The sequence below is a fragment of the Sphaerodactylus townsendi genome, linkage group LG05 (genome assembly GCF_021028975.2).
Source record: "Sphaerodactylus townsendi isolate TG3544 linkage group LG05, MPM_Stown_v2.3, whole genome shotgun sequence".
In the NCBI taxonomy this organism is placed as follows: Eukaryota; Metazoa; Chordata; class Lepidosauria; order Squamata; family Sphaerodactylidae; genus Sphaerodactylus; species Sphaerodactylus townsendi.
Window position 1 is genome coordinate 33,030,387 of NC_059429.1, and position 121,896 is coordinate 33,152,282.

At 42.0% G+C, this 121,896-nt stretch overlaps 1 protein-coding gene across 1 annotated transcript; it reads left to right on the forward strand.

Moving 5' to 3' along the window:
• Positions 1 to 5,928: 5,928 nt before the first annotated feature.
• On the forward strand, positions 5,929 to 109,191 carry PTPRC (protein tyrosine phosphatase receptor type C). Its single transcript, XM_048495897.1, has 31 exons — positions 5,929 to 5,980; positions 6,062 to 6,181; positions 64,627 to 64,665; positions 65,971 to 66,162; positions 68,139 to 68,240; positions 70,454 to 70,480; positions 72,417 to 72,629; positions 76,107 to 76,229; positions 76,625 to 76,774; positions 80,158 to 80,283; positions 81,274 to 81,429; positions 82,698 to 82,891; positions 84,422 to 84,482; positions 85,404 to 85,512; positions 85,815 to 85,849; positions 87,094 to 87,203; positions 88,203 to 88,293; positions 88,422 to 88,498; positions 88,638 to 88,662; positions 89,211 to 89,320; positions 91,901 to 92,026; positions 95,018 to 95,175; positions 95,498 to 95,633; positions 96,635 to 96,784; positions 97,582 to 97,669; positions 101,480 to 101,613; positions 102,379 to 102,513; positions 103,239 to 103,361; positions 105,079 to 105,260; positions 106,316 to 106,451; positions 107,690 to 109,191. Exons 2-31 carry the CDS (start codon positions 6,115 to 6,117, stop codon positions 107,951 to 107,953), a joined length of 3,639 nt encoding a protein of 1,212 aa, XP_048351854.1. The 5' UTR covers positions 5,929 to 5,980; positions 6,062 to 6,114; the 3' UTR covers positions 107,954 to 109,191.
• The last annotated feature ends 12,705 nt before the right edge of the window (positions 109,192 to 121,896 follow it).

Below are 121,896 nucleotides of genomic sequence, written 5' to 3' on the forward strand. Positions count from 1 at the left end.
TTGGCTGATTACACACAGCGTGGTTCCTGCAACTTCAAACAAAGTTGACTGGGGAGTCTTTCTGTTGGGGCATGTTTGGCATTATTACTCACTTCCCTGTTTGCAGAGGGCAGACATTATCCATCAGCTGGCTTTTTACTTGCATCTGGGGGTGGGGTGAGGGCAATGTTTTGCTGGTTCTCTATTCTGCACGTGTGCTTTAATTTTGAATATAATCTTTAATTTTTATCTTTAATCGTATTAATAGATCAACATATCGATCTATTGATGGATCAATATATCAACATTAAAAAGTGAACTACTAAAGAAAAGTCTCGAATACATCTTTGCTTGAATATTGATTTCCTGTTATGGCAGGAAGTGAGGAAGGAATAATGGCAGCAAACAAACTGCAAAACCACAAAAGGACATGAATTGATGTTTGATAAGCTCCCCGGGTTCACAATTTTCTGCCTCCCAATGTGCTGTAAAACCAAGTGTCAAGACCAACAGGCTTTTCACAGTGTGATCTGGAATCACTTGTGTATACAATTTCGAGGCTGGAGATGTCCCAGTTTGTTGATAAAATGCATGGCCAAATCAGGTGTTTGGACTGATCAACTAGTCTTATTGTTTTTACATTTTTTAGTGTTAGTATCAATTCACTGATCCATCGATACAGTTATTTGATTTTTTAAGTCTAAAGATATGCAGGAGTGGGGAGACAATGGGCAATAGAAATGATACAGCAGGACAAGAGGTAGTTGGCAACAGGGAGGGAGTTGGCAACAGGGAGGAGGGTGAAAAGGAAGTGTGCAAAGCAGCACAAGGGAGTGGGGTGTAAGGCTAGGCAGGCTAGCTGTGGGCGGAGGGAAGAGGTCTGGGGCAAAGCTGTGCCCACTGGCAAATCTGTCCCGCTCTGGCAGCGAAGCAAAATTAAAATCATGTTATAAGTGTATTTGCATGTCGCGGAGAGAGTGGAAATACTTCCGTACAGGAAATCTTGCCATGGTGGACATTTGCTTCTACCGTGTAGCAAACACCTTGTGCATAATCAACCTTTATTTACTGAGAATATCTCTCACCTTTGTACTTTGAATACTTGTGACTCTATATAAAAAAGAGATTCAGAATAGAAACAAAAACACAGTAAAACAATGAGCAGGAAGTGTTAACAATAAATATACTTAAAGACCAGCTAGCAGTAGTGGAAATCAGAAATCCCAGTGCGTGAAAAAGATAAGATCGCTTACTTTTAAAGGCCTTTTAAAATAAATGATTTTTAGCAGAACAATGGAAAGCCAAGTGTGAAAAGAGACAAATGCATCTGAGTTCCATAGCTTGGGGGCATAAACAAAGAAGGCCTTGTCCTGCATGCCACTTGTGCTACTTTTGACCACATCAGTTTCAAAAGAAAATATAATCAGTGGATTTCAGGTCCTGGGCATGTTGGTTCCCATAGATGGAGGTGCTCATTCAAGTTCTTAGGGCCAAAACTACTTTAAAAGTAAAAACAGTAATCTAAGCCAGGCCAGAAAATACCTAGAACACAAGTGCAGTTAACAGAACACCAGACTTATCCACTTATCAGTTAAGACTGAGACTGTGGCCATATTTTGACAATATTGATATTAATCACCTTCATGGCTAACAGCAATTTAGGAATGTTTTATATGATTAGAATTTTAATATTAATTGTGGTTTTAAATTTCAACATTAATTGTATTGTATGTACTATTCTGTGGTAAGCTGTCCTGAGCCTGGCCTGGTGAGGGCAGGTTTATAAATAAAATGTATTATTACTGTGACTGTTATTATAGAAATTATTCAAAACAACCCCACATAGAGCAGATTACACTATCCTGGATATTATCAAAGTGAGGCCCTTTCTGCGCAAGTCATTTAGAACGTTTCCAGAACATTTTCGATCCCTTCCTTTACCATGTTTGTCCATACTTTCCTCCTCTAAACATTTCAAGGCTGCCATGAGAGGGTAAGATTTTTTTTGCTTATTTTTTGAAATGATGCTTCATAGATTCATTGCTTAGGTTCTTTGTAGCTCCGTTTAATTAAGGCTTCGTTAATTCAACCAAAACAGCAAAAACAAAAACAGCAAAGAATAAACAAAAACCCAAAACCATGAAATGCCAAAAATGTGTTGTTTAACAGAAGCTCCACAACAGAACAGTCAGAGTCACTTTCAGATTTGTCTAGGGCCAGCCTGGGAGAGAAATTCCTAATGCCCACATATCTTGGACAGTCAAGAATAATGTGAGCAAGAGTCTCCACTTGACAAACCCGATCCTGGAGAGGGATGGATAAGTGACGACCCTTTGTAATGGCCGATGGGAAGGTATTGGATCTGGCCCTTGTGATAATCCATCTCTGTTGGGGTTCAGTTAATAATTCAATATATTTGGCTGTTCCGGTATTATTCCGACAGAGAGGGGTGAGCATGATTTATTTGCTTGCCCCAACAAGATATGTTATTCCTGTTCTAGAAGTCTACTTTTTAAGGTTTGGAAAATCTCTCTGGGTGTCAGCATAAAGAGATCTTCAAGTAGTAAACCTATTGAGTAAATTTTTGATTTGAGAAGTTGATACCATTCGGAGGCAAATAGGTCTGGGCGCGCAGTGTATATTAAACTGCGCACATCAGAGTTAAAACATAATTTGATCCAATACTTGAATGTATTCAGCCATGCTCTTGTTCCAAGTAGGTTCTGACCAGTTTCTAAGCATAGTACAGCATATGGTATAAAGTGTGGTAATCCGAGTATTTTATAGAGGAAACCAGATTGTATTCTTTCAACGGACTTGTTCCATGCAGTTATCCATAAGGGAACTCCATAGAGAAGTTGCTGAACTACCTTGGAGTTGAAAACCTTTAGAGCTGCTGGGACATATCCCCTTCCCCTGGTGTGAAAAAACTTTACCACTGCTGAAGCAGTGTGATAACTTCCTTTTACAGCAATATCTCTATGTCTGGCTTTATGATGGAAGGTTAGACCTAGATATTTAAAGGACTTGGAGAGTTCGACCTTAACCCCATTAATAAGCCATCTAGAAGGCTTAAATACATTTTAAAAATGACAATTTTTGATTTTTCTGGGTTTAAGAACAGGAAGTTAGATGTACAGTACTCCGTAGTTTTTCTAAGGAGCCTTTTAAGGCCCACTTGAAATCTAGAGATCAGTATCACGTCATCAGCATAAAGTAGGAGTGGTATGGGTTTGTTTGAAAGAACTGGGCTGTGTGCATTGACATCTGACAACATTTTTGGAACCAAAGGGGGAAAATATTGTGGAACTCCAGGGAGGAAACATCTTATTTAGAACCTGAAAATGTAAATTTCTTCTGTGGAAAGCACCAGAGTGTTGCTGTGTAATGACTGATATGTAATGACTGAGTTTCCCTACCAGATTCGCTACATCCTTATAGAAAGATTCAACATGTGAGCACCTCTGAAACAAACTAAGCTCTCTTGATTTGTCAACCGAAGCTCCTTCAGTTCTCACATCTGCTCTGTAGACTACTGTGTGGGAGCACACTTTAATGGAAATATCATTGTGTGGGCAAGTAAGGTGAGAAAGGTGTCACTTCACTTAGAGAACTCCACCACACCTGGTGACACCAGAGAAACTGTAATTCAGTAGACATTTCCAGTATAACAGTATAATGTCACTCATCTTTCTTTTGCAGACATACTCGTTGATTTACATCAAGTCCTGTATTAGCACACCCTCTGGAAGGTGGCTGTCTGGGCCCAGGGCCTCTGGCAGAACTCATTTCTGCAAGCCTTTTTCCAGCCTGCTTACTTGCAAGTGCTCTGCCCTCCCTGCTGCAGCTGTTCACACTGTCCAGTACCCTTAGGGGAGGGGCTGTGGGTGGTGCAGATGGCTGTGAGCCTCAGCAATTGGAGGAGAACAGCTGACAGGCAGGTAGTGGAACACATGCTCAGCCCCCCCTAAATCTGAAACCAGTTCTGATTTACCCATAGCCCCCAATTTATTGTAAAGAATTGTTTTATTACAGGACACATACAGAATAATGTGTCTTCCCTAATCCTAGTGTTTGAAAATATATTTCAAACACATCAACACTAGAATGAAATTTTCAGGAGTCAGTATCAAGTCTGAAGAGAGCTGTGAGGAAGTGGAATATCAAATTTCTCACAAGTAAGCCCCATCTTTATGCAGGGATGACATCCACACATCAGAGGGGTTGCTACAGGCCACTTCTGTAAAGACTCATTTCCTCATTCCTCCTTTGGTAGGCAGGCATGCAACACAAACAGTCATCGTAGGTAATGGGAGTTCCGTGACATGTGTCCCTACCACATTCCCATTCAAACCTCTTTTTCATCCTGGTGCAAGTTGCTTGAGCTCTGAAGTCTGAGTTTCAAGTAACTTGTACCCCATGTGAACATAGGAAGTGGATGAAGTTTGTTTTTGCATTGCACAATTACACTATGGCTACCAATCTTGATCCTCCTTGATCTGAGATTGCAAATGCCTTAGCAGACCAGGTGCTCGGGAGCAGCAGCAGCAGAAGGCCATTGCTTTCACATCCTGCATGTCAGCTCCCAAGGGTATCTGGGGAGGCCACTGCGAGTAGCAGAGTGCAGGACTAGATGAACTTTGATCCAGCAGGCTCTTTCTTATGTTCTTACCAGGGTTGAACCGGGATAATATATACTTGGGCCATTTTATCCAGGTTTCTGCATACACTTGGCTCTCCACTTCTGCCCAGGAGTAAAGTTAGGACCAGGAAGAAATGCTCCAGTTTGCTCCACATGAGCCAGACTTCTGTATTTACTTTGGAAGCATGTCTGAGCGTGTCCAGTGTCCTGGTTTCTGTGGCTGTTGTTTTTGAGTAGCAGCTTGAATGGATATCATGCGGGGAGATCAGGCATGGACAGGAAAAATAAACTTGGTCTACTCCCGATTGGTGTTTTTGTGTATGTGCTGTGGGAATGGAAGAAATTGATCTGTGTTTCTAATGGTTTAAAATACGATTTTGCTGTCAGAGGGAGAAAACTAATGAATAGGTCTGCTAATTGATTTAAAATAAAGTGCGAAAATAGGCCAAGTGATTGTTCTGATTGGCTGTCGCTTTTGAGTGGCAACTGCAAGCACCTGTGAGCTTGCCCGGTGTACCATGTTCTGATTGGCAGCTTGAATGAACCTCAGGCGGGGAGATCAGGTGGCTGGGCAGGTGGAAAAATCAGTCCTGCAACCAATTGGTTTTTGCATGGTAGAGGCACAAGCAGGGGTCACACCAGGACTTTTTAAAAGGATCTCCAAACTGGCGATTTTTGAAAACCCCGGGCTAAAGTAAATTTTGCAGGGCAACACTGGAGCAGGCCCGCGTTAGAATTGGGAACCGTGCAGAATTCTCGGCTGCACAGGGATATTTTCCTTGCTTGCCCCAGGATATTTTGGCAGTGCAAAAACGGCCGAAGATAACAAAAGATATTTTGGTTTTCAATGCTCCTGTTAGATATAGGTGTTGTATGCACACATAGCATTAATTGTATCCCTGGTGTTAGCATCATGATGATAGAGAACTGGGATTTGTTCATATTTGTTCTAGCCAAGTGAGGGGCAAGTTGGTTAAGTAACATACTTGGTTCTGAGCTGTGGGGAAAATTGCATTCTCTTCCTGTGGTGAAATTGATTTTTTATATATATTGATTTATATATATATATTTCCCTTCCAAAGTAATAAGGCATTTTAACTATTTCACCTTTTAAAACTGAACCCCTCTCTGTTCATCAGAACTGAAGTTATATGTTTCAACTAGGAAGTCAGGACAACTCTGCAGCAACTTAAGAAAAACCCTCTTCGCTTCCTGAAACTGAGAAAGTGGTGTGTGTGTTTTTTTAGAGAAGTGGATAAAATTGTCTCTGACATCGCTTTGCTCTACATTGTGACAGCAAGTGGTTAGTCTTGGGTGTCAGAGGAAGCTGCTCCTTGAATGATAAGGAGGCTTTGCAATGTATGTGCATAGCATATTCGACGTTTGATTTGGATGTTGGCAAGGAATTGACACAGAGATAACAATTATTTTGCTTTCCAGAGACAGACACACATGCTGTTTTGTAAGGATACATCTGATACCTGGATATAACCATGTTTTTGTGGTTTAAAGTCTTGGTGTTTGGCATGGCCCTTGTGGACACGAATGCTGCCGATGACGGTAAGTAACCTCTGCTCATTTGTTTCTTTTGGTACCACAAACAGTGGACATGCCATATGATAACTTTAGATCCAGACCCACCAAAATACCACAGAACAGTGAGCAAACCTGTGTTTGCCAGAGGTCTTAATCAAATTGGATGTTTGATACAAAAATAAAAGAAAGAGAGAGAGAGAGAAAAGAGATGTTTCAGGGCATGATGGAGAATGAGAACTACCTGGTTTGCAGCTTGTACTGTTTTAAAATGGAGTATAGGATGTGATGGTAACTTAATTGGATTAAGTGGTTGGTACAAAGCAGGTTTTGGGGTGCCTCAGAGACTAAAGAGGCAAAAAAAGACATGCTCCCTTAAAAACTATAAAAACCTAGAGTTAACAGTTTGTTTCTTCAGCATCAAAATCAAAAGCATGTTGAATGATTGAAAGGCCAAATGAATTGTATCAGTTCTTCAGCCTCAGTTAACGGTGGGGAAAAGTTGGATATAAGTATTTTAATAAATAATATTTTAAAATATTTCCATTCCTAAGAAGCCTGAGGTGCCTAAAAAGCTAAAAAGGATCACCTTGATAAGAATTTTATGTATGTATGTATGTATGTATGTATGTATGTATGTATGTATGTATGTATGTATGTATGTATGTATGTATGTATGTCACATTTTTATCCCATTGTATCCAGAAAGGTTCAGGGTGGGTTTTGATTTTGATTACCACTTCTGATGTGTTGGAAGCATTTCAACCTATGCTCACAATTTGGATCCCTGTTCTTCGGGCAGAGCCCAGAATCCTATGCCATAGCTTCCTGAGCAGACAAATCAAAAAGAGTTTCCAGGAGACAGGAGGCCTAAAAACTACAGCTCCTAATGGGTTTGTGTAGACAACCTCATGGGGAGTTCTCTCATCCTAGTATAATTTAGTCATATAGTCATGCAGTTAGGTTTTCCGTACCATACATTATCTTGCATTTGTCAAGGCTTACCTTCATCATCCTTGTGGTGACTCAGTCATTTATGTTGCAAAAATATCAAGACTGTGCTACTTTTGAAAGCAACTGGCAATGGTTTTCTTTCAATCATATCATTAAGTGCGTTCGAATTTTTAATAAGAAGAGTTTGTTTTTGTAGCCCGTTTTTCTCCACCTTTGAGTAGTCTCAACTTCCCTCCCCACAGCAGACACTTTGTGAGGATGATGGGGCTGAGAGAGTTCTGAGAGAACTGAGACTAGTCCAGAAATGCTAATAGAATTGAAACTTGGTTCCTTATTAAGCAGACAGCCTAACTTATTTTCAGTAATTTCATATTTATATCAGTTCAAAGAATTATATATTTACGTTTAATAACCTGTTCTGAGGTTTGTTTAAGAAAAAAATGTTATAGCCAACTTTAAAAGAACTTCTCATTTAACTTCTGAGCCACTCCCTAATCTCAGATCCTGCATTTAGTTCCTCAAATTTCAAGCTCAACTGCACCATAAATTGTCTTTTAGATGTTAAGCTAATCTGGTACTATCAAATAATAGAATTGTATTGAATATAATTATTACTGTCAAGGTGACACTTGATCATCATTGTTATAATTAGTGTTTCAACTTCAGAAAACAAAGGCTTCTGACCTTTGTATTGCCACTCCAACCTGAAGTTTCATAGGGTATATATTCTGTTCAACTCCTACAGTCCCTGCACCAAATTTTTAACATACTGAATTTAGCATGAAATATATGGGAGAAAAATGATGGAGGATCTCCATATTCCCTGTTATCCTCTGTGCAACATCTGAGAACAGAACTACAATCAGCATACAGTTGGGTCCAACCTGGATGGTCTAGCTAATAGGAATTCAAGGGCTGCAGTACTTTTGGAAAATCATTTGTTGGCAAAATTGAGACTACTCGTATCCCTGCAGAATTAACTTTTGGCTTATGAGCCCAACTGGGCAGTAGCAGGGTGTGTGTTTTTGTATGTATGTGAAATCTGTGAAATGTGAAACACACCACTCCCATCTGCTCTTTCTCTCATGCAAGTCCACCTCCCCCCCACCCCACATCTCAAAGTGAAGCAAGGACTGGTTACATCTAGTAGTCTCTTGAAGAGCACTCACTGTTCTTGGCTACTGTGGAACATAGTTGAATTTACATTGATTGGTAACTTTACACCTACATTTAGTAACATTTTAAAATGGTGAATGAGGGCAGAACTCCTGCTTCTACTATTTACTGTTTTATTCAGTGAATGACACCATCCATTTGAATTGATTCCACTCTAGCTGTTCAGATTCCAGGAGATATCTGATGTTCACTGAGAATCCAGACAAGTGTTGCTATTGGGAAATTGTACCCCATATTTTCTGGGTGATCTTTTTTGTAATTTTATTCAAAACATGTTTGTGAGATTTTCATTTAAAATGTACAACAGTGTCAGCTGCCCATGTGCGAAGTGACAGAATGACAGTGAGGCTTATTAGGACTAAAATCTCTTTACCTTTTCTTCCTCCTGTCTATTGTCTTAAAGTAATGTCTTCACATTTCAGCTAATTAATTATCTTTTACATCTAAATGGGGGGGGGAGTAGAAATGATGCTTTAATTGATGGCTTTCTCTCAGTATTTCTTTTCTTTCTTTTTTGTTATCAAAATTGCCAAATTCAAACATGGAAAATAAAAGAAAATAATGAATAATGCCTTTCACTCCAAAGAAAAAAGTAGGAGTTAACCCACCACCACCAACATACTCCAAAGAAATTAAGGACCCAAAGAGGGTCCACCTTAAAGGGCCACTATGAGTTAATAGGGAGCAACTAATTAAGCACAAGTAATTAAAAGCAATTCACAGCTCCACTATGAAAAAAGAAGAAAGGGCTCAGACTGTTGAGACAGTGAGTAGCGATTTTGGCCCATGATGGGAAGGGAAAAGGAATTGAACACTGCAACCGCACTTAATAGTGTTCTTAAAAACCGTGCTAGTTAACTATTACAATTGTAAAGAGGAAAAGGTTTCCTTTTTTAAAAAGTGTTTTCTTCCCCCCTAAAATGCTTAATAAGGCAGGAAACTCACTTATGAGTTGCAATATCAAGTGGAAGTTAAAGGGGTAAAACCCGTCTCTCTTCCTTACACAGTCAGGAGCCAACTTGAAGCTATACAAGTGTGCATTTTATGGAGGGACAAAGATGTGTGCTCTTCATATGACTTGTTTGAGCCCTGCAAAGGACCCTGGCAAGCGGAAGTCAAACCTTCGCTGAATTGGACTTACTGACATTATTGCTAAGCAAATTAATAGTAGGATCTTGCCTATGGGGACAAATATTGGGGGATGTTTTATTAGGAACATAGGACTGCATCAAATTCTTTATTGAATAATCAGAATTCTACTTACAGCTCGCTGTGAGAAAAGAAACTTTCAGTTTCATAACGTGGAAACTTCCTGCACCAACAAAATTCATAAGTTATTGCTATCTTTCTGAACTTGTTTTCAGGAGCTTTTGGGTTTCTTTACTGGGGGGGGGGACCCCAAATATCTGACCTAAACTTTACTGCTGTCTGTGTATTGTCAAAATGACCTTCTTAGAGGGGCACACAAATGTTATCTTCATCTTTATCAGGCTGGCTATTCTGTAGATTTATTCTTCACCATTTATATATGTGAATGTCAATGCAGACATTTATTCAAATTATTGTCAAAATAGTTGTTGAGAACAGATGGTAGGTAGCCATTGGATGGTATATGAAAACGAGCAGATCTTCATCTGTAAAGGCCAAAGAACAGAATTCTGTTTTGTGCATTTCTTTGCCTGTTTTTCATTTTTATAACTGACTTCTTCCAGTTGCCTGCTGTTCTCTTTTCTTTAGCAAGAGTATGGCAGTTTCTGTCTCGGCAGCCCACTTCTATTGTTACTTTATGCAACGCCTAACAGTGAAGGCATGGAAAGGGGTTGGAAGGGAGGGTGTATGACAATAGTTATCTTCAAAAGACAGATTTTCATCCCCTTTGCCTGCATGAAGCAGCTGCCTAGGGCATGTGCTATCCTAACTAATTGTTGCTATAGAAATCCTAAAAGGGACCCAGATTGAGGCAATATTCCGGTGCTGAAATAGTATGATATTCTTTTGTAGCTGTGAGATAGGTAAGAAGGTAGCTTCTTCTGCTTACTATCTTTTAAGGGAATCTTTTGCATTATGTGCATGTGTTCTTAAGCAGGTCAATCCACTTTTCAGCGAGTATGAATACTTTACAGTTTCTAAAAATAATCTTTTCCCCCAGATATTTCTATCTATTCATTTTTACCCCTCCTTTCCTCCAAAGAATTCAGTGCAGAATACCTGCTTATCAGTGAGGACTGTCCATTTAACCTACATGGAACTTTGCCGGTGGGGTGCTACCCTAGACAGCCACTGGTGGCCAGATATAAGTACATCTGAGATGCAGCAACTCTGCCAGTACTTCAGGGACATTTGGACTCATATAATGAGTCATGTCACCCATTGTGTCTTGTAATGCTGTCAGTTTGAAAGAGGCGGCAATGGATGAGCTAATGGCTATTGCTGGGATTAATGGCCCCTGCGGCCCTGGCTTATAGTGCCACTCAGCTAAGCTTGTTCCGGGGCATATTGCACTTCCCAGTCCTTCTGTCCCAGTTTAATTCCCACAACAATGTTTGAGGAAAGTAAGGCCACCCAGCATGTCAAAATGGGGATTTGAGTGTCCCCAGTCCTACTCCAACACACTAATCACTGTGTGACACTGACTATTCTTTGGGACAGGAGTGCCTCTTTGGGTATAGGTACACTGATCCACATCACCTTCCCATCCAACTCAGTGGGGCTGCAGTCCTGGGTACCTGAGAGAGTACATCCACCCATATATTCCTGTCTGGCTGCTGAGGTCAAAGGGGGAGTCCTGCCTATCTGTCCCACCCTCTTCAGAGATAAGGGGGTAGGGGACTTTCTCTATGGTGGCCCCTACACTGTGTAATGACCTACATGAGCTTCCTTGTAACCAATGAAGAACAAGAGGACGGGGCGTCACCATCAAGTAGTAGGAAAAAGCAAGAGCACATGCAAGGATCTTGGCAGTGGTTTTGCAAGCTTACTTAATCAGAAAATACTCGATATTTATATATCCAGTATTTTCTCAATTTTTTTAGTTGGCAGAAGAGGAAAATACTAGACTGTCCACTTCAAAGCTGAATACCTGGCAATCCTATCCTGTGGAGAAAAGGAGGTTCAATGCTTGATTTTTCTGTTCTGCTCCTTCCAGCCTGGCAGATTTGATGGGTGTTTACTTATCTTGAAATAAAACTAAACTGTCCATCTGCCTGAACCCGTTTATATGCACAATCAAAGATATTTCAGGCTGTACCAAAGGCTGTTGTTCCAAATCAGCTTTTCCTTTTTGAAGTTACAGAGTCATATTAAATCAAAAATTCTTGCTCAGTGTCTAAAAGTCAATCTTCTCTAAGTTATTTTTCTGTCACTTTCTTATTAGAAGGAATAGTATTTTTTTTCCTGGAAAAAAAATATTCCCAACACTGCATACATTTTGTGATTACTGTTTTAAAGTGTGTGTGTGTGTGAGAGAGAGAGAGAGAGAGAGAGAGAGGGAGAGGGAGAGGGAGAATCTGGTGTTTCAGCAGAATTCCATGGAAGTCAGGTAGAGATATCTACAAAGTGTCAAAAGTGGGCATATACTGAACTGGGAGATTGGGTGCAACAAGTGTTGGCAAAATAGTAAAGATAAACTTATTTTTGAAGACTCAGCAATGGGTTGATTACTGCTGTTCTGCTTGTAGTCAAGAGTAAGTGGAATGGTTCCCAGGTCAGATTGGTGGTTATTTGGTAAAGGTTAGAGAGGATCGTTGAGAGAAAAGTAGGGCAGAATTTCCTTTCCTTTTATTGGAGCATTTTCAAGGAGCTTTGGTATGATATACAAAAATATTGATATGCCATTTGCAGCAAATTTAAAGTGCATTTTGGGGGCAGGGGGGAGAGTTTGGAATGAAACAAAGCTGGGTGAGTGGCAGTGCCACATGATTTTCTGCACAGAAATGGTCATGGTGGGAGATAAATTAGCAGGAAACCCCTCTGTTATGAACCAGCTCAGGAATAACAGAAGTGGTCTGCAATCTACAAGGCTGCTATGAGCCAAACATGCTCCTTGTCCCTCATACTGGCTTGCCTAGCCTCTAAGGAGTGGAATCACTCAAAGGACAGCATGGTTTTTCATCAGCTCCCTACGATATGTGGTTTCTTGTTGCTCTCCTCTTTTTCACAGTAATGGACATTTGCCTGTACATGATAATTTGGAGCCTGCTGATGTAGGTATGTGGATGTGGTGTTAGCCTGTGGATAGGAAACCTGGGATCTGCACCCGTTGCTTGCTTTGACTGGTTTCTTTGATAAGGAAGGGTTATATCTTAACTAGAAGAACTGAAAATGTCTGCTGTTTCAAGAGTCATTGCCAATCAGGGTTTGATGTTAGTCTGTTCTGGATGTTATTGATGAATCTGAAATGACGATCCTGAAGTAATCTGCTCCATCCCATCTTACAAAGAGTTGGTTGTAAGAAACATTACTATTCATTGCATTCACCTTTGATGTGAAACTAGGTTATGTTAGTTTTCAATCTTTTAAAAATCTATGCTTTGTATTGGCTGAATGATTACACAACAGAGTTGCACAAACTGATTAGTATAGAGAACACTTTATTCAGGAACTGGTATAGTTGATAGTGAAGATAGGTTCTTAGGTACAACACTAACTGAGAGAGGGCGTTGTGAGTTGTGGAATTTCCAAGATGGAGGAGGATATTGCCCTAAGAGTGGCAATCTGGAGACAAACAAGGAATAACTCTAACCAGGAAAGAAGATGCTGAAAGTCTTTCCCCTTGCTGCCACCTGTGGGTGGTTGTTCTTTTCTTTTGCACACTAGACATTGCTTGCTTCAACAGTTTGTACTGCCAAAGTCATGTGTAGTTGTGTTTGAACAGCAGTGCTAGATATGAAAATAATGAAATATTGATCGGTTTCTCAGAATATCGGTATAAAATGAAACCTGACCACCATTGTGGGAATGCCGCCTTTCCTGCATGTAGGGTTTTTGCAGTGGAAGCGGGGGATCTTGATAGGTTTCTTGGTACATTTCCGTATCTTTAAAAATGATTTTGTTTATTAATGTTAAAAAGGTTTTTCAGAATTGGAAGGAAAAGACTGCCATAAGACATAAATGGTAAAGCACAGCTGGATAGTAAATTTCGAGCACGAGGTGCCGTCTGCTGAGTTTTAACTGCATATATCAATAAAATGAGGCCCTTGCATGCAGCTCTTTCAAGTACTGCAAAACCATTTATCTATTTTCAGGCATTTTCTCCACTCTTTGAAATAAAAGCCGTTTGTGGCCATGGGCATCAGGAATTTTAAATCTAGCTGTGAGTGTTTCAGTACCATTTACAATGTACATAACATGATCCTGAATAGAAGCTATTTTCTAGCTTCTGCCTTTATATTTCCCCTTTTCCTGTATGCTGGTTGTCATTATTCCCTCTGTGTCAACATGTCCTCAGTTGGTAAGCTTGCACGGCTTCTATTTTATAGATTCAAAGTCTTATAATCCTTTTGCTCCCCATTCACAATCCTACAACTCCATGGAGAAAGTTATTAGCATTGACCAAATCTTTTATTGCATGTAGGAGGCCATTTTTTCTTTTTTGTCGTAAAAAAGATGGACTCTGTGGAGCAATTTTTAAAAATTGCCTTTGAAATGTCCTTTAGAAGACTAACATTGGAACCCCTGTAAGAGAAAAAAGAAGGCTCACCAAAGTGACTTTTTATATTACTCATTGCAAGCTGTATTAATTAAATGTACTAGCCGTAACACCAGATGTATTATAGAAACATAACTTGCTATCACCAAGAAGCTGAGCATGTTAACAATATGGTTTTAGGTCAGAGTTATAGCCAAGAATGAATTTTGGACTGACAGCACTAGTAAGATAAGAGGAAGGGGGCTGAATAATGTTTAACCTTAGGAGAATTTGACGTTGTGCTTTTTGTTCTAGAGTGTGCTAGATTTCGATCAGTTTTTTATAATGCAGAAAGGTCTGCTTGGAAACAGAAAAGATAGAAATGTAGAGCTGGAAGGCGCCTCAAGGGCCATCTAGTCCAACACTTCTGCACAACACAGGAAATTCACAATTACACCCCCCCCCTTCCCCAGTGACCCTTGCTCTATGCCCAGGGGAGGACAAAAAACATCCAGGATTCCTGGCTAATTTGGCCTGGAGGAAAATTCCTTCCTGACCCCAAAGCAGTGATTGGCATTTCCCTGAACATGAAAGAAAGGGCTACAAGGAAAACCAAGATTCATGTTTGCTTCCCAACCATGTAGGTTTCAAAGGATAAATATATTTTGCATCATATTTTACACCCAGGGATAACTGAAAGTGGAGATTATTATCTTTGAGAAAAGGAACGAACTTGAGCCAGTGTCAAGTTGATGTATATCTCCAGATTTTAAACTCGGCCGATACCAGAAGAGGAGGTAGGGAAGCTGAATTAGTAGCTTTTTTGTTACTGTGCAAGCATCATAATGTGTGCTGGGGTGTTTCTAGAGAACATGGCACCAGGGGGCAAACATTGAACTTGTGCCCCCCCCCCGGTGTATCTATTGCCCTTACTGTTTATCATTGCCATGATCCCACTAGCAGTAATTTTAAAGAAAGCAAAGATATCAAATGGACAAAGACTTGGGAAAAATCTCACATTTGCTGTACATGATGATTTGAAACTGTACGGAGAATCAGAAACAGAAATCTAATCACTAGTGAATGCAGTCCGAATATTCAGCACAGACATTTCAATTTGGCCTCGGAAAGTGCTCCACTGTGGCAATAAAGAGGGGCAAGATCGCCAAGAGTGATGGGATTGAAATACCTGATGGCCAACTCTTCAAGTGCAACCAGGACGCAGATTATAAATTCCTGGGCATTTTACAGCTGGATAACATCAAGCATGGGCAAGTGAAGACTGTGGTCAGCAGAGAATATACCCAGAGAGTGAGGAAAAATTCAAAATCTAAATTAAACGGCAGGAATACCATCAAGGCCATTAGTACTTGGGCCATACCCATCATCAGGTACACTGCGGGAATCATCAACTGGACACAGGTTGAGCTGGATGCATTGGATAGAGGAACTCGGAAGCTTATGACAGTGCACCATACAGTGCACCTTACTCCCTGCCGTGAAACTGATAGATTATACCTTTCTCAGATATCTGGGGGCAGAAGCAAGTACAGCAAACAGTGGAAGAGGAGAAATATACACAGGACAATTATGTGAATAAGAGGCCCTTTTCGCACAGGCCATATACAGCGTCCCAGGGATGGCAAAAACACCGTCCCTGGGAGACCGTTCGCACAGGACGTGTTGCTGCTTTGCAGCAGCACCGTCCTGGTTTTCCCTGGGCAGCATGAAGCCGCCCCTGAAAACCTCGCTCAATGAGCGAGGTTTTTGAAAAACAGTGTGTTATCGTCGGCGTGGTGCAAACCGCACCATCGGGAAGACGCTGTTTTCCCTGTTGACTCCACTCACCATCTTGTGCAGCAGGGCAGCGTGGGCGGGTCCCTGCAGTCCTCCAGAGCGACACTGGATGGGACAGTGAGTGGAGGGGGGTGACCGGAGGCGGCTCCATACAGAGCCGCCTCTCCAGCTGAGGGGGAAGTGCCAGCTGCTCACACGCTAGCATGCAAACGGTCCCCAAGCTTCCGCCGGCATAAATTATGCTGGTGGAGGCTCGGCTCCGCGCATCTGCGGAAAGGGCCAAAGTCAAGAACAGGCATTGATTGAAGCGAAGGACAGACATTTGCTGAAGGCCCAGGAAACAAAACAAGAATACAGAAAAAATGTGATTAAAATGTGATTAAAATGAGGACCGAAAGCTGGCACAACAAAACTCTGCATGGCCAATTTCTGGAGAAGATCAAGGACAAGGTGGACAACAAAAAGACCTGGCCGTGGTTAACAACTGGAAGTCTGAAAAAGGAAACTGAATCCCTGATTTTAGCCGCTTAAGAGCAAGCCATTAGAACAAATTCAATCAAGACCAGAATCGAAAAATCCTCGGATGATGCAAAATGCAGATTGTGCAAAGAAGCTGATGAAACTGTAGATCATGTCCTCAGCTGCTGCAAAAAGATTGCCCCGACTGAGTACAAACAGAGGCACAACTCAGTGGCCAAGATGATCCACTGGAATTTATGCAAGAATTACAGCATAAGATCAGCTAAAAACTGGTGGGATCATTGTCCAGAGAAAGTAACAGAAAATGAGAAGGTCAAGATCCTGTGGGACTTTTGAATCCCAATAGACAAAGTGTTGAAACACAATACACCAGACAACACTGTGACTGAGGACAAAAAAGTGACCATCATCGGCATAGCAGTACCTGGTGACAGCAGGGTCATTGAAAAAGAACAAGAGAAGATCACTAAATACCATGATTTGAAAATCGAGCTTCAGCGTCTATGGCCCAAACCAGCTGAGGTCATCCCAGTGGTAATCACTGTTGGAAGCACAAATTTTAGGGATTTGCTTTGTTTATTTTTTTCTTAAATCTCTAACCATCACATGCGAACTGTGAATTAAATGTTTTGCTGGATCCCTGATTTTTGTTTACATTCTGGTGACTACATAATTCTCCTCTAGCAGTTATTCTAACATGAATTTAACATGTGTTCCCATAGTTCAGGTTACTGAGGTTTTAGAGAGAAGAGGGAGAACAGAAGTATATAGAGCTGCTTCATTTCTGCCTTAAAATAAATGTATAGATAAGTCTACAGCTGTACTGCTAAAAGAATTTACTGTGGAGTTAATCCCACATCTCTATAATTTTAACAGGGTTTTTTTTGCAAGCTGCTGTAGCTCTTTATATTTCCAGAAGAATGTAATGAAATTTGACTATCCCTGTTAGGTCACATAAGCAAGACCTGCTACAGAGGTGTGTCCACTGTTCTCACAACAGTGGAGCTATTCCTCTGTAATTAAGAGAATATTTCATGTGAGTTATGAAATCATGAGTTATGACATCATGGGAGACTTGCAGTTTCCATAAGTGGTTCTCAGCATCCCCCCCCTTTCAGCTTCTGTGCTTCCTGTTTTCTGCCTTCCTGTTGATTTGTTTTGCAAATTGAAGCAGAATATCAAGCATTCCAGCTCAGCCTGCTCACAGTTTGCAACTAGGAGTGTGTCCAGTGTGAATGAGGTCATCTTGTAGGTTTCCTTGGTTCCAAATCCTTCAGTGCATGTTCTGGGTATTAAAGCTTTACACTGCCGAACAAGGTGTCAGTGGCTGTCCCGTCAGAAGTCAGTGCACAATAGATTTGTTAATGTTAGAGCACTGGAAATACTTGAGATCTTAGCTTGGGGATACGTTTAACATGTGTACACGGCAACTGTACATGGCCCCCATACAAGCACACAAAAATCAAAATTCCATGCCAAAAATGCTGAGAACCTGTATGAAAAGCATAGCTGCATATTTTATCTCATATGCCAGGGAGGAATGAAATGAGCAAATGAACCTGGACATAAGTGACCATATGATAGCTAATGCTCCAGTGATATGAACACAGTCTATGGCCCCTTCCGCACACGCAAAATAATGCGTTTTCAAACCACTTTCAAAATAATGCGTTTTCAAACCACTTTCAAACCACTTTCAGAACTGTTTGCAAGTAGATTTTGCTATTCCGCACATCTTCAAAGAGCACTGAAAGCAGTTTGAAAGTGCATTATTCTTCATGTGTGGAATGAGCCTATGTGTTTCCCCCGAAGATGCCAACCACAAATGCAGGTGAAACATCTGGAGAAAATGCTACTGGAACACAGTCATACAACCCGGAAAACCCACAACACCCTAGTGCCGTGGTGGCGAACCTTTGGCACTCCAGATGTTATGGACTACAATTCCCATCAGCCCCTTCCAGCATGGCCAATTGGCCATGCTGGAAGGGGCTGATGGGAGTTGTGGTCCATAACATCTGGAGTGCCAAAGGTTCGCCACCACTGCCCTAGTGATTCCAGCCGTGAAAGCCTTTGACAATGTGTGAGGATCCTTTGACATAAGTAGCTTTATATGCCATTCCTCCTTTTGACAGATAGTCAGCCACAGGTGATGAGTAATTCTTCCAAGTGTTTCTGTATTTCTGGACTCTACTTAGATTTGTCAACTATGGAACTAAATGCATCATGTGACTTCCCTCATTTGATGTATATCTCACATCTTAGTAGAGTTGCCAGGTTCCCCCCCCCCCCCAGCCATCAGCAGTGGATGGTTGGGTAGGGCTGACAGGGGAAACGCATGGAGATTTGAGGATGGAGCTTGGGAGAAACAGGGACCTCAGTGCCATGGACTGCATCCTCCGAAGCATCCATTTTCTCCAGAGAAACTTATCTCTGTAGTCTGGATATGAGCTGTAATTCTTGGGGATCCCCAGGTCCCATCTGGAGACTGGCATCCCTACATCTTAAGCATGCGGGAAGAACTGTGTATGCCTCCTGAGCACCCTGAAGAAAGTAAGGGGCACAAATGTAAAGGGACCCCAGGATTTCAGGGGAAATTTTGGGCCTGTGCATGGGCGGGGGAGCAGGAAAATCACACTCCACAAGTAAAACGTCTTGCACCCACTAAAATGTTAGTCTGGGCTTCATTTTCACTGCTTATTCACATCAAGAAGAAAACCAAAAGTTATCAAAACATGTATTTTTCACATTATAACAGCTCCGGTATTGGCTGACATGTGGGCCATCATTGATTGTGCCTCTGCTTTGCAGCTAAGGAATATATCCTGGTATTGGACAATGGTGTGTTACACAAACATAAGCATGCGACTATACCAAAACAAAGTAATCATGAGCCTCCTCTTAATGATATGGTGTGGAGCAAGGTAGGCCATGAGGGATCATAAACATTACAGTTGCTAGTAAAATATACTGATCTGGTGCTAGGAAAGACAAAACTGCAAGGGGTACTCTAGCAATCATCTGTTTTGGACATTCATGTAAACCAGCCACCCACTCTAATGAGGAATGGCTGGAGCTCCATGAATTTTCACGATGTACAATATAGGCTTGTAAGGGGTAAGAGCAAAGATGGCATTTTTATTGAATAATGACAAATGGCTCAGACATCCATTCTGATTACAAGAGCCAAGAGATCTTTATTCTTAAGCAACAAAAAAGACAAGACATACCAACAGTGGCACTCTAGTTGTGGCCTTCTCATGATTTTAGTTTTTCAGAATTTTTGGTAGTGATTCATCTCTGCCCCTTTTTGTTAGTACTGTGGACATGGAAAAATAAAATAGATACAAAATAAGACCATGGCCAATGGTGCAAAATAAAGTTACTGAATTTTAGCTACTGAACTGAATGCAAAAGAAGCCAACATTAAGATCAATAAAATGCATTTAAATTTAATGCATTAAAATGCATTTAATTTTAGCATTAAACTACTCATGTGGTGATTTTTACACTCTTGCTTGATCTCAGATAAATATGAAATCAAAACCCAGTTGTTATCAGTGAATTTTCTGCATGCCAACCCCAAGTCTGCTGGCCTCTTCACCAATTCCCACCAATTCTTTGCCTACATCAGTGGCCTCATCAGATAAGATATGCAAAGGTGTTTACTATCAAGATCTTGCTGTAGACCGCCTTCAGTCTTAGCTCTTAGTGTCCTCTCCCAATTAAATGTCCCTATGAAACAGGATGCTGAACTAGAAGGACCATTTTCCTGATTTAGAATGGGTGTTTCTATGTTTAGAAAACACAGAGTTGAAATGCCTGAAATGTGGGACTGAATATGAAAGGCCATGCTAGCCTAACTTCATTCAATCTCAGAAGCAAAGCAAGGTCAGCCCTCCTTAGTACTTGGATGGGAGACCACCACGAAAATCCAGGGTTGTTACACAGAGGCAAGCAATGGCAAATCACCACTGAAAATTTATTGCCTTTAAAACCCTATGTGGTCGTCATAAGTTGGCTGCAACTTGATGGGAAATAATGGTGCTATTGTATAGACTTCATTGGGATGGATCTAGGGCATCCTTTGATTCTATCTTAATTGCTAACACAATTATTATTGCCATATTAAATACTCTTCCATCTGCTGGACATAATTTTTACGTATCATTTTTATTATAATTTTGCCTATGTTACAGTGACCTTCCTGTATTTTCATGGTGCTCCTGCTTCGTATTGTTCCAGCCTGGCATGAATGCCTGCTGGAATACTTTTTAACAGCAGCCAGTTTTTCTCTGTATTGGCCAGGATGCTTGTTTGTTTGTTGTGTGAGTGTTTTAAGAATTCAGTCACTGACCCACACACCCTCCTTAAAGCTGACTTTTTAAATCTGTTATTTCTAGGAAGACGGTCTTGGTAAGCTTCACATTCCTTTGTTCCCCTGGAGGTGCATGTTCCAAAGTGAAAATGGAAGTTGTCAGTTTCGCACAATCTTAATACAAAAACTAGTGTACCTTGAAAAGTCGTGCCATAGGATATAGTTGCTAAGCATGCTAAGCATTTAAGTTGCCATCTTGTATATTTTCAGCCATTTCTGTATTTGTATTGGTGTTTTTATATTATTTGGATTTTATTGCTGTTTTAATTGGGGTTTTATGCTTCTGTATTGCTGCCCAGAGCCCTTTGAGGATGGGCAGGATAAAAATTCTATAAAGAAATAAAGAAATAAACACAGTGGTAAAGTTGTTCTAATTAAAATATGTTGTAATTGCCCTGTAGCCAGTTGAATAGTCTGCATATTTGGCTCTGATAAAATATGATTGTTGTTTGCAAAGGCTCTTGTGTTAAAAACTTGGCTGTAAAAGAATGACTCATTCATAACTGATGATATAAATTCTGAATTTTGTTACAGAGGAAATGAATTGCATCAGGGATTGTGCAAAGCATGGTTCTGTGTGCACACACGCTTTTTGCTGAAGGTTGTTAAACTTATTCTTTCCACCATCATTTCATAGAAAAGTATGACCTGCCACAATGCCAGCATATTATCTGCTTTTAAAAAGTTGAATTATTGAAGCTAGTAGTGAAAATGATTTTGCCATAATCATTGATATATCCTATAATGCAAAAATGATTTTTATGTTTCAAATGTTTGCCTTAAAGCTATTGGCAGCATAGTGAAATTACTCATAGTTCCCATGTTGTGTCCCAGAATTTCTGTGCTGAGATCCACCCAGACTCCTCTGATGATGTCACTTGCCCCCAAAAATCTCCCCACCCTTCCAACTTTGATCATTATCTTCATGGTCAGCTGTTTGTAATTATCTATTATATAATAACCAAATAATACGTAATGTCTGTTAAAATGTAGAATCAATATATCTAATTCTCAGCATAGCCTAATCTATGGATAATTAAATTCAGAGACTGGGCATATGGATACACATAACAGATCTTTCTGTAAACATGAAAAAAACCCAGGTTTGCAGAAAAATCTGAAATTTAAAAATAAATATATCGAAATAGAAGCTGCACATTGACCTTCTATTTATTATATTGTTCACAGAATTTCTGTTTATTTTATTTGCAGAATTTGTATCTCACCTTTTTGCCCTTAGAAGGGTCACCAAGGCGGCTAACCATTCAAAACATACAAAACTATTCAAAACAAAACATCATCTCACTGGCCATTGTAAGGGTTGCTAGGCAAATCAACAGTATTGCTAGTCTTCAAGCTTTTGTTTCTGCCAGTAAAGGGTAGTAGTGGAGCAAGATCCTTTTCAAGGGTAGGGTTGCCAATTTCTTGCTGGGACTTGAAGATCTCTCTGAATCACAACTGATGTCCAGTCAAACGAGGTTACTTCCCCTGTAGAAAATGGCTGCTTCAGCAAGTAGACGTATTTGTTCATTTGTTTACATTATTTATAGACTGCCTTTCTTATGGGGACTCATGGTGGAGTGCATATAATGAGTCAGTACAATCAACAACTTTCAGTAACCAATTATATTTGGATTTTAGAAGTTTGGAACCATCAGTAAGAAGTGAATCACAGCATAAGTTTTAATGTGCCACGTTAAGTGGTACAGAAATTACATAGTAGGATCCTACTTACATTAAGCTATATGTAGCAGTGTAGACCACAGTACTAATAATTTATCCAAGTAAGTCTGTGAATGATTTTGTACAATGCCACCCTATTACCTGTGTAGAAAACCCTCTTCAATAGTTTGGTTGTGCATAGTTTGCAGCAGGCAGTTCCACAAGACAGGAGCCACAATGGAGAAAGCACATGAAAGGAAAGTCATTGGTTTTACCCATTTGCAGAGTGACACCTGCAGAAGCCCCTGCTGACATGATGAGTGAAATTGTTATGATGGATTATAGAGGGAGAGGCAGTCCTGCAAATAAGAGGGGCCAAGGCCATGATGAAGAGCTTTGTATGTGACAGCCCATATCTTAAACTTAGATGGTAAGAAATGGGCAGCCTAGGGCATTATACCCTGCTGAGGTCCTGTGCCTCCCCAGACCTTGGCCCCACCTTCAAGCTTTAGGAATTTTCCAACCCAGGGTTGACAACCCTACCCTGTCCAGGGATGTGTTGGCCCCTTAGAGAAGACTCAAAGATAGCAAGCCTGGCAACAAACCCCAAGCAACGTGATACCCATGCAATTTGCATGACTCACCCAAGACTTAATGCTTGCTATTGTTCAACTGCAGCCAGCCCACAAAAGTCATGTGATGCAGTGGTTACAGTTTCAAAATAGGATCTGGTGATATTGGACCAACCTCAGCCTAGCATATTCAGAAAATGGTTGTGAGGATAAAATGGAAGAGAGGAGAATAATGTCAACTGATTTGGTCCCCTATTGCGGAGAAAGAATTGTGGAGAAATGACAAAAATAATAAGTATTGTTGATGATAGTGGGACAGGTAAAAGTTAAACTGGTTGGTGAGTGGGAAGGAAAGAAGGAAACAGAAAAAGTAAAGGATATGGTGGTTGGCAGGAAAAGCAGAACAGGAAATTGCATGGAGAGGGAGATACAAAGGAAAATAAGGTATCCTTTGAAAGTTCGTACTTTGTAACTAGATCTAGCAGCAAGCTCCATGCAGCTGGCACATTTTCTTGGATAGAGACTGTGTGTGGGGTGGAGGTATGGTTTCCAGATCCAGGTTGGGAAGTTCCTGGAGATTTGGGGTGGAGCTTAGGAAGGGTGGAGTTTGAGGAGGGGAGGGGCTTAGTAAGGTATATTGCATACAGTTAACCCTTCATAGGAGCCATTTTCTCCAAGAGAAATTATCCCTGTTTGGAGATCAGTTGCAATTGACCTTCCGAAGTGCCATCTGGAGGTTGTCAACCCTAGCCTAGAGGGAAAGCTGAAGACAGAGCGGTGGGTTGCCCAGTGTGATGGAGAGAAGGAAGCAGGACAAGGGAAGAGGCTGTAGGGGCATTCATGGAAATAAGGCAGGGGAAATGCAGGGCCCTTGCTAAGCTTTCAGTTAGATGCTGGCCTGAGAAAACTAAGCTTGAGCTCCCATGTAACCAGTCAAGTTCCCCAGCTGTTAGTAAACAGCTACTATCTTCTAACCTTAGAAAGGTCAAAGGAAAGTCAATCAGCTAATGTTGCATAATTCAAATTAATATGAGAAAACAACCTGATTCATTTGGCCTCTTGGGATTAGCAGATCAGAATGCTAGAGTAACGGTAAAAAGAAATTATTGAAAAATAAATGTCTGATAACGTGTGTATTCTTGTCTTCCAGCTTATAGTTACCCACTTCCCTCAGATCCATGGTTACCCACTTCCCTCAGGTCCATAGCATTTCCTTCAACAAGCTATGTGTGTGGGGGGGGCGGCGGCGGCGGCAGGTTGCACCAGTTCTTGACTGTTCTTCTCCCCCCCCCCCATGTCATACCTCACTGTTTCCTACTTTTCAGGTCACTACTTTGAGACCAGTTGCTTTAACTGGCGTTCTTGACCCTCCTCTCCTCTTTCTTTCATAGCATTCTGATCCTTCTGATCTTTCTAGTTTCCTCAGAACCCTGTCTCTGATTAGCCACAAGTCTTGCTTCAGTTCCCTCATCTCTTGGTCTTCTCTGACCTTTATCTCAGGTCACCTGTTCCACCTACACATCCGTCAGCTTCTGCCTCCTCGGTCCACTGCCTGCTTTATACCCTTCAGGTTCCTCGTCTCTGGGCTCTCTGCTTGCTGACTTCCCTGTGTCCTGAGACCCCTTCCTAGCCCACAGTCTGTCAAGATGAAGTTTTAAGTCCAGCAGTTCTCTCGCAGAATCTGGATGACAAACTGTCCAGTACCTAACTGATTGAACATTCCCACTCCACCTAATCGGCCAATCACTGGCGGATTCCGTATGGGTCAAAACAGTGATATGAAAATGGTGTGAAAACAGTGTAAACCCTTTTACATCATTTAAAACCATTTTACACCATTTTCACACCGCTGTTTTTGGCCCATGCTGAATCCGCTGCTGTCAGAAAGGTCACCATCTCCTGCACAATAGAATATGCCTTGGTACTTTAAAGTGATAGAAAGACTCTAGCTGACTGCAACAGTCATACATACCTTTTCTCCTGGCCTTTTCCACTCCCAGCATACAATGACTACATTGTGCTTGTGACAAATCCGCTCTTCCTTACCTGGCAAGCTAGCAGTTTCCATTGATGAGCACCCTACGCACTTGTGTGTGTGAGAGGGAGAATGTGTGCCTGTACACAGAGACATAGACTCCAGCCCACGCAGTATACCTGACCTCTGCTAGTCTTTTAGTACAACAGAAATGTTGCTAGTTTTAAAATTTAGGTTTAATAGGTTTCTGTACTCAATACTGTTAAATGGCGACATAGGAAAATCATAACTTATAATATGCAGAAGGATTTTGGGAGTCCCGAATAGTGTCACCTATCCAACTTTATGTCTCGAAGTTGGCCTCTCATATGTGGAAACAGAAGCTTGGATTGCCACCATAAAGTATTGGCTCAAAATACATTTTAGATCACTTGCAGGTGATATAAACTCAAACCTTTTTAAAGACAATTTTCAATTCTATTGGTTCAAAGTCATTGAGAACAAAATCAGAACCATAGGATTTGATTTGGACAATGTCGGGACTGATAGTGAACTGCATATTTTCAATCAGATCCGCGAAAGACTGAGGGATCTGGAACATCATTGTTTCTATCCAACAAAGGCGGCTGTATGCTCTCCCCGCTCCCTCGGAATACAACCAAGTTACTGGTGAGCAAGAGCTAAATATCTCTCTCATCTCTGTTATCCATCAACCAACGTCGTGCATTCATGCTTAGCACGCCTCAAATGATTCTCCCATCAGCAGAAACCTCAGGGAGATACCTCCAGATCCCTAAACATCACAGACTATGCCGCTATGGATGTGGACCCAGGAAACCATAACCCATTTTCTAAATGTTGTCTTCACAGTAACCTGCGCCACGATTTTACCTATTCACCCTCTGCTGCTTCCAAGACTTGAGCACTCCAAGTTCCAGGCCACTGGCCTTCTGCTGGTTATCGTAATCCATCGATCAATCTTAAATGGCTAAATTCTTGGAAAGCATTTTAAATACCCATATTTAAATGTTTTAAAAGTTTTCTCTTTTAAATGTTTTAAAAGTTTTCTCTTTTCTCTTTTAAATGGAAATAATTTGTATGCCATTAAAGGTTAAAATGAAATGAAACTTATAATATGCACTGCAACTTTTTTCTGAAACCTTATTTTCCCCAGTTACTTTCCCTGTCAGCAACTGGGGGCAAGTACGGTAATACCTTCCCCTGTGGTCTCATTGGAAAATACTCCTGCTGGGGTTCATAGTGTATTTCAGTCATTGTGTATTTCAGTCATAATTTTATTATAGCACAAAGCTACAACAAGAGAACAACCTTGAATTAAACAAGCTTGCTAACAAGGCCAAAATGAACTGGAATTGAAAAGTGAAACTATTTTTGTTAAGAGGCTGAATTCCAGCATATTCTAGTATGGCAAGCTGGGAAAGTCAGTTTCTTTCTTTCTTCCTTTCTGCACAGCCCAAATAAAACGTCTTGAAGATGTTACAAGAAGCATTTTGGGGAAGAACTCTGCACAGTTTTTTCCCTAAGACCTTCAGGACATTTTATTTTGGTTCAACCTGGTTTTTAAAGAAAATGCTAAATTAGTGGTCTTTTCCCCAAAAAATCGGGTCAAGATGTTTTCCTCTTGCTTGTCTTATTTTCCCACCTAATTTCAAAGCTCTCCTACTTTTATTTTTGCTGCAGCTTGTACCCAAAAATTTTCTTCAGCTTGTGGTTCGCTGTCCCACCTGCCATTTGCTGAAGGTTTGCGATAGAAGTTTCCTTTGCTTGCATCTTCCCTGCTTGTAATTTCACCATCTAAAGTACATAAATATAGTTTGGACTGGCATTCCTATGCACGTGTCATTTTTCCTTTTTTTTGTTTAGAGGGAGATGCCTGTAAAGTTATGATGACTTCAAATATTGGCATATTGCAGATTCTCATATTGTGTTGTTGTAGCTTTGAAGATGCCTCCCTCAATGCAAAACAAAAAAAGAGGAAAAACAACACCTGCACAGGATCACGAGTCCAAACTAACTTTATTCATGCACTTTATACAGTGAAATTGCAGGTGAAAGAGCTGCAAGCACAGGAAACCTCTGTCTCAGACCTTCAGCAAATGACAGGCAGGATGGAGAGTCACAAGTGGGAGAAAATGGTGGGTAGGAATGAGAGCTAGTGGAAGGCGGGGAAGGAGAGGCAGGAAAAAACACTTTCCATGGCAACTCTTTTTTGTCTGCACTATGCCAACAAAAAAAGCTAAAATAATTCTTTTTAAAATGTCTGCAAGATGTTTTATTTGTACTGTGCAGAAATTTTCTTTCTTTCTTTCTTTCTTTCTTTCTTTCTTTCTTTCTTTCTTTCTTTCTTTCTTTCTTTCTTTCTTTCTTTCTTTCTTTCTTTCTTTCTTTCTTTCTTTCTTTCTTTCTTTCTTTCTTTCTCTTTACTAGGAACAGAACAGTGTCATGAATTGAAACAAAATACTGGGTTGATAATGCAACAAGTGTGTAATGTTTGGTCTCCATTTCCTTTCTGTGCCATATCAATGCTGTCTTTTGAACCTTGTTACAACTCAAGTTGCCATCCAGCTAAATAACTCATAGTTGGTTGATCATCAGTTTTTAGAGTTGACAACTCTGGCTTGGGAAATCCCTGAAGAACTGGAGGCAGTATATATGGAAGGTGGAATTAAGGAGGAAAGGGAGCATAATTGGACATGTTGTCATACAGTCTGCCCCAGAGGCGTAGCTAGGAATAGTGGAGCCTGGGGCAAAATCTGAGTCCCCCCTCGGTCATAGGCGACCGCCCTCCCCCACCACAACCAAACAACGATTTTTTGCACCAGATAATTTTAAAGGAGATTGGGGGGGGCTGGGAGAGCTTGCCCTGCCCATGAATCCTGTGATCCATGGGCAGAGCCAGATTGGTTGGGGTGGGGGCGGGGATGGGAGAGCTGGCTCTGTCCATGGATCCTGTAATCCATGGGCAGAGCCAGCTCTCCAAGCTCCCACCCCAGCTCCAGCAGCTTGCTCTGGCCATGGATCACAGGATCCGTGGGCAGAGGAGGCTGGAGCACCCCTTTCCCTGAGAGTAAGCCTGTCAGAGAGAGAGGGGCGCTGCAGCCTCAGCGTTTGTTTTTTTAAGCCGAGAAACCAAAAAAACACATGCTGAGACTGGAGGCATCTGCTGGAGGAGGGAAGGCTTCTGCTGGCCCCTGCAGGCCTAGCTGGCCTTTTGGGGTGGCGGGGGGGGGAAGGCTTCTGTCAAGCCCGGGCTGCGCCCCCCCTCTTGCACCCCACGTACCTTACCTTTACCTCTGGCAGCCTGCAGGACCTGGTCTCCTTCCCTCCTTGGTCCACCCCGCCTCGACAGACTGCTCCTTCAGCTGGCTCTGCTGGCTGAAGGAGCAGTCTGTTGGGGCAGGGGCGGGTGGAGGGGGGAAGGGGGTGGAGTCTGGGGGAGCAATTTTCCACCCACACGTGACTTATCAGGGGGCACTGGGGACAATTGTCCCAGGATGTCTCTATTGTAGCTTCGCCACTGGTCTGCCCTTCACAGTTTCATTTCCTCCAAAAGGCTGGAGATCAGTTGTGATTCCAGGAGAACTCCAGACCCCACATGGAAGATGACAACTCTGTGTCTTTGAACCAATTAGTTCCTTAATTAATTAGATTGTGAGTATGTGTGTCTTGTCGAAATATTAATATAGATGCCTTTTAGGGACATTAACAAAATGGTGAGATGACTTTTATTGTAATAAACAAGAACTCTGCCTTGTTAGAGGGAAAGATAATCTGTGTCCTTGATGATGCCTAGTTCGATCCTATGTATTCCTGAGGAGAAAAAGCTCATGCAAGAGGATCTTTTTCCTCTTCTCCCCCTCCCCACAACCCCATTTGGGCTGTCTGCTGAGCAGGGGCGTAACGAGGCAGCCCTGGGCAAACTGTAGCCCTGGGCAAAACCTGAGTTGGATGCCCTCCCCCGCCATGGGCAGCCACTCCACCACGACCAATTTTTTTTTGCACCAGGACATTGGTGCCTGCAGGGGGTGCATTTTTAGACATATCAGCACCAACATTTCAGCATATCATCAGGAGACTGTCCTTATGCTACTCCCCAAGTTTGGTGAGGTTTGGTTCAAGGAGTCCAAAGTTATGGACTTCCAAAGGGGGTGCCCTATCCCACATTGTTTCCAATGGGAGCTAATAGGAGATGGGGGCTACAGTTTTGAGGGGTCCATAACTTTGGCCCCTCGTGGAAACCCAAACCTGCACCTAAACCTGGGGTATCATCAGGTAGCAGTCTTCCCGATGAGACTTCGAAGGATTTTGAGACTGTGCCTTCAGAAATCGTCCCTCTGCAGCCCGTACAATTTTTTTCATGGATATAATGTAGAAAACTCAATGCAGCAGAACAAAAGATTTTTGGGCAAAGGTTTCTGGAATGTTTCCTGGCAGGGGCGCATTTTTGGATGTATCAGCACTGGGGCAAAAGATTTCAGGGTATCATCTGAAAGCTGTCCTTATGGTATCCCTAATGTTTGGTGCAGTTTGGTTTAGGGGGTCCAAAGTTATGGACCCTCAAAGGGGGTACCCCATCCCACATTCTTTGCTAAGGAGATGGGGGCTACCCTTTTGAGGGTCCATAACTTTGGACCCCCTGAACCAAACTGCACCAAACCTTGGGAGTGTCATCATGACAGTCTCCAGATGATACCCTGAAATTTTGGTGCTGATATGTCCAAGAATGCCCTCCCGGCAAGAACATCCTGAATAATCTTTGTTCTGCATTGAGTTTTCTGCATTGCTGTCAAAGGGGGTTGCAGGCCGGGGGGGGGGACATTTCTGAAGGCACAGTCTCAAAACTTTCAGGGTCTCATCAGGAGCCTGCCCTAATGATTCCCCCCAAATTTGGTGCAGTTTGGTTCAGGGGGGCCAAAGTTATGGACCCTCAAAACTGTAGCCCCCATCTCCTATTAGCTCCCATTGGAAACAATGGGGGATAGGGGCACCCCCTTTGGGAGTCCATAATTTTGGACTCCTGAACCAAACCACACCAAACTTGGGGGGTTGCATAAGGACAGTCTCCTGATGATACGCTGAAAATTTGGTGCCGCTAGCCTAAAAACTGCGCCCCCTGCAGGCCAAAAATGGAAAACCACTAAAAATACCCAAAAACGAACCCAGCATTTTGATGCCCCCCACAAGGTGATGCCCTGGGCAGCTGCCCACCTTGCCCAATGGGCATTACGCCAGTGCTGCTGAGGGTCAAGGAGACTTCATGAACAACATGCCACACACGAAGTGGAGCTGCAGCACAAGGCGGGCTGCAGCGCAGAGGAGAAATCCCCTCTTTACTCTCATGTATGTGTGGCAGTCTGCTCTGGAGACTTGCTCTGCTCTTGCAAGTTGGAGGGGATACTCTTGATCTTCCTGAAGTTCCCCTGAAACTCATGGCAATTCAATCATAAGAGGGCCTCTGCTTTCAGCATAAGGTTTTCAGGGGAACGAGGAGCTTGATTCCATGGGTGGAGAAGGATATGACTGTTTAGGATTTCACCACAAATCCCTCTTGAAGTAATATCAGTTTTATTTTGAAATGTTTTGTGGACTCTGAGGAGTCAACGGGTACGTTTGATTGAGTGATAGATTTGTCACTTGCTCCAAGCTTCATACACACACTGCTGATGTAAGTTAAATATATTTGGCTAACTCAGTTGCTTCCAGCTAGCTTTACTCTTATTAAAGATAGCGGAGGGGGAATCTAAAAACCAGCATCAGTGAAAGTCTAAGAATGTAAAAAAGCTTTTTAGCAGCTGTCTGTGTGGCTGCTGGTAGCTGTATCTGTTGGTAAAATCGTATGATAATCACAAATAGCGGTAAGCAACAGGTAACTGTGATTTACAGGGATATAATTCTGTCAAATGGTTTGGCAAGGAAAAAAGCTTGAGGAGTCTGTATGGTCCGTTAGCAGGCGTTTGAGCTGGAATCATTTCCAAGTGAGGCAGAATGAATCTGTTTCCTCTTAAAGGAGGAATGGCAAAACTCAGTCATGTAATCAGACTTGCAGATTTCAAGCTGCATATACTATTAAATGTGGAGATGAAGGCCTGATCTGCACAGGCATGAGATGTTGCTTTTCCTGGACTTTATCTCTTCAGAGTATATGTGTGTTTGTTTGTGGATTGTGTAGGGAAGAAACATCCGAGTTAAATGTTATTCCATACAGCAAACATCCTGCATGTTAAAAAAGAAAACCTAACAAGGCAAGGGAAATGACAGGCTGCCACTTTTCCTTAGTATGTTTATATATGGCATAGGTCATAGTGATTTGGAGCCTTCCAATGTAGTTTTAACTGAATATTAAAGTACTTTTATGCTTAAAAGTTTACCAGGCCCCAAGAACCTGACCGCTGTGATGTCCTGAAGCTATTTGTGAGATTACATGCTTCGGGTTGAAAATACAGTGTAAACCATACTGAAAACCCAAACTATAGCTTTCCATTTCCTTTTAACTAATCTTTTTGAGCAATATCCTCTTTTAGATATAAATATGACTGTGTTGGACTTTCTGGGCAACATTCTATTTGCATACACGGTGAAGTTAGAGCACTGGTTTTCATGTCGTTCAACAATACTTATGTCTTGCATGAAATCCTGATGCACTTCTTACGATAAAATCACAAGTCAACCTCCTCTGGTTGATCCAATGAGTAAAGCACAAAATGCATGTCATGAAGAATGCACAAATGGTGTTTAATTAAGTAGAACAGAAACACTGCCTGTGATAATGTCATATCATACATCTTGCGATACAGTTCTAAGCCATTATAACCCTTTAAGAAACTTGGCTTAGAAGGGCCTCTCTCTGTTCAGAGTTGCATTGATAGAGTTCTGGAAGTGAAAGAGGATTTATCTGTCATCTAGTCCAACCCGCTCTATTCAAAGCATTGGATCCAGACTAAATTTTCAGATGGCCAAATGGAACTTTTCTGCCTCCCTTCTACTACAGCAGCTTGCTTATCTCTACAAAATGGTGCTCCTGGGGGATGAGGAACCCTGACAAATGACACAAAGGTAGGTGGGTTCTTCAGCAGGAAGAGGAACTGTTAGAAATTGCCAAAGAAACATAAGAAATAGAAAACCAAAACATCTGTGATTAAGATCAGCAATGGGCAACATTCATCATAATTGATGGTTTGGGCCTAAGGCATTTAGAAATGTTTTTTTGGTATGTTGTCAAGAATTAACCACTACATTTGAGAGGAGTCAAAGATCCTGCTCCAGCTTTGACTTTCTTCCATCAAGTAAACACTTTCTGCGATTCCATACATGGAAGTACTTTCCATGAGAGGAGTCAGCAAGTTGGAACTTAATTTATGGACCCTACAAAACTCCATGTTATTCCCTATGCTTTTCAATATTTATATCAAAATATTGAGTTGTCCACCCCTTTGGAGCTGGCTATCATTAGTCTGGTGATAGCACCAGTACCTAACTTTCTGTCTCTTCATCTAAAGCTGGAGCAATTCTTAAGTGCTGCTTTCCAAAGACAGTTCTCTGATAGATCCTGCCTTGAAAATGTTTGCAAGTCAAGTTCCTGCCAGGCTGTGCAGAGGAAGGCCAAGATAAACCACCTCTGTTAATCTCGTGTCTTGAAACCCTATAAGGGCTAAATTGTCTGTGACTTGGCAACACTTTACATACATGATATGGGTTCTGTCCTTCAAGATGTCATTGAATCTTCAGTTGGTACAAACAGTGGTTGCCAGGCTTTTGTCTGGTGATAGCCACTTTCAACATATAACATCCGTGCTTAACCTTCTATACTTGTTACCTATTTGCTTCAAGGTGCAATTTAGTGTGCTAGTTTTTACCTTGAACGCCTTTCACAGCCTGGAACTCTGGGCCTTTCCCCACTCACCTTTTGTTGCGCGCTACTCGCGGCAAGTAGCGCGGGGTCCAGCCTCACTCCCCACTACAGCAGCAGCGACAACGCAGCTGCTTTGATTCTGCCGCTCTGCTACCCCCTCAGCCCGCGTCATTTCTGTTCCTCTTCGGAACAGAGCCTTTTTGAAAAACCCGCTGGGAGCGCGGGCAGTGGGGAAGCCTGGTGATGACTCTGGGCTTGATTTTCGCGCGGCAGATAGTGACGTGGATCCCGCCAACCAATCAGAACACAGGGGTGTGCTCGATGCGCACGCAGCATTCGTTTCCCTTTTTTTGTCCGGAAACTCGTCGTCTGCTTGTCACTTTGAACAGACAGAGATTCGTTTCTTCATTGATTTTTAAAAAAATCTCTTTGGCTCCCTTTCGTTCATGTGCAGGCGAGGGGGCTTCTTGGGCATCTGCCCTCTTTTCCTCCCTCCCCGTCTTGCTGCCGAAGGAGACGGGAGCTAATCCCCACTCAGCAGCGAAGAGGGCGTGCTTAGCAGCCGAGCAGCCGGCAGATCAGAAGCAAAACGACGGGACTTGGAGGGAGGGTGTGTGTCAGAAGGAGAAGCGCTGCAAAACAAAACGGGGGGAGGGATCAAAGATGCACGAGCCCCGTCTTCTCCAGCGCCTGTCGGAAGGGGCCAGGCTGCACGGAAGGAGTTCTGGGGGGGGGGAATCAGGGGGTTTGCCTGGGGAACCTGCAGAGCTTTGCGCTCCCTGAGCCCTTTTGGGGAGGGCGGCAGATACATTGAAACCCATTAACATGTGGAGTGCTCCCCCTTCCCCCATAGTCCCGCCCATCTGCCCAGCAGCAGCAGCCAATCAGGATAGCCCCTGAGTTCAACGCGCGTACCATAGCTTCAGAGTGGGGATTCCTGGTGGCTGCTGCCGGAGCAACGTTTGAGGGGCAGAAGCTGCGGTGGGGGGCATGACCCCGCACCCAAAATGTCCCGCAGTAAACAAACCCGGTGCATATCTCCATCTTTTTTAAAGTGAGGAAGAGCCCTCTGATATCAAACGTACTTCATATTTCATCATATTCCCATGGATCAGTTGCATTCCTTAGATGGCTACAACTTCGCCCCTTACTGCTATGCTTGCTCTCGCCAAAATCGTAGGGTTCACTCTCTCTCCTTATGGCTCCAAGCGCAAACTTAACGCTTTTCAAATTAGTGTTGGGACCAAAGCTTTGTAAGGGCCTGGCTGGAGAGATGTTGAGGGCATCTTTAACATTCAATTTTTTGTAAGACATAGAACAGCATCCCATGTCAGAAAGAAATTCCTTCTTTAGAAAGGAATGAAGTGGCATAGCTCTCTGAGGTGGTCCATATTATCTAAGGCCAATTTTTGACAGTCAAATGCCCCGTGGTAGATCTGGGAACGTATATGCTGCGGTGCTTTTTGCCCTGCTTTTGATTCTTCACTGCTCCCTGATTCTTCCTGGGATTCGAGGCAGGGCTGGCACATTATGCCCCAACTGTTTCTCCCCCAGCCCGGTGCTTCTCCATTTGCACCGTGAGCACTTCTGCAACATCTTCAACACATGCGTGGACAACCTCCATTTGCCATGTTCTGTTTGGCTGAATCTCCCTTGTTCCCCCTACTCACTTTCACTATTTTAGTTTTACATGACTCTGAATACAAAACAGGTGCTGAGAATTGGTGCCCTTTGCCCCCCACTGTCTAAAATCCTTGCAGGTGCAAGGGAATCGCTGTCCTCCACCCCCACCCCCCGTCTAAAATCTAAATCTGAAATCTTTGCATGTGCGAGAGAATCGTCGTTCGTGGCACCTGCACACTCCACTTTTCTATTTAGAAACCAAGGTTTCTTTCTCCCTCCATTTTTTTCCACTGCAAAGGGTGGGGGGATGATTCTCAACAACTGTTGATTGGTGGGGCAGGCCAGAGCGGCAGGGTGGGAAAAATGGCCCCGGTTTTGCTGCCATGGAATTTTCCACAGCAGCGGAAGGCACTGGAGCAACAAAGGGGCATTTCAAAAGAACCTCAAATTTGGCGGTTCTGGAAATTCGCAGAGCAAAGCCAATGCTGCGGGGCGGCGCTGGGGCAACAACATAACAGACATACTGCAGCACTAGGAGCCGTGGAGAACTCTTGGCTGCACCAGAGTATTCTCCGTGCTAACAACTGTGGAAAATCGGTCTAAGTGTATTGTTGAATTATGGTGCTGATTTTATTGTTTTGTAACCTGGTTTGTCAGCAGCCATGAATTTTTGAATGAAGGCAAGTGTGACATTTCTGGGTCCACGGGTAAGACTACCAGAATGAGGAATAACTAAAAGAATGTATATGAAGAGCATCTTGCATAATAGCCTTTAAGGCTTACTATAGGTCATACTATTTAGGACACGTCCTCAAACTACTACTTCCCTAACACCATTAATTGTATCTGTAAACTATAACTTCTGTCACTATAACAGTGCAAATGTTTTAACAAATAAATAAAAGACATCCTGTGGGGAGGGGCCCTTATTGCACCTTTAAAATTTACTGAAGGGTGTTGACTCCTCTGTGGATTTACAAGCAACACTGGGTGAGTACGGTTACTTAGAAAGGGCTACAGGCTGATGCATGGCTGCTATTACAACAGGGTGTGCTCTGAATACTGGAGATAAAATTAACACAGCCACATCCGGCAACACTCCAGCTTCAAGCTAGCAGTCGTGTTTCAGGAAATAAGACCAAATGTTAAAGCTTAAAGCAGCACTCTAGTCATTCATTGCTCCAGCATCCTATGTGCTCCAGCACTTTATTCATTGCCACATTTAGAAAAAAAATCTAGTTCTATCTAAACATAATCACCATTAGCTGACAGCCTGTTCTTTTAAAGATTTAAGGAGCAAAGAGCATTTGCCTTTGCCAGATGATTGTACAATCTGTCTGCAGGTTAATTGCTCTCCCTCCTGGAAATGTATAAACCCCCAAAGTTGAGTTGCATCTGGGCAGTGGAGCAGTACTTCCTTCTACAGTGGTTGGCAAGAAGAGGTTTGCAATTGCAAGTGTCTCTGAAGAGCTAACTGATACCTGTTTTTAAAAACCGAATTTCTAACCAAGCACCAATGGTTGTGAAAAATAAAAGCCCAGCACAGCAGAGAACTTCAATATCTGTAGTGTCCCTGTGCAGATGGAAAGTTGAAGAACGCTCACTTGTCTTCTCTAGGAAGTTTAATAAGAGAGGCTATTTTTGAAATTGATTAGGGACATTTTTTTAAGCATTCATAGTGACTTCTGTTTGGGAGACTGCAAGATTGGGATTTATTATTTTGTCATTTTTTTAAAAAAACAAATTTTTAAAAATGTTGATTTTTGGAAATAACAATGATGCCTTTACAGGATCGCAAAATACTTGCTTAATGTTTTTACCAAATGCAAGTTTGAGCTCATCCTTAGTTATTGTCTCCAAATTTCGCTTCATTTTCAGTGGGAATCCAGCTGTTAATCCTGTTCAACAGAATGTACCAGAAAAGAGTTAATGGCTGGCAGCCATGCAGTAGCTGCTTGTTTATTTTATCATATGACAGTTCCATCTTGGCTTTCTTCCAAGGATTTCAGGGTAGCTTGTTTAAATGGGGTGTGCCATCTCTGTGGGAGAAGTTAAAATAGTGAACAGGCCAATGTCACCCTGTTAGCTTGAATTCAGAGAAGCATTTCCACATAGGAAATGAAATCTTGCTCCTACTGTCTCGTACAAATTACCATCCCTAACCTACTCTCCTTCCAAACACCCAAGGTGGCACATATAGGATTCCCACTTTCAATACACCTGTAAATTGTTGATTTTGGTGGTTTGAGGACTTTGAGAATACAGTTCTACTAACTGCCTTTCCTGACACGAAAATCTGGCCTTTCCCCACTTACCTTAAGCCCCGCGCTACTCTCCTCAAGTAGCGCGGGGTCCCCCGGCACTCCCCATGACAGGGGCGGCGACAGCGCAGCCGCCCCGACGCTGCTGCTGTCACGCCCCCTCAGCGCACGGCATCCCTGGCGCTCATGTAAACGGTGCCTTTTGATGACCCCACGCAGAGCGCGGGGTCGTGGGGATGCCCGGGCACACGCCAGGGATGCCGCGCGCTGAGAGCAGCGCGCGGCATGGGGGGATCGTGGAGAGTGGGGAAACGCCCTTTGTTCTGCATCTCAACTTCTCCACTATCTGTTATCTTCCTCAAATGATTTTAGATTATAAATAATTGTCTGGATGGCAAGAACCTGTCTATTTTCACTAATGAATCAATGTAAAGTGCCTTGTACATGGAAAGTAGAATCAGATATCTTATCATGATGAGTTTCCCTGATGGGCAGATCAGAAATCCACAAGGGAACTCCACCAGGGAAATTGGTTGACAACACTGTTAAAGGAAGTAGAAAGGGCAACTCGGACAGTTTAGGAGGATTAGGAAGAACAAAAGGGAAGACGCATGAGCCAGTGTGGGAAATGGAGTGGCCCCCCTGCAAGTCCTCACAGGGTCCCCCTCTTACTAGTTTTAGTAGCAGTAATATCTCTTCTACATTGTGGTTTTTTCTGCTTAGTTTCTACTTAAAACAGGCCAGTGTAACCCAGAGTTGCCAACTCTGAGTTGGGAAATTCCTGGAGATTTGGGGGAGGAGGTTAGAAGATGGGGGGACCTCAGCAGGCTATAATAGTGCCATGGAGACCACTCTCCAAATAAGCCATTTTCCCCAGGGGAACTTGTTTCCTTCATCTGCAGATCAGCTGTAATTCTGGGAAATCTCCAGTTCTAACCTGGAGGTTTCAATCCTAGGACAACCTCTTTCCTCCACCCCCCTAGCCACAGTGAGCGAGTCTGATTTTGTGACCTGCCAGATATTTGATCATTCTTTTCTGCGGTTTGGGTAGGCAGGAAAAACAACATATTTATTGAACCTTGAGTAGGCCTTAGTACACATTGTTTGGATGAAACTATCCATTAGATCATCCGATCTCCCAGTGTTTGTTTTTTTAAGAAATGTGACTGGCATGGGAATTTGAATTAGATACAATTGGATGCCTCTCTCTCTGTCTCCCATCCCATCCCTTCCCATTTTACTGATGCTAATATAAACTTTGGGGTAAGTGTAAATTTCTGTTTGGAGAGAAAAAAAGCCAGGTGGGAAGGCTAAAATTACCATCACCAACTCCATGTCCCAGCCTGAAAACCTCTCCTACATTGTTGTTGGTAACAAAATTATGGAAGATGTACTTTGCAAGAGCTGGTTCAGTCCACCAAGACATAGTGACATGCAAGAAATCTTTTTATTGAACTGTGCAAGTCAGTTCAAATAGAATTGTGAAGTGAATGAAACAATTTTGTTTTCAAGTTTACCTCTTGAATTCTCAGATTTAACAGGTATGGTAATACTGCACTTTTTGCTTACCAGCACAGATGTGCCTTTTCCGTTCAATAACAGCATTTTCTTCTCAAGGTTTTCCCCCTCCTCCTTGTTTGGCAGCCTTGCTGGCAGCATTACACACATCCTACTGCCAAACATTTATTTGTGTGCATGTGGCTGCAAATCAAGGTGTGTTTTGTTGATAAAACAAATAGAACTGTTGTCCTCTCTCTTGTAATAGTTTGTTAACTCTCTGGTTATAACTGAAATGCCACTGTACTCCTCAGACATATCTTGTTGTCAAGGCCAGGAAAAATGTTTACACGTCTCTTGAATTCCCCAGCTCATGTACCTTACTGCTGTCTTTGTGAAAGGAGACGGAGTTGGAGGATAACTGGAGCATATAATCACATGTTCTCCCAGCTATTGCCTGAAGGCTTTATCTGGGGCCTATACTTTTTAAAGTCTACCACAGACTTTGAAAGCATCAATCTCTCACCCATTCTAAGATGGTTAGTTTTTTTTATTTTTGCTTCTCTTGCCTGCCATCTTCTTTCTGTGCTGTAAAATTTAATTTGAAAATACAAAGCTGTGAATAAGATTTTGAAGTAACAGAATGCAAACTGCTTTTCCTCCTAGTTAACTGTTAGAATGACTAAACAGATATAATTGCACAAATCAAGAACTGATAGTGAGCGACTGTTGAGTTGTTCTGTGACATGTATTATTGCATTATTCTGTATTATTTGTTTTCATCCCTTGTTTCTGGGGACTAAAAGTGGTTGACAATCACCACCACCACAACCTCTGAAAAATATAGAAATATAATTTAGACAAAGTGTCCACCACAAAGCTCCAACATTTGGGGGCTACTCTCAAATCCCCTTGGCTATGGAATATGAGCCATATTCTAAGAGCCCTTTGGTTTACACCAATGTTTCATGCCTGTGGTCACCCCCATTGTCATGAGCCAGCCCCTGGAAGGCAAGGAATCAGACTCAGAGCCAGACAGCACCATAGATGCAGAGCCAGACAATACCAAACAACCATAGCTGGCTCCTCAAGAGGAGTTGTGAGTAACAGCCAAGCCCTTCCCTACCAGTTGAGGCTGAGCCAGATGGTGCTGCTGAGAGAGCCTTCAGCAGCCACAGAGGCGTTAAGTGATGAGCCAGCTGCACAAAGAAGGCAAAGGTAGAGACAACAGCTCAGTAATAAAAAGAGAAGTGGTTTCTTCTTTTGCCGCTCAATATGGCATTGCTGCTCAATATGGCAAAAGTCTTTGGAACATCAACATCAGAAGAGGACTTGAGGACCCTAGCATTATTAGCAAGGGTGTTCTATATAAACTCTGTCTTAGACTTGGCTCTGCCTCGGTGCAATGAGTGTCTTTCATTGGAAAGTTCCACATACCAGGTTCCCTGCTCCTCGTCTTGTACCTCCATGCCTAGCCTGCCTCCTTGGTCTGACTGATCACACCCTTGCCTGCTACCTGCCTGTCTTGGTCTGTCTGGCATGCCATAGCTGATTCCTGCCTGCAGCACATCCACTCTAAATACCTGCAACAGCAGAAATTCAGCTTAGAGCCCATTCACCTGGTACAAAGATGCTCGTAAACTTTCTCCCTTGATTCTGGATATTGTTTGGATATTCTATACTTCTAAGGGCATGTACCAGCTAAAGTTAAGCATTTTTGTTTTCTTTAAAATTCCCCAAGACAGAAAGAGTTATGTGCATAATTCTCAGTAATATTGCCAACTTCCAGTTGGCGTCTAGAGTTCTCTTGGAACTTCAACTAGGGTTACCAGCTGGGAGTTGTGAAAAAGCTGGAGACTTTGAGATAGAGTTTTTGAAGGGTGGGGTTTGGGGAACGGAGTGACCTCAGCAGGGTATGATGCTGTAGAATCCATCTTCCCAAGAAGCCATTTTCTCCAGGGGAACTGATCTTAGTCACCTGATTGTAATAGTGAGTGATCTCCAGGTGTCACCTGGAGGTTGGCAACACTGTTTTCAACTGATCTCTAGAATATGGAAAATTCCAATAACTCCCTGGGGGGAACGACAGCTTTAGAGGCTGAACTGTATGGAATCAAATACCTGATAAGATCCCTCCCTCTCCTCAAATTCTGATCTCTGCAGGCACTGTTACCCACTCTGCAGCAAATTCCCAAACCAGGATTAGCAACCCTACTTCTACTACTGAAATCAGTGGGGAAAAGAAGTATACTGTTTTGGCTAGATCATTTCTGTAATGTTAATAATATTATTACTATACATAATTACTATTTATTATCCAGAACAGTATTTTTCACAAGCTGGTTCTAAAGTGTAAGTTTCTGGGAAAGACCATTGTTTGTTTTAAACTAATTTATGTTAAATATATTTTATCCACCATATAGTGGATAATTTGTATTATGTACTAAATAAATGTTCGTATAACACTGAAAATATTAATCATGCCAAGATAAAAAGAACCTCAGGGTAGAGACCTGCTATACTATTTATTAAGGTAGCCAGAGCTGGAACAACATTTCCAGTTCCTAGGTACTAACATAAATATTTTAGGAACCTGTATCAAATTTTTAGGTAACAAGTCCTACAAAGATATTTCAGCCAGTATCTAAAGTTTCATCCTGTATAAAAAAAGAGATAAAAGTCCTTTTCTAAGAGTAAAACTATATGTAGTTTTTCTTTTTAAGGCTCAGCTACACATTACATCGTTCTCATGTTTGTTGGGGAACAACCCAAGGATTTTGCATCATGTGTATGATGGGAATTTTGTGCCTCCCAAATGTACATGCTGACTGTTTTCTGTCAACTAGTCCATTCAGGGAGAAGTAGCCTCATACTCTTTTCACATCCTCAAATTGCTCCCTAGAGCTACTACTGGCTCTATTGAAAAACTTGAGTGTAGTCATATAAGGAATGTGATTTTTGCAATGGAGCCAATAGCAGCTTAAGGGGACATTTTGAGGACACAAAAACTATGTGAGTGGGAGCGAAAGCCACTTCCTGCATGGGGAGATCACAAACATTAAAAGCTTGTGTACGCTTGGGGAGAACAATACTCCCATCACACATATGAGGCAAAGTCTTTGTGTTGTCCCCAGACAAGCATGAAAACTTTGTAATGTGTAACTGGAGCCTAAGTAGCAGCTATGTGTTTGGGAGGAGTGGGGAGCAGGACTGTTTCTTTTGACCTAAAACAATCTCCTGGAATTATGTGTATGACCTGTGTCTTAATCCTGACATGGCAATAAACTATTTCAGGTCAGGAAAATGGTATGTGAATCAAGCAAGAAGAACTAAAGAATTCTCCCCCATGCTGTGGTTCTATGTTGAATCAGAGCCTTGCTCTGCTTTTATATAGAAACCGGGGGTGGGTGGGTGGGATTTGCAGCCTCTAATCAAAGAACTCTCACCATTCTGTATTCTGTCCCAGTAGACATAACCTTGATTGTTAATGACTGGGATAATTGGTTGCAAACAACAGGTGCCCCATATACACCTAAAGACCATTTAAGTTTCATGTGTGAAAATGTCCTAAGAAACAGGGCACTGCAATGCATATGACGTGTTATGCTGACAAAAGATGGTTCAGTTCTGGGAGTCCTCAGCTGAATAATGAGGGACAGAGTGCATGGGCTGCTGTGCAGCAATGATGGACCCTCCTGTTTCATCAGTGGTTGCTAGTCAAGGTGCCTGGAGGGAACCTCCATCCACAGAGGCAGTCACCTGTAAATACTAGGAGGCAGCATCAGGGGAGATTCTTAGTGTCCACAGTGACTGATTAGCCACTGGAGAGAACAGGATGTTAGCCTCGATCCAGCAGGGCTCTTCTTATACAGCAAATGCGTCCTCATTGCAGACAGAGGGTGTTACTGCTCCTTCAGTTGTGTGTTCCTCAGTGCCTGTCATGACTCCAACTTGAACGAGGGGCAGCCTTTCTTATATACTGGTCAAGTGTCACAACATGGTGGGCATAAGACCTGGCCACTACCCTTGATTCTGTGTGTTCCCATGAGCTGAGGGAGCAGAAGTCCTTCCCTCCGCAAGAAAACTCAGGGTTGCCCGGGAAGAGCTCCAAAATGTTTTTAAAACTAACGTATGTTCCTAATGTTTTACTATGCTCACAACATATCCAAAAGCAATGAAAAAAACATAAAACGAATGTTCTGGCGATTAGCCGGTTTACAAAAATACCATTTAAAAATAAGGTTTTTTTAAATTTTCATCAAAAACATAACAAATACCATTTTTAATAACAAAAATATACATGAAGCAAGATAGATACAAAACAAATTTCAAAGGAATTAGGGCTAGTAATCTTCTGCAGTTTATGCGATGCTGATCTGTAATGCTGTTTGCATATAGGAGAGTGAAATGATCCCTCATTGCTACCTGGGTGTGTGTGTGTAGTTGCATCTTTGACTGTGTATCGTATAATCTTTGACAGAGCAGGTGCTAGATATCTATCAGCTAGCAATGGTTAGGTACTTTCTTAAGAAATCTGGGTCACAGTAGATGAATAAGAGTCGCCATGTGGTTTAGAGAGAGCACCATTTCTTGGTGACATGGTAGTTGCGACTCAGATGCAGAAACAAGAACCGCTGAAGGTTCCATTAAGCATGAAGCAAGAAATGGCAGAATCCCAAGTGACAGTTTCATGGGAAACAAAATTTTCGTACAAGGCTGGCTGTTACGGAGTCTTTCTTATGGTTTAGGTAGCTTCATGGTTGCTATGGCCATTTCACAGCCCTCCCAGGATTACAATTGGCAGAGCAGCCACATTATAGAATATAATGCTGAGCATTGACATAGAACAGTGATGTTCTGATCTGTTCACTCAGAAAGAAAATGGCTGTGTTTCCCTCCAGTCTTTGTGCACTCTTTGTGCAGTGCAATATATATTTTTTGCACTGCACAAAGAGTAGATAATTAAAGAGAACCAAAAAAGCTAAAATAAAGTCTGGATCTGGCCTAGAAAGCATTTTTATCAACTTTCAGTACACCTGCCATACTTTAACAGTGTGGTAAAAGTATCTCTTCTGCAGTTCATTTGAACTGAGAAGAATATTGAATCCCAAAATAATGTAAGAAGTACAGTGTACGTTTTAATGTTAATGGCACTGTTTAAAATGTGTAAATGTACAAGTGAGAAATAAAGACACTTTTTGGACATCCCGCTCTCCCCATATTTCCCTCTTGGACTTTCTTTAAGTCCTCAGACATCTCCATCCACCAATGGCCACAGAGGCCCCTTCCACACATGCAGAATAATGCACTTTCAATGCACTTTGCAGCTGGATTTTACTGTGAAAATGGACTAACAAAATCCACTTGCAAACAATTGTGAAAGTGGATTGAAAGTGCATTATTCTGCATGTGCAAAACGGGCCTCAGTTGCTCATAGGGTTCCATCCCTGCTGGAACTTCTTCAGTCCTCTTCAGTTTCTGATTTGAGAATTGTAATTGCACGGTGGGGATTATGGAGAATTTCCTGGTCAGTGGTGACCATAACTTTGAAACTGGCATATTTAGCATCCATAATAAATATGCTGATGGCATTCAAGTTGATAGTCGTGGGACTTACATGCAACTTTCTATTGCACAAATTATCAACCATATGGCCTTAATTGGCCTTATAAGTGAATAGCATGACTGATGGTATTATAGTGGTATAATTTACAACAGATGTGTAAGCTCTTTAGTTTTGTGGGGTGGTTGATGGTCATTAGGTCTTAACTGGGCATTTGGCCAGATCTTGGTTGGGCATTTGGTAAATATAAACAGGAATTTTGAACAGTATTAAAGAGACCCTTGCCAGATTATAAGAATTGGAGCATCACTCTAGAAACAATTCAGATCTCAACTACATTATAAATGTCGGTTTTTGCAAAGTTTGATGGCATTTAAATGCTTTATTTAGGAGGGCAGCATTCATCCAGAGACCACAAACCACTTCTCCTGCCACTACAATTGCTATTACCATAGCTACTAACATTATTTATGCCACTCTTGGGTGTTCAAAACACTTCATGTATGCTGAAATAAAAAATCTATGAAATCAGAATGGAGGGATAGACTGTCATTCTGAGTTTTAATTGTTGTTAGTTTTTAAATTCTAAATTTGAAGTATAGGCCCAGTTAACAGCACTTTGCTGTTACCTTGATTTTGATTATCTGATGTAAAGTCAACTAGCAGAACTTATTTTCATGAGGGCTTAAATGTCGGAACTGGTTTAGAAAAACCCTGCCCAGTCCTAGAGTTTGTGGACTCTTAATAATAGCATCAACCGCTGACGTTAAACATTGGTTCTTGAATAATGAGTATAAAATACGGTCGGTGAGCTTTTCGGGGTTTTTTTAATTCCAATGAAAGAGACTGAAGCATGGGGCTTATTCTACATGAAATGTTTAATTATGACTGGATGGCTTGGCAAAAGTATAAATTTACCTCACACAAAGAAGCAATTGAGTTGTACTCAAGGAGGCCCCTCATTCAAATGCCACCTCTCTTACCAACTTACTAGATTGCCCACTTTTTATCGGCTTCAGACTTTTTTCTACAGCATGGAGGTAACAATGCCAGCTACTGTAGGATTTCAATAAGAATGCTGGAAATGCTGTATAAATACTAATTAGTATCATTATGACCAATAGCTAGATAGCTAGAAACATGCATACATGCATGCATGCATGCATACGTGCATGCATGCATGCATGCATACATACATACATACATACATACATACATACATACATACATACATACATATGGGCTGGGAAAGAAATTTCTCTTCCTGTGACCTCAAAGAACTGCTGCCAGTCAGACTAGATCCTGGGCTAGATGGGCCAGTGTTCCAAGTCAGTATTAAGGCAGCATTAGATATTCATATCTGAAGATAATTTGCTCCAGTAATGTAGCAGCTCTCTAAATGTGGGTCAGGACTCTATAGTGGACAATGAATTGTTAGGCCAGAAAGAAGGGGGTGGTGGCGTAGACATTGGGGGAGCAAGAGCAGTGACTGCTCACCTTGAGCACATTTTTTGAAAAGTGGTACCCCCCCTTCGGGGCCAGGCTGTTCCTCCGCAAGCACTGGCTGGTCCCTGCTTTTTAGTTTCCAAGCATTGATGAGCTTCAGGCTTGTCAGGGCTGTTCGCAGTGATGTAGGTGTAGATTTTTATAGGGGGGTTCGGGGGTGAAGGCCTGCCCCCACCTGCCCCTGGGGGCATGGCCATGCCTCCCCAAGCCCCTCCAACGGCCTCAGTGCTTATAAATCCACCTTAAAGGGAGAATCTTGGGTCCCCAGTTAAAAGTGATGCTATTTTGCAGTGTATTATCCCCCACCCTGAAACAGCATCACTTTTGATGTTTAAACTGGGGACCTCAGATTCTCCCTTTAAATCCATGTTGAAGGGGGTGGTTTTAAAATGAGAATCTGGGGAAATTTGGGGGGTGCCTGCTGTCAGGGATGCAATTGTTAAGCTAGCAGCACCAAACTTTCAGGGTATCTATAGGAGACTCTCCTGATGATACCATCCAGGTTTGGTGAAGTTTGGTTCAGGGGGTTCAAAGTTATGGACCCTCAAAGGTATGGCCCCCATCTCCTATTAGCTCCCATTGGAAACAATAGGGGATGGGGCACCCTTTTGGGAGTCCATAACTTTGGACCCCCTGAATCAAATCTCACCAAACCTGGGTGATATCATCAGGAGAGTCTCCCAACAAATCCCTGAAATTTTGGTGCTGCTAGCCTAAAAACTGTGCTCCTGCAGGCCAACAATCTAAAAAACACTAAAAATACAAAAAAGCCACTAACAGGGGGCAGAGCTTCAGACATGTAATGGGGTTTTTTTGAACTCGAGAACCCCCCCCCCCTTACCTACATCCTTGGCTGTTTGAGTTGTTGTGATAGGAATTGCTAACCTTCAGAGTGATGAACAACTCCTTTGCGAATTAGCTGCTGTCCTTGAGTGAAACAAATGTATGCTGCTTTAAAAGGGCCAGTCTGTTTTCAGGAGGAGGATGAACAGTCTGAAAGGTTGGAGATTTCTCCAAAATTGCCTTATGACCTGCCTGGGGCCTACAGTCTTCTTCCTTTGCCCTGCTACATTATTTCTTCTTGGTTTTTTAAAATTGACTCTGGGATCAGGGGTACTCCCTTACCGTTCTGTTTGTTTGTTTAGAGTGTTTGAGCAAACTGTGAAATCCCACTGTCTGAAGGGACCATGTCCTTGTCTATGTTTTCAGAGGAAGAACAGGCTTCAGAAAGGGTAGGGGAGAAGAGAAAAAGCTGAAGGGGGAAGTAGGGTTTTTAGTGGAGAGGAGACTTATCACACTGTGCTCTGGCGCCTACTGAGTTACACTCCAATCGCACTCCTAATTCACACTTTCACTTTCCTGGGGAAAAGACTAGACATCAGACATTGGGGGTGTGTGTGTTTTTGTGGGGGGCTTGTGGCTGGAAGATAGAGATGGGGGGCAGTTCTCCATAATGTCCAAAGAGACAGAAAGTGAAGAGCAAAGCATTTGCCCATATGTATATCCAGCCTACCCTCCTGGATCTCCACCCACTGTCTACTTTCCCCCCTTCTCTACTGGGTTATCTTAGGGAGCTGGATCCATTCTGATCTACCTGGAAGTTAGCAGTTCAAGGGAAGGCACAAAGTACATCTGCAAATCATCTCATGTTCATGGTGCACTGCAAATAGTCTCATGTGTGCTTAGTGCACTGTCCTAAATTGTCCAGGCTCTTTTTGCATTAGCAAGTTGTGCGCTAGTCTAAAGAGTGTGTGTTTATATGTGCAAATTGGGGGTGGGGGATTAATACCTGGGAAGTTGGATTTTTAAAAAAGAGAAATGCCCTCAGAGAGAGCAGGCAGTTTAGATTTATTCAACAGGTTTGGGTGCAAAAGGGATTACACAGACCATTTTTCATGGCGAGGGGCTATTCTGGGAGTAAGCTTCCCTCTCCGTTTGCTCTACTCTTCTTGCCAGAGATAAAGGGGATTGTGTTGGGAGAGAAGTGAGGCAGGTGACGTGTGTATACTAATTGGGAGACGTCATTTTATGTGCTTGCTCCCACTAACTTTAGAACCTGGCTATGCACCTGGAAGGAGGAGAAACAGGGTGATCTGGGAAAGAAGGCTCTGAGAGGCTCAATAGTAAATGCGGTTTTGCCTCTGCATGGTGGGTGAAATGAGCTTGACATATATTCTGTTTCTCAGTAATGCTGTATATTTATAAATATGGAATATTCAAAAATACAGATGAATAGTTCTAAGTGATATGAGATTATGTTTGGAAATGGAATGTAATATGGAATCACTGTGGCCCCCCCAATACATTTGTTTCTAAGTGGCCCCCACTGCAAGCAGTTTTAAGGATTGCTGCTCAGCAGCGTATCAGATATTTGTATTCCATCCATCTGGATTAGTTTTAATTAATTTATTTAAATTTATAACCCGTCCTCCCCCACAGGGCTCAGGGCGGTGAACAACAAGGAAGATAAAAGCAGTAAAATCAACCATACAATGCAATAAATAAGGGAACAATAACATTAGCAGATGGCAACAGACCCACCCCCACCATACCCACAAGAGGCCAAGGTGGTAGTATTGGGTTCAGTATGATCAACTTGGCTGACCAGATGGAAATGTCTGGTGGAAAATTTTTGTTTTGCAGGCCCTGCAGAAACTTTTTCAAATCCCATAGGGCCCTTATCTCTCTAGGAAGCCTATTCCACCAGGTCCTGGACACTAGCTGGATGTCTTTTGAACCTGGGACCTCTAACAGGTTCTCCTCCTATGAATGGAGGAACCTGATAGGGCAGTACAGGGAGACGCAGTCTTTCAGATAATGACCAAAACATACAAGTAAGAGACTGAGCTAGTGTCTGGTTGTGGGTAAAGTTGCTGTGGCGGAAAGGATGAAAAGCAAGGCCAGTGGGTACATCCTTATCCAAAGGGAGAGCCTCATCTCATCAAATACCCACCCTCTAGCCAGTTTGAATGACAGACCAAATGAAATCTTTGGGGTGGTGGGATTCAGCAGGTTCACACCCCTTCGGCAGACCTGGTTGTTAAAATGGTGCTTGTAAACCACCAGTTGTTAAATTATTTGAATCCCACCACTGGGGGGAGGGCTTCCATGAACAAGGCCTCCATTTGTGCATACCTCAGATATGAAATGATGGGTTGTTTTTCTAGTTCCTAATAATAGAGAGAAAGGTTTGGAAACATCACTGAGATTCCTTTAAACTCATCTTGATATTAGCTGAATTTTCACTTCACAATATTACCAACCATCCATATCTTGTAATCTTTGCTCCCACAGGCTGTAAGAATTTCTGTTTAAGCAACACAGCCAGAACTCTTTGAAGTCAACAACCGTTGACTTCAAATGCATTTAGTACAATCTTAAATGAAGCATTGATAGCTGTTTTATTTTCTTGGCGTGAACACTGTTTCATTGTGTTGTATGAACAGGTTAAAACCTTTCATTTTTGGTATGGTACAAAAAATAATGAAGTCATAATATGCACAAAGTCCAATCTATCTATCTATATATATAAAGCTAAGTGTTTTTGTTGATGATAGTATACCTCAGTAACTGCTGGGCCAATTCCTTGGAAAATTCCCAGCCACTGTAGTCAGCCAGGCAAGAGTGTTTTTAGATGTTCACATACCTGAAATTTCACACCTGGCCCAGGTAAAACGCCTTTTTCCTGGCGCTCCATGGTGAAGGACATGCAGCTGCCTGTGTGTAACTGTCACCATTAGAATGTTCATGCTGCTTAGAATGTTCGCTCAGATGTCCAGATATGAGCAGTGAAAACAGCACATAGGCACTAACTCGAGTGGAAGTGAAACACATACACACACATACACATGAGGGAGAGGGAAGGGGGGAGAGGGAGGGGTGGCATGCAAGGGAAGAGAGGGAGGGAGAGGAAAGGGACGGAGGGGGAGGCATGCAAGGGAAGAGAAGTGAGAGAGGGGAGACAGTGAGGGGTGGCATGCAAGGGAGGGAAGGCAGGGTGCCCAGCATCTTGATATGACCCACCCACCCCAGCGGAGGGAAAGGGAAGGGAGGGAGGGGTGGCATGCAAGGGAAGAGAAGTCAGGGGCAAAAGAGAGTGAGGGGCGACATGCAAGGGATGGGAGGGAGGGGCCAGGCACCCTAGATTCCCTGAATACTGCGGTTACAGTTAAGAAAACCAGGCACGCATTACTCAGGAGTAAGCTCGGTACAGCAACCGTGACATACTTTGAATGGCTGCGTCGCACCCCTAGGGGGTTTCCTCAGAAGCGACACCCATTGCCACCACCCCAACTTATTCCCAGGTAAAGGATCATGATCAGCCAGCCTAGATGTGTGGGAGGGGTGCCTTTCCATCCCCACCCCCCAAGGAATGCGGGCACACACATCAATGACATCGCACAGTATCAGGCTGCGTGTTTGCATGAGCACGTACTGCTGGCCTCTGCAATTGATTTGCTGCTACTGTTCCTTTCCCATTTCACCACAATAAGCCACAGCAACATGTGGCCGGGCCCCACTAGTTTCAGATATCCACGTATCATTTTTTTAAATGAAAAGGTTTGATTTCCACATCTCAGCCTCAGTCAGTATATGTGACTGGACTCCATGATGTTTTCAGTCTGTTTCCTAACCTGATTGAGATACTTTATTAATTTGATTTATAGGTTCAGGGCAGCCTGCAACAAATACATAGATTAAAACATCAGTCCTTGGTGTGCCACCCCAATGGTGCTAAAGCCAATTAATTGAGGGGGGTGGGAAAAGTGAAGGAAAGGGAGGAAGGAAAAGAAAAAGGGGGGATGAGGAAGGGGATAGGGACAGGGAGGCCAGCTCTGTTGGAAATACCGTTGCTGCCCGCAGCCATAAGCCTGGTGGAACAGCTTTGTCTTGCAGACCCTGAAAAACTGCACCATGTCTCGCAGGGCCCTGGTCTCATTTGACAGAGCCTTCTATCAGGCTGGGGCCAGAACTGAAAATGTCTGGCTCCAGGTTGAGGACAACCAGACCCTTCTCTACCATTTCTAAGCAGCCTCGCTTTTGCTTGTTTGTTTTACAAATGATGTTGCATTTATAGCATGCATCAAATTGAGAGGTGAAAGTTATAAAGTGTTATACAGGTGCATTTCATTGGGAGCCAGTGATCAGCTGCAGTACCTTATTTATTAACACGTGGCATGATTATCTGGTTCGTTCCTGCATGATGTGTGAAATGGCCATGAGCAGCTAAGACTTCAGGACATATTCAGAATCTTTCTGCATACTTGGGTGCTGTGTGGTTTCCGGGCTGTATGGCCATGTTCTAGCAGCATTCTCTCCTGACGTTTTGCCTGCATCTGTGGCTGGCATCTTCAGATGATCCTCTGAAGATGCCAGCCACAGATGCAGGCGAAACGTCAGGAGAGAATACTGCTAGAACACGGCCATACAGCCCGGAAACCACACAGCACCCAAGTGATTCCGGCCATGAAAGCCTTCGACAATTTCTGCATACTATTTCAAAGTTATGTGGGAAAAATCCAGAATCCTATCTGGGCCAGCCTGAGGACAACAAAACTGGAGAAACAATCCTTGTGTGATCTTTGCTGTTTGGTTGCTGCTTTCTTATATTTTGGTCAAATGGTTATACGTGTGCCATTGAGTCGTAGCCGACTTTTGGTGACTCCACCAAGAGGCTGTTCAGGCAAGTGAGAAGCAGAGGTGGTTTGTCATTGCCTTCCTCTGCAGAGTCTTTCTTTGTGGACTCCCTTTCAAGTATGGATCTTGCTTACTTTCTAAAATCTTAGGCAATTGGGCTATACCATGCTGTCTTTCCTCCCTGATGGCTATAGTAACATAACAATGTGAGTTTATCTCAGGTGACATTTCCCTAGGTGCCTTTGTACCCCAAAGGAGATCAATGAGCTGGTGTAAAAGAATCCATTTTGTCAGGTTTTTTTGTACATGGCCTCCTCTTTCATACAGTCCAGGGTGCAGTTTAGGACCTGATTGTATGGAACTGGCAGTTTAGGTATCAAAGGTAATTTAATGATTGGCTTTCAGACTGAGGCAGAAAGGACCCAACGTTAGCTATGGAGCCAGCAGAAAAGTGGGCATGAGGTTTCCAGAAAAATACTCTTGTAATCACGGTGCCTGACTTCAATTGGGATCAGCTACAATAAAACCATTAGAGCATTTTAGGGCTTTGCCCAGTAATTCTCTGTGTACATTCTGGGCAACACTATTGTTTTGTAAGACATCTGCTAATACCACATAACCACTACATTAATTAGAAAATACAAACAATTCCCACCACAGAAGAATGGATGGAAAAAGTTTGGACTGCAGTTGAACTAGGCAAGCTGACTTTGCCTACTGAGAGAAGATTCCCTGGAAAATTTAATGCGACTAATCCCCTTTCATGAATTAGATAGCGAACAAATTCAAGATAAGTTTAACAGGGGTAGGGTTAGAAGACTAGGAGCAAATGTGTTAAATAATATTAGGATAATATAGATGAACAATCTAAAAATGTAAATTGTGTGTTAAAGTCTTGATTCAAGGAAACTGTTGCAATGAATATACCGCAGAATGGTTTATAGTGCGGGGAAATATATCAGGTTTGGACTCACAGATCCGAGAGTAGAGATCGAAGTTAATGATTATGTCTTGTATGTGTCTTTGTCTTTTTATCCGCAGGAAATGTTTTCAGTTTGGTTCTAATCTGTATTTGTTGGGATGGAATGATTATTCAATCTTTTTTTTTGTCAGTGTTTGTGGATGTTTGTAATAAAGATTTTCTGAAACTCGAAAACAAACCTAGCGACACCTCAGCAATTAAGCCTAAAGTCCCACTTTAGGAGGAGATAATTTCATCTCTAAACTGCTCTTCTTTTGTCTACCTCAAGCCAGCATTCCTGAGAATTGATAATTCCATTCTTTCTGCATAAGATCTTGTTGATGGTGCAATGACTCCCAGTGCAGAAATGTAGCAAGACTGCCAGCCCTCGGAGGAGGCTGCTTGAGTTTCTGCATGACTCACTGTTCCGGACTAGCCTCTTGCCAAGTAAGAAGCACCCCCCAGACTGTTGTGAAGGTAGATGACTCTTGTTCCCGCACACTCATTTGGGGGTGTAAAAACCGTATGTGACATTTAAAGAGTGTTTCAGACTCTGAGGAACACTAGGGTAGGCAGGGCAATTGAGAGCTATGGTGTGTGCCTTAACAAGTTGTCTGTGGCCGCTACCTCCACCATCCCAATCCAAACATATTATGACAGTTAATAATTTGATCTGCCTGGCTACAGGACCCCCCAGAATGACCTGGGATTTTGTCCTGCTGACTGGTTCTTGGTAATTCTTTGATGTAGCATATGAGAAGGGTGCTTGACTTCATCAGCTCTCTCCATGAGTAGAGTGTGCCTGAAAGCAGAAATCCATTTCCCCCAGAAGCATTTACTGCGATCTTATTTGAATCCCCTTCTCATCTGCTAAACAGTTTATACCAGCGCCTTAACCTAATAAGCCCTTCAAATGCACAAGTAAGACTTGATTAATAATATTGAGATCCATCTTTATTTTACACGTCCACTTTCTGAAGTCTCTTGGACAGCCAAACATAATTACAAATGTACATTTGTAGAAAAGAATTTAATGAGGCAGCTTTACAACTGTGCAGGAGAAGTTGTGGTTTAGTCCTGAGAGCAGGCTGGTGCTATGGTAACCATGTTTCCCTGTTTAGGGGCGGGGGAGAGCAATTTAAGCTCTAAACCACAGTGTGCTGAACCCGCTTCCTTTTTTGAATGTAGGCTCCTAACAAAGAAGAAACAGAAGCAAACAAAATGGAACCGTAAATGTAGCAGAGGAGCTACACCTCCACCAATGACTTGCTGCTGCTCAAGATCAGATAATGAAGAGTTCACAATGCACAAACAGTTGCAACTAGCAAATGCTTTCCATTTCTTACATAACAACATTTGCTTAAAGGCCTGGTATGAAACTTCCCTATTCCAGAAAATAAGTGCCTAAAGCAGGACTGTGCAACTTGTGAACCCTCAGGCCAAACAAAGTCTTTGGCCCCTTCCACACAGCACCGGGAAGAGTGGGTTGTAGGTAGGATAAAGTAACCCACACTCCTGCTATCCTGTTCGCATGCCTCTGTGCAGGCAGTGAACAAAGCCCGTGGAAGCAATGCGGACTGCCGTCATGCCTTCGCACAGAGATGCTTTAAAACACACACACACACACCCCTCCCATCCTGCGTAGCTGTGCAGGGAGGACCTAGCGAGCAGCTGTAATCCACGTTGCAACTAAAGAATTGCAGATAGTGCGATTCTTGAAAAACCTGAGTTGGGGGGAAACACGGAGTGGACTCGCATTAGGAGCAGGATCCATGCGAAGTTCCCCCCAACACCAGTTTTATCCTGTGGTAAGCCTCGGTTTATTAGCCCATGTGGAAAGGGCCTTTGTCTGGTCATGTTGTGTTTTCACTTCCTGCATGGGTACTTGATACTAGTTCCATGGATAGACTATGGGATGTTTTTGCCTTTATGGCTCACATATTAGGCAGCCGTAAAGACAGCAGCTATGAAAATTCACTGAAATTTCAACAAGAAGATGGCATCAAAGACGGACATATTAGGAGAAGCATTTAACAGTCAAGACTCTTTCTTGTACTTTGTCCGTGTCATAGTATGGCATGGCCCAATGACGAAAAGCTTTTCAGATATTTTACTTACTGTCCCCTCATTTAAATGCTTTCTGGCATCTTCTACCAGGCAACCTTCATCTGTCAGCATAACATTTTCTGAGTCTTCTGATAATTTAAAGCAGTTAATAATCTGGTTCTTATTGTTTATTACTGAGCAAAGTTTTAGCAATATTTCAGGGAAGGAGGAAAATACCAACTTGGTATTTGAAACTGAACCTATTCACTATTAATTTCCCAGTTTCTCTAAATTTTTCCCTGTGTTTGTTTATTCTTGCAGCTAATTGCATTAGCAAAAATGTTAGGATTTTGGATTGTCCTGTGAACCAAAAAACTTCCCCAAAAATGAGGTAATTGTAACTAGTTTGGCCAGCTTATAAAAATAATTAAATACATGCAGTATATAGTTCTAGCAAGAGGGAATATCCGTGACAGCTACATAGAACCTCCATTCAAAGGTGCAGTATAACATATGGTGGAGACAAAAAGAGGGTGGACATCATTTTCAGACCTTGGGCCTTTCCCCACTTACCATTTGCGGTGCGCTACTCTCAGCGCAAGTGATTTCTGCCATGGGGTCGTGTTCCCCACTGAGCGTGGGGCAGTCAGAAGGTACCGTTTCTTCAGCGCCAGAAATGACGCGCGCTGAGGGGACATGAGAGCGGCAGAGTCGGGGTGGCTGAGTTGTCGCCGCCCGGACTTGTGGGGAGCGCTGCTGGGCCACACGCTATTTGGGGAGAGTAGCGTGCAGCAAACGGTAAGTGGGGAAAGGGCCCTTGTTTGATAATGCCCAGAACATGGCTGCTGCTGGACTGGGTGGACCTTGGCTGGATCCATCAAGGCAGCTCTTATGTTCTTATGAGAAACAGTAGCATATTCAACACATCCTGTGGGAACTGCACATTGTACAGGGCTGTATGATTCAGTGACAGAGTACGGCACTGTCATTTTGCACTCATGCTTGTGCATTTGTATGCATTTGCCTGAGGACCAAAATGTATATGCATTCAATCCCTCCCCTTCTTCCCAGCAGTGAGCTAAGAAATACCTGGATTTCACCTACAGAAGGTCTTGCATCATTACTTGAAGGACTCCCAAAATGCTGTGGGAGGAAATCACATTTGTTTGAGTTCCTGGAGAGCTACTGCTCGTCTGAGTTGACAATACTGAACCAAATGGATCAAACTGCCTGACTGGTTTGTCTGCATGTCGTGGAGCCCACTATCTCAGACTGCTTTTCCCAGACTTGTCCAGCTCCTTTCTGATGGCTCTGCAGAGCACACTGTCTCATGTGCCCACAGCTGTGGGAGGTGAGAGAATATTTGTGACACTGAGTAGAGCCTTGACTTCAGTTTCCAGGAAACTGTGGGATGACCTTTCTGACGGGGCTTATTGCTACTCTGCTTTTCAACAGGATGGAAACTTTACCACTTCTGAAAGCCTGAAGGGGACACTGTATCTTAGCTTGTGTTCCTACTACTGTTGACTGTACTGTGTTGTTTTAAATCTTGTTTTTTAATGCCTTTGTATTACCATAAGTTGTTTTATGCCATGCGAAGCTTGAGCCATTCAGAGGCAGGGTGTGGTGTTTTACTTTTTTAAACAAAAGTTCATAAAAACCAGCGGCAGCTTCAGATGTGTGTGCATGTGAGTGTACAGATAAGTGTGATACCGAGGCGCAGCTGGGCCAAACTGCACCTGGTGTGCAGTCTATATTTTCCACCGCCCATGGCCCCCCACGGCACACCCCCCCCCTTGGCATCCCCCCTTCCCACACTTACCTTAGTTCCTTTCCTTTTCCTAGAACTTTTTCAGGCTGATCAAAAGCCTATTCACAGTTCAGGCTTAAAAATGGCCTGATGGGAACTATACTTCCCAGGAGACCTTGTGAGCCCAAAGGTCTCCTGGGAACTGTAGTTCTGCAGGCCGTTTTTAGCCTGTACTGCAAACAGGCCTTTTTTTCAGTCTGAAAAAGTTCTAGGAAAAGGAAAGGAACTAAGGTAAGTGTGGAAAGGGGGTGGTGGAAGGGCACCGTGGGGGGCACCGGGGGGGGTGGAGGGGTCTGGGGGCAATTTTCTGCCCCCCAGGTGTGCGCACGGTGCACCCCCAATCCCTTGTAGCTCCACCACTGGTGTGATATACCAACTGCTTTTCAAACATCAGTTGCAAGATGCAGTAGATTTTCTCTTTCTGTACTGTGAATATGCAGTGGGGAGAAATCTATGCACAGAGACCCTTTTTGTGGGTATGACTTCTTCTAAGCTTAAACCCAGATTTGGCCAGGTTCTTATTGCCTGCCCTGTGTTAGATGGATCTTTCCTCCTCCAAAGATCTTATGTGATGCTTTTCCATCTTATTGATGCTTTTCCAGCCCTGATCTTGAAGGGCCATCAGAAGTTGTGCCAGATTTAGTATTCTGGTTTCCCTAAACAGAGAATTTGTTTTCTTCTCCGCCTTCTTTGTGTTGTAATTTGAACTGCAGTGGCTTGTGGAGGCTGTTGTACAGCCTCAGAAGTATAAAAACAAAATGTCAGAATGCTTTTATCTCACAAAGGATCTGGTTGTAATTGTTACAGAACAGCTGTACAACACCACAACACCATGTGTTCTCTGGATAGGTTGTTATGAGAAACAGAAGAAAAACAGTGCACATGCATTTTATATTCATACCCATGGATTCACATGCATGTGCCCAAGGATCAAGACACATCAGCTCACAAACCCTCTCTCAGCATTCTGAGAAAGACCTGAAAAGATGAAGAAAACCTAAAGAACTGTCTACACCCATGGTGGCGAACCTTTGGCATTTCAGATGTTATGGACCACAATTCCCATCAGCCCCTGCCAGCACGTTCTACACAGTAACACAAGTTAAACCAAATTCCCCCTGAAAGGCAAAACTGGCACACTGGTTTTCTGGGAAAAGCTTCTTGAGAACTGAGACAATTCCTGACGCCTGTGCATGTGCTTGATTGGAGTCACAGACCTGATGTTTAGAAGCCTACATAGTGTGGGAAAAATACTGGTCCATTCAGTACAACCCAGAAAAGTCATCTGTGGGACATCTGTGGGCAGCTGCCTCGTTTCACTTCACGCACCCAAAATACGACATCCAGGGACGTCTTAAAAAGAGGCAGCTTTGTGTGTGCTTTCCGGACAGCAAAGGCACTCCAGGAGGAAAGGTGTGAGGCTGTTCTCCTCGCCCTTCTGTCTGTTTTGCTGTCACCAATGGTCAGTTTCAGCCCTCAGCTTGAACCCTGAAGCATTTTGTTGCCATGCAACCCTGAAGGAGGATTCTCCCACTGCAGCTGCCATTTGTTGAAGGTTGCCTCAGGATGTTTGCTCTGAAGGCTCCGATCCTGGCTGTCTTTTGGGGCCAAAAGGTACATAGTTGTGCTCAGCTGGTCCTGCCAATTCCAACAATATACAGTTTTCTTTTTTAAAAAAAATTGGAGGCGCTATTTTCAAGGATACGTAAACACACATAAGAGAATCTTATCCGCTCGGAGCACTCCCATTGAAAAGAATTTGGGGAGTTCTCTGATGGGCTAAGATTCTCTTATGTGTGTCTACGTATCTTCAAAGATAGCGCTCCAATTTTTTTTAAAAAAAGAAAAATTATATATTGCCAGAATTGGCAGGACCAGCTGAGTACAACTGTGTTCTTTTTGGGCTGAAAAGGTGCCCATGATCGGAGATGCCTCCTGAGTTCTGCCTTCTGCAAGGCAAACAGGAGATGCCTTGCAAGCAACTTAGGGGGGAAAGGTGCTCTTTGAAGCATCCTGAGGATGTCTTGGGAAGAAAGCTATGTGGAGCGCCTTCCCAGGATGCCTTCCTATTTAGGCTGTGCATAATGGACCACTGAGATCTGGGAATATGACAGCCATAAACAGAAGAATGTTATATTTAAACTTCACACAAAAGGCATAATGAACTCCCACTTTGTGTGGAGTAAGGGATATACAAAGCTAAGAACTGGAGAAAGAGCTGATGTATAAACATAGTATAGCAAACCGGCAGGCCTCAGATCACAGGGGCACATTTCTGAAGGCACAGTCTCAAAACATTCAGGGTCTCATCAGGAGACTGCCCTGATGATCTCCCCAGGTTTGGTGAGGATTGGTCCAGGGGGACCAAAGTTATGGACCCTCCAAGGGGGTACCCCATCCCCCATTCTTTCCAATGGGAGCTAATAGGAGATGGGGCTACCCTTTTGAGGGTCCATAACTTTGCCCCCCTGCATCAAACTTGGGGGGTGTCATAAGGACCGTCTCCAGATGATACCCTGAATTTTGATGCCGATATGTCCAAAAATGCACCCCCTGCAGGAACATCCCAGAAATTTGCCCCAAAAGCTTTCTTCTGCAGTGAATTTTCTGCATTGATGTCAAATGGGGGGGGGGGTGCAGGTTAGGGGGCACATTTCTGAAGGCACAGTCTCAAAACTTTCAGGGTCTCATCAAGAGACTACCCTGATGATACCCCCCCAAGTTTGGTGCAGTTTGTTTCTGGGGGACCAAAGTTATGAACCCTCAAAGGGGGTGGCCCCATCCTTTCCAATGGGAGCTAAGGAGACGGGGGCTACCCTTTTGAGGGTACATAACTTTAACCCCCCTGAACCAAACTGCACCAAACTTGGGGGTAGCATCAGGACAGTCTCCTGATGATACACTGAAATTCTGGTGCCGATATGTCTAAAAATGCACCCCCTGCTGGCACCAATAACCTGGTGCAAAAAATGGGTCGTGGTGGGGTGGCTGCCCATGGGGGGGCACCAACTCAGGTTTTACTCAGGGCTCCAGTCTGTCTCGTTATGCCCCTGGATAGCCCCCACTCCTCCACTGTAGCAGAGAATCCCCTTCCTTCTACAAGAGCATCTCCGAAGCACAAAAGGTTGCATCAAAAGGGGGGGGGGTGTCTCTGCCTCTTATGGACAGCCTCCCCCGAGTAAACAGCATAACAATGAGCCATGTTCCCTTCCTGCCGATCCAACAAGTGCTACAGAGAGATCATGGAAAGCATGACCGACCGCAAGGTAAAAGGCGTAGTGAGAGCAAATAGAAACTTACAAATCTGCGCGCGCAACTCCAATTCAGTAGTGCCTTCTGATTGACTGGGTTGAATTTTGTCACAGCTTAGACGGGCACCTTGAAAGTGGAGCAGCCACAAAAGTTTTGCACACTAGCCAGGCACATCTGGAGTTAAAGCAGGGTTTTTGAAAAAACTCTACATACATCCAGGAGCAGGGAAAATTGGGGTAAACGGCCAGATGTGGTGCAAATCAAAAAGTGAGCAAAGCTAATCCATGCTACGGGGATCGACAGTGTGGAAAACTTGTAGAATATGGAGCAGCCTCAAATAATTAATCGAGATTAAACCTGTAGTGTGGAAAGGGCCTCTGCCAGAGCAACCAGGGAGCCAGCACTTGAAGAAACAGCAGTTTTTCCACCATGTATTACATAATTACTAGGTTGATCCAGATGTTTTAACTGGGATGTCATCAATATGCTGATGACAACCCATTATATCTGTTGATTGATGGTCATTAGGATACCATGTTTTGGCCAGTTGTTTCAGAACTGTGGTGGAGTGGATGACAGAAAGTTGATTTAAATCCAGAAAAGACATAAGTCATGTGGCTGGGTCGGGGACACCAACAAGGTGAAGAGTGCCAGCTGCTGGCTGTTGTTGGTGTGCAACTAGAGGTGGTTCCAACTATCCTGAGCCTAGGTGTGCACCTTGATGCCTCTTTGACATGGGGCTCAGGTGATGCATATGATTCACATGGCGTTTTTTCATTTTCATTAGCTGACCCCCTACATGTCCCAATTTAATCTAGCCAGCAGTGATCAATGCGACAGTCACCTCTAGATTTGACTACTTCAATTTGTTCTATTCAGGACTACTCATGGGCCTTCTCTGGAGACTCCAGCTGGTCCAAAATGCAGTAGCGAGAGACCTCATGCCGAGAGCACATTCAACCAGTTCTCTGCCAGTTGCACTGGCTTTGGGTGGAGTACCAGATCAAGTTTAAGGTTTTGGTGTTGACTTATAAGACTCTAAGCAGTCTGAGACCAGTGTATCTATGGGACCATCTCTCATGGTATGTTACCTATAACTCTGTGCAGTCAGCAAGTGGAAATCTACTGGAGGTCCTTGGCCCTTAAGAGATCCAGCTAGTCTCATCCAACCAGTTGGAACACTCTTTCTGAGAAGACCCGGGCTCTGCAGAATATAGTACAGGCCCTGTAAGGCAGAGCTGTTCCATCAGACATATGGCTGAGGCAGTTACTGTTCTTCATCCAGGCTTCCCCTTCTCTTTTGTCTTCCCCTTTCCTCTCTCTTCCTCTCCCTTTCTCCTTCAGTGGGGTCTAAGGAATTAAGCGTCATCTTGAGATTAAATGACTGGATTAGGCTCTAAATTGTTCTGAATTTTAATTGCCATAAGTTAAAGTATGTAGTTGGAAATGTTAACTTTAATTAGTATATGGATATTGTTTGAAAAAGTTAGAAACTGCCTCAAGCCTGTGCAGGGAGGGGCAGTATACAAACGTAACAAAATTAAACAAAATATATACCATAACAAACAGAAAAACACAAACTAGTATCTTAACTATATGGAGAGTTTTAACCTGTCCCTTCCTGGTTCTGGTAGCTCTGATGGAATTGAACTGGACTAGAAAGTTGGGCATTTGTGGCAAAAATTAACAAACTTCCCCCCTCCCCCCCAATTGCTGATTGTGTCATTTTGTCTTGAGAGGTACAGAATAGTCTTCTGTGTCACTCTATGGAAGTTTTCAGTGTGGGTACCAAGATTCCCTCAGTATGCTGCTCTGCTGGTTTTTGAACTGCCCAGATGTTCTTTGGAAACTGCACATTTTTCTGTCTAGTATATTTTTATCCCACTAAGCTCAAGGAAGTTTTCATGTTTTTCTATTTTATCCTCACAACAGTTTTATGATGTAAATAGGGCTGAGAGAGAGAGTGACTGGTCCAAGACCCCCTCTGCCATGCCCCAAATTACTGGTCTGACAGAAGACCTCTCTGCAAACTTGATTTTGGTCATAGGATTGGCAATTCCCGGTAAGAAAAATCTTGGACATGTTGGGGAGGAGACTAGAAATGGCCGTGTTTGGAGAGTGGTGGAAACTCAGCACTGATATGATGCTGTAAAGCCTGCTCTCAAAAGCTCCCATTTTCTCCAGTGGAATTGATCTCTGTGATCTGGAGATCAGCTCTAATTCTGGCAGAACTCCTGAGCCCACCTGGAGGTTGGGAACTCTACACTAGTCAGGTTGGGTCCCCTCCATCTAGTTCTCTTCTGACTCATGACAATTTCTGGTGCCCTGCAGGTGTGGAAAAAGTGGGGTTGGGGGAGGGTATGTTTGTTATTTTAATATAACAAGAGCAAGATGCAACTCATTCCCCTCTGTCTATCTTCAAGGTCGTTTCCTTAACATCCCACAAAGTGTGTGTTGTTGTCTGTACTGTCCCAACGCTATGGACTCAATCCCTCATATCCTGCTTTACTGTTCGAGGTATAATGATATTAGAACTGATCTGGGAGCTTTACTACCTCTAGAATGTATGTTTCTCTTAGACAAACAAAAAATGTCTAAGCTATTGAACAGCCCTAATGTAGAAATTTCTGAAGCAGTTGCTGCATTTTTAATCCATGTTCTACATGATATATAACAATGATCCTGTTTTTGTACTTGGAATGTATGGTACTTCTGGTTTATGCCTAATAAAGGTTTTTGGATTGGATTGGATAATATAACTGTTCTAAAAGGGCCACAATTGCAGAACCAGAATAAAATCAATAGATAAATTATCAGTTGCCTTCTGATATTTAATTTGTTCCTTCAAAGGAGGCCACTTCTGTTGAACTCATGACTTACTGCTACTATAATCTGTATGAAACAAATATCAGCATTCAGTTGGTTATAGTTTTTGATGTTATGGTGCCATCTATAGATTTTTCTAAACATTATTCTTGTGAGCCATGGAGGGGGGGGGGGGCGGGACAAATACTGATAACACTAGTGCTTTGAAAACTTGCAAGGACAAGATCAAATCATGTGATAGAGGTTACCTTTTATAAATGTGTTAAGTACTGAAAATTGGTGATTCCCACTGATTTACCTTGTTTAATTTGGTCCCTTTCAAGTTCAACAGTATGTTCTACTGAACTAAAACATTTCAGCTACTATTATTTTTTAATTGCAAATGTGAAATACAAAATCTTTTAAATTGTGAATGTCTGGCTAAATGTATTGATTTTATTTTGAATGCTGGGCAAGTGCAAACTGGATAACTCTGTCATTTTTAGAGTTTGTAAAGTATAAATTGTATTACAGAATTTTGATCATAAATCAGAATAAATTAGAACAGTTCATATTAACTGTGGATGCCAAAATACTTCTTGCTCAACTGAACTATTTTCGTGATGTTTCGGCTGGCATGTCAGAAATCTTCCCAATCCCTGAAGTCTTCCAGCAATAAATATAAAAAAGCCATGCTGGACAAGACAAAATATCTATCTAATCCAACATGCATGTCTTAGTAGCCAACTGGATGTATTTGATAAGCCTACTGGCAAAGAATTGAAGCAAGATTCCCTCTGCAGGTTCACATCACCAATTGGTATTAGAAATGTACTATTTACGAAATTGAGGTTTTATCTAGCCATTTATATATCTATTTCCCCATCTACCAATACCTAAATCTGTGGCTTAGGACCACACTTGCCCCACAGATATTTCTGAAGGCCTGGGGTTTCCCTAATTCCTAAAAAAGTGTTTGTGCATGCACAGACAACCTGCTTTCTGTTTGTGAAGTTGAAGAGGGTCCTGGTGGCAGCTGCTGTGGCAAAGCTCAGTCACCAGGAGCTGCTCTGGGCCTGGGCACAGAGGCCTGGACACAGTGGTGGCAGAACCTGGAAGATGTTGCAGACCCAGCAACAGCAGTGGTGGTTGCCTGGAAGATGCTGCAGTATTGGCTGCAGTAGTGGTGGCCCTGCTGCAGCTCTCAGACTCTGACACCACTGCATCTGGGATCCAAGATGAGTTTCATTGGGCATTGGGATGGAGATGGAATGTGATGGGGAGGAAGCTGGGGAGAAGGTGAAATGTGGTGGGGGAGGCTGGGATGTGGTGAGAAGATGGATAGAAGATGGGATGTAGTGAAGGAGAGCTTGCATGGGGAAGATGGAATGTGGAATACTGGTTCACCATGTCCCCACCCTCCACTCCCCGTTGCCTTGTATTGGAATTTATGTGTGTGCTGTGTTGGATTCCTATTGAATTGATCAGAATCTAGGCTAAGTAATTTGCAGCCCCAAATTCTGAGAGGCAATTCAGAGAATTGTTAAAGCATGTTCTAGCCTGAACCAAAAATGTCCTGTAAGCCAAATGTAAATTAGAACTGAACTCCTCAAAAAAATGTCCTTGGCTGTCTCTGGGTCCCATATTGGATCAGTTCAACCATTGATATTGACAGGATTCTGGCTCCTTGGACCCGTGTTCATTATGGCTGGTGTAGGCCAGTGGTGATGGTGTCTGAGCCTTGCTGATGGACATTGTAAATCTATCCCTGAGCTCATACGACTTTCCAGGGGGTTGAAAGAGGTAGTGGAAATTTTAAATCTTTTTCTTTTATCAAGTCTAAAACGTTCTGTATTTTCTGTTGTATCAACTTCTTATTTAAATTGTTCTGCTGTATTTTTTTGTTTTGTGACCTTCTGCGCTCCAAGCAGATGCTCTGCCAGTGAGCCACACTGAGCCCTTCCTTAGTCTACAGTACATCCAACATTCAATATCAAGTATATTGTAACAACATATAGGCCAGTGGTGGCGAACCTATGGCAAAGGTGGCAGAGGTGGCACTCAGAGCCCTCTCTGTGAGCACATGTGCACAGAGTTTGTCAGGTGATAATAGTGCAATTATTTCAGTGAGATTATTAGCATTAAACCTAAGACCTAGTTTTGGGGAAGCAGTGTAGGTAACCCTGTTAAGCGCTGTTAAACCCTACTGATTTTCATGGGAAGAACTAAAGCGTGATCCTTTACCTGGGAGTAAGCTCGGTTGCTGGCAATGGGGCTTGCTTCTGAGTAAACCCTCCTAGGGTCGTGATTCACCCATTCGAAGCATTGCACTGTTGCGTCAAACCTACTACCACCAAGCTTACTCCCGAGTAATGCGCACCTTGGAGCCAACTGTTTTTTCTATACTAAAACCTCAGTATTCAGGTTAAATTGCCATGTTAGCACTTTGCAATAAATAAATGGGTTTTGGGTTGCAGTTTGGGCACTCGGTCTCTAAAAGGTTCGCCATCACTGATATAGGCACAAGGGGACCAGTGCCCAAACAAGCTTTTGACAGGCAGAGGGAGCCATCGATTCAGGAGCTGATTAATCTTCTATTCTAGATGGGGTTGTGCTTCCCATGAAAAATCAGGTGGCAGTTTAGGCAGACACCTGCTTTTGGAAACTCAGTGGTCAACCTTATCTAGGGGTACATTTTACCAGCTGAAGTTAATTCACCAACGGCAACTATGATAGGTACTTTACTTTCAGGTACTCCCTGACTGTCTCAAGACTCTTCAGAAAGTTCTGTTGCCCTAGATTTTGTTCTGTTTATAATACTTTGGTAGCTGCCCCACAGGAGTCATATAGCTATGCTTGTAGGGAAGATATTTTGAAGTAAATGAATAAAATATGAATAGGTCTTTCCTGGTCCTTCAAAGCATATTTAAGGGTAGCAGGTTGCCCATCCCATGGATCAATGCAGAAATTGCCCCTCTGAATGTACTATTCTCATTCTTGATTTCTTTCTATCCATTCCAGGGTCAACGATACCATCAATGATGTCTCATCTTAAAGCTGGTAAGATGATACTTTTTAATTCCTCTTCTGGGAAATGGTTGATATACTCTAATCATGAGCTGAACTGGGTCAGTGTGCTCGCAAAGGTCCTGTGGAAACACAGCTCTCTGGATGCAAAAGAGGAGGTGGTGGCAGAGCAGTCAACAGTAGAGAAAACCCTGACATGGGCAGCAATCTAGGGAGGGAAGGAAGCGGGAAAGGATTGAAATGATCCCATGATTTTTAAAGCAAATAGCAGATATACCCCAGGAGGATTTACTTAGTTTTAAATGGAGTAAAATTATATGTACAAGAACTTAAACATGTATAAGAATCAATCTAAGCTATTACTTTTTCTGAATTTGAAGAGTGACATTTTCAGACTGTCATTTGACTCAAAGTTTGTCACAAATACTCACTTAACATTACAGTCCTTGAATTGCTTTGACCTCACTTGAGTCCTTTTCTGTTTTCTAACCACTAATAATTTTCTGCCTCCACCTTTGTGCTTCTTATCTCTCTTAACATTTGACTTGCCTTTACATTTTAGGGTCTTAACTAGGATTGATTAGTTAATTATTTTTATTATCCTATTGTGGTTTAGATACTGATTAAAGAGTTAGGCTTCTCAATTGACTTTATTTTATTTTGGAAAATATAGTTTATCTTTCAGATAAAGTTATGAAATGAAAAAATGTTGCAGAATTATAAGTGTACAATTTGGTATTTTAGAAATAACAAGGATTTTATTAGGAAGTAAATGTCCCATTGTTTTTTATCAGTGTTTGGTGTTATTCAGTTAATGACCATTTTCTTTGGAACTAACAGACCTTTCAGATCTTCAAAAACTATGGATAACCATTAATTTTAAACCATAATTTGTATTATGTTTATAATTTCTAGATTGCTTTTCTTTTCTTGGAGAGGGCCTCACTCTTAGCTACTGACCTTTGTGCATTGATCTGAAAGTCCTGTGCATGTATAACATTTATGTACATAGATTCTGTACAAGGTATACACCATGTGGAGGGATCCTGCATGCGTACAGCTTGCAAATACTCAGGTTCTCACCAAACCTGTGGATTGACATGGGGAAGCAGACAGCAAGCCCAATCCATGATTTCTGAATGTCTAAAAAAGGGTTAATGGTCAGTAACTATTGTGGATTAACTAGCAAAGAGTAGAGAGATGCAGCCTGGTTCTAGGGTGTGAGATTTTAAAGTCCTAGGAAGGTTCACTTCTTTTCTTCTGTACCCTGTACAGTGCTTAGCAGATATTCACATGGCTAATTTGTTGTATCCCTAACCCCTTGATTGCTTACCATAGAAAACACAAGTCTTGTTCCAATTCCTGGCCCTTCCGTCATACCTGCACGCTTCACAGCACACTTACCTGCAAACATCTCTGAAAGACAGCATGGCTTTATCACACCTGCAGCAGTGGTTCCTGCACAGGCCTCTAATTCTACCGAGAAGTCTGTTTCTATAACCAGCCCCAGCTCCGTCAGCAACATCACAGGTTTGCGGGGGCGGTGGTGGTGGTTTCCAATACAAATTATACTGTCTCTGTTGTTTTCTCTCAGAATATGTATCTTCTCCATCAGTTATGCATACTCACGCCCAAGTGTTGAGTGCCTGCTTATGTTAGGTGTTGTTCAGGTGACAAAAACAATGAGATGATGGGATTCAATGTGGCAGATAACAGGTAGTGACCAACTCAGTAAGGTAAACATTATGAAGAGTGTTCCCCGCCCCCTCCAATTTTGCTCTCACTGCTCCACGAAGCAGCAGCGGGAGCCTGGGGGCTGAGAGCAGTGGCTTGCCTACCACAGCAGTCAATTTGGTTGCCCTCAGTTTTACATATATGTACTGATTTTAGGATTGGTTTTCTTAGCTCTCACCACTTTGGGGGCCGAATTGTATGAAATGGCAGGTTTTAAATGTTTGGAATGAATGAATGAATTGAATTTCTCCAGACAAACTGTTATTTGGATCAACATGTGAGATTGTTACCCTGGGTGAAGCCTTTGCAAGCAATCAGGATCACTGTCCTCTTTTCTTCTCTCTTAACACTGCCCTTTTCCATGTACGAACATTGTGTCCCACTACTGGTAATAAGACCATTGTACTTTTGTTACTACAGAGACCTATCTAGCCAGCAACTTCTCCCTATTCCCACATACAATCCTCAATACTGACACAAAACCCAGCAGCCCTGCTGCCCTTTCTTCACTCCTTCCTTCCTGCCATCGTCTCACATACTCCCCATCAGGTCTGCAGTAGTCTTTGCAAAGACCTCATTGGAAAACTGCTTCGAAGTTTGTATTTGTTCTGTGACATGGTTATGTTTCATCAGGACTGCAGATGTGCAGACTTGATCACTTGCCAGTTTGAAATGCTGTGTAACTGTTGCAGGAGGTTTGGTTGCCCCCCCTTTTTCCCCAGAATATCAAGTAAATTGATCAGTGAAGATCCCTTGCTTTTTTCAAATAATAAGGGACCACAGTTGTGTTTGCATAGGATAATTCTCATCAGTCATTCTTGTTTGCTGATATTAATGAGGATATATTGTATAAATGGCCCTTAGGAGTTACTAGTTTTAAATACATTCCTATATTGAAAGCTATGTCCCAAGTGGAGCTATTTCTGTTAATCAGGAAACAAGTGGCTTGCCTGTAGATTTCTCACTTTTTGCTGCCTCTCAGCATGTGATTTTTATGTCACTTTTTTCTCTATGACAAGGTAAGTTTCACCTGCTTAGTTTTTACCTGTTATAGAAGTCCCAGGAACAGAACAGGCAAAGTGTATATTCAAGAACTATTTTTGACTTGTAAAACTATTAGTTGAAACCTTCCTGCATCCAAAGGATATATCCAAATTTTAATCTAAAGATTAGAATTTTTAAAACTGCTAGTTACATTTTTAAATGAAGGAGGCATCACAGAAAGGAACAGCTCCTCTGGGATATTTGCAGGACAGGGTCTTCATTCTAGTGCATACAAGAGGGTAGGAACAATTCTACTTACTGGAAAGCATGGATTAATATTAAGTACAATGCTGGTTTTTGAAATAGTGGTAATATTTCTTTGGCTTCCAATATTTTATGATGGTTTTCCATTGGGCCATTTTAAATTGAATTTTTAAATGTTATACCTAGCTTAAAACAAATCTGCAAAAAATGTTATAAGGACCAACTAGAATTCCAAACCCTTCTCATCCATTGGTTGCTTTATAGTGTTTCCCCTGAGCATCTTTAGAAATGAAAATGTTCTGTGTAGAACAAGAAAGGAATGAGATATGGGGGTGGGGGGGAAGTTTTCAGGTGTTTCTGTGTGTATTTGGTTGGTCGGTATGTTAATTCAGTTCTACCATCTTTTAAAAGAGAAGTTATAGATTGTCACTGCTTTCTGCTCTGTTTGAAGATGGTTGCAGTGTGTAGGGATATAATAGTTACTACCAGACTTAATGCTAACTTCTTTGTTTATTCCCTGGCAGATGATCTGAAAAATACTTCCTCCACACAACCCATCACACCATCCACTGGCATTCCAGCAAGCACCTCTCAGACTCCCACAGGCACCATCACAACCCCAATAGGTGACAAACCTGCACCCATTTAAGAGCAATCTTAACTCAGCATGCATGCATAGCTCTGAATGCAATCCATATTTGTTTTATAAAGGAAACCTTTTCCTGTAAACCTAATCCAAAGGAATGAGATTTGTGTAAAGACTGGTTAACTTTTGAATTCATCCCTAGATCCAAGATTGCAAGGTCCTCTGCTTATAGTCTTCTTGACAGTTTGGTTGATTGTTTACCCGTACCTGAAGTTCCAGTGGGAGGAAATTGGGGGGGGGGGGGGCACACAGCAGCATTTTGCCAGTGCGTTACTTCCAATGGAAGCCAGAATTGATATCATGGGACACATTAGGATTTGCAAAATCCAGAGTTTTGCAAGTCCTAATATGTCCCATGACATCACTGTTAGTGAAAACCAAAACTGCTAATAGTAGTCCCTACCTCCTAAATGCTCTTGGTGTTGCTGGCTGCACCTTGGAAACTCTAAGAATAGCCCCAGCCAGTAACAGTGACATCTGCACATACTTTAGGTAGCATTTTGAGTTGCCCCAACAACCCAAAATGGAATCAGGCAATGTATCGTTGCCAATCCTGGCATGGGAAATTCTTGGAGATTTGGGGATCGTGCTAGGGAAATTCTACCCTGATTCAGCCATTTTCTCCATGGGAACTGATCTCTACATCTAGAGATCAGCTGTAATTCCAGGAGAACTCCAGCCCTCACCTGGATGTTGGCAACTTTACCTAGAACTTGGGTCCATATGCAGCTCTGATTATGAACTGTAACTCAACCCTAGTATTGGAAGAAAATTGGCACATTGTGTATTACTTCAGTTTCTCAAGGTATCCCTGAAATTGAGGATAGAAGTCATAAAATTGGCCTACCTTTAAACAAGATTTCAAGGGGTTTGATTTGGGAGATTTTCTCAGTGGACATCTGTCACTGAAGGTATTGTTGAATAAACAAGATTTCAATGGGTTTGATTTGGGAGATTTTCTCAGTGGATATCTGTCACTGAAGGTATCGTTGAATAGAACTTAGAACTCACATATGACAAAATGAACTTTTATAGTTAGGATTTGTGGCCACAGATGGGAAATGGTAGGTGGGAATTCTTTATCGCTATTTTTAGTCAATTAGGGAAGGCTACATAGGGGGAAACATTAGTTTTGAACCATCAATTTAGGTTTTTTTTCAATTAGGGAAGATTTGATTTGATTTTGGAGAAGTACGATATATAGTAATGATATGATGTACTGATAGGAATAACATGATGGTGTTTTGCTCTGGTTTATTTAATCTGTGTATTGGTAATATGTTTCTTTTGACAAGGTCAGTATTTTTGGTGCAAGAAACAACAACCGAGCTGATGCTTCTGGCTTCATTACCTAGTCCATAAACTAATAATGCATGTCTGGTCTTCTGATCCCACTTCTGAAAAGGGACTGTGGGCAGCAGGTGAATGGCACCTTCTAGATGAGCGGATCAGGGCAAATAGAGACTGTCTACAGCTATTTCAGATTTTCCAAATAGTGTGGTGAGGAGGATTCAATCCTCTCCCCCGTGTGCTGCAGTCCTAATCCAAATTAGACTTCTGTGCAACCTCTGCTAGAGATCCTTGAAGAATTTGCAACAGTTCCTAGTCCATAGAAATATGATGGTGGTACCTCCTGTTAGGATTTATAGTTACCGAGACTAATTGCAACCACCACCAAATAGGATGCTAGCCTTCAGGTAGAACCCTTGGATTACACCTCATCTCCAGACCACAGAGATCAATTCCCTTGGAGAAAATGACTGCTTTGAAGGGTGGACTCTTTGGCATTGTACCCCATTGAGGTTCCTGTTCTCCCTACGCTCTACTCCAAAATCTCCAGGAGTTCCCAACCAGAATCTGTCAACCCTACCTCCAACTGGAGCATATCTCTAATATGAAATTGTGCTTGGGTTGAATAAAGATTATCTGTCCTCACTGGACCCAGGGAGCAGGTTGCATAGATCCCAGCAGAGTGTGTGGGTCATGCTGTGTTACCGTTTCATCACTCATGTTGAAATATCAGTTTTTACAAAATGTATAATTAACTACATTTAAAAGAAAAGAAAAAGAGTGTAATTGCCATAGGTTCAAACAGTATACAATGTCAAAATGAAACAACAGCATATATTTCTGTTCACTTGGAGACATTGCAGTTATCTGCTTTCTTACAGTTTGCCTTCGTTTTTTTTACAGGAACCACTACAACTCCCAAGGACTGCAGTAAGTTTTAAGTTTTCCTGAATAAGCTATGCAATCTTCTGAATAGAATGATGAATTTAACTAAACTCTGATTTCCTATTTGGAGGCACTAGTTGATTCTCGAGAATGATCTCAACATTGATAAAACTTCTTATATTAAATAATTCACATGCAAAATATGTCCTATGGAATCCAGTTGGTGGTTGACGAGTATATGCAGAGCTTCCATTGAGGGCCTACTTGGTATACGTTTAAGGCGGCTGAAACATTATCAGGCAGAAGCCCGCTCTAGTTCATGGAAATAGCAGGAGTACACTACATCCAGCGAGTACCACCTGCTCTGGTACGCATTCAAAGGCTGGAGCGCCAGACTTTACCGGATGATTTCCACGGTTCCCAAAGAATATTCTTATCACGCCGAAACTATGTTACCGAGACCTACCGCATATACGTACGTTTAAGACGCACCGGAAGCTATAAAGGACTTGACCCCCCCACTTTTCTAGTTAAAATATAGAGTACCACCGCTCGCCAGTACCACCTGCTGCTCAGTACCTGGCGTATAAGACGACCGCAGACTTTACAGATGATTTCCCAGGGTTCAAAAGTATTCTTATACGCCAGTATATACAGTATATCTGTATAGATGTGCACATCATAGCTCCCCCAAGCACCTCACAAGTCTCTGAGAATATCATGGTTTTATGGCAGAGGGAAATAATTGTTGATTCAGTGGCTGGGCTGGTACTGGTGATGTGTAATAATGTATTAGCAGCACCTTTTCTGGCATGAGTATATTAACAGTAATTTGAGCATAAGAAGAGCCCTCATCAAATGAGAAGTCCATGTAATCCAGCATCTAGTTTCACAAAGTGATCATCAAGTAGCCCTGGAGAGCTAACAACAAGGCATAGAGATGAAGGCATCCCCTGATGTTGCCTCTTAGCAATGGTATTCAGAAGTTTGCTGGCTCTAACTGTGGAAGTTCCTTTTAGTCATGAGGGCTAGTAGCCATTGATGGACCTATCATCAAGTAACCTATACCTTCTAAAGACATCTATGTTCGAGGCCATAACTACGTCCTGTGACAGTGAATTCCACAATTTAATTACTCTTCTTTTATCCTGTTTTGAAACTATTGCCTATCAAGTTCACTGGGCACCCACAAGTATTATGGGAGGGGAAGAAAAAGTATTCTCTATCCATTTTCTCCAGCCTGTGCATAATTTTATAAATCTCTGCCAAGTGATTCCCATAATTTTCTCTTTTTTTTCTAAACTGAAAAGTCCCCGATTCTTAGACTTTCTTTGTAGGAAGGAGGTTCCAGCCCTTAGATCATTTTTGGGTGCCCTCCTCTACATTTTTTCAAACTCTGTATGTCTTTAATGGAATCCATCCTTGAATTAGTAGCTTTGGGGAAATTAGGAGAGTCCTAAAGTTGGTTGTAAAAATAGTTTTTTGTTTTGTTTCGTGTTCCCACAGTGATCTTTCCTTCCTATCCAGTGTTTTCATTGTTGTTTTTATGGCTTTGTGTGTGTACTTCAGCTAGGTTTTAATTGTTTTAATTGTTTATTTGTGTTGGTTTTAATGGTTTTTAAGATGTGGTTTTATTATGTAGGGTTTTTTTTATTTAATTGCCTTGGTGGCCCTTTACTGAGAGAGGCAGAAGAAAGGTACATGAGTGTATCATCTTTTGTATAAACAAACAAACAAATCAATAAATGGTTTATTAATAGTTTTTCTATTGATTTGGGAAAACTCTTGAATGAAGCATAGGGCAATAGAGACATTGTTAAATAAATAACCTCATCTGCTTAAATAAATTAAATTGAAAAGAATAATTTGAGGGGGGGCTCTCCAAAAATCCATGCCAATACTATACTGAAAGGTTTCTCATTTGAAAGTAAGAGGATGTTTCAAACCAAGTGTTTCAGCATTTTCTTTTTTCTTTTCTTAGATATTTACATTTTTTCAGTGAAGTACTATACATTTGATGGCCACTCTGTCAATGCTGTGATGCACCCTCCTAATTTGCCAAATGTTTTCTGTGACCATTGTCATTGGAATAAGGATAATAATACGATTTCGGGACTTCATTCCTGCTCAACTTACAACCTGAATACAACTATTAACGGGTGTGAAAAGTCAATAACTATTCCTGTCCCTCCTGGTAAGACTAACTTTTTATCAATGGAAGAAAAATTGGAATTATTGACTTTCTAAGCCCAGTTTTATGATCTATTATAAGAGACCCGATCCTGAATGGTTAAAAGAATATATTCCAAGGTTGAAAACTGTATCCTAAGTCAGTCTCTAGCCATTTGGATGGTGAAGGTACAAAGGAAACTGTGGAAGCTACTGCTTTATATATGACTGTTGCTTGTGAGTTTTTTTCAAGGACTCTCTTGGCTGTAGGTGTGGTGGTTTTTGCTGCTACTGTTTCACCTGCATCTGTGTCTGGCATCTTCAGAGGCATGTTATGGTTGAATGTATTTGCATGGTACAGTGAGGAGTGATTTGTGTGGTAGGGTATCTGCCTTGGAGTCGTCTAACTGGGAGAGGGTGAGGCACATTTGCAAGTATCTAGGTGCAGTACTGTTGCAATTTCATTTGCATGTGTCCTAGCAGGTGAGGTGCTTTTGCAAGTGTCCTGGTGGAGTTAATTTCTAGTAGCATTTGTATGTGTCCTTGTGGTTTGAATGTGTGTGACTCATCTCAAAATCTGACGTGACGTGAGCCTACGAGGGGATGGAGGGAAGGAGTTTGTATTATCTGGTGGATCGTTGTATGGTGTTTGAAAAGTCCCTTGGTTTTTGTTTTTGGTGTTTTTTAGTAGCAATGGCCAGGTTTTATTGATTTTCAGACTCTCTTCTGTTTCGTGGAAATTGTCTCGGTATTTGTGCACCTCATCGCCTCCCATCTGAGAGGAGGACAAAACAGAAAACAAACCACACAAATCACTTCACACTATGCCACAGCAAGAAACATATCCTACTATGACATCCTCTGAAGATGCCAGGCACATATCTGAGTGAACCATTAGTAGCTAAAACCACCAGACCATGGTTACACAACATGGAAAATCTACAGCAACCAGTTGATTCCAGCTGTTAAAGCCTTTGACAGTATATCTTTTGACTGTTTCCCTGGGAAGAAATGGGAGGGGGCATAGAGAGACTGCAGAAGGGTTAATCCTTTACTGTGTATTTTCCCCTTATCTGGAATCTTTTTTCTCTTGACCTTTTCCTGCTTCCTTTGTTTGTTTCCCTCTTGTTTGCAATAATATGTGATGCAATAATATGTCTGCAATGACAGGTACAATAATGGACACAAAACTCAAAAGAGATTGTAATGTTTGAAGGAAACCTCCACTGTTTGCAATAATATGTGAGGCTATGAAAAGGTGCAAGGGGTGAAATATGAATACCAAATTTTACCCAGCCTGGTGTCTGTTTTTAATAATTAATTACAAGCTACCTAGCTCTTACCAGCCTGAGTGAAAAAATGTGAGACTCTGAACATGTGCAAAATGCCTTTTACTGATTACCAATGTCAATCTCCTGCCCTTATCTCCCTGAAAATCTGAAGTTAGGGCTAAAGGTCTAAAGAGTCACAATAGTCAGGTAGATTTAACTCTAGAACCTTTCGTAACAGAACAAGAGGTACTTGCCAACAGAAGGTCAAATGGTTGAACAGCATAGTATCCAGGCTGACTTAAATGTTATCACCTCTCGTTACAGAAAAATGCAGACTTCTGGGAATACAGATTAATCTGTACCAAGAATAATCCATTCTTTGAATGCAGAGACTGTGAGCACTCTGCATATGTGCTATACTTTTTTCTCACTTCCTTCTGCTGTGCTCTTTTTCTCATTTCCTTCTGCTATGTAATTTGTAGAGAGGTTTAACTTGGGGAATCTTTCATCAGTAATGAAGGCATTGATTAATTCCTGTCTCTCACTTAGATATCAATACTTAGAAACTTCAACATCTGAACAATGTATTAAATCATGAGTCAGCTGTGACTTGACAGCAAAAAAGTGATGAATTAATGTGTCTGTCTAGTCATGTATACACTTCGCTAAATGCAACTTTCCATGGTGTTTATCAAGTGTAATGATGTACATACTTTTTATCAACAAGTACTATCTATGAAGTAAAATCAACCTGAGTAAAGAGAATTGAAGCAAATGCACAAAGCTAGGCTTTAGGTGTGAAGACTGTGTAAGGACCATGCAAGAAATGCCAGTATTTGCAGCTTTCTCCTCTCCTCAGCACTGCTTTCTGACTCTGGGAAGTTGCCTCAACGATGCATAAGACCCATGTGAAACAACAGCCATGCAGATCTGGAGGCAGCAGTGGTGTGGGGAAAAGGGGCAAAAATAGTCTTTCAGCAGAACTGCATGCAGGCATAGGGCAGAAAGGAAGATGATTTTCCCCTTTTCCCCCTTCTTAGTGCAACCACACAGGTCCTATAATACCTGAATCAATTTTACCAAGGTTGCAAGACTGTTAAGAAGGTCAGCAGTTTGGTGCACATGGCACAAATAAAACCTCTACCCTGCAGGACTTTTGAAGGAAAAGATCCATTTTGGCTTTTTTTGAAAGCATTGTCTCTTTCCCCTACTAGCTCTCACTCGCACCCACCATTTTTTTCCTGCTTGTGATTCTCCATCCCGCCCACCATATAAGGTTTCCTCTGCTTACAGCTAATTTGCCATGATTTTATTGTATAAAGTACGCCCATGTAAATAAGAAAAGTTAGTTTGGATCTGTGGCAATCACTTTTTTCTTTTTGCTTTTTTGTTTTGATTTGAGGCGTTGTGTCTTTTGGAAGCTACGTGACAACATAAGAGAATCTGCAATATGGGCAAATTTTGAGTTTTCATAGCTTTGAAGACACCATGCTCAAAACAACAACAAAAGGAAAAACGACACATACACAGGATTGCCAGTGAAATCATGGGTGGATGAGCTGCAAGCAGAGGAAACCTCCATCACAAACATTCAGCAAATGGCAGGTTTGATAGAAAATCACAAACACAAAATCACAAGAAAATCTTGGGGGGTGGGGGGAAGAGATCACTAATTTAGCATTTTCTTAAAAAAAAACAGGTTGAGCAGAAATAAAATGTTCTGAAGACATCTTCGGGAAAAAGCTGTGTGGAGTTCTTCCCCAAAACACTTCTTTTAATGTCCTTAAGATCTTTTATTTGTACTGTGCAGTAAGGGCCAATGATGGGACATTTGGGAGGTCATTAATTCTTAGGGTTGCAACAAGAAGCAACTTGACAGCACTTAACACACACAACACACACAGAGGAAAAGCCTGCTGGGGAGGAAAGAGGAAAGCCAGGAAGAGAAGTGATCATCTGCTGATACATGGTGTGATTTAACCCTTTGTTTATATCTTTAAATGATACTGTATTAAAAGCAATAGACACAGTCCGAGAGCTGACCACTGCTAATGATTTTAGTTGTCTTCAGTAGAAAATTTAAGCATGTTTTCTTTTTCTCATTAGAATCAGGGATCTAATTAATGCCTGTTTTTGGAATTGTTAAAACGGTAGTCAGAATTTCTCTCCAGATGTGAAGTCTTAATACTGAAGAGATTATTATAAAGGTGTGATGATTTTTCTTTTTTCAGTGGATATCAATTTGACACTCACCGATGTCACTGACTCTAGTGTCACCTTAGAGTGGACTACTCCTGTAAACTCCTGTGTTGTGAATTACTCCTGTGTTGTGAATTACTCGTGCTGTCATCTCGGTAGGAGTTTTAAAGTATTTATTTCATTTTTATTTATTTTATTTGTTTATAAAAATTTACACCATGCCTCATACCCACTTCGCTAGGTGGCTTACATAGGCTAAAAACAATTAAAAACCCATAATAAAACCTCATAAATAAAATATAACTATTAAAACAACAATAGAAATAACATTAAAATAATGCCAACCCCCACTCCTAATTAAAAGGACTTTGATTGGGAGCTTGTTTTTAATCTTGTATGTGGATGTAGAACAACATATATAATTAATCAGGATAGAGAAATATTTCTAAAGGCTTTGCTAGCATTGGAAAATGTATGTATAGAGCCTTATAAAGCAAGGGATATATTATTTTTGTTTGTTTGTTCTTAATATGTATTTCTGGTTTCTTAGGTCCAAATTGGCCTGGAGATTGTAGTAGAAGCAGTACTAGTGAAATCCGGTTTTTATCACCCAACAAGAATTATACCTGCAAATCAGAAATATATTTTGAAAACAATCTGGTGAACAATAAAAGCATTGATGTAAAGACAGATTTTGGAGGTGGGTAACTCAAAGTTATTTCTTGGCCTTTGCTACTTATGGACTTTTCTCAGAAAGCAACTTTCATAATAAGAATGGTGAATGTCATGTACATCCTAAAATAATAATAATGCAATGCTGCATACATTTGCTCAAACGTAAATCCTACTTTCTTCAGTGGAGCATACTGCCATTACTGTTTGCATAAGATTGTAGTCTGGATAATTACGGCTTCCATTTATTTGTACTATACTCACAGGTAACATAGCCTGTGAGACAGAAGACTCCCTAGGGGAAACAGTGATCTTCAGAAACAAGGAAATAAATGTCTAATTATTGTAAAAACATACATCTATAGATGAGAAATAATTGTGATGTTTAGAGCATTTCAGAAGGACTGTGATGCTTTGCTCATTTTTAAGGACTTTAAACGAATAGCCATGTTAAACTAGTATAGCAAAGTAAAATTGAGAGGTGCCTTTAAGAGTAACCAACTATTTCACCATAACCTTTCATGAGCCAGATCTCAGATATATTTGAAAATTTCATACAGCACAGTCCTAGGGGGAAAGGGGTTGGGAGTGAAGTTGGGTTGAGAGACATAAAGGTTTGTAGTAATTTGTACTGAATGAATTCATGTGGTTGTTATACTATAATGTGGTTGTTACACTTAAACAATGACAAAAGGGGTTGCCAGTTGAAGTTCCCTGAAGGGTTCAGTTAACAGAGAGATAAAAATGCAGGGAGATAAAGGTCTACAAACAAGTCCCTTCCAGGAAGATTCAGTGTTAAGCATAAAATAGAATACAGTATAATACAGCATAATAGTGTGATTATGGCATGGTAAGTACTCGTTAGCATCCATAAAGGTTGGGACCCATTACTCATGGAACACTTACCTCGGGGCTGGTAGCTTCACAGTGGGGCAGAAGTGTGGCCTCCTCTTATTTCTCTGTTTACATGTGAGGAGGCAGCCTAGTGCCTGCCTCGCAGCTGCTTGCTAGTCTCAACCAACCTTTCCTTTTGCTGCTTCTCTTAACTCCGCCTATCACTGGTTCTTTTAACTCTGCTGATATTCAGTCTCCCTCCCTTCCCCTCCACACACTCTCTCTTTCTTTCTTCTCTTGCTGCTGCTGTTGCAAGAGAAGCTTGTTTTAAAAAGGAGTCTTGTGTCAAAGTTTTTAAAAGCCTTCCCAATCATTGGGGAGGGTGGAAGCAGAGCATAGGAGGTGAACGGGAGCTATAAAGAGAGTGCTTTATATTTAAATGTTGATATAATCACTTAGGCCCCTTCCGCACACGCAAAATAATGCGTTTTCAAACCACTTTCACAACTGTTTGCAAGTGGATTTTGCCATTCTGCACAGCTTCAAAGAGCACTGGAAGCAGTTTGAAAGTGCATTATTCTGCATGTGCGGAATGAGCCTCAGAGAAGCAAGAAGGAGCCAGCAACATGGAACAGGGGTGAGGGGGAAGGCGTGGACAGCAGTGCGTGGGACTGGGAAGGATGGAGCTAGGATCCTGGCCATGGGTGGAGGGAAGAGATCCAGGGCAAAGCTGTGCTCACTGGCAACTCTGCCTGCTCTAGCACTGAGGTAAAATTAAATTTGTGCTAGAAGTGCTTTTGCACGTCCCAGGGAGGGTAGTGAAGATGGGACTAGAGGAAATAGGTCCACACAAGAAATCTTGCTGCGGTGGACATTTTCCCCCATCACATAATTAGCCTGGGTTATGATGAAGTGTTATCAGCTATAATGAGTTAGGAAACACAAATCTCTGTATAAGGCCCAAATATGCTGTGATGTTTAATCTTTTGATGAGTTCTATTTTAGAACGTTCAGGTTGGGCTGTTCCTTTCTAAACTAGGCTTGGATTGCATTAAGTGTCATACATTTTTTCTCCATTGACTATTTATTCAGAAGAAAATGTTCCGTAACGTTTATACAGTAAGAGTTTTATGTCAAGTTCTTGTGTTACATATATTATGATTTCATTCATCAGATGCATTCCTGGAGATGTGATTCTTGTGAATTTCCTGCATTTTATATATCATGAAATCACCTGTAATTCAGTCTTTGGTGCAGGGATCTTTCAGAAACTGTAATATCGATTTTAGCCAAAGTACATGACCAGTTAATAGTTTGAACCATAATCTGAATAAAAGGAAGAGTTGTCTCCTTTTAAGGTAACAGACCATACCCTCTTCTGCAGTGAGCATTTAGAGTAGTGGATAGAAGGACAAAAGTTGGTGAAAAAATGGGAAGCTGCACATGTTTAAGAACCATTATTACTGCATCTCAGTCAGTCAGTCTGCAGTCCCTTGGCAATTTCCTCCTGCAATAACATCTTCCATGATCAATTTCACTCACTATGAACTGTGGACACAGTCTAGCATCACCTAAACATGTCATCGCTGCTGCTATGATGCACCATCAGTACTGCAACAATTCCTTGTCAATTTCCTCTTGCAATAGTACCTTCCATTGTTAATTTCACTTAGTCCTAACTACAGACACATTTTTTTCTTCCTCTTAACATGACAACATTTATTTTGAGATAAGATTGACAAAGCTGATACTGTGGATCTGGCTTGTGACTGTGCCCTTGTGTTACATAGCTAATGTAATAGAGAATTTTTAAAAAAAATCCTTTTGACAGTGGAGGAGGAGGGGAAGGAGGAAATGACTGAAGGAGAGGTTGGGTGACTAAATGAAGGTGTGAATAAAGACTGAATGTTTGGTGGGGTGGAGAAATAAAATACATTTTCAACATGATTGCACTTCGGGAACCGAATGGAGGGGAAAACATGTAAAATTCAAAGGGAAAAATGTAGCATTTGGCTGCAAAATATGTTGTAAACAACTCATGTGGAAAAGGCCTATTCCAAATTATTCAAAAAAAATCCCACCCTTGGTTATCTCCTTGCCTTGTCATTTTGAATATCAGAGCCAAACTGTGACCTTCAGTGTGCATAGAACAAGTGACATTTTGGGACCCTTGTGGCAGTTTGAATCATCCCTGACAGCACTGTCTCTGCAAGAATAGTGAGTTAACCCAGGACTAAAAGCCTGAAGGTCCTTAAAACCAAGTCTAAGGTTACCTTAACCAGGTCAAATTGGGAGGCTCTGGTATGGTTAATACATTAATAGAATCCCTCATTTGCCATTGGAGTCCAACTCCAGATACAGACAGCTTGGAAATCTCCCAGATTGTCCAGAGAGAGTGATAGAATCCAGATAGATCACAAATTATCTCTTCTCCCCAATCTTCTCTGCTGCACTGAATACGAAGGAGAATGCAGTTTGGGAAAATTATTGCTAGTGTCTTATTAACTGTTGACCTATCTTTTTAGTAGTCATACAGCATTTTTAAAAGTGCCTTTTCCTCCAATTGTCTGTCAACAGCACCAGACCAAGTTGAAAATGTTAACTTCAAAGCATATTCAAGAAATATTTCCATCCACTGGCAGAAACCAAGGGACGAATCAAATGGTCCTATTCATGGCTACATGGTCTATATCAGCGCTTTTCGTAAGTCTCCAGGCTGTATGTTTGATACCCCTGCACTACAGGGTCCCACCAATGGGTGGGAGCATTTTACCCCCTTGAAACATTTATTTGCTCCCTATGTAACAATAACACAGGGTGTTTGTGGAAGTGGGCTTTTCCTGTCTCTTCCTGCAAGAGGATGTTTGTAAGATGCCCCGAATGATGTTGGAGGTTGAAGGACTCACATGGAATGACTGACTGCACTAAAGAGAGGACCCATATCTGTAACATAAATGTTCATCCATCCAGGTCCCAGTCCTATTGAAGCTCACACATGGGTGATGAGAGAAGTGGAAGGCAGGAAATATCTGTCACTGGCAGTGTCTAAGGTCCAGCTCACTGTCTCCAGGGGATCTACTTTACCATTCATATATGTGTAGATACCAGTTGTTGACTTGAGGCTAAATCTGGCTTTGACTCTTTTGATACCTCTGGTGATGATCAGTTTGAGTCCCTTGTCAAACATGCTCATATTACAGCCTGTTTCCTTTGCCCCGTGGGATTCCGGTGGAGTCTTAAAAAACAGTCCTGATCTGTATAGGCTAGCCTGATCTCATCAGATCTCAGAAGCTAAGCAGGGTTGACCCTGGTCAGCAGTTGGATGGGTGACCACCAAGGAAATTAGGGCTGGCTATACAGAGACAGACAATGGCTAACTACCTCTGCTAATCTCTTGCCTTTAAAACTCTACATGGTTTCCATGAGTCAGATGCAACTTGTCAGCTCTTAATACACAAACATGCACGCGCGCGCACACACACACACACACTTGGAGAACAAACCTATCACCTGGGAAAGAGAACCATCACCTATCTGAATAGCCTACCATTTCATTCTACATAACCTTATCCTGGTTCCCTTTCTTGAAATAATATATACACAAGTGGTTTTGAAAGAGTGTATTAATACTTTTGAGTGTATTAATGCTTTTTGTATTCTTTTCCTTTCTAACTTCTAAAAATGTGTATTCAGAGCCAATAGATGTTTACGCAAACACCAGTCACTTCTGGAGTGAACTAACGCCTTATACAAATTATAGTGTATCTGTATGGGCATATACTTGGAACAGGCGAAATCACAAAATCGAGGGGAAGCAATATCTCCAGCACATTTTAACCGATCAAGAAAGTAAGTTGTGTACCTTCAATACTGTACTAACTTTAGAAAAAAATTAGCCTTCCTCCATTTAGAAATCTACTATATTTGTTATAGCATTATGTTGTTATCTGTGTTACACTGTACACATGAACAGTTTTGTGTAAAGGTGTCTGTGAGGAGATTTTTCTTGTTTTGAAAATTAATATATATTTTTGTTTGGATTGAATGATGTTGCTGAAAGCAACATTTTCATAAATAACATCAGAGCATCTTTCATTTTTGCTGGCTGGAAGGGTCATTTATATACTACAGCATGGAAACTCCTTCAGTGTGGCACTGTGGTGACAGCCAGTGTGGTGTAGTGGTTAAGAGCAGTGGACTCTAATCTGAGAACCAGGTTGTTTCCCCACAATCCTCATGAGTGGTGGACTCCTATCTGGTGAACTGGATTTGTTTCCCCTCCTCCTACACATGAAGTCTGCTAGGTGACCTTGGGTTAGTCACAGTTCTCGCTGACATCTGTCGGCCCCACCTACCTCACAAGGTGTCTGCTGTGGGCTGTGGGGAGAGTAAGTGAAGGAGTTTCAGCCGCATGGCGGGCACATCACTGATGCAGTGCTCCCCTGTGACCTCCAAAAGGGCTTTCTGGCAGCGCAGGGAGCAGGGAAAAGCCCTGAAACCTGTTGCCACTGAAAACATGCATAGGGTTGAAAGGACACACGCTGCCAAAAGTGTGGCATATGTCCAAAGGCTGATGCGCCACACAAGCCAGGCCTCAACTCCACAGCCCCAGGAATGCCCTGGCCTGCCCCCTTGCATCCTGGCATCCGAGCAGGACACCAGTGCAGCCCTATTGTGGCCTGGATTTCCAGGTTTTGCAGGGACACGGCTGCAAGATGTACAGCTGCTGGTGCATCTGCCTCCTGTGCTGGAGCAAGTTCCTGGGTGATGGTGAATATGCTAGTGTGGCTGTGCGCCACATCCATGGGTCCTTTCAGCTGAGAGTGACTAGACCAATGTTGCCCAGCAAACTTCCATGGTGTGAGTGGGGATTTGAACCTGGATTTTCTTCTTCATGCTATTGGTCATGGCACTATCTCCTGCCGCATTCTGCTCTCCCAAACATATCCCCAGCCAACAGATGACACAAGGACAAGCAATCAGGCTTGAATACCACAGTCCAGATGCCATCTCTCATCTGGTAGTTAAAAAGGCTTTTTGAGCCATCAGATAAACTTGTACTATAATAGAAGCTACTATTCATTTCTTTTAATAGAACCTACTTTTATTTTGTGCAGAACCAACAGCTGTGCGAAATCCAGAAGCTTTCATACATGGGAAAAACAATGAAGTTCGGATTAAATGTGAAGAACCAGAAACGTTTCATGGACCCAAGAAAGTATATACAGTGTATTGGGATGGTCAGAAGCTGGAAAATAACTCATGCTTCTTTGATTTAAAACTTTCCTTCCTGACAAAATATGACTTTGAAGTAAGTTGCTGAATGCTAAATGAGTCATACAAATGCTGATCATTGTGATGATTTCCTTCACTCACTACAATTAACCCTTTTCTATTTATTTATTTATTTATTTATTTATTTATTTATTTATTTATTTATTTATTTATTTATTAATTAATTATTTTATTTTATTATTTGGTTTTCTATACTGCCCTATCCCCGGGCGGCTCTAGTTTTTAAAAAATTATCATAATTATGATTGTTTAAAAATCATAATTTTGCAGTTGTGTGTGCCATTCTGAAATATTCTGATCACATAATCCTATTTGTCATTTCATGTTAAGGGTCGGTAGCAAATTATTTATAGGAGTAAATGTTTCCATGTATGTACACGACCTATGCTGGCTGAAGGACCACATACACCAATGGATGCTTGCATGTGGACTTCCTCTTCCAGATCCAACTGACAGAAATCCACACATGAATCCCTCTTTTAAAAGAAAACTTTGTGTCTGCAATCCTGAGGATGCTTTCCTGGGAGTAAACCCACGGAACTAACTTCTGCATAGATCTGCTCAAAACTGCTTAAGTCACCTTAAGCTACTGAAATGCCCCAGATATCTTCCTTCCAGGTTGCCTCAAGCAGCATCAACTATAGCATATGAGCCAATAACAGGCACTTCATAGCTGCTGACTCCTCCCACTCCTCTGTTCCCTGTTGGTTTGGAGCTCTAAGCATCTGCTTGAGGATCTTGGATAATGAATTGGCCCTGCTGTCCTTTATTCAGGTTGTGGCATGGAAGACTTTGTTTAGTCTTCATCAGAAGTGGGATTCAGCCAGTTCACACTGGTTCGGTGAAACCTGTAGTTGATTTGACCTTTTGTTCGGCGAACCAGTTGTTAATCCCACCTCTGACACTCACTGAAGCAAGATCCGTGCAATTTTTTCCCCTTCTTCGTGCCATTAGCTGCAATCCCTGTGTCTGGGTGGAGTCTGTGTCAGGGTTTGCATTCACTAAGACTGTTGCTTCTGCAGGGAATGCAAATGTGAATCACTCCCTGGACTGAAAAACCTCACTCGCATTACAATGCAGTCAACCACACCTTTGCTTAGCAAGTTCCACCCAAATGTTTAATGATTGGTTCCCCACCCTGGGACATGGACAATATATATCCCACTAAACATTCCCATCTCACTGGACACAGTGTATAACAGACTTCTCTCTGTGATACACCTCTGAAGATGCCAGCCACAGATGCAGGCAAAATGTTAGGAACAAGATCTACCAGACCATGGCCACTCAGCCCGGAAAACCCACCGCAACCAATTCAAAAGTAATCAATGGAAGGTAGCAGAAAATTGTACTCATTTTCCCTACAATTTTGAACTTTTATCTCCCCTCACTGAAGTTCTTGTTAAATGTGTTATTGACTTAAGTTTCAAGTTCATGAAATACAACTTTGAAAAACACGTTTCAGAAAGTATACAAAATCACTCTTCTTTTGTGAGGCTTTTTGTGTAATAAAATGCATATTTACTTCTCTTTCTGTTTGTTTTAGATTACTGTTTCTAATGACCACTTTGAGTCAGTGTCAGTCCCCATTACAATAACAACTGAATGTAAGTCAAAGCTTAACTCACTCTTTTTAATTTAATGATTAATTTCATTTACCTGTTCAAAAAGTGTGAGCAGTCTGCAAAGCAAAATGTTTTTTGTAATAGTAAAGAATTAACTTTGGCTAGCGATGCTTGAACACTTGCTGATTTGGCTTGAGTCCTGTTCATCGGCCTCAAAAAGAAATCTGATTTTTTTGATGACTTTTGGTTCAGTAGTTCATTGATCTATTCTTAGCAGGTTGCTCCACTATATTTCTTCCTAACTATGCAGTTCATCACAATTGCCGTTCACACATAAATGTTCTCTCACAGACCAATTGACTTCTACTGTGTGTGTAACTGCTGAGCACAGCAGGCAATTCTTACAATAGATAATGAGATCATTCATGAATCATGTAAATCTAATAAATAACTAAATAAAGGATAAATAAATCCTTCAGTGGTCATCTAAGTAGTTCGTAGTGATTCTAAAGCCGTGGTGGCGAACCTTTGGCACTCCAGATGTTATGGACTACAATTCCAATTGGCCATGCTGGAAGGGGCTGATGGGAATTGTAGTCCATAACATCTGGAGTGCCAAAGGTTCGCCACCACTGCTCTAAAGTCTGCCAGTCAGTTGATTGCAGCATCTATGTACATGCGCATGCACAGTTTGTGCAACCCTTGTGCAAAACAATTTGGCAGGCGTTTGTGGCTTCTTGACACAAAGTGAACAGACAGCGTGATCAGCTCACATCTTTATCTTTATCTTTATTAACCTTTAATAGGCATAAATCAGCTCACATCTGAAATTCCCATTTCAACACAGTGAATTTGACTGATGAAAACATTTATAGCAGAATTTGTAGAAATCCTAATTTGGGCCGACTTTTTTTTAAAGAACATTCCTATTTAGCTGCCATTCTGTGTTTTTTCATTTTACAGATAATTCTGATGCCCTGATTATGTTTTTGGCATTCCTCATTGTTATGACAACTTTGGCCTTAATCATTGTTCTGTATAAAATCTACGACCTTAAGAAAAAGAGATCAAGGTAATGCTCTTTTTTCTTCGCTAGATATAATAAAATGAGAAGGCTAAAACTTGCTCATTCAGATGCAGGCTTACATTTGATATCATAGTGGTATGGGAGTTCCTTCCCCATTTTCCAGTTCCACACTGCTCTGGAAACTTCTAGATGGAGGATCTTCATGGGCAAGGAAAAAGTATGGCTCTGTATAGGAGCAAACTGCATTTTAAGGTAACCATCATTAACATCTCAGTGCCAAACTCAGCTACAGTAACCTAAAATTGGGTTGCTGAAGGCTTCTGTAACACAGATCATGTTTCTTTCAGAGATCCCGATGAATCTGTGATGCTTGTTCTTCCAGGTAGGCATTCCTTTGCTATAATTTTGTCAAGGACATAGAACAAATTTATTTTTCATTACCTCATTGTAAGGCTAATGCAGCATTACTTAGCTCCAAATCAGACTTTCTTGACAGTGCCAGATAGGTATAATAACAGCACAGAATTCATAGGACAATTCCATCCCTGGGATGTTGAATAGCTAATAAACATATTTTCGCCGTATAATCTGCCAGTTTCCTCTTTTTTCCTTCGTTGGTATAAGAACTATACCTGGATTCCTGTCTTCTTCTGACCTCTGACTATATGTGCATCCCTGGCTGGACCTGTCTATGAACTTCAAAATGACAGATACTTGCTCCTTTGTTTTGGTTCCAGCTATTTTGCTTATGTATTGTTGACCTTAAATGTATATGACTACAGCCCAACCCATGAGTTAGAATGGTAAACTAATACAAAGCATGAGGTGGTATATCTTAAATCAGTGGTTCTCAATCTTCCTAATGCTGCAACCTTTTAATACAGTTCCTCATATTATGGTGACCCCCAACCATAAAATTGATATATATAAAATATAAAAAGACCATTTTCTGATGGTCTTAGGCGACCCCTGCGAATGGGTCGTTCGACCCCCAGGTGGAGAACCGCTGTCTTAAATTATCATGGTATATCTCCAATTATTTCCCCACAATTAGAACTATTTCTGTGTCAGAGCCTCACAAGATGAACAGTAGCTAGTTTCTTTTTTCATGCTAGTTTCTTTTCTCCTCTGTGGCAAAGTAGAACACTGCTTGTGCTGGGCTCTACCTCCAGAACTACCACAAACCCCTAAATCTTTTTCCACATAAGACATTAAATCACTTGTCTGTCTCTCACAAATTCAAAATTTGAGATTTAAGGTATCCATAGAATATCTGAGAGCAAGTTCTTAGGTTCAGCTTATCAGGGGCTCATCTTATCTCTGTGTCTGTGTAGGAAACATTAAATAAGCTTCACTGGGAAAGAATGATTAGTTATCTTTTTCTGTGCATTTGGTTTGTTCCATCTTGCATCCTCAGCTATTCTTGGCACCAGTGAGGCAGACTTGGCTTTGCCAGGGATCTACTATATTTGACTTCATTACTTGATTCATGCATATAATGATATTTCTGCAAACCTGTCTCTATGCACCATACATTTAAGTATGTTGCATGGAGTATTATTAATGTTATTTATATTAAAGACTGCAAAGGTGGCCACATGGATTTTTTTTTTCATTTTTTAAAAGATGATGAAAGGCTACTGATGAATATAGAGCCAATTCCTGCCGAGTTGTTATGGGAAACCTATAAGAGAAAAATAGCAGATGAAGGAAGGCTTTTCCTGGATGAATTTCAGGTTGGTGCCATGTTACATATGTAAACCAACCTTATGTTGGAACAGCAGCTGTTGAGTGGATTCCACACAGCATATTTATAAAGAGATCGTTTATAATGTTCACAACTCGTTATAAATATGCTGTGCGAAATCCAGTTTTGGTTTCTTTTGGGCTTGGAAAGATATATTTGTAGATCCAGATATATCTGTAGATCCAGGATGTTCTAGATTCAAGCTTCATGGAAACTTTGGATTAGAGATTCATTGTGAAGGTTCATTGTCCTGAAGGATGAAAGTTTAATTAGAAGAGCAACATTCTCCATAAATGGAGAGGGATATTTCCACACTAATCACATGTACATCCTGACCTGATTAATTAGATAACTTTATTCTATGGGGGGGTGGGGAGGAGAAAGAAGTATGGTCTTGTTTTTCTGTGTGGCCCAAGGACCCACGTACCTGCAAGACTTCCTCTTCTAATATACTCCACTATGATAGCTGTGCTCATCTGAGCAAAGCCTTCTGAAGGTGCAAGCTTGCAAATGGGTAAGATCAACAAATGCCCATCCTCGAGCATTCTTTGTTGTGGCCCCCACCTTATGGAATGGCCTGCTTGAAGAGGACAGGAAGGCTCCTGTGCTTCGATTATTCTCCAGAATGTGTATAACGGAATTGTTTAAGAGGGGACAGGGTGTAGCAAAATGAAATTGTTCAGAAGGATGCCTTTACAGAGCGTCAAGACTGATGTTCATGGCCCTATTTTTACAGCATTGTCTCTTTTTTATGGAATTATTTTCTAATATCTGTAATCCAGTTTTTGCATTATGTCAAATATTACACTGTTTTTTCAATGCATTGGCTTCTAATTTTGTCATTCAATTTCATTAGACTGTTTATTGGGCCTCATTCTGTTGCTATTTCATTGTTTTTAATCTCATAATCTGCCTTGAATCTCAGCAAGAAAGGAAGACTATGAAGTAAATAAATACATTCAAGTGGAATGTTGTCATTGCTTTTCAGAGCATCCCTAGAGTTTTCAGTAAATTCCCCATAAGAGATGCACGCAAATCTTACAATCAGAACAAGAACCGCTATGTCGATATCCTCCCTTGTAAGTAGACATTGCAAAATAAGTTTTGCACGCCAGTTGTTTATGCCTTGCATTCTTCCAAACTGCAAGTTCTGAGACAATCTTCTTTGTCCCTCCCTATATTTGCATCTAATTGTCTGCTTGAAAAGACGACCATAACCGTGTGGAGCTCTCTTCAATCATCAGTGATCCAGGTTCTGATTACATAAATGCCAGCCATATTGATGTGAGTAATTTTTGTTAACTGTATTCTTTATGTCCAAAATGAATTGTTGTTGATTTATCTTGGCAAGTACCGTACATACTAATGTTAGTATTTCTTGACAGCTAAATACAAAGTAACATTGTATTACTTTCTATCATAGGGTTTCAAGGAACTGGGGAAATACAGGCTGGCGGGAGGACAGTGGATTCAGTGGGACGATATCATGTTCTGGGAACATGGGAGCAGAAAGGCTTTTAACTATTATGACAACAACAGCATCCAAATCTTTATACCTCAGAACTGTTTTTGATGGGAACAACACCGAAATCTTACCTATCTTCAGAATACCCGAAATTCCTAACGGGCTCCTTGTCTAACCAGCAGACTTCCTGAACCTTTTCTCACCAAGGCCCCTTCCGCACACGCAAAATAATGCGTTTTCAAATCACTTTCACAACTGTTTGCAAGTGGATTTTGCTATTCCGCACAGCTTCAAAGAGCGCTGAAAGCAGTTTGAAAGTGCATTATTCTGAATGTGCGGAATGAGCCCAAGATTCAGCAAGCTCAAACTCTGTCAGTTGGCCATCAATTAAACTGCCAAATTTCTCCTTTTTTATTTTTAACATTCCAGTCCACTATTTGAAAGTGACTGATGGCAGCTCCTGGAGAGTGGAACTTGAAATCATCCATCACAGATGGTCACTGGTTTGATCCATCAAAGCTCTTCTTTTGTTTCTTCCATCAGGTCCTAAAGATGAAACAATGGATGACTTCTGGAGAATGATCTGGGAGCAAAAGGCAACAATTATTGTCATGGTGACTCGCTGTGAAGAAGGAAACAGGGTAAGACAAATCAGCATATTATATTGGTATGTCCAATGTAAAGTAGTTTCCTTAGGCCTTGTGATTTTATGCTACATTTTTTCAACTAGTTTTTCTTTGGAGATACACAGAATTCTTCTTGAGATACCAGGAAGCTATTTTTCGGCTGTCATTGAGGAAGAAGAAAAGCTTGCTCCCCTGATCAGAAATATACCTTGAATTGTTTATCTTGTATTTCTGGTCCTCCAGTTTGTCTGGACAAGGCTTCGAGAGGAAGCATGTGTGATCTAGTAGATGAAATCATCCTTTAGAGACCCAGTAGATGGGTGCAGAAACACACCAACTGGTTAATCCGAAGATAAGATATTTTTGATTCTGTTTTAATGCCTTTATTTATAAACTATCATTGAAGAATAACATTAATAGCCTCTCCCATTATGGTTTGTGGTTATGGCTATTAATACTAATACTTTTATGAGCTGTTATGTTTATGCTATTTGTATTTTTTTTCTTGGGAGTCACCTCAAGCAGGTCTCTGAACCAGGGCATATAAATTTTCTAAACAAATCACTTAAAGCATCTAATAAGACAGGCCCATGCCTGAAATTTTAGGTTTTGAAAATGGGGAGACAACAGGAAAGAAAAGTGTGCTGGCAGAGTCAGTGGGATGGGCAAGTGCAATCATATTTTGGTTTCATTTCAGCTTGAGCTGAAGACTTGAGTCCACCCCTCCCGCTCTCCCCAGCTGGCGCCTGTAAGCAGGAGATCTTTAAAGGGACTCCGGCTGGCAGTTGCTGGCCAGGGAAAGGGAGAGGGGATGGACTCTCTGTAGTTTGACAGAGAGTCTACCCCCTCCCCCTTTCCCCAGCCAGCGTCTGCCAGCCGGAGTCCCTTTAAATATTCCTGGCTTGTAGGTGCTCACCGAAGGAAGCTGGGGTAGACTCTCTTCAGTTTGACAGAGAATCCACACACACACCCACACCCACTTCCCCCAGTTGGCGCATACAAGCCAGGAATCTTTGAAGGGACTCTGACGAGCAGACGCTAGCTGGGGAAAGGGGGAGGGGGTAGATTATCTGTCAAACTGGCACTTGCCGAGGGAAGGGGAGAAGCAGCGGCATTCAAGGATCGTTTAAACAATCTCCAAATGCCGCCGAATACATACAAGCCGATCCAAATACTTTCTATTCAGATCGGCTTGTATTCAGGCAAAATGTATTCAGACCGAATAGGCCGCGACTCAGCCATTTTTGTTTATTCGGATATTTGTTCTGTTGGATTTGCAATACCACCCCCGCCCCCTATCCCTTACTTGGATTTTTTTGCTGTGATCCTGTGGTTTGACAAGAGTCTTGTTGAGCTTACGCTACCACAATGGGTTCTGCTGAGCATTAGTACACTGTTATTGGCTGTGCTCAGCTTGCAAAAGTGCCCCTACCTTCAGTTTCTACTGTAGAGATTCTCTGGTTTGACACTGGGTTCACACTTGCACTGCAGCTCTAAGTTCTGCTGGGCTTCTGCACATTGCTGGGCTGTTCATTCTGTTGGGCTTGCAAAAGTGCCCCCATGTGGAGTTCCAGAGTATCTGGTTTGATTAAGGTTTGGTTTGGTTTGTATTTGGGGCTGTATTTGGGGCTGTGTAGGGATGGGTGGAGGATGATGGGTGGAGGATGATGATGATGTGTAGGGATGGGTGGAGGATGATGATGATGTGTAGGGATGGGTGGAGGATGATGATGTATGAGTCTGAAATTGTGTGCATCGAGGAATGCTGCTGTAAATTTCGTTGTGCGTGCACAATGACAATAAAATGCTTATGCTTATGCTTATGCTTATGTTTGGCATATTCACTTGTGGTTCTATTGGGATTACTGGTTTCTGAGATGGCGCTGTTGGGCTTGTTGGGGTAGTTCTTCCATGGGAGACATTTGACCAGTGATTGCTGCTTGCAGGCACAGCTTTTGCCCTGGAAGCAGCATGACAGTTTCCTCTTCTCCACAGGAAATAATGGACTGTGGGGGCACCCTGTTCAGAACACCTAGGCTTAGACCCAAACTATTTGAAATTGGGGGTTATTTAAATGGCAGATACCAGCATCCCCCTGCAATGGTGGTGCCTGTATCTTTAAAAACAAACCCTACCCCAGCTCCCCAGAATGTTTCTCCATAGGGTATAATGGACCCCCCCAAAAAATGGAAACCAAGAAAAAACCTAAATCTGAATACCCTATTAGTATGGGAATTTAGGAATATCAAGAATAGTGATTTCTTGGGGGATAGAATATACCCAGATCTGAAAAAATATTTTTTTTGTGCATACCCCTACTTCACAGTTGCCTGAATGTCTATGGGACAAAGTTGGCATCTTTTTTATTGGATGATCTATGGTTGTTGATGAGAAGCTGTTAGAAGTCAGGATAAGAAGATGTGCCCATGGTTAATAGGACAATGGGAAAGAATGAGACAGGAAGTATACCTGCATCTGCTTGCATAGCTGCTACTCTCTGGGTTGCAACCTAGAGTTGTCAACTCCAGCTTGGGAAACTTCTGAAGATATGGGCAAGTATCCCTGGTGTGACTGGTGATCTTTTTATTTCTGTAGAACAAATGTGCCCAATACTGGCCTTCCATGGAGGAGAAGACTGCCTCTTATGGGGACATCATTGTGAAGATAAGTGATTGCAAAGTGTGTCCTAACTACATTATTCGGAAGCTGCATATCACAAATGTAAGTAAAAATAATACTCGTAGAGCTTTTCTATGCATTGTTAAGTAATCCTTAATAATTTTAAAAAGTTATATTACTAGTTTCCATTATTCCAGTATTGCTGAGGGGAGGGAGGGGGAATCAAAGGGAAGGGAGGATGGATCAAAGGGAGTTAGTGCCTTGCCTAAGGCTATCTAGTAAGTTCATGTATGATGTGAGATATGAGCAAAAGATTTCTTAGCTCACAGCAGCTTCTTTTAGCTTCCACTTCTGCTAAGTAGGGAATACGGTGAGTAGCAGAAATTAAAGACAATACTGGGAGAAGGTGATATCCAATCTTCCTCCAACTGAATGAACTATTCTGCAGTTTAAGCAGGCTTCCACCAACGAGTGCCTTTTCTATTAGAGGAAGAGCCACTAAAGTTGGAGGAAGTCTCCAGACTCTGTTGGATGGAGTGATAGGACACAGGCTGGATATCATCTAATGAAGGGTCTACATAACAATAGTGGGAGGAGGGTAGGCATGGAAGTCGTCCTCCATTCTTCTTGTTGTTCTTGTCAATTTAGTGATGTTTGATCCTCTTCAGATAGGTAGCCTGTTTTACTGTTTCTTTGCCTGAGAAGTCCACAACCTTTTTGAGCCTGTGGGCACCTCCCCTTGGATAGGTCTATGACTGGGGGTTCGCTCTGGGCCAGGCTCCAGTTCTCCCTCTCTTGAGTTATCCTCAGAAGCAGAGTCCGACAAAGCCTTGTCACTCCTGGTATACAGGTTCCCAGTTTGGCAGAAACTAGTCACCAGCTTCCTCCCTGGCTTCCTTGAATACTCCTTTCTTATAGAGGGTTGCTCCACCCCCTCCCCTAGTTCTCCAACTGCCCAGCCAAACAACACTAGCACTTCCCCTGGGTTTCTGAGCTGACTTAATGAAGTACCACCCCATTTCCTCTAGAAGTCCTGCTTTGTTGGCCTTCCCTTTCCCCCCCTGTGAGCTTCACAAGCAGAGGCCTGGAAACTGTTTGTCCTTGCCTAAGGTGAGAGGTCCTGTGTTGCCTGAGCTGAGTCTGGGGAAGAGGGGTGGGTGCAGCAGCCAAGGTTTTCTTTTGCACCTGCTCCTGAGCTGCGTTTGGGCAAATGGCTCCCTAGAATGTGGGGAGTTGGCCTGGTGCTGGTGCTGGTGTTAACCTTTAAGGCCTTACGCGGTCTAGGACCCTCGTACCTGCGGGACTGTCTGGCCCCATATGTCCCATCTCGGCCTCTGCGTTCGGCAGAGGCCAATTTACTGGTGATTCCCGGCCCCTCCATGATGCGGCTGGCTTCCACCCGGGCCAGGGCTTTTACAGCCCTGGCCCCTGCCTGGTGGAACAGTCTCCCTCCAGCTGTCTGAATTTCCTACGGGACCTTAATGAGTTCATGGAGGCCCTGTGAGACTGAGCTATTCCATGAGGCTTTAGGGGAGGTCAGCTGCTGATGCCCCCCTTTCCCCCCTTTCCCCTTTTTAACAGTGGGGGCTCTGATATTCCCCTCTTAGAGGAGTTTTAGCTTAGACGCCATCTACTGTATGGAATGTTATAATATGATTTGGACGCTGTGTTTTAATATGCGCCAGTACTAAATGTACGGCGGCTGTTTATTTATTCACCTGTTGCTGTTTGTTTGTTGTAAACCGCCCTGAGCCCTCCGGGGGAGGGTGGTATATAAGTTGAATAATAAAATAAAAATAATAAATAATGCTCAGGTTTGACACCATCACCTCACTTGTCCCCACAATGGTCAAAACCTCTCTGACTTTTCCCATGGGCCTGGCCACTGGAGTAAGTGTGGCTGCAGTGGACAACACCCCAGGTCTCGCAAGGTGGGAGCTGCCCAGGTGCTGGAGCGTGCACTGGAGTTAGTGGTTGTTCAAGTGGCCAGTTGGGTGGGGCTGAGAGGAGTCCTGAGAGCCTATGGGTGTATTTGGAATTCTGACATAGCACAGTGGGCACAATAACAAAATGGCTGCATCAAAACAATTGCCACAGCTTAACTTCACTAACACAGTATAGATCCTTGTGCTGTTAGGCAACAGCTGCCCAAGTAACGTATTAAAAAAAATACTCTGTGCAGCCAATCAGCAGCTTTACTGGACAAAAGCCCTACCGGGCCCCACCTACTTCCTAAAAACACTTGGTGGATGCCAGAAAAGGTGTTGGCAAGTGCCATAGTGCCCAAAGGCATCATTCTGGGGACCTTTGCTTTACCTTTCCATTTTGAAATGACAGTTTTTTCACTGTGGAAGAGCACTGTATATCCAAGGAGTTAGCTAACTGTTGTGGGTTTTCCGGGCTGTGTGGCTATGGTCTGGTGGTTTTAGCTCCTAACATTTTGCCTGCATCTATGGCTAGGATTAGGTTTGGCGTGCCACTGTTTCCCCATCTTGTGTCTAGTTGCCTTGCGGGCCATTCTTGAATATCCTTGACAGGCTGAATATTTTTTTCTCAATACTCATCATTATGACCTTGTCATTGCACTTGGGACAGGGCTGTTTAGATGTTAGACAGGTGCACCTGGTATGGAAGGAAAAGAGTGGTTAGCATCATTATCCACAATGGATACTCACCATATATAATTGTTTATGAATTGCCCTTAGGATGTATTATTCCCCTCCAAGGCCAACTATGGCTAAACAAATATCCAGGTGAAATAATGTATCCCAAAATACATAAAAGCCCCTGAACACCACTACAACTGTGAACCTTGCTCAAGCTGAACCACAGAACAGTACTGTGCAATTGGCCCATTCTAGAGGTCTACCTACTGCCATTCCTGACAAGCTGAAGGAGTGAATGTATATATCTTCTATTAACAGTCTCATTTTCCTTTCTGTGAATTGCTGGAGAGATCTCAATAAAAGTTATTTCTTCTGTATTTGTGTACTTACTGGCTTTGAATCCCATATCGGAAAAGAACCACTGCCCCTTGGCATTACACAATAATAAATAGTTGCACACACATTCTTGTATGTCTTCTTTGTCCAGAGAAGAGAAAAAACAGCTGCAAGGGATGTGACCCACATTCAGTTTACAAGCTGGCCTGACCACGGAGTACCTGATGATCCACATCTGCTTCTCAAGTTACGGCGTCGAGTTAATGCTTTAAGCAACTTTTTTAGTGGACCAATAGTGGTTCATTGCAGGTAAGATTATAATGGAAGCAAACTTCACTTATGATCTTTGCTAACTGAAAACTACTTACAACTCAAAAGCAGAGATTGTGTATTTTTATGACAGTTTTTCTCTTGGTACTTAAATAAAAGTTCATGAAAAGAAACTATTTTCAAATGCATTGAGGAGTGTGGGAGCACACTGCTGAGAGACTGAGGTAAAACGTTCCTTTGATTTCCTTGAATAGGTTGGAAAATAGTGCAGTGGATTGAACATATCAGTTAATTTAACTTTCCATGTATCTTAATCACTTTTGAATTGACTGACAGTTGTCTGTCTTTATATTCTGGTTAGTGCTGGTGTTGGGCGTACTGGAACTTATATTGGAATTGATGCCATGCTGGAGGGACTCGATACTGAAGGAAGAGTGGATGTTTATGGCTATGTTGTGAAATTACGACGTCAGCGATGCCTCATGGTTCAAGTAGAGGTATGTTTCCAGAGCTTTAATTATTGACTAATGATAATCACCAAATACAGTGGCTGTAGAATGCCTTTATGAAACATATCAAGACATTATTTGCCTTAATGATACATGACTTCAAAAGCTTAGTCAATGCTTCATTTGGTAAGGGTGTTACATGGTCAGAAGTACCCCCACACTGCCCACCAGTGCTTCCCTTCACCTTCCTTATATCATCTTCCTCCTCCTTTGTGCCACCGCTCCCTCCAATCCCTGCCCAACCCCCTTTCACTCAATTCAATCCCTACCCAATCCCCTTTCACTCCTGAGGGCCTGCCCTGCCTCAGAGCCGGCCCACCCCTCCCCAGCTGCTCCTGGTAGGGCTTGCTCTGGTTGTGCTGTTGTTACTGGCCCCTCTGCTTCCCCGGGGGCCACTGCACACCTCCTTGGCATTTCTACGATGGCTGGCCCCCAGGCTGCCCATGCCGGGGCTCTCTTGACCACTGCGAGGCCGTTGGCTACCGCTGCCTGCAGCTTGCTGTTCCCTAGCCCCCTCTTGACCTGGGTGAGTGCTTGTTTGCCAGGAACAGGGCTGGGAGGAGAGTCCGAGGCAGGCACCGACCCCAGCCTCAGACACGGCGTTTACTCGTGCCTTCCTCCAGGTAACCCCGCACTCCTTCAGACACCCGGCTGGGCCACCAGTCGCACCTTGCCGCCCCGTCCATTCGCATGCCACCGCTCCCTTCACGCAGAGGGGTGTGGCTGTGTGGGGGGCAACTTTCTGACTGAATGGCCTGAGCCCAGGGACATGTGACCCCACATGTCACCATGGGTGGTACACCACTGTTGTGAACATACTTAGTTGAGAATTAATCACACTAAACTCGAAGGGCTTTTTGTCTGAAAAAATGTTTGTGACAATAATTTTACTCTGAATATAAATGTATTTATATCAGTTCATATGTATTATTTTAATGGAACATTTGATTTTTGTAATCCATACAATCTGGAATATTGGGGAACAACAGACACAGTACATCTTGATCCATCAAGCTTTGGTTGAGTACATCCAATACGGAGAGACAGAAGTCAGCATCTCAGAACTGCACAACCATCTTAATAACTTGAAGAAAAGTTATCCTCTCAATGACCCTTCCCTTTTGGAAGCAGAATTCCAGGTAAATCCCCACCACCACCAATTCCCTAGCATGACTTTAAAGGTTGGTTAACATTAATTATTTAGTTTTAAGCATAGACATCCCTTGTCTCTTAACGAGGTAAATTTACTTAATTGCTTTGCTCCATTGTTTAGATTTGCCAGAGAGAAATGGGCTGGACCAGAAGTAACATTGAGCATTAAAAGCAATAACAAAACTTACTTAAAATATGGGATGATTTAGTGTATCCTCTTAATTATTTTTTCTCCCCTGTCAAGTCACAGCCCAACTTGTGGTGACCCTACTGGGTTTCCAAGGGAAGGGATGTTCAGGTGTGGTTTGCTATTTCCTGCCTCTGTGTAGCCTCCATGGACTTCCTTGGTGGCTTCCCACTCAAATACTAACCAGGAATGACCTTGCTAAGCTTCCCAGATCTGACGGGACAGCCTAGCCTGGGCTATCCAGTTCAGGGCTTTACTTAATTAGGAACATACAAATATGCCCCTTTAAATTTCCTTCATTGTTCTTCTGATATCAAAGTAAGTTTTTTTATTCAACCCATTTTTGTTGTTGGTGCTGTTTATATGTTTTACACCTTTTTAGTGGAATTGATTGGGAAATGTGTTCATTTTAATGAAAAAAACCAGTAGAGGGAAACAGAAAAGGACACAAAAATAAAAACTCACAGGCTTGATTTGCAAAATCAAATCAGGGAACTTTGAGTCGAAATCAGCTGGGATAAGAAATTTGATGGCATCCCTGCTCTTAGTAAAGAATATTCCTTTGTGACGCATTCCCATGTCTTTGTTTTTCTTTAGAGGCTGCCTTCGTATAAAAACTGGCAGACACAGAGAGCTGGCAACAGAGAGGAAAACAAGAATAAAAACCGGAGTTCAGTTATTCCATGTGAGTATTTCAGAAAAATACACATACACTCAATCCCCCCACCCTTCCCGCAAGCAACATATCCTGATTTCTTATTGAGGATTTAAGAAAACCACTGAGATGTGCAGATAAGACTTTACAAGGTTTTTTTTGTCTCGCTTTTCTTTGTAAAAAAGGTTCAAACTTTATACAGTAGTAGAAGTCATAAAAAGCAGATATCTGTCACAGAGATCTTGTGACTTAAAGTATGACCACAAAGAGGGCAAGGGAAGAGGCAAATGAAAGCGAGCCAGTGGTAATAATAGTTGAGTGTGTGCGATTTGGGAACGCTGACTTTCTTGCAGTTGAAATGGTGAAATGGAAGATGGAGGATTTGAAGGGACACAGAAGGAGATGACCCCATGTTGTGCAAATAAGTTATTTGAAACCATTTAGAGAGCAAGAAGGCACAGGGTGGATGATGGCAGTGGAATTAGAGGGTACTCATGATATGCTCTGTCACTGAATTTCTCCACCAAATGTGACCATTCATTCACTAGCATAACAAATGAAAATGACCCAACTGTCCTTTATTTCATTGCCTAAAAAATTACTATTTAATCTTGATTAATTTACCTGTCCTTTGATAGGATGCCAGAAATCCAGAGCTTGTGCATCCTAGGGTAGCTGATCTCAAAGGCTAGAGCCTCCCATGCCAAATGAGCCCAAACACTACATATAATTTCATCTTTTATTCAGCCAAACTCACATCTTATGGAGAAGTAACTATTCAGCTATATATTCAAACACACATTTTTAGTGAAATGCTTGGGGAGGGAAGAAGGAATGAATAGAAATTTATTTCATAGTGGATGGTTTACTTTTTTAAAAAAGTCCTTAAATTACTGTTAGAAATATAGAAATAATTCAGTATTGTGCCCTCATTAGATGGTATAAGTTTTGCTTACTTGGCTCCTTTCATAGGGCAATGACTGATGTTAACTCTTTGAAATCCATTAACCCAAGTCTGCTTAACCTTTAATCTATCAGTCAACTCCTTAATGTTAGGTTTGATTCCTGTTTGCTTTAAAGACCTTGGGACTGTCTAGACCAGGGGTAGGGAACCTGCGGCTCTCCAGATGTTCAGGAACTACAATTCCCATCAGCCCCTACCAGCATAGCCAATTGGCCATGCTGACAGAGGCTGATGGGAATTGTAGTTTGTGACAATAATTTTACTCTGAATATAAATGTATTTATATCAGTTCATATGTATTATTTTAATGGAACATTTGATTTTTGTAATCCATACAATCTGGAATATTGGGGAACAACAGACACAGTACATCTTGATCCATCAAGCTTTGGTTGAGTACATCCAATACGGAGAGACAGAAGTCAGCATCTCAGAACTGCACAACCATCTTAATAACTTGAAGAAAAGTTATCCTCTCAATGACCCTTCCCTTTTGGAAGCAGAATTCCAGGTAAATCCCCACCACCACCACCCCCCCTAGCACTTGAGCTTGCTGTTGGTTAACATTAATTATTTAGTTTTAAGCATAGACATCCCTTGTCTCTTAACGAGGTAAATTTACTTAATTGCTTTGCTCCATTGTTTAGATTTGCCAGAGAGAAATGGGCTGGACCAGAAGTAACATTGAGCATTAAAAGCAATAACAAAACTTACTTAAAATATGGGATGATTTAGTGTATCCTCTTAATTATTTTTTCTCCCCTGTCAAGTCACAGCCCAACTTGTGGTGACCCTACTGGGTTTCCAAGGGAAGGGATGTTCAGGTGTGGTTTGCTATTTCCTGCCTCTGTGTAGCTTCCATGGACTTCCTCAGTGGCTTCCCACTCCAAATACTAACCAGGGAAATGACCTTGTTGTTTCCCCAGATCTGACGGGATCTAGCCTGGGCTATCCAAATTAGGGGCCACCAATTAGGAACATGCTGTATATTCCCTTTCAAATTTCCCACACTGTTCTTCTGATATCAAAGTAAGTTTTTTTTATTCAACCCATTTTGTTGGGTGTGGTGCTGTTTATATGTTTTACACCTTTAGGTGGAATTGATTGGGAAATGTGTTCATTTTTAATGAAAAAAAAACCAGTAGAGGGAAACAGAAAAGGGACACAAAATAAAATCTCATGGTATTGATTTGGTAAAATCCAAATCAGGGAACTTTGGTCTAATGCAAACCACACAGAAATTTGATGGCATCCTTGCTCTTAGTAAAGAATATTCCTTTGCAGGACAGCATTCTGCTGTCTTTGTTTTTTCTTTAGAGGTTGCCTCGATTATAAAAACTGGTAGACACAGAGAGCGCTGGCAACAGAGGAGGGAAAACAAGAATAAAACCGGAGTTCAGTTATTCCAAGTGAGTATTTTCAGAAAATACATGCACACCAATCCCCCCCACCTTCCGCATAAATATATCCTGATTTCTTTTATTGAGGATTTAAGAAAACCACTGAGATGTGCAGATAAGACTTTTACAAGGTTTTTTTGTCATCCTGCTTTTTCTTTGTGTAAAAGGTTCAAACCCTATACAGCAGTAGAAGTCATAAAAGTAGATATCTGTCACAGAGGATCTCTATGGACTTAAAGTATGACCACAGTAAAGAGAGGGCAAGGGAAGATGTTTGTTTGAGCCAGTGGTAATAATAGTTGAGTGTGTCTCGCGATTGGGGAACGCTTGGACCTTCTTGCAGCTGGAAATGGCGTAGTGGAAGATGGAGGACGAAGGGACACAGAAGGGAGATGACCTACACAGTAAGCCAATAAGCTATTTCCAAGTCCATTTATATGCAAGAGGAGGCACAGGGTGGAATAATGGCAGTGGAATTAGAGGGTACTCGTGGATATGCTCTGTCACTGAATTCTCTCTCCAACTAAATGTGACCATTCATTCACTAGCATAACAAATGAAACATGATCAAACTGTCCTTTAGCTTCATTGCCTAAAAAATTACTATTTAATCTTTGATTAATTTACCCATGTCCTTTGATAGGACGCCAGAAATCCAGAGCTTGTGTGCATCCTAGGGTAGCTGATCCTCTGTGCTAGAGCCCTCCCATACCAAATGAGCCCAAACACTAAGCATATATAATTTCATCTCTTTTATTCCAGCCAAACTCACATCTCATGGAGAAGTAACTATTCAGCTATATATTCAAACACACATTTTTTAGTGATGAAATGCTTGGGAGGGAAGAAGGAAATGAATAGGAAATTTATTTCATAGTGATGAAGCTTCTACTTTTTAAAAAAGTCCCTTAAATTACTCATTGTTGGGAAATATAGAAATAATCTGCACATTGTGCCCCCACATGAGTATAAGGTTTTGTTTACTTGGCCTCTTTCTATATAGGGCAATGACTGATGCTAACTCTTTGGAAATCCATTAACCCAAGTCTGCTTAACCCTTTAATTCATCAGTCAACTCCTTAATAAGTTAGGTTTGATTCCTGTTTGTTTTAAAGACCTTGGGACTGTAGACCAGGGGTAGGGAACCTCTCATCTCCAGATGAACACAGCCTGAATTTATCAGCCCCTACCAGCATAGCCAATTGGCCATGCTGACAGAGGCTGATGGGAATTGTAGTTCCTGAACATCTGGAGAGCCGCAGGTTCCCTACCCCTGGTCTAGACTGTCAGAAGGCATTGTAAATGAAAGAGAATTGCCTAAAATGCTGAATGTACCCCATCAAGGTTTGTACACCACCCTTCTGGTGTGCCATATGCTTATATTGATGGGCTTTTGTGTATGTTTGCAAGCGGTATTCAATGTCTCATTAAAAATACCTGCATTAACCTTTCTTTTGGTTTTTCTTTTCTGTGCAGATGACTTTAACAGAGTATTATTCAAATGTGAAGAGGAGGGTAAAAGAGACAGTGAGCTTGATTCCAATGACGACTCAGATGAGGAAAGTGACTGTGAGGAGTCTGACAAATATATAAATGCTTCATATATAAGTGTAGGTGCCTGGATAACTTATCTGTCTATTTAGTCACATTAAGAGTATATGCTCAAGATCATGTCAAGCACATTAGTTTAATGCATTAAAACTATCAATAGACTTACATCATATTCACTCTCAGGTTGGATTGTTCTTCCTCCTTTTCAATAGCTACTTATATGTGGAAGGAGAATTGCAACTTGCACAAGCCATTTTGTTTATGGAACAAGGGGACTGTCGATTTTTCAGGTTAATAAACATGTAATCTTTTGCATGAGCCCTTTGATAGCTTTTTCACTGTGTCTACAGAGGTCACATTTTCTTTTGAGAAGTGCTATTAACTAAAGCAGTGGTTCCCAACCTGGGGTTGGGACCCCTTTGGGGGTCGAACGACCCTTTCACAGGAGTCGCCTAAGACCATCAAAATGGTCTTTGTATATTTTATATATACCAATTTTATGGTTGGGGGTCACCACAATGTGAGGAACTGTATTAAAGGGTCACGGCATTAGGAAGGTTGAGAACCACTGAACTAAAGGCATATGTGTCACTGTAAGGGAAGTACTTGTTTGTTTATTTAGCATCATGAGAGCTCTTTTAGATAATCTTCAGTACAATAACTTCTTATGCCAACTCTGTGTCCACTCTTTTTGCTGATCTTTTCAAGAAAAGGGTCAATCCAGTGGTTTGATGGGATTTTTACATCCTTAGATTTTAGGAGCAATATTTGAGTAATTGAGTAAACTGGATCTCTGGAATAATTTCTGATTTTTTTTCCCTTAGGGCTATTGGCTTCAAAATGCAATGATAGCAACACAAGGACCACTGCAGGGAACCATTAGCGATTTCTGGTCCATGATTTACCAGAGAAAAGTGAAAGTTGTCATTATGTTGACTGAGCTGAAAGACGGCACTCAAGTGAGTCTTCATGAATTTCTATTGTGTTGTGATATATCCTGCAGAGAAATATTAATACTTAAATTCTAAAGAAATGTAATGGTCTCATTTCCAAATATGATACTTATATCTGTTGAAAAATGTGATTGCCTATGTGTATATGTGTATGTGTACTCAGAAGTAAAAATTTTATTTGTTCTGTGGGTCATGCTTCGACAGATAAAGATACACAGGATTGAAGTGTTACCCCAGTATAGCAGTTAAAAGCAGCAGACTCTAGTCTGGAGAACAGGGTTTGATTCCCCACTCCTCCACATGAGCAGCAGACTCTTATATAAAGTGGATTTGTTTCTCTGCTCTTCCACTTGAAGTTTTTTTCCTGTCGAAAGTGACAGTAAATAGATCTCTGTGAACTCTTTGTGAGGTAACAAAGTAGCCCATGCTGGCATGGTCTTATTCACAAATCTGCTTGCTATACCAAACTAAGCAATTTCTGGTGGCTTTACCACATTTTCACCATGTGCCATTAAATGGCTGTAAGAAACAAAAAGGGGAATTGTGAGATATTTTGTGGAAAAATCATTACCCACTGGGAATCCACTGAGTTTTATCACTGGGAAAAGAACCAAGTTTTTTGAAGGTGTGCTACAGGGAATAACTGCTACCATCATATACATTTTCTCAGATGATCTTAAAAGAATGAGTACTGCTGATGGAATCACTAACGTAGTTTTATTCACTTCCAGGAACTATGTGCACAGTATTGGGGGGAAGGAAAAGAGACCTATGATAATCTCTCTGTTGAACTGAAAGATACCAACTGTTCTCCCAGTTATACCGTTCGTACCTTTCATCTAACACATGTGAAGGTAAAACAACGATAACAGCATTTCTACCTTCTGTGGGTATTGTACCTACAGATGTTACGAAAAAAGGAAAGAGATCATTGAGAGGCACCGAAAGGTGCAGGATTTAGGGACTTCTTCACTACTTTGTCAGTGTTTATTTGCCACTATTAACTTTTAACACAAATTGTGGGATTCTGATTTATATATTAAACATAGCAATGACAAAATGAGTACAGAGTGGAATTATGGGAATTATGGATACAGTGGAGTAATTATGGATACAGTGGAATTATGGATACAGTGGAGTAAAGCTGGCAAACCAGGACTTGCCTGCCCCCCTTCCTTCCACAGTCTACTCTTTTGGCCTGTAAACATTCTGCTCCTGGAGATCAAGAGACCTTTACAAACAGAGCACGGGGCAGAGCGAGGGGGAACGGCGCCCAGGACATGCATGAGCCATGCACCCCTCCCACGGCACACCCATTCACCGGCGTGCGCCCAGGGCGTCCCACCCCCCCTCTCCCCGTTGGCGCTACACCATTTCTTCCAAGTGGGCTTCTTGGCAGCACAGGGAGGCAGAAAATAAAGAAACCTCCCCACTGCTGAAAAAGCCTCCATTGGCATTCTGGTGGGCAAAGTGTGGGAGGAAGTTAATGTTGGCTTCATACACACCCCAGCCATACTCCTGGAATGCCCCCACAATGCTGGCAGGGGTATAGGAGCACACTGTTGAGGGCTGTGGTGGCAGCCCTTCAGCAGATTTTCCCCTCCTCCATGTTAAGTGCCCAGAGAGGGCAAATCGGCTTGCACAGCCCCGTACCATCTCCATTGGCGGTTTCAGCACCTCCTCTGGATTGGGCTGTTAGGGTCAAGGTAGGTAAGACACTTGGCCACTAGTTGGATTCTTCCGCTCCCACTTTGAGCATGTGAATGCCAAACTTTACTTATGAGAATCAAAATTCTCAATCATGTGGAGCCCTGATTCAGATCAGAACCCCACAGAGGGGAAGAAGGGGCTTCTGCCCTCCACTTGAATGCTGCTTTTTCAATCCAAACATTAATTGCAGCCCAGTTTTCATTATGTTTTCTACGTATGTTTCCCTCACCCTCCCTATTTTTGAATTTTCCTTTCCTCAATCTCTATCTCTTTTTTAAAAATAATCTTAATTGAGAAAATAGTGATGTCACTGATATGACACCACTTACAGAGGGTGCAGTCGCCCCAATCCATCAATTAAAGATTATGGTACAAATGCTTTCCCCATCTCCTGTTGTACCCCTTCCGATCAAACCAAACAATAGAATATCAGAGATAAAAGTAGAAGAAATCTCTCCACTATGAGTAGGGCATTCTTTCAGCCTGCTTTCCTCTGCCTAAAAAAAGCCTGCTTTCTAGATTTCAACTACTTAAAAATAAGAAACTTGGAAAGTCTCAAGCCTGTATACTGTAGAGCATGCAACTAAAAGTGAAGAAATAAGTTTTGATGGTTACCAAACTCTTGGGTTGTAATTTGTTCTCTTATATTGGTGAGTAGGTTTAGTCTCTACCTATTGATTGTCTGCCTGCCTATCTGCCTGGCTTCTAAAGGAGAAATATAAGGATTAGCCCAAAGTCTCTGGAACATCCAGATAAGAACTTTATTTCTGTGTAGCTCATTCATGCTGTACAGTTCTTATTTGCTGTGAGGATTTTTTTCTGTCATCTTTTGTGGGCTCTATATGCATCTGTTTCTTGCAGAGGAAAGAAATCCGAGAAGTGTTTCAGTATCAATATCATAAATGGAAAGCCTTTGGTCACCCTGAATCTCTCCAAGACTTAGTTGCCATGATTCAGAGTCTCAAACAGAAGCTTCCAGCACCACCTACAGCAATTGAAGCAAATGTGTGCAACAAGAATGTTCCACTTGTCGTTCACTGCTGGTAGGTACCAATGCGTTTTGAAGCTTGATTTGGTTCGGTCTGCTCTGTTTTCAAAACCAGTGTCTTTGCGGTGGGCTGGCATTTACTGTGTTAGGCCACAAATAGACATTTTTTTAGAATTGAAACAAACTCACTATTTTGTTTTGAGTGAGTGTGTTGTAGTGGTTAAGAGTAATGAACTCTAATCTGGAAAACCGGGTTTGATTCCCCACTCCTCCACATGGGCAGTGAACTTGAATCTGGAGAACCAGATTTGTTTTCCCACTCCTATGCATGAAACTGGCTGGGTAACCTTTGGCTGGGTAACTTTTGGCTCAGCCCCACCTACCTCACAAGGTGTCTATTGTGGGCAGTTGAAGGGAAGGATATAATGTACTGAATTAGACTGTAAGTGCAAACATCAGAGAGTTAATGCATCAGTGTCATTTTTCTCAACTCACTGCCCTTATTAAGCCTCTGAACTAGCCGATATCTAGAATTCTATCTAACACATTGAAAATATGCTTATTTATTTCATGTCAAAAATAAAACAGGATAGAATCTAACAGCACTTTACATCTGTCAATATATTTTATGACATGATGTTCATTTTGTGACCCTGTCGAAGTTACATCCAGGGAAGGGAGCCTCAATCATCCCACTCAGTCAACACTGTTGATGTCTCATTCTGGTGTGTAGTGTCTACACCAGTGGTTCTCAACCTTCCTAGTGCCGCGACCCTTTAATACAGTTCCTCTTGTTGTGGTGACCCCCAGCCATAAAATTGGTATATATAAATATAAAAATAAAAATATAAAAAGACTGTTTTCCAATGGCCTTAGGCGACCCTTGTGAAAGGGTCATTCGACCCCCAAAGGGGTCGCGACCCCCAGGTTGAAAACCACTGGTCTACACACTGAATATTGTAAGAGCAGTATTGTAAGTATGCTACATCAAGTACGGAACCTAGAACAAATCTGTGGAAAAATCAAACCATACTATTTTACTGTGTCACTGAACTCTGTCATTTTAATGCTAAACTAAAACTGCTGATCTCCCGGAATGTCATTTTATAGTGATGGTTCCCAGCAAACAGGAATATTGTGTGCCTTACTGAATCTCTTGGATAGTGCAGAGACGGAAGGAGTAATAGATGTTTTCCAAGTTGTGAAATCTCTTCGTAAAGCCAGGCCGGGAATGATTTCCACTTTTGTAAGTAAACCCTATTACTTAATTTGGAATTAAGAGGCCATTCATTCTGTAGCAATTATGCCTGTCTCACTAAAATTCATTACAATAACTTAAAACAATAACAATGCAACAGTCAAAAATATAGTAATTGAATAACTTTAAAATGGAGGATTAGATTAGTTCAAAATTACTATTAATGGCTTTAGCTGAGATGACTAAATGAAACCTCTGCGCTCAGGGGCAATAAAACAGTTCGTCCCGTAGCACCTTAGAGTTCAATACCAGTTTCAGAGTATAAGTTTTTGAGTGTCAAAATTTCCTTTGTCAGACACAGTAGAGTAGAAATGTAGTACTGAGTCCTTTAATCCTAGTTAGAAGTTGGAAGTTACATACTGAATACCGTGTTTCTCCGAAAATAAGACAGTGTCTTATATTAATTTTTGCTCCCAAAGATGTGCCATGTCTTTTTTTCAGGGGATGTCTTATTTTTCTGCTCCACAGCTGCATGCTCTGGTCGACGGGCATGCTTCCAAACAAAAACTTTGCTACGTCTTACTTTCGGGGGATGTTTTATAGTTAGCACTTCAGCAAAACCTCTACTATGTCTTATTCTCAGGGGATGTCTTATTTTCGGAGAAACAGGGTACCGGAGCTGGGCATAACATTCTGAATACCAGAGCTGAGGACTAAAATAGGGGAGGTTTTGGCCTCTGTATTCTGGCTGAAGGCCTTGTACAGGCCACAGTATAAAACTAGTTGATAGATCAAAGCTTGTCTGCTATTGCTAATCTTAATTTTTTAAAATCAGTAAATAAAATTCATAGACCTCAAAAATCACTCAACAAATACAAATGGCTAAACTTACTGATCCAATGCAGTCAAGGAGTAATGGAAATTCCATAAAATCTTTTCAGCAGCTTTTTTTTTATCCTTTTGCTAATTATATGAATAGTAGATAAATTCTTGTACATTTTTGTATGTTATTGCATTACCAATGTTCCTATTGAGGAGCATCTTCCAAGGAATCCAACAATCATCTAGAACACAATTTGAAAACTGTGTTTCACCAGTTGAGTTCTCTAAATAAACAATGGATGGAAACTGTCAGGCCAACATTTCTGTGCTCCTTATAATTTTCTTACTCTCTTTTACGGTCCTCACTTTTTCCCTACTCCCTTCTGCAAAAACAGTTTGAGAACAAAAGGTGTATGATACTTCTTCTCAATGCTTTCTTTTTCCCCTCTCTATTCCCTCTATAGGAAGATTACCAGTTTCTTTATGATGCAGTTGCTAGGGTGTATTCTGCCCAAAATGGACAACCGCAAACAAACCAATCCCAAGAACAGAATGTCAATATTCATAATGATTCAGAGGAAGGAGAGGAGGCTAACTCTAGTACAAAGGATGTCTGCATTGTGGTTCCAGAAAATGAGAAAGACGTGAACATGGAGGAACATTCCAAAGTCCCAGCTGACTCCAGGGAAGCAGAAAATGCTCTGAATGGACCTACCATTCCAGTTTGATCAGAGACAGCCTAGAAACAGTCTGAACCTTTTCAGTTAAAACTTCTGCACGGGCCATAGTAAATTGAGAGCAAGAGTAAACTCAGAACAAGAAGGATGTTTCCATTAGATTCCGAATCTATCCCCCCATCCCCCCCCCCGCTTTTCTCAATAGGTTTTCTGCAAATCCTGACAATCCATGGAACAGATTACTTGGAACTTGTTGATAGTTATGGCACACCGTGAAGTGAATGCATGTGTATACATATACTGCAGTTTTTCATTGTGGGTTAAAATGTGTATTCTTTAAGAACAGTAGAACACAGAGCTATTAAAACCATAACTGTTTAGAAAATTGAGGAAACAGGTGATGATGCAGCATGAAGATCAGCTTCATTGTTTTTAAAAGGCAAAACTTTCACTAGACATACCCAAATCTTGGACAGGCCTAAAGTTGGTTCCCAACCATAGTCATTTACATGTTCTTTTTTAGCCCCTAAGGGGGCAAAATGTAAGCATTATCCCTGACTGAACAGCTTCTGGGTGCACATGATAGTGCTATTGTACATACAGAACACATGCTGTTGGTGAAGTGAACAGCCTGCAAAGGATTGTAAGTGTTTTTGCAGCTGAACAAGGCCCTAAATATTAGCACTGTTCAGCAAGCATTCCTTAAGCAAAGCTGAGTATCAGATGGACAGTAACTATGAAATTAATCAATAGACAGTGGTCCTAGAAAAATCAAGCTAAAAATTAAGATTTGCATTTCTCACACTGTCCTTGAGATGTCACTGTCTTCCCAGACATTCACCCTGCAGTTTCTTTCTGGATCATGAAGTAGTACTGAATATTTTGCAAAATGCAAGTTGAAATATTACTCAGTTGACATTTTGATTTCACATATTATCACAGCTTTTTTAATACGTTCAATAGATGTTTTAATACAAGGTATTTTCCTCCATTCTTTTATTATTGTATATTCTACTGTTTTGCAAAATTGAGAACATTTTTTATATGAAGAGTTTTATATATTAGAATTGGGTCTGTTTCATTTCTACTTTGATGACATTTGTTTAATAATGAATTTGTTTTTTAAAAGATTAACATAAAATTAAGTATCTGAGGCATATGAAATATGGATGTGAAGGGGTGGGACTTAGGTGTTAAAATATAAAAAAAGTGTTCTGAAGATATTTTTCCAGTCAAGTTGATCATATTTTTTTTCAGATTCTGAATTGACCACAAATATATGTTCTGTTGTCAAGTGGTTGTGGATTGCCAAATAATATTTTACAATCTCCATTTCTACCAGCGAGAGGATGTTACAGGACAGCCCCTTTTGAGTCTCACTGTCATTGTGAAGGCCTGCAATACTGTTGGGGTTGCTGCCACTGACCTATCGATCTCTTAAGGCTACAAGCACTGCTTCTATTATTTTGGTGGTATTTTAAACACCTCCCCACCCCCCAGTACTTCTTTTAAATTTCAGATTTTTCTGCAAACTTGGGGCACTTTTCTGATTTGAAGAAAGATCTGTTCATGGCTCCATTTTCCAGATTTAAGTATCCACAGATTTGGCCGCCTTGAGAATTAAAATAAGAGAACCAGGGTTGTTTATTGGTTAAGAGTGGTAGACTCTAATCTGATGAGCCAGGTTTGATTCCACACTCCTCCACATGAGCAGTGGATTCTAATCTGATGAACCTTACCTACCTTACAAGGTTTCTGTTGTGGGAAGATGATTGTAAGCTGTTTTGAGACTCCTTAAAAATAGAGAAAAAGCCACGTATAAAAACCAACTCTCCTTCTAGGTATATTGTTCTCCCTTTTTAGATTTTGTTACTAATTTTTTTTGTTCCTCACATTTCCCCCTCAGGTATTACCAATGCTTTTGTTTTATGCCATTTTAACACCTGTTTTACGCTACATATTTTGTTTTCCATTTAGACACAAATGATGGGAGAATAATATTTAAAATCTTCCTAAATATTTGCCTTAAAGAAGCAGAAAGAAGTGTGAAAATTACTCATGGAGGAATATAAACAAAACAGGGTTTCTCACTCAGAACAGTGGAGTTGAAAAATTATGTTGCATAGCACCCTTGACAGTTCAAAGTTTGAGTGATATTTTGTAACAGTTTTGGCCCCATATTTTATTAACTTTGCATAGCATGTAGAGAGATTTTCTACCAGCCCCAAATTCCTGAAGGATTACCCAGGAATGCAGAGAGGCAGATGGTGCACGACAACATATCTCAAGTATCTATCTGCTCTTTTATTTTCTGCAAGGCCCAGGTAGGGATGCACCCCTCAGTGATGCTGTTAACATTTTCTTGTGTAAGTACAAACTTACACAATTTTATTGCACAACTTTAAGGCTGACAATGAAGAAATTGAACTAAATTTTCCATTACTTGGCTCAATCACCAGGGAAACTGAAACCAAGAAATGAGAAGAAAATTGAAACTGGAAAGGGCAGCCATGAAGGAACTGGAAAACAGCCTTAAGGGTAAGGGTGGGTTGCTGAAACCAAGATGGAGATAATTCGTACTATACTATTCCCCATTGCTATATATGGGTGTGAAGGGTTGGACAGTGAAGAAAGCAGACAAGAAGAAAGTTGACAGTTGAAATGTGTTGGAGAAGAGTTTTATGGATACCATGAACTTTGAAAAAGACAAATAAATGGGTTCTAGATCAAAGAGATCCTGAATTCTCCTTAGAAGCTAAAATGACTCAACTGAGCCTACTGTACTTTGAATGGGGTCATACAGGCCATCTAGTCAACCCCCTGTTCAAAGCACGATCAGTGTGGAGCGTCCCTGACAAGTGTTTGTCCAATCACTGCTTAAAGAATGCCACTGAGGGAGAACTCACCATCTCTCTAGGTAGCCAATTTCACTGTTGAACAACTCTTACTGTTGAACTTTCAGTGCTGAACAGCTCCCTGCCCTCCTTAAGTGATAGCCCTTCAAATACTTGAAGAGAGCAATCGTGTCCTCTTCAGCCTCCACATTCCTCCTCAATCTAAATATTCCCAAGTCTCCCAGCCTTTCCTCAAAAGGCTTGGTCTCCAAGCCCCTGATCAGCTCTCTTCTGTGCTGTTCCGTTCTGTTCACATCCTTTTTGAAGTGAGGCCTCCAAAACTGTACACAATACTCCAGGTGCCATACAGTGAGACCATGACTTGTTGCAATTTGGACGTTATGCCTCTGTTGATATCCCCCAATATTGTATTAGCTTTTTTTGTCACTCCATCACACTGGCTGTTCATATTTAACTTGGAGTCCACCTGTACCCCAAGATCTTCTTCACAGATACTGCTACTCACAAGTGTGTCCCCTAACAGTATGAATGTTCCTCCCTTGCCTCCCTTTGGACACTTTTCTGAGAAGACAAGAGTCACTGGAAAAGACAATAATGCTAGCAAAAGTTAAAGCCAGCAGGAAAAGAGGAAGACCACACATGAAATGGTTTGATCCGATCAAGGAAGCCACAATCTCCATTTGCAAGAGAAAAGCTGTTAAAGATAGGTTGTTTTGGAGGTCACTAATTCATATTGACTTGACAGCACTTATCATACATACAAGCTTATAGGCATCAAGGACTTCAATGGCAATTTGCAGGAATACTGCCTGAAGGTGAATGTTTGCTCTCTGATGTCTCTGTGTGAATTGACAGAGGTCGGTGCATGAAAGTCTTTGTACTTCTCTCCCCTTCACAAAAACAGCTGTGTAAAAAGAGGGGATGTTGGGGGATTGTACCAAAGAAATTGTGAAATTATAAGGAATCTTTTTTGTATGTACTGTAATGGACACTGCTGTTATGCACATCACAGTTGGTTCATGTAGAACTATGTATTTTTGTCCACCAGGTTGTGCTAAAACATTTCAAATGGAACTTAACTTTTTGAAATGCATCAGAACAAATACAAGCATCAGGATAAAGTAGCTTATAACCCAGAGTCATCAGTACAACCACTAGGGGGACTGAAAGGAGGACAGGTTCCAGTCTATTATTTTTAAGGACTTTGCTGAAAGAAAAAAGCCATTTAGACCTTCAACTCAGTGCTACTGGGAGCTACAGCAACCTCTAACCTGTTAAAATATGACCCTTTGTGACCTGTGACCCCATTGTACAGGATCGTAAGATTTCAGATCTTCAGGTTAAGACTATTTGTCGTTGCTTGTTTGAGAGCTAGCTCAAGGCCAAGCCCAGTTTATAGTGTTTAATCAAGGAAAGACAATTGGGAGATCCAACCACATTTCTGTTGTGAGATTTTCCTGCCTGATATTCATTTTTCATACAGGTATGAATGCACCTTTCAAATGCCCAACTGTCCCAAGGTGGATAATATAACAAAGAACAGCTTAGAGATGCCTATCTGCCTAGAATATAGCTGTGTGAAAAGGGTGCTAGGAAGTTACCCCACCCCCTTTTCAGCCAGTGGCCAAGTGCTTGTTCCTACTTGTCAACTGTCCTCCCACATTCAAGAGATGTAACAGGTTCCCCCACATCCAGCACAAGTAAATCCAGTGATCGTGAGTTTATTTCTATGTATGAGGTCTTTACCCTCTCCAGGCATGGGCTTCTCAAACCCTTGGCTTTCCCCCAATCCATCCCATTGGTGTTGCCCCTGCATTTTTCTGTACTCCTCACTCTTGCTACCAGAACCTTATCCTTACCATTTGTATTTCCTTAGAATATTGCAAATGGCCACATTCAATAGGTGCCCTAAGCAACAAATGATCAGGGCAGGTACCCTGAAGCATCTGGGGATGAGTTTAATTGGCTCGCTCTATCATGAAATCTCATACAGCCAGTCAGAGCCTCTGTTTATCACTTTAAGCAATTGGGGGGGGTAGTCAATTAACAGGGAGTGGGGGTTTATCAATCTTTTTAGGGTCATTACTCACATGAACACAAGGAGCTGATTCATGCAACACCATGGATTATTTTAACCAGAGTTAGTTTGTGGAACCTGAATTTAGCTTACAATCAGTGAATCCTGCTTGTCTTAGAAATCCAGCCTTTGCCACTGTTGCTCTTTTCCCTGCCCTACAACCAGAAATCTGATTGATATTTCAGCCTGCCTCAAGTGCCCAAATTCTGGACAAGCCATGCTGTATCAACAACATATCTTAGTCTTAGCTGCTACCAAGGATGGACAAATTTATTGAGAATGAAATTCTGGTCAGCGGCCTCCTGAGCTACCTTACCTGCTAGCCAAGTAAGATGTGAGACTTCCTCACCAGAAATCCAGGAAAAACCCTTCCTCATCAGAAATCCAGGAAAAAAATCTCCTGCTGCCAATTTCAGTGCAACTTCACACACAAACTCAGCAAACTCTCATCCCAGTATTCTGTAGGGATGCCAGGGTCAAGGGGAGAAAATCACATCAGGGCAAAACTGAGATGTGACATCACTGTGTTAACTAGTGCGCTATGATATAGCATAGCCTGATGTTACTTCGACCCCTTTCCCTATAGTTTCTCCTGCCAGCCCAAACCGCAGTGGCAGGTGGGGGAAGCGTGTCTTATGCATATGCCCCAGCAAATTTCCCACTTCCTATGAACACTGTCTGCCACATATCAAGAATGATCCACACTAAAGACCCAAACTCCATAAAAAAAACCCTGATGAAAATGCACCACCTGCTTCTACTCGCATAATCAGCATACTGGTGTGAGTTGTGTATTTTACTATAAATGTATTTTACTGAACAGCATCAGTCAGTATTTGCTGTAATTTAGGTAGGTTAAAGGTACGCAGAACTTTTTTGTGGGAAACACTAGAGCAGTGTGTTTGCTTCCTATATCCAGTTCTCTCCCCAGTTAAAAACTCTCTTCTCGGTTAGAATAGGTTCCTGGTGTAAAGCATTATGTGGAGTTTAGAAAGACCAAAGTTCACTGGCATTGCTTTGATATGCTTGGGATGCATGAAGGAGCTTGCTGGGTTACTGATGGGGGCGGGGGTGGGGTGAACAGAGGCTTGGTGTCAGGAAGAACTGATTGTTGGCAAGAGCAGTTTTATTTTTGAGCTGCTTTTACCAGGCAACTTTGTCGGCAGGCTGGGTGAGAGGTTGTAGCAGGAAACAAGACAAGATTAAGCCAGGATACCTTGTTCTTATGGAGCATGAAAGTCAGCTTCACATTCTGGCTTCAGATCCTGAGCTCAAATGGCTTCAGATTCTGAGCTCAAATGCCTGAGCTCAAACGCATAATTACTGTGGTGGCATGGGCTCAGATGATCAATTAACTATTGTTCATTTCATGTTGTGCCTGATCCATCCCACTGTCCCATGTCAGTTTCTGCCATGGGTCCTTGTCACTTGTCTATTCTCCTGACTGTACTAATGAAATTCTATATATGTATTATTTTTCAGTTCTGGAGAAAAACCCAGGTGAATAAAGGGAAACATATCTCTGTTGTCTAGAGTTTAGTTATAATTTTGGGAGATCTCCAGGTCCCACCTGGAGATTGGCACCCTTAGGCCTGGAAAAACCTTTTGGTGACTTGATACTATCCAACTTGGCCTGGTTGCTTGCTACTGTTCCACAACAGCCACCTTATGAAAGGCAACATTGTGTAGCAGTTAGAGCAGGAGTCTTCAAACTATGGCCCTCCAGATGTTCATAGACTACAATTCCCATGAGCCCTACCACTTGGCCATGCTGGCAGGGACTGATGGGAATTGTAATCCATGAACATCTGGAGGGCCATAGTTTGAGGACCCCTGAGTTAGAGCTTCAAATTAAGGTCTCGAAGACTCAGGCTACAATCCCCATCTTGCTGTGGAAGCTCACTGGGTTTAGGCCAGTCACGTACTTTCAGCCTAACCTACCTGATAGTATGGTTGTGTAGATAAAAAGGAAAAGAAGAGAATAATTTAAGCTGCATTGGACCACACTGTGGAGAAAGGTGGATGGAGAGAAAAATGAAGTAAATAGCATAATAAATACTGCTGAAGATGGGAGGCAGATAAAGGTAAGTTGGTGAATGTCTGGGAAGGAGAGTAAGGGAAAGGGGTGGCATGAGTGGGAAAGAGTAAGAAATTAGAGAAGTTGGGGGAGGCAAGGAAGCAAAAGTGAGGGGAATAGGATAGTTACTCCAACAAGATTCTTTTGGGCTTCCACTTGTATAAGCTAAAAGAAATGAAAAGTGGCATATTTGTAAAGTGTCTTTAGTATCAACAAGAAAGATGGACTATAAGTGACACAAATAAATAAACTGTGATTTAGATCAGTGCTCATGGGAAAGAAAGTGGGGGTTTAACCTTGCACTTAGTTTAGTTAAACTGGGCTTCCATTACCTTGTCAGTCCAGCTTGAAAGGAGAAAAGGCAGGCTTTAAAAGAATAGCTCTCCCTCCCACCACACTTTAAAAACACCTCCAGAAGCCCAATTTCCCTTAGCAAAACTGAGTTCGGTTTGAAATAAATCCTCTCTCCTTCCCAAGTAACCCAAATGTAAATCATAGACATACTCTTTTTACTGATTTTGACACATCTCTTTCGGCCTTCTGTATACATCACGGTTTTAGGTGCACACTTAAGAAGCTTTAAATGAACATCTAGATGTATAAAATGTGATGTATGCTCACTGACCATGCTAAGTTTGCTTCTCTGAAATTAATAAAAAGGCATGCCATGTTAAATAAAAAATTTGCAAACACTCGTTTGCTCAAATAGAAATTCAAATACAAAAGATCCCAAGGTAAACAGCTGCAATGAATCAAACTGAAGACTAAAACAATTGCTTCAAAGTTTTTCACTCCATTCCCACCCAAAAGCAATTCATTTTAATTATTTATTGACAAATTTTTATATTCAACCATAAGTCAAGCTGATAGATTTGCTTTGCAAATATAATGTCTTGAGGATGTTATAAAAACATTTTGGGGAGGAGCTCTGCACACCTTTCTCCCACCCCCAAGACATCTTCAGGTTGGGGTTTTTTTTCTCCCAACCTGGATTTTTCAAAAATTGCTAAACTAGCTATCTCCCCCGCTCCCAAGACAGGGTCAAGTTGTTTTCTGGTAGCTGTGCAGAAAGAAGGCCAGCAGGAAACGTATTATTCCTGCCCACTAATTTTAAACCTCTTACTTTCATTTTTGCCGCTCATTTGTGCTGCAGAGATTTTCCGTCCTTGCCTCCATTTAGTAAAGGTTTCCCACAGAGGCTTCCTCTGCTAGCAGCTCATCCACGCCCAATTTCGCTGTAAAAAGTGCATGAATAAAGTTTGTTTTGCCACACGATCCCACACGTGTCATTTTTCTTTTTGTTGTGGTCTACCTGTAATAGAAAGTAATGCATCTACCCATTGCTTCTTAATGGGAAATAGACCAGCCCTCTGAACGGCTGCGATTCTCATATCATGTTGTCATAGCTATGCAGACACCTCCCTCAAAACAAAAAGAAAAGAAAAAATGAGACGTGTACTAGATCACCAGGCAAAACGAACTTTATTCATCTACTTTTTACAGTGAAATCGCATGCTGATGAGACGCTAGCAGAGGAATCCTCCATAGGAAAACTTCACCAAATGGAAGCAAGGATGGAGAATCTCTGCAGCAACACAAAATGGCTGGGGTAACAAAATGAAATGACAAGTTTCAGTTAGCTAGTGGAGGGGGACAGGTGAGAAAAAGACCCACTTTCACTGGCAACACTTTTTTGTCCATGCTGGGGAGACAAAAAAAAGCCAAAACTTTTTTTAGCCTACAAGATGTTTTATTTTTGTTGTCCAGAAAGGACCAGTGTGACCCTTTTGGGCTCAGAGAGATCTTCTAAAGAGAAAATAATGACCACCAAGCATTAGGACAATCTGAGCATCTCAAGCCACACATCAAAGTTTTCTTGCAAAGTGATTTCAGGATGAAAACTACAAAACCGACAATTGCTAAAAAAGGAACTTGCGTTAACTACAACCCAAGCAAAAGAACAGGATATAGTTTTAGTTAGGCAAAGAGGAAAGATCTGTGCAGGTGTTCAGCTATTAGCCTGCTGGACGTCTTCAGGGGAAATGGGCATGCCAGATTAAACAGCAGATATTGCTGCCAACTACGTATTTTTGTAGCCTCGTTTCAGAAAAGCCTCACATAAAGCAAGAGTTCGTTTGCCATCAGAAGAGCTAAGGAGATAGTTATGCTAATGAACTACATCACAAATGCTTGCTACAGCCAATTCACTGTTACATTTTACCCCCTGCACAAACACAGTACTGACTTTCTCTAGATAGATGTGCACTGTGTGAATCAGTCTTTATACACCAAGGGTAAAACAAACTTGTTTCCAACTTTCAAATGCTGCCAGCTGCCAGCCATGATATCATAATTAAATATGGAGAAATCAAGTGAGGCACATGTATGCGGGAACCAGTTTATGGTAAAAAAAAATCCCTGTTATCTCAATGGTAGCTTAACCCATTTCACAATTTAACTGAGCAGCTCTTGGGCAGCTGTTTTTGAACTTTTACTGGAATGTGTAAATTTCAGTGTGGGAAGGCATGAAAGTGTATTGAGGCAATGGAGATGGGTTGGGCAGGATAAATGGATGTAAAATACACAGGGCTTCAGACACTAAGACCCTTTCCACACTGCAGAAAGGGCGCTTCCCCACCGGCAGGAATTCTGCTGGTGGAGGGGTGGGGGCCGTTCGCACGAGAGTGTGTGAGCGGCCCCTGCAGAGGCCGGCGCAAGAGAGCCGCCTCTTCCCTGTCCCTCTCCCACTCACCTCGTCACCTCCGTCGCCCTGCTGGCCTCCTAAGACCTGCCCACGCTGCCCTTCGACCTCCAGGGTTTGGAGGACAGTGCGGGAGGGTCTTAGGAGGCCAGCAGGGTGCCGAAGGCAACGAGGTGAGTGGGAGAGGGACGGGGAAAACAGCGCATTCCCGGCGGTGCTGTTTGCACTGCGCCGCCGGGAATGCTCTGTTTACCAAAAAACCTCCCTCCAGGAGGGAGGTTTTTGGAGGCGGCCTGACGTCGCCCTGGGGGAGGGGGAGGGGAGCCAGGTCGGCGCTGCTGCGTTTTCGCAGTGCCGCCTGTGCGAACGGCTCCCTGGAAACGGCGTTTTTGCCATCCCCAGGGCGCCGTTTATGGCCCGTGCAGAAAGGGCCTTAAACTCAAAGGGGGGAGTCTGGAAGTTCACAGTTGTGCCACAGAAGGATCATGTAAAGAAGTTTGGTAATTTCTTCTCCCAATTGATTTCCAGTGCAGGATAATTGCCCCTCCCTGCATATGTTTCCAAGGGGGTCTAGTACAAAAGGAGGATTAAGATTGCAAGCCTTGGGTTGGGAAATTCCTGGAGATTTGGGGTTGCACTGTGTAGTTCTATAGAATCCAGTCTCCAAATCAGCTATTTTTTCTGGAGAGCTAATTTCTGTAGTCTGGAGACCAGTTGTGATTCCGGATTTCTAGCCCCCATCTAGAAGCTGGCTGTGCTAAGGAGGACTCATGGCAGAACAGAAATCCTTCCCCAGATGATTGTTTCCCCTTCATACTACATTTGACTAGCATCCCCCCCTTTCTATCCCCCCACACTTCCACTCTTCTCTTTCACTCACCCTCCCAATATTTTGTTTTTATTGCTGTGTCCTCACTCAGCTGCTCTCCTAGTCTTTCCTCCATTCAGTTGGGTTATCCCAGGCAATCTTTCTTTTCCTCCTTATTGGCTCTTCACTTCACTTGCAACTGTTGTGGCTTCTTCTTTCTGATTTTTTTCTCTGAATTCCAGCTTCCATTCCTTGTACAACACACCTTTTTATTGTCTGACACCATCTATGGCTGCTGGAACAAATTCCAGCTACCTGAAAGTTGTTGGCAAACTTGTGTTTTCCTCCAGGTGTCGTGGGCTCACCAGCAGCCAGCCAGGATTCCTCAAATGCGGAATACTGACATGATGATCCAGCTCCATCAGAGTTTCAGCTGGTTGAGTCCTGTGAGCAGCCAGCAGTCACACAGGTGGAAGACAGTGCTGGTCCAAGCCAAGAACAGGAAGACAGGGCAGACAGTTCCCCCAGCTCACCTGGTTCTGTGAGGCAGATCAGACATCAGGGCCGTCAGGCACTGCATGCTAAAAGACGCAGTGCCCGCTTGGAGGCCCAGAAGGACTCAGACTGAGCAAGAATGCAGGCATATAAGAGGCAGCTGCGAACAGCAAGCATTGCAGGAGCAACTTTGTGAAACAACCTGATAGTTTCTGTAGTGCCTGCTTTCGGACTGAATATTTGGCTTTGTGGACCCAGACCGGATTGATTGATCTGTTTTTGCTCAATGTATACCCCTTACTTTGGACTGCTTTTTTGCAGAAGTGAAAATAAGCTTTCTATATTCTCTGCCTGTTTTCAGCAAATAGCTGTAACCAGAGACTCCTGTGTACTCAGCCAATCACGACACCAGGCTACTAAAATATATATCTTTTATTGGATTAAAAATGCATATCCTACCTTTCCTCGTGATTCAAGGCAGCTTATAATAATATACATTTTAGTTTAAAACCAAGAATTAAACAACAAACCTCAAATCTACCCTGCTGTCCCCCCCTCCAAATACCTGCCAATTCAGACTCCCTCAAAAGCCCTGGCAAACAGGGCTCCCATGGCCCTTCCTTTCAGATTTTTATTTAATCCTTAAGGGGGCAAACTTGGCTGTAATAATGTATAACTCAGAAAGTGATGTGAAAAGAAGGGTAGTTGAAAAGTCTAGTATATATGATAAGGCTAGACATGGTTCCTCTAGAAAATAAGTTGCTTCTCTTTGCTCCAGGTTCCACACCTTGGGAGATAACTTCTTCACTGGGGGTCTCTTCACTGGGGGTCTAGAGAAGGCTAAAATCCTGCTGTTTTGTGTAAACCCTGAGACTTGGCAAGCTTATAACTGTATGTTTCATTTTGTTGGTCTTAAAAATCTAGCTGCTTACACAAAAACCCCATGGATATTTCAATAGGTTTGGCACACTTTACTTGAGAGAGGGCCAGTCTTGGGAAATCAGCCATGAGTTGGCACTACTCAGGACTGAGGGGCATTGACAAAGAGGTGTATGAGAGTTTACAAAGACTCTTCACATCACTGTACTCCAGATTAATTTCTCACATATCTGGGCACTGAGCTACACTGGCATTTAATCTCTCCCCCCAACCCCTGTATTACTAAAATAAACAGATGTTGGGTTTTTTGAGTGTAAATGTAAAGAAACACCAAAGCATATTACACTTTTGATTTTACATAGGAGTGTTTTGTGATCACAAGGAACTGGACTTGGTCACTCAAACACCAAACTGTTGCTGAAATTGGCTCTTTTGGTGACAAAGTGTTTGGATCTGTAAGTCACACATTAGTGTGGAAAATGCTTGTCTTTTGTCAGGGGCAATGAATGCAGATTATACTGCTATGTTCTTGACCCAGCAGAAGAAATCACTTGTAAAACAGAGCCCCACTTCAGATATGATACTCTCCACCACACACATAATGTAATGTATTATGTTAGTCATATGACTGATGACTTGGTGCTATCTATCACCCTCCTTCCCATTTGGAGGAGAAAAGATAATATAAACTGACCAGCCTATGGTGTTCTTCTGAAGAATCCTTGCCTCATTGTAGCTGCCTCATTGTGCAGCTGGGGAAGGTACCTCTGCTATCATGGAGAAGACAAGCCACATTAGAACCAGAGCTCTGTTGTACAATAAAGTAGATTTCATTCAGGTACTGACAATAGTTCAACACCGGTCAACTGCAGCACAACTGCCATTATTATCACACACAGTCACAACGGAGGTTCCAAATGACATTAGTAATAATCTCCTGTTCTCTTCCTGCTATTTTTCCATGAGCTGATTTTCAGAGGCATATCTAGGGAAAATGTAGCCTGGTGAAAAATCTGAATTTTACACATACACCCTGTATGGGTGGCTGCCCTCCCCACCATGACCAAACAATCTTTTTTTGCATCAGGTCTTGAAATCAGCTCATTTTCCACCCCCACGTGACTAAATGGCTGCAGCACGGGGACATTTGACCCCATACGTCCCCCTGGACGGTACACCCCTGCTGATTTGTTATGATCAGTTTTACATTATGGTGCAATAGGAGCAGTTTTGTGAGTGGGCCTCAAACTATTTGGGGAGTTGATCCTTTCTGCCCAGTTATCACTGAGCAGAGCAGTAAGAATTGCTTACTCCCACCCCCAACATCACTGGCACTACAACTTTACTTAGCATTAACTTTACCAACTTTATCATTAACTTTACCATACTTTACCATTAAGAGTTAGTGCCATTTCTCTCTGTGCTATTTCCAAGTATGAATCCTTTATTTGAGAAGGAGCACCTGGACGATCTAGCTAGAGCAGAAAACTGGCTACAAAATTACCTATCTACTTGGAACCTATTGTTATGTGTGTATATTGGCTTGTTTAGGCATCAGGCAGGGGAACATAGTACAGGGTTTTGCAGGGTGGACTCCCTGTTTAAAAGGGAGCACTGGGCAAGACAGTTGTCCTGCATGCTGACCCCCTCCCCCACAAAAAAGGATGATGGGCAAGAATAGCAGTTTCACTGCTTCTTGCTTTATAACTGGTTCTGTTACTTTGGTAGTTCCTAACAGGCAGTAGTGGGAGGGATTTCAGTGCCGGCAGTAGACCATCTGTGGAATTTTTGTTCCCCGCCTATACACTGCCAAAATCTGACAAATTTGTAATTAATAAAATTGTAGCCTGATTTTTTCTGCTGCAGTGTATCTGCACTGTCCTTTTCTCCTTCCCCTCCCAGCAGGCCTCTGCTTTGGGAACAAGCTATGAGAAGCAGAGTTGGTTGAGAGATAGTAACTTGCCCAATGCCATCTAGTGAGCCTGGCTGAGGAAGAAAGCCATCAGAAACATCTTTATGCTAAAGAAAAGGTGTTAAGTGACCTGGAATTTGCATGGTTCCTAGTATTCACAACATGTAGTCCCTCAGTTGCGATGGATTTT

Coding starts and splice junctions, on each gene's coding strand:
- PTPRC (XM_048495897.1), top strand. CDS start 6,115: ATGTTTTTGTGGTTTAAAGTCTTGGTGTTTGGCATGGCCCTTGTGGAC. Junction 66,163..68,138: donor CTCCGTCAGCAACATCACAG/GTTTGCGGGGGC, acceptor ATTCCCTGGCAG/ATGATCTGAAAAATACTTCC. Junction 70,481..72,416: donor TACAACTCCCAAGGACTGCA/GTAAGTTTTAAG, acceptor TTCTTTTCTTAG/ATATTTACATTTTTTCAGTG.